Below are 144,179 nucleotides of genomic sequence, written 5' to 3'. Positions count from 1 at the left end.
TGGGGCTATGTCCCTGGGCTAAATCATCACAAGGAGTTCTGAGATACCCCTGCCATTTCCCACCCTCTCCCGTGACCCCACCCCATAGTGAGACAGAAAGGCTAGAGAGGTGGATTTCAAGATGTTCAATCTCTCTCTCCCCCTGCCAGAGCTATGAGGAGAGCTTTCATGGCTCTTTACCATTAGAACTTGATGGGGTAAAACCCATGAAGGAGCCAGGGGTATGTGCAGGGAGTTAATATTGTAGCTTTGTGGAGTTTCTCATTCTCAATTGCTCAATACTACACCTACAACAATTGGTCAAAGTTATCATTTAACTGTCCCCACCAGTTTATAGTTCTATTGGCTTCCATTCCAGGTAAGCAGATCTTGGCTGTGACTCTCTGGATTTGCCTGTTTTTCCATATTTAGAGGATGGTGGTTCGTCCTATGCCCTCAGTTCTGTGATGGGTTCAGAAAAGTCATTGACGTTCAGTTGGCTTTGCTTTTCCTTGTCATAAATATGAGAGTGATGACTTTCTTTCAAGTTTTTACATATCAAAACTCAAGTCGCTGTATTTTTTAAATTTTTTAATTTGGAAGAGTTTTATACAAATATAAATAAAATTCAAGTTATAAAGCATAAAAATAAAAGTAATGTCCTTGTCGCCACAAGGCAATTTAAGGAATGTGGTAATACCAATATCATTGAAGCTTTGGGTATGCTCCTCAAGTTCATACCCATAACTGCTCCCAGTAGAGGTAACCACTACCTGAAACTTGAATATTCTATTATTCCCTTCCTTGCAGTCGTAGTTTTACTATATATGCCTATATAGACATATATATATGTCCCTCTCTATATATATGTATAAACTTAGCAATATATTGTTGGTGTATCTTGTCAGGAGAATATATGCTTATATCTGTAGATAAACTATTTTTCTTAAGAAATTTTCGTTTTATCATTTACGACCTTGAGTGCTACTGTTAAATATTTATATATAAAATTAGTGTCACAGAACACATTGTTGTGTTCTATAGTGAATATAAAAGTTACATTTAATAAGTTTTGAAAGTGTCAAAAAATGTGTTTAACTAGTGCTATGAGAATATTAGGTTCACAGAATGGATTCAAGAAAAATTAATTACGGATTGGGGCCAGCCCTGTGGAATGGTGGTTAAGTGTACATATTCTGCTTTGGGGGCCTGGGCTTTGCCGGTTTGGATCCCGGCTGTGGATGTGGCACCAGTTGGAAAGCCATGCTGGGTAGGCATCCCACATATAAAGTAGAGGAAGATGGGCACGGATGTTAGCTCAGGGCCAGTCTTCCTCAGCAAAAAGAGGAGGATTGGCAGCAGATGTTAGCTCAGGGCTAATCTTCCTCAAAAAAAAAAAAGAATTATGGCTTGGTTTATAAGACAGTTTAACAAAATCACAAATTAATTGTCATGATTATTTCTATGTCCTCTAGGATATTGATATATTAAATTATTATCACCTTAAAAATTATTTGTTTACATCCTGATATATAAAATTAGGGGATTGTATGTTATTTTCTTTTTTACCAATGCATTTCATTTCATTATGAAATTTTTTCTTTTTACTATTTTGATGGTTTTGATTTTCAATTTTGACCAAACTCCCTCTGATGACAAACTACTGTAATTTACTCCTTGTAAACTTGAGCTTCTAATCTTTAATAGCACCATCAGTGGCTCATTTCCTTCCATTTCACCCAGTTAATTGCATCTCCTCTTTTGGATCATTACTCTTGATTCTCTGCCCCTCCCTTACTCCATTGTCCATTACCTCCATCACTGCATGCTCGATTCAAGCTCCCGACATCTCTCGCCTCATTCCTTATAAGAGCCTCCTAACTGATCTTCCTGCTTATACTCTTAGCTCCTAAAATCCACTACTTCCCCAGAGCCAAAGTGATTTTTCTTTCAAACTGAAATAAAAAAGTCTCATTCATGATTTAAACCTTCTGCAACTTTCCCAACACATTTAAAACACATAACCTTACATTACCTGGCCATTACTTACTTCTCTGACAGCATCTCTCTCCAATACTCTTTTACTGCTATAATCCAGTCCCATTAGCAATACATCGCTAGTCCTTGATGAAGCCAATGTACTTCCTACTTTAAAGCCTTTAAAGGAGCTTTTTTATTTGCCTGGAGGAGTCTTCCTTTTAAATGTCACAATGCGGAAACCCTCATGTCAGTTGATCTTAGCTTAAATGTCATCACCTCAGAGAGTTCGTCTCTTACCACCGGATCTAAAGTAGCCGCTCAACCACTATTTATTTACATTGCAATAACATTCACTTATTTTAATTCTCTGAAAAGCACGTGACACTATTTGATATTTTTCTTGATTATCTCATAAAGTTATATACCTGTTTATCGCTTATGCATCCACTGGAATATAAACTCCAAAAGTACCATAGAAACCTCTTCTATTTTGTTCTTTGTTCTACCCTCAGAAGTTTTAACAGTTCAATAAATATTTACTGACTGAATAATGAATAACTTAATTCTTTAGTGACATTTTGTTTTAGGTTAATTTCTCCCAGAGCAGATGCTGAGAACTAGAATTAAAGTGAAAAAGTTTTTTGGGGGATGATCCCAGGAAGAACCATTAAGAAAGTAGAGGATTCAGAGAGAAAAAGAAAGAAGCCAATATAGTTTGTGGTGTTGGGAAAAATAATGGTCTCTCAAAGATTTCCATGTCCTAATCCCTGAAAACTGATTATGCCAGCTCACATGGAGAAAGGGACTTTGCAGGTGTGATTAAGTTAAGGATCTTGAAATGGGAAGATTATCCTGGATCATCTGAGTGGGTCCAATGTCTCACAGGGTAGCAGGAGTATTAGAGTATTAGAATCAAACAGATATTTGAAGATGCTGCCCTGCTGGCTTTGAACATTTAAGAAGAAAACACCTGTCAAGGAATGCACATGGCCTCTAGAAGCCAGACAAGGCAAGAAAATGGATTATCTCCTAGAGACTCAAGAAGGAATGTAGCCCTGCTAATTTCAGCCCATTGAGAACTATTTTGAACTTCAGACCTCAAGATTGTAACACAATAAATCTGTGTTGTTTTAAGCCACTAAGTTTGGGGTATTTGCCAAAACATCAATAGGAAACTAAAATAGGTACATTCAAGAGCATATTACCACTGATGGCAAACCAAACTCAGTCATTCTGGGGACTGGAAATTGTGTAGAACTTGTTTCAGAATTGTCCCACTTGAAACATGAGAAAGATGGTACATTTATCTAAGAACTCTTGTTAGTCTTTGGTCGTTCTCCTGGCAGTAACTGTCTGCAGCACCATCCACCTGTCCTGCACATAGACTGAGAGTGCTCCCAAGAATAGAGAAAGGCACAATCAGAGGTATAACAGAAGCCTCACAGGCATGCCTGACAAGGGTCAGTGCAGAGGGAATATGGATGGGGAACCAAAAGCATCCATTAAAATAATCTCCACGACTTCATACTCACACTCCTCTGCCATATTTGGTGTTAATATTTATTACAATAACTTGAATTAATACTTTTTTCCAAGCATTATGCTAGTTTAACACAGCACAAAGCCTTAATCTCACACTTCAGGAAATTTCCTTTTAGTAGGAAACAGAAATAATTTCTAGAGTCTATAACAAAAATATAAATGGAAATATGTGGAATATACTTAAAATGGAAATAAACATAAGGTGATTTCATAGCACATAATAAGATTAAGGGATCCAGATAATGTTGTAAGAAAAAGGCTATGACTAGAGGTGACCAAGTTAATATGAAAGCAAAGTATATAAGGAAATAGTAGAGATTGTATTCTAAGCAGAGGCATAGTACGTGTGAATGAATGCCTGCAGAAAGAGCTTTGTAAGTTTATTATACCCATAGAAAGAAAAATCTTGGTGAGGAGTGGGCCTAGGACTTCAATAACACTGATAAGTGGATTCAGGCACCAAATGACTCTCAAAATATCCATTAGAATTTTAGTTTCAGATTTTGCTAGGTAATGCCATATATATTTGATGTGCACATCTGGCAAAGGGTTAATTGACAAAAAACAAACATATACTTCAACAGACATACACTTCAACTCCTTCACAAATACAAAACATTATCAATGGGCAGTATTGACTCAAGTGAAACAAAATTCCAGGAAAGAATGAGTTTTCTCTTGATGTTCATGTAAAATATTTGAAGGAGTAATCCTCAGGTGTTCTCATTTCTAACATGCCCACATCTAATCCATCACCAACGCCATTGGCACTAACTGCAAAATATTTAAGCATCTGAACACTTTCATCACTTCCAAAGCTACCACAGGTGTCCAGGCAGCCACGTCTCTCTCTTTTGGCTACATTCTTACTATCCTGATTATGTCTCGCTGCTTTATTCTCAACTAAGTAGCTAAGTGATCTTTTAAAACTTTAAGTTAGGTCATAGCCATCCTCTGTTCAGAACCCTTTGAGAGATTCCCATTTCATTCAGAGTAAAAGTCCAACTCTAAAATGACTTAGAAGGCCTTAGTTCATTTAGACTCCCTTTACTTCTCTGACGTTATCTTCTACAACTCTTACCCATTCATTCTACTCCAGCCACACTTTTCTCCTTTCAGAGTTTTTGTATTTTCCCTTCTCTTTACCTGGAGTGCTCTACCCCCTAACACGCATGTGGCTTCTTCATCTAAAATTGCATTTTAAGATTACCCACTTGATAAGCACTTCCCTGACCTATATACAATTGCATAACTTCTCAACACTTTTTTTCCTACTTCTCTGTTTTTTCTCCTTAGAACATATCACTGTCTAATGCATCCCAAATTTTACCTGTTAATTATGTTTATTTTTCATCTCTGCCACTCCATAAGGTCAGAGATCTTCCTATTTGATTTTTTTCTGTATTCTTGGCATCATCTGAAAAAATGCCTAGGATATAAAGTCTTAAACAAATAACTCTTTGGATTAATGAATAAAGTGTTTTTTTTAAAGGGAAGAGATATAGTAAGACTTTTTTTTTACAAAGATCAATATAGTGTAATTAAGGACAATGGAAATTTAATGATTCTGGAAGCAGGCAAAGCTGATTAGAATAGTGGTTTTTACCTTAGTCTCTGTTGGAATTCCTCATCCCCTCAGAGATACAGAAATAAATAATTGCAAGTACTATTATTAATGTTTATGTATCGCATAAATTTCCCATAACTATTCTAAACACTTTACATGTAGACTACTAATTTTAACCTCAAATCAATACAATGAGGTAACTATTCTGTTATTGCCATTTTACAAATAGGAAACTGAGGTACAGGGATGTTTAGTTATTTGCCAAAGCCAGTAAGTGACAGAGCCAAAATTCAGACGCAGGTAATCTGGCTCCAGGGTCTAAATTTAAACCACAACACTACTGTGTCTTTATATGTACATTTGGCTAAAACTCTGAGTTCATGATCTTTGAATGTTAAAGCTTTCCTCATGATTTCTTCAAACACTTAAAGGTTTATCTTATATTCTTCTTTTCCATGAATCTTAAATTAGGTTGCCTCTCCGCCTCTCTCTCTCTCTCTGTTTCTCTCTTAATCTATGCCCAAAATTGTTCTAACTGCCTTACAAGTATCTCTTACTGAATACTCTCAATAACTATATGAAGATGGTACTATTATTACCATTCTCTTTTACTTAGGAATAAAGAGGGACCTAAAGAGTTAAGTAACCTGACCAGGGTAAAATATCTAGTAAGTTAGAGCTGGGGTTCACACTCAGGCATTTTAGCTCCAGTCACTCTTAATGACTACACTGTATCGGCCAGGTAAAACTTCTTAGAAATAAAAATTTATTAAAAATAAAAAGAGAGGGCCTGGCCCAGTGGTTTAGTGGTTAAATTTGTGTGCTCCACTTTGGTGGCCCAGGTTCATGGGTTCAAATCCTGGGCAGCAAACTACACACAATTCATCAGGCCATACACTGGCAGTGTCCCATGTACAAAATAGAGGAAGATTGGCCAGATGTTAGCTCAGGGCCAATCTTTCAGGGAAACAAAAGATAACTCATTTTGATTGAACACATATATCTCAAACTTTAAGTCCTACGAAGAAAAATTTCATTTGCTCTCATTTAATTATAAATGTAGTATATATCAAGTCTTCTGGAAAGACTGAATGAACCCTAGATGTAGAAATAGTATAAGCCATGTTGTATAATACCAACGCAAAATTGTTGAAATTAATCATAAAAGAATATACCAAAATCTTTTCTAACCACTTGGAAAGGGGGAAAATAACACTTCTCTAAATGACTCTACAGTTAAAGGGAATATCAAAATTGTAGTAATCACTATTTTAAAAACAGTAATAAAGAGAATGCTACTTAGAAAATAACTGAGTTCAACCTATATACATGAGGAAACCTGTGTATGCTTACACACTTTCCACTACTAAGGGTGAAATTATGAACATTAACAAACACATCATTATACTTAGAAGCAAAAGTGGGAATAGAAAGAAGAATAGAGTAAAACTAAAAACAATTCTTAAAAGAGAACAAAACAGTAGACTTTGAAGATTTGGTTCATTTTAAAAATGCAATAAACAAATAATCACTAGCTAAAGTAGTTACTTTTATGTGTCAAATTGATTAGGCAATAGGATTTCCAGCTAATTGGTCAAACATTATTCTGGATGTGTTTGTGAGAATTTTTTTTGGATAAGATTAGCACATGAATCAGTAGCCTGAGTAAAGCAGATTGTTCTCCCTAATGTGGGTAGTCCTCATCCAATCAACTGAAGGCCTGAAGAGAGCAGAATGGCTGACCATTCCACAAATAAGAATTCTCTGCCTGATGGCCTTCCATCCTCTCCCATTCCATCTGCCTGATGGACATGGATCCTCTCCTGCATTTTGATCCAGACTAGAATTATATTATGGGCTTTCCTGGGCCTCCAACATACTGGCTGCCGATCTTGGGACTTCTCAATCTCCATAACTGCATGAGCCAATTTCTTATAATAAATCTCTTTCTCTATGTATATCCTATGGATTTTATATCTCTGGAGAACCCAGACTAATACAAATTTTATATCAAGAATGGTTCTAGAGGAGCAGAATTTTACCAATGACTTTTCTGAATTGGTTTTGGGGTTTCTGGAAGTGACTCTATAATCTGATTAGATTTAAAAACACTAACAACCCTATTTCCAGTAGCAGAGAAAGCACTGATAGTCTGTTGACCTAAATAAAAAGGTAAAACTGAAGCAAACTCAAAATTGTCAAAAGATGAGTTTATTCAGGAATAGCAGAGGAATTGCAATTTGGGACGCATCAACTGTAGCAAGCTACAGGTGAGCTTGCCTAGCGTTTGGGGTAGGCAGTATTTATGGCAGCAAATATAAAGAGGGAGAGTTCAGTTAGAGTCTGTTAAAATAAAAAAAACAAATGGAGACTAGCTTTGAAAATTCCCCAAGAAACAAAACCAGTTCACTCATCCAAACAAAGCTCAATTTAGCCTATTCTGTGAGACCAACCCAACCTGGGTCATTTCTTGTTCATGCTTCTGAAAACCATAAGCAAAACTTCCCAAGGCAACCCTTAACCAATTTCCCATCATCCAAGTCTTCCCCAGTCTTCCCCAAAGGGACCCACAGTCTTTTGCCAGGGTAACTATGTACTGGGGAAAAGGAAATAATCAGACCTTTCAGGGACTACTGGACACTGGCTCTGAACTAATTCCAGCAGACCTAAAACATCATTGTGGTCCAATAGTCAGTATGAGAGATTATGAAGGTCAGGTTATCAATGGGGTTTTAGCTCAGGCCCACCTCACAGTGGGCCCAGTGGGTCCTTGAACCCATCCTGTGGTTATTTCACCAGTTCTGGAATGCATAGTTGGAATAGATATACTTAATAGCTGGCACAATCCCCTCATTGGTTCCCTGACCTGTGGAGTGATGGCTTTTGTGGTGGGAAAGGCCAAATTGAAGCCAATAGAACTGCCTCCACCTAGGAAAATAGTAAATCAAAAGCAATAATATATATCTGGAGGGATTTCAGAGATTAGTTACACTATCAAGGACTTGAAAGATTCAGGGGTGGTGATTCCTACCACTCTTCTGCAAATAAAAAAGAATTCTTATCTGCCTGATAGTCTTCCATCCTCTCCCATTCTATCTGCTTGATGGACATCAACCCTCTCCTGCCTTCAGATCTAGATCGGATCTATACTATTGGCTCTCCTTGGTCTCCAGCGCAGGCTGAAGATATTGGGACTTCTCAGTTTCCATAACCACATGTGCCAATTCCTTATAATCTCTCTCTCTCTCCATAAATTATATATATATATATATATATATATATATGTATGTATGTGTGTGTATGTTCTGTTTCTTTGGAGAACTCAGACTAGATTAAGAAAAAAGAATAATATTGCTATTAATACAGAGAAAATTGGCAAATTCGAAAAGGAGAGTTTATTAAAATGTTTTTTCTCTCATTCTCTCTCTCTCATTTTACTTAGTTTTGTTCCAGGATGAAATTATAACAGCTTAAGTTAGATAAAAGTTTCCAATCTGGAAATGAGGGCCCAGTTTAATAGGAAACAAAAATCCAGATTTTATGTAAGCTTTCCCAATTTTTAAATGTTAGCTCAAAAAATTTAAAACACTGTAATACACACACACACACAAAATGTCTGTCGATCAAACTCAACCCACACTATAAGCTTTTGTCCTCTGGTAAAAGGCAAAGATCACCACGTACTTTTAGATAGCATTTCATAAACATTGAAGTTTATATCTGAATTTTTGTAATCAGTGGGCGTTAGTGAAATCATATTTCCTAGGAAGATGTGGCATACAAATGGTCAATGTTTATTTAAGGGAATAGAAATGTACTTTTAAAAAAAGCTGAATTAGAGGTAGGCATGATAAGAACTTTTGAAATTGGGAAGACCCAATCAGCACATATCCCTAAATGGAAGTAGATCCCTTTCACATGTAGCAGTGAGCTGAGCCAATATTGGTCAACAATTCAAAGCTTTCGCGTTTGTTTGATTGTTTTTAGAAATACTCACAGAGAAGTATGCTTTTTCATTCATTCCTTTAGCAAATATTTATTCATTGCCTACACTTTATGCTAAGAATTGAATGTATAGCGTCATGTAAAACAGACATGTTATACCTTCATGGAGCATTTGGTCATTTCTAAAGTTTAATAGTGTATGGGAGGGGATGGGGAGAAAGAGTGATGGGGGGATAAAGAGCAGGATGGGAAGAGTAAGAGCAGGAGAAAATGAATTAAAAGCGCCCATAGAGTTTAAACTATGTGACATTTGTGAAAACTCCCAAGGCAAACCAGTTATAAAATATAATTCTTGATCTATTAATTAGCAAGTTTATTATATTTTTAAATATAAATTAGTTAAATATTAGATAAAATTTACCAAAAATGATAATTTGGATTGGGGGAGACTGTTAGTGATAAGGAATTCTGTCTGACCATAGTTAGGTATCTGTGCTGGTTGTTTATCAAAGCCACTTTAGTGTGTGGAAATAAAACCAAATAAGCTGTATCACCTACATATCTGTAGTTTCTCTCTTTGTCAGTTTTCCATACAGTTTTATATACTTCATCATTCATGATAAATAAAGGACTTGAGTAGTTAAATTTTTTTCCTGCTATACTTTGTGTAGTTCAAGGTTGGACTGAATCCTCACTCCATATGTGTTCAACGCAATAAAATACCATAGAATTAAAGAATGCTAACACTAGAGAGAATTTAATTTTCATTTACCAACATTTCATACATGTAAAGATTGAGATCCACAGAAGTCAAGAGTTTACAGGAACACGTAGAGGTTACCTACATAGAAAGTGTTTGGGTACTTTAGATGAAAATACAGAAATGTCTGTTTATGAGATATGTTTAAAATTCCTCTGCATTTTTAAGATGAAGCACATGCTGTGCAATCAATCTAGTTCATAGGTAAAGAGCATTCTTTCTAATCTAGATTGCAGCAATTTCCTGTAAGTTTTGGTTGGCACTATTTTTGACTTTTGATGCTATGAGCTTTGCTATGCCTGGCTGTTTTAGTTTCCCCAGTAGTCAGTCTCACTTGTCAATAGAAATGAGTTTAAAAGCCACATGAGTTGGTAGCTCCTGAGTAAGCCATACAATTCAGCCAATAGTCACAGGAATGAGGATGTTAGGGAGGAGTAGAGATTTAAAGCCAACTTCTGGATTAGAGTTATTGCTGGTAAACATGATGATACGAGAAGAACTAAGTAGCTCAATACAAAGCAAAGACCAGCAATTAAAATCTTTCAGTAAACAGTTCGTATCATTATTCTTCTGGTCTTTGCCCAAATGGACTTTTCAACCCTTTGCTTCTAACATATTCAAGTCATGATACTGGAAAAATGTCTTCAGCCGTATCTTTGGAATTTATTCTTTGTGCATTGTATGCTTTCTATAATCTTTAAACCGGATGATTTGATCTTTAATAGGAAAGCCATTATTGACCTACATGATTTGTGTTAGAAATGTTATCTGATTACTTTATATTGAGGCAGGATTCTTATTTTAGTAGTAATGCACCATAGGTGACAGTTGATAAACAACAGTAAATAAAAATGCTATCTGGATCTCTTACTCCAGAAATTGATTTTCCATAGGATCCTACTTCAAGTCTTATTCTGGGAATAAGCCAGTAGTGTTTTAAAAAGCAAACACTGTCATACTTTAAGAAATCAATATTACAGAGAAAGAAAAAGACACAAAAGAACCATTATTTGATGCAAAGCTCAGTTTTACTATTGCGTTTCAGGTCAGTGGTTTTGTATAGTACATGAGCAAACTCATCACCCCTGTTGTCCAGATCAATCACGGAGAGGCTTTGGTATATACAAAGAAAAAAGACTTGAAAATTTTCTGTAACGCTAGTTTATTCAAAGCCTATGGGGAAATCATTCTAAAAATGTTTTATTTGTACATGAAATTTATCAATAGGATTAAATTCTCCAAAAAAGAAAATGTTTCACAAATGCTTTTGATCTCTTCCAATTGTCACTTTTAAAAGACATACAATTCTATGATCTGCTTTTTCCCCCGTCTCCGTGTAATCTCTCAATTTCTACTTACTAGAAAATCTTTTATAAGAGCACAAGCCTTTAGGAAAGCAAAGAGGAAAGAAAATAGATTTTTTTTGAGATTAAAGATGTTAAATATCATTATTCTGAAGCAAAAGATAACTGATAAACATCAGCAGGAAAAGAATATACATTACCAAAAAGAGAATGTTTATTAGGATTCAAATTGAAAGGATATTTCTCTAAGGAAACCAAAGAACCTTTCTTTAGGCAGACTTAGAAGTAAAAATCTTCAGGAAATATCTGCTTTTAAAAAATCTAATTTTCTCTGCTTATAAAGAAAGAACATTGCATTTACATTTTGAAATGTGGAGAAGTTATATGGGTAAAACTACTTAGAACTCCTCAAGCACTATGCAAGTTTTAAGATTATAATGACTATAATTATCATCATATAATAAAATATGGATTATTACCCCCATAGTTAAATAGTATTTAATAATTTCTAATTATTTTCACTTTTATTATCTCAAAATTTCATCCACAGTAATTCTACATTGTACCAAGAATACTCATTTTCATTTAACAAAAGAGGAAATTTTGAGGCCAGTTTGAGATTGTTCCTATCTCAGACTCAGGATCATTGCCACTGTGGGACATGACCAGTCATTTAGTTCTCATCACAGAGCAGCAATTCTACTTACAAAATGTACTGATGTGCATTTGTATTCTGAAAAATGTCCAGACATCTCTGCATTTCCTTTCCAAGTAGAGGGACAGATTAAAGAGAACACACTTTTTAGAGTACAATAAGATATATGCTCTGGGCATTTCCACTATTTAGCAAGTGTGGCAGTCATTAAAACCATTCTTAATAATCCAGCTGTCTCCTTCCAGTAACAAGGTTTATTAAACTTCCCAATAACTTGGAGTTAGGTATGGGCCTGTAACTTTTTCCTAAGAATGTGTAAGCATAAATGATGTGTATAACATTCAGAATGAAGCAGTAAGAAACAGCGCATGCTTCTTTTCTTTTTTTTAATCTCTTCCCCTTGGCATGGTGGCTGGCAATGTTAAAGATGGCAGCTGTTCTTTCAACATGCACTGACAGTGATATGATAAGCAGAGCACCTTGCTGCCTGACATGTATGCGGAATATATAGTAAAATTGACTTATCTTTTCTGTGCAGTTACATGAGTTTATATTGATTTGTATAAACACCAACACGGTCATCATATAGAACACTTTGATCACCTCCAAAATTTCCCTCCTGCTTTCATTTCATAGTCAAACACTCTCCCCTTTCCTAACCCTTGGCAACTATTGAAATTTTCTCTGTTCCTGTAGTTTTATCTTTTCCAGAATGTCATATAAAATGGAATCATACAGTACATAACATTTTGAAACTGGCTTCATTCCTTCAGCATAACGTCTTTCAGATTCACCCATGTGTTACATGCTATTGACAGCTCATTCCTTTCCATTGTGGAGTAAGTCTTCCATTGTTTGAACGCACTAGTTTCTTTATCCATTACTTAATGAAGAACATTATGAATAAAAATGCTATAAACCTTGTTTCTAGGCTTTTGTTGAACATAAATTTTCATTTCACTCCACTATCCAGGAGTGGGATTGCTGGATCATACGGTAAGTGCATACGTAATTTTATAAGAAATCCTCACACTTTCCTAGAGCAGTTGTATAATTTTGCATTCCCACAAGCAAAGCATGAGAGTTGCAGTTGGTCTGTATCCTCAATAGCACTTGATATTGTCAGATTTTATTATTTTAGCTATTCTAATAGATGTCCAGTAGTATCTCACTATAGTTTTAATTTGCATTTTCCTAATGAATAATGAGATTGAGCATCTTTTTGTGTACTTATTGTCCATTTGTACATCTTTATTGGTCAAGTATCTCCCCAAGCTTTTGGCTATGTTTTTTAATTGAGTTGTTTACTTTCTTATCATTGAGTTTTGAGAATTTTTTATATATTCTGGATATAAGTCCTTTATTAAATATGTGATTGTAAATATTTTCTCCATGTTTGTAACTCATCTTTTCATTTTCTTTATAGTGTCTTTCACTGAGCAAAAGTTTTAATTCTGAAGAAGTATAACTTATCCATATTTTTCTTTTAAAGATTTATCTTTTGTTAACTTATGTAAGCATTCTTTGTCTAACCAAGGTGTTAAAGATTTTCTTCTAAAATTTTATAGTTTTATGTTTTACATTTATATGACTATTATAATTAATAACACTATTAAATTATATGAATTAAAATATCATATCAGTCCAACAATTTTGCCCAGATGCCCTTCTGAGACAAGTGAGAGGCCTTGGTATTGAAATAAGATAGGGCCTGCGAGGGATATTTCTATTGAGAACACTTAACACACTGGTCTATGACACTGGTAAGAAATCTAGCAACTTGGAAAAGTCTTGGTAGAGGCCAAAGTAAGTAGTAATCTGAAAAGATAACAAAGGTTGAATACTGAAAAGTGAACCTTGGGAATACAATTGAAAAGTAAGTAAATGGAATGGGTTTGGAAGATCTGATAAACGTTTATCCTGGAGTGATACATACAGGGGAAGACAGAAGTAATGTGCCATAATATGCCATGAGTTTGGATAATTTTGGTCAACTGTAATATTATGAAACATAAAAGCAATAAGACATCAAGAAGCCCTTAAATCTTTGATGACTGGAGGTTGTGACAAAGACTCTCTCCTTGACCAAATTTTAGATAGACTCCTCTGAGCCCTTTTTTCGATGAAGCTTCATCCTTGGGCCTTGTCTTCAGACTGCCTAGCCCAGTTTTAGCAAGAATCCTGCCAAGTCAGTTTAACAAGAATCTCCATACTCTTGATGTCTCCCCTTAGTAATTTTCTGTCCATTGATCCCTTCTCATTCTGCTCATTGACTATAAATCACTTGCTGTCTTTGCTGCATTCAGAGTTGAGCCCCATCTCTCTCCTTTATTGTGATAGTCTTGATATCTATCCCAGTAGTCCTGAATAAAGTCTTCATTACGATTTTAATGTGTCAGAATATATTTTTCTTTAACAACTGTGGTTTCTGTCCTATAAAATCATAAAGTTCTATAGAAAATTTTCTGAGTGTGTGTTAACTGTACTCCAAAAGTGGTCTAATGGAAGAAAAAAAATCTTGTAACTCTTTTCATGTTCTGATCTCTAGGATTTTGCAAAAAGTTATGGTAAGACCTACATAGAAGGAAAATTAGATTTGATAGAATTATACTTTTTGTTTCTTGCTGAGGAAGATTTGCCCTGAGCTAACATCTGTGCCAATCTTCCTCTACTTTGTATGTGGATTGGTGCCACAGCATGGCTACTGACAGATGAGTGGTGTAGGTCCATGTCCCGGAACCAAACCCTGGCCGCCGAAGTGGAGTGTGCCAAACTTAACCACTAGGCCAGGGAGATAGGCCCTAGAATTATACATTTTTTGATGTGAGTTATGAAAGTGAGCAAAGTATGTATGAACTTATGGTTACTCACATAATTGTTCCAATATCCTTAATGATCATTTACAAGTATGACAGAGCCAACAGTCTACATAATGTATGTAATAGACAAGCCCTCTTTTACTGACCATAAAATCTCAAGCTTGGCTTTGATATTTTGTCATGACTCTCCTAGAGTAAGCATTTACCATTTTTTCTTTGTTTTTGGGCTCTGCATCCAGAACATTCATTACAGGCACTATGTACACAGTGTTGAACCAAATAGTCATGGTCCCTGCCATCTTGCAGCAATTTAAGAGAGGCTTTCAAATTTGACTTCTCCAACACTGGGAAAGAGCTACTAGGAAGAAAATTACGGCATTCTGGAAGCCAGAATAAGAAAGTGTATGAAAGAGAAAGGAGTGATCAACAGTTTCAAATACTGCTCATAGATTTCATAACAGGAGAACAGTTACCTTTTGGATTTTGCAATGTGAGATCATCAAAGTCATTGATAAGATCAGTTGTGGTAGCATGGCGGGTAAAAAAGCCTAATTGGAGGGGCTGGCCCTGTGGCCGAGTGGTTAAGTTCGCGCGCTCTGCTGCAAGCGGCCTAGTGTTTCGTTGGTTCGAATCCTGGGCGTGGACATGGCACTGCTCGTCAGACCACGCTGAGGCAGCGTCCCACATGCCACAACTAGAAGGACCCACAACGAAGAATATACAACTATGTACTGGGGGGCTTTGGGGAGAAAAAGGAAAAAATAAAATCTTAAAAAAAAAAAAAAAAAGCCTAATTGGAGTAGCTTTATTAGAAATGAAAGGGAAGAATTGGAAAAGTGAATGTAGACAGTTTGAGAAATTTTGCTGCAGAAGGGCCATAGCTGGTGGGCAAAAGTTGAGAATGGAGTCAGGAGAAAATTTTTTCATTTGTGGTGTGTTCATTTCAAGAGGGGAAAACCCCAAGCATGTTTATAAAATGAAAGAACTCATACATTGGAGTATGAAAGATAATCATGTAGGCTAAATTAGGGAGAATTGCTAAAGCAATGATCTTGAATAAATAAGACAACATAAGGTCTACTGCATAAATGAAGGGACTGACAACATAGAAGTGCATGCATATGACGTCTAAAATAATTGGAGAAAAAGCAGAGGAATTGAGTGAACATTTTGAGAAACAGATGGATAGGGGAGAATCTAAGGGTGTTCTCAGCCAGTGACCCAGAGATAAATTAGAGAATGCATTTAGAGATTTTGAGATTACATATAAAAGCTAGATTAGAGGACATAGGTACTCCAAGAGCTAGAATAGGCTTGCTTCCTCTCTTCCCACCACTCCTCCCAAATCCCCCATGTTAGACCATGTCTAATTGCAGCAAATAGGAAGTTTGAGTCTCTTTCTTTCCCTCTCTCTCCTTCTCTCTCTTATCTGTCCCTAGTCAGAATGAAGAGGTAATAAGAAAGAAAGAAAATTTGCCACATTTAAGACTTTTGCTAGATTAACACCATCTGAACACAGAGTAATAGATTATTCCTCCTCAGGGTTGTGAGGAAAGGAGATGTGGCAAAGAGGCCAGGGTGAGAATTTCTACTAATAGAGAAGAGAAATGTGGAGAAGAATTGTGGGCAAAGACCAAACAAACAGATCTACAGAAAACAACTAGTGAAAGCTCCTGCACACACATACACACAAAAAAATTGGTTTCAGAAGAGTTATCTAAGCCATTTATTTTTACTGTCATGTTTTAGATACCAGCCTACTTAGCTTACTGACACCACTCCTAGATTATGAAGTCCTGTTTTCAGCTAAAAAGGAGTGTTTTTTTTAAATGTAAAAGACTAGCTTCTGTGAAACTTTACTGTGTTCACCTTTTCAGTTTGTTCTGGCTCAACTTTCACTCTCCAGTGAAACACACAGGGACACTGTGTCAGAAGTGGTGTATGACTTGGTGTTAGGGGACTTGAGTCTTAGTGCTACTGTGTCACTGTGGTCTAAATAATTTCTAAATGCCCTATAGTTTCCAAATTAGTATCAATACAATGGTGATTTTTTTTCCATAATTTGAGTCTTGATACACATTTTCCACATATTTATTTATTTTTTTACTGTTAATTATTAATATGCATATTTTCATTCCCTGAAAGATTTCAAGTACCTTGATGAATAGACTATGTCTTCTTCAAAATTTTTTTAACAGTTCTCGTGCCTAGTACATTTAATAATTTCTAGTTTAACTAAAACAAAAGCATTTTAAATATAAGAATGGTAGTTTAGGACAGGAATCCCACTAGATAATACCGTGCTTTTGAGTTTAGACAAAGTCTCCCCTTTCTTCGTGAGAAAATTGTTGTAGTATAAGAATTGTCATTCCCAATATATGACAGTCATTTGCTGGAATATTGTGACAACCAAACATACAAATTTACAGAGCCAATTTAAGCGGAGTCCCCGAGGATGGGGTGGTACACAATTTGCACATCCAAACATGGCACACCAGGTTTTTGACATGTACTTCATAAGCCATAGAGAAGAGGGAATACTGGTGTACACGACATGCATACAGCACTTCCAACAGGATTTGTGGAAGGAAAGAAGGGGCAGTATCTTTTCTAATCCATATGAAATATTCAGTGCATTTTTACTTATCTTCTACTTATCTTTTTCACTATCAACTACCCTATTTTCAGTCACTTCTTCAAATTAAAAAAAATTAAATTATCCTGTACTATAATCACAGAAAGAATTTCTAATGATGGCTTAAGTATTTTTAAGAGCCTACTATTGTCATTATTTGGTCCATATCATAAACAGGTAGTCATCTCCAAGTATGATAGAAAAACAAACTTGGGATATAAATGAAGCACAAACTTTAAAAAAAACTTCTGCCCAGTAGCTGTGTAGAAACAAAGTAGTGAGTGAGCCCCAAGTGAAGCACCCAGCAATAATTACTGTGCATATTCCAGTTCCCAGTGAGCTGTATATTAATCTCTGGCTGGTAATTTAAAGGCACCTCTAGGAATCAACAAAGGTTTATTAAGATAGTAAGTAAAATATTCCTGAATACTCTATCGCTTTTTGAATTTTCTTATTCTTTTGGAAATTAAGAAAGCCTATACTTTGATTCCAAAAGACACTGATTGAATCAACACTTGGCATCATCTTACTTAGATTCTATTTAACATAACCCAAAGCAAATATCTATGTTTATTTATATTCAAAAATTTTTATTTCTAGGAAAAACATACAATGGTAATGAATAGAGTCCCTTTCTTTGATTCTTTGCTTCTATCTACCTCCTAGTTTTACCCCCACTCTCTCTCGGGACAGCTCCACACTCCCTTGACAATGGCAAAATCCCTGGATTTTTTTTTCATGAAAAACAATCAAATAATGAAAACAAATTAATTTTTAAATTAAGAAAGTTTAAAAAAATTTCTGTAATGTGATCTTCTAGTATACAGAAACACCTTCTGTTTCACCAGACTTGGAGGGAAACATTTTTTCCCCCTCAGATAGACATCAGTTTGACAGAATGCTATGTTTTATAGATAATATTGATTTACATTCATAACCACTGTCATGAGATGGCAGATCATTTTGAAAAGAAACATGTAAGAACTGATGGCTACTATACCTGAAGGCTTATGCAAAAACAGATGCTTGTTAAAATACAGTAAACTACATTATCCATTCTCAGCAGTGCAAAGGAATCTTCTGCACCTACTCTAGCTCTTTTTCTGGTAGTTGGGTACATTTTCAGATCTAGATGAACATGCCTTGTTCTTCAAGGACTGAGTCATCATTCCAATTCTTCTGTATTGTCCTCTGTGAGAAGCAGAATAGTGCCCTCCCCTCAAAGATGGCCACACCCTAATCCTGGCAACCTGCAAATATGTTACCTTTCATGGCAAAGGAGACTTCGAAGATGTGATTAAGTTTACTGACCTTGAGATGGGGAGAATACCCTGAATGATCTATATGGACCCAATTTAATCACATGAGTTGTTAAAAGTAGAGGATCTTTCCAGGCTGTGGTCAGAAGAGATGTAAAACGGAAGAAAGATGAGAGAAATACAATGCTGCTGGCTTTCAAGATGGAGGAAGGGCCCATGAGCCAAGGAATGTGGGAAGTCTCTAGAAAGTGGAAAAGGCAAGGAAATGGAGTCTCACTTAGAGTCTTCAGAAAAGAACACAGCCCTCCCACTCCTTGATTTTAGCCCGGTGAGACCCCTGTCAGACTTCTGACCCACAGAATTGCAAATAATACTCTGCGTTGTTGAAGCCACTAAGCTTACGATAATATAACCCCTCAAGTAAAGCATTCATAAGGGTAAGTGTTACTCTTTCTTCTGGCATTTTTTTACAATAAAAATGAATGTCCTGTATTAAAAACCACTGCATATGAATATTTCATGTTGATAAATTAAGCAGTTCTTATTTACATTTCAAAATATGCTTCTCCTCAGGATACCTTTAAATAAAGAATTCCCTTGAATAATTTCAAATATAATGTTATTTAGGTTACACTGTAGTTGTGTGGACTTTTTGTTGTATCTCACTGCTCATATAGAGAAATACCTACCACTAATTTTGTTTATATGAAAGTCTGCTTACACTTGGGTATAATTCTCATGCACTAGCTTTGTGTTAAATTATATTGGTTCAATGGATGAAGGGTTCAATAGTGAATGGATAAATGGATAGAGGAATGAAAGGAATGAATGAACTAATGAATGAATAAATGAATCCTTAGTATCACATTGCAATCATAAGCAAAAATTATCTCCCTACCTTGTGACTCATCTTAGAAAGAAAGACCCAATAGTTTGTGTCTCACTAATGTATCTCTTTTCCAAAATATAGTATCAAACAGAGGAATAGTCAATAAGTTTTGTTAGTCACATTTTATTTATGTTTCCTTTGATCAAATTTGTACTACATTATTACTCAAATATATTTATTTTCTAAATCTGTTTATTACATATATTAAAAAATGGGGTAGATTTGAAGTTATATAACATAAAAGTTTGTTTATAAAGGATAGATTTATTAGTCTATTAATATCTGGATTATTGTTTACTATTATTGAAATTTATGATATAAGGCATTATTCTGAGCAAAAAAGAACCACTACTTAGGAAAGACATATTTCAGAATATAAAATCCCTGATTAATTATACCTGTATATCTCTTTCCAGTGGGTCTTATCTTAGGCAATCTAGTATCCCAAAGAAATGTAAACATTTAATGAAAAGCTGATATGTCAACAACACCCTTATTATCTTCATTAAACTCCTTTTCATTCTTCTCCAGATGTCCCACAGAGAACTTTATATGGTTGCATCCATATCTGATTATTATATTTTATTATTCAATTTATACTTAATGATACTTAACAGATATTTGTCATTATCCATGTATAGAAATTACTCACAGTATTTGACAAGTATATACTAGTTTGTGTTATTGATGTCGCACAATTTATTAAGTTACCTGCTGCTGGGAGTTTAGGTTGGTTAAGTACAAAAGTCAACATAGGACTCTACTTTTTAAATTCTATAATCTAAAAAATACTGTTGATACGATCAACATTTTTGCAATTGGCACAAAAATGAAACTTGTGCTGATATTTGTGGTAAAAGGTAAGACTCTGTTTTCTGCCTTAAAAATCAACATGTACCCTAAAATAGGTACCCAGAGTACCCTAAAATATTAACAACTGGTTTCCCCCTGCTTCCCAGGAGGCTTCATGGCTGCCATTGGTGATTTATGAGTTTTCAGGAAATGTCAAACAATTTAAATGCTGCCTAAGCTAAATACAATTAAAACATTTTCAGCTAGGGCTGGAAGAAAATCATGCACACTAAAGCTAAATATAAAAAAGTTTGTATTTCTTGATTTTGCTGTATCTATGCTAATCCTCCCCTCCATTGGTCTGGATAATGAAAAATTGACTACACTTAGAAATTCAGAGTGGTAATAAAGTAATAATAAATGTACAATGATGGGACACTGCATTTACAACTAACACTGACCAAAACTAAGTTTATCACGTGTCTGCTTTTAGCCACCTCACTATCTAACTGATAAAGCACAGAATCATCATAAAACTTAAAGCAATCTTGTGTTAAAGAACCTCAATGTCCCCTCCATTCTTCCCTGGCCTCCTTCAAGAATAACAGTTCCCATTGTTCAGCATTTATTCTGCTCATGCCAGTCACCTCCTGGTCATATACTTACCTATTGACACTCCTCTGCTGTTGATCCTTTTGTTGGTTTCACTACATGCCAGAAGACTGCAGGAAGATGAAAAGCAATGCTGAAGTGTACTTTCTCTCCACATTATTGAGCTTCTGCAGAAATGCTCCAGCATAAAAGTGATATGTATAGGTTCTTTTATTTACAAAACAGGGAAGGAATGGTTTTCCTTTTTATAACTTACATACCCATGCATATATTTCAAAGTTACGTGAAAATGTATGGATTTAGCTTTACTTCGGCTCCATGAGAACAAGAATCAGATTTTAGTCATCTTGTAATTTCCATTGTTTAGAAGAAAGCTTCGCACAGTGTGAAAAGGTATAACTTTGTCAGATTAATTAGAAAATATCTGCCCACTTAGTTTACTATGTTTCAATAATTTAAATCACATTTATAGAGCAATTCTTAAGATGGAAGAGTTAAACGTTCTATGTCTCAATTTCTTTTACTTTCTAAATGAATTCAACTATATTATCTTTATGATTTTTTTTCTAGTGAAAATCTTTGAGTCTTTACATTTACTGTACTACTACTCATCAGTTTCTGGACTCTATTATGTTCCACATGAAACTTCTCACTTATGAAACCAAAAATTAATATGTATACTGACTAAATTTGTACAAATATCCCAATGAATCAAGCACAGTTTAATTTTCTACCAAAGTTGTGGTTCCTTTATTAATAAAAACTATATAGAAACTCTGATTATGCTGTAATAGTTTTCTCCATTAATTGTCCTGAAATATACTCACATAATATTTTATTTGGTAGCCCAGTCGCCTGATGAAATTCTGCTACAATGTGGCTAGAAACCTTAGGCACAAACCTTATTCTGCATCCTAAGTGATCCCAAAGTAATGATCTATAAGGAAAAGAGAACTCCAGGATGCTTTGACAATGAATCTAGTCAAGTCTATATGACTTTGCTTTTGAATCCCTCAACATCCCATATGCTGAAGAACTGCTCATGCAGATATGTGAGCAAAATTCTTTTTCCTTATTTGACTGTCTCAGCAGGTATATCATCATGTCTGAGAACATAACCACTCTTCAGAATGCTGACTCTGATTTTTACTTCTTCGAATGTTCATAAATCACCTATTTTATTGTAATGGTTCATAAAATTCTAAAGATGATTGAATATTAAACCCACAATATAAAAGGATCACTTAATATTTTTATGGCTTATCTATGTAATAGGTACTGGAAGAATATATAAATAAAATTGATCAGAATGTCCCAAAATACTAGTGGCAAAGAAATATTTTGTGCTGATCTTTTCCCTCCTGTTTTATGTTACTTCATATTTTCTCTGCCCTTCAGGAGGTCTTGCAACTAATTCTCCAGCTGATCACTCTTATTGTTTGAGTATTTATTTTATTATATAACTTGCTACTAGAAATGACACATATCTGCATTTGGGAATAGTTTTATTTGGCAGCTAATGGACCATTACAGCTGGCACATGTTACTAGCAAAGCAGAGTATTAAGTACTGGTCTTTCTTTGCTTTCACTCTATTTCTCAGCATTACGCAGCCCTTCATCCATGGAGACTGTCTCCTCCTTCCCTGTTCTCTCACGTCATCCAGCAAGAGCCAGGGAAAGGAGGGTGAGATTTGTCAGAAGATTAACAGCATCTGCTTTGACTTCTTCAAGTTTGGCAATAGAACGGACTATAGCCAGTGTTTTTCAAAAGTTGGATTCTTCATGGTACATCCATTTTAAGCATCCAACATGCAATCTTACTTATCTCCTTCCTGCCTTCTCAGATCCTTGTGACCCCTACTGATGACGAAAGTTATCAAAAACTTTGAAAGTAATCACTGGAATGATACTTCCTCTCCAATAATCAAGATTCATTTTTCATTAGAGTTAAGTGTTCAGAAAGCAATTCAATTAAGCTAGAGCCTGCACTAAAAATAGGTTTTTAGCAAGAAAATATTTTTTGTTCTCATTCCATGGTTCTTCTATTATTGTATTCTTCAGTGATTTCCTTTAAGACATTCTGAGCATTAAATTCCTTTGTAAAAATCTGAAATTCTTGCACCATGATTTATTATTTAATTTTACCTTGAATATGTCAAAGAATCAGATTCCTAGGTAAAATCTCAGTTTAGGATTTCTTTTAGTGGAACAGACATGGGAAATTACTCTGTCTCTGAATGACGTTACCCACTGACATTATTTCTCTAAGGAGGTTTTTTTTGTCTAAAATGATTTATTAATGACTTAATGTCATCTAGGCTTTGTATATAGGACAAAGAATAGGCATTTCCTACAAAAAAAGGTTAATTCTATACCATTTGGAGATAGATGTGTTAATAAGTCATTTTCAAATTATATGAGACTACACTAAAATATGTTCATGGCATCATAGGATCACAGAAGGAAGAAAGACTAAGAGTATAAGACATGAGATTTAGGGGTCATGCTTCTTAGAGAAAGAATTCTGAGCTGTGTATTGAAAACTAGTAGTTGGAAATATGTGACTCTCACTAGAAAGTCTAGAGCAAAGAAATAAATTCAGTAATTATTGGTGCAAAGGTGGTAGGAAAGCTATGGAGGTAGAACAGCTGCAAAGTTTGGGTGATTTATGTGAAAACAGGAAAGTTTACATTGAATTCTTGTAGATGTCAACTTTTAAAGTTTTGGATCCAGGACCAAAGAGATTAAGATGTGATAAAAGAGATAAGAGGGAATATTTAATAGAAAGGTGTCAACGAGCACAGGATGTCGGAAGGGTGAGAGGCACATTATGACGTAGGATGTGCTCAGCCATGTCAAGTGTTGTGGGAAATTAGTCTGAAAAAAATTCCACTAAATGTAGCAACCAGAAGTTTATTATAACCTCACTAATAAATATTTTCAGTAAAGTACAATTTAGATTTCTATGAAATATCTAGCCATTTAATTTTGAGTTTTATAGATGACTTCCTTTGATTTTCCTTCTGTTTCACCATAACAATAACTATTGTCCATGGTCACTGGTTTTTCACAGCGGATACGTAAATACACTTTTGCATGCCATCTATGGTTTCATGCCATGGAGGCCGTTCATAATACACATAACGTGGATGAAAGCAGTGGTATCTTTTCAGAATTAAAATCTCTATCCCTAGGTTAGTTTACATTATAGAGAAGATCTATTATTCATATCTGCTCCTGATACTCTCTCCCCTGTTCTCCTATACCAGCAGCCCAGCTTTCAAAAATTTCATACTATTCTTTAACATAATTATGTAATAGACTTGTCTATTGATCCTTTACATATATGTTTATACATTAATATTAAAATAAAGTTTAAACTTATTTTATTTCTATATTTCAACAATATTTCTAATAAGACACATTTCTAGAACAGTATTGATTAGAGGAAAACATATTATCAATTACAAGGCTTCCACAATTTACATTTTCACCAGTAATTAGAAGGGATTCAATTTCCCCACCTCACCAGCCTGCTTATTTTCATTCCCTCCAAATCTTAATTAATGGGATAAATGTTCTGTCGTTGTTTTTACTGTACATTTATTTGATTCATTTGTTGTTAGTGCCGACTCCTAGAGACCCTGTGGACAGCAGAGCAGAACCCTGTCTGATCTTTTTTCACCATCCTCTCACCTTCTGGCGCTATAACAGATGATGCTCCACTGCTAGTCATAGTGTTTTCATGGTCAGTTCTTTCAGAAGTGGGTAGCCAGTTCCTTCCTCCTAGTCTGTCTTAGTCTGGAGGTTCTGCTGAAACCTCTCTACCATGGGTGACACTGCTGGTATTGGAAATGCTGTGTCATAGCTTTCAGCATCACAGCAACATGCAGCTGCCACAGTATGACAGACAGATGGGTGGTGCAGTTCCCTGACTGAAAACAAACCAAGGATGTGGCAGTGAGAGCACTGAATCTTAACCACTAGACCACCAGGGCTGGCTATTTGATTCATACTGAGATTTATTCTTATTGAAGATTTTCTTTTTCTCCTTTTGTGAAGTACCTGTTTCTATTTTGTATTGATTTATAAGGGTTACTTATGTATTACGGATATTAATTCTTTGTTTAGGTCATAATTCATAAAATTTTTTTCCAAGTTATTTTTTATCACTTAAATTTTACTTATCTTGTTTAGTAATTTCAGTAGTACTTAAATTTTTCTATAGATCACATATCAGTTTATTTACGTTTTCTACTTCTTGCGTCCCTCTTTTCACTAGTATTATATATATTCCAACTACATGTTAAATCTTTTAGTATTTTTTAAACCTTATTTTTTATATTCATGTTTTAAACTCATCAAGCATTTTAGTACTCCCTCAGGCAGGGATATATTTTTAACATTATTTATGACGTAGATGTTATATATTATAAAAAGATGCCTCATTCTACTATGTTTCTATTTGCATTTGATCTTGCTTCTTGACTTTGTCAGTTTACCAATCTGATCATATATCTTGATGGTAAAATGATTGTATTTTGGTCATCATTGATATAGTACATATTTTAATGTTTGAAAAACCACTTCATAATTTTCATTAAACACAGAATTTAAGGTTTTTTCTCACTTATGTATTCCACCACATTAATTTTGGAAAAAATAAATACCTTTGCTATTGAGATTGCAGTAAATTTACAGGCTTATACTTTTAATGTACTTACTATGTCACTTCTCATGGCATTCTTCTGCCATTTTTCAATTTTTTTATGTTCCTCATAACATTTTATAGCTGTCATCAAAGGCAACTTATTATTTTCTTAATATATATTTCATATATTGTTACTGTTATACATTATATTTTATTTCTATTGTATTTTAAACCATCACTGCTGACAGATAGGAAAGTTATTTCAGCTGCACTACTATGGAATATAGAAAGGAAAGTTTTCCTGTTGTTTTCTTTCCTTGTTATGCATCTCTGCCTAATAGCGCTTATCGCTCAGCTGTGCTCAAGATTAGGACACATTCCCATTAAAGAGTCAATCTGCAACTAGAAATTCTCACTCTTCTTTGGAAATAGAACACAGAAATACTCTGCAGAGAGCAAGACCAGATTGTAAAGTCAGATGTATGACACAGTAGTTGGGATTACTATTTTTTCAATTCAAGTGATACAGAAAATACAAAGTATCAGTGTTTATGTAGGTATGTGGAGGGATGTGTCTGTGTGTGTTTCTATGTGTGTATAAGTGTGCAATAATGGATATATCAAAATTAAAAAATCCTTCTGCCATTTCACTTTTCACATATTCTCATAGATAATTTTTCAGGGTTTCTATAAATATTTCCTCATAAAGATTCAGAATAAGCACTCAATAAATATTTATTAAATAAAAATACCCATGAGAAACAAAGTTCTAAATATCTTTGCATTCCACCTCATAGATAATCAGCAAGTATTTATTGGAGGATTGAAGATGACTTTCTGTGATTTACATGAAATGGGTCTGAAGAGTTGGCTGAATATATCACCTAAAGAAAGATGATTATAAAAATTATTGAACTTTTATTTATCTTTTTTATTTTCATTTTTTTTGCTGAGGAGGATTCACCCTGAGCTAACCTCTATGCCAATTTTCCTCTATTGTGTATGTGGGTCTCCACCACAGCACGGCCAGCAATGAGTGGAGTGGGTCCATGCCTGCGAACCTAACCCGGGCTGCAGAAGCAGAGTGTTCCAGGCTTAATCACTAGGCCACAGGGTTAGCCTCTGAACTTTTATGTATTGGTATTCTCTGTCTATATATATATAGAGAGAGATAGACATAGATTTAGATAGATAGATAGATAGATAAAGATATATATAGAGATAGATTTAGTTAGATGCAGATATATAAATCTCTCTCTATATATAGATATTGTATATAGATGTATTATCACATGCTATCTAATGTGTTTTTTTTTTTCAGGCAGTGTCAAAAGGATAAAGACAGAAGACAACTGTGGAATTTGGGTCTTTATTATTGCATGGATTTGACTATTGTGACAAACTCCCAAGTTTCTGACCCTGTAATGATTGGTAGTTCTGCAGAGGGACCACTTTAACTTGCAAATGCCAAGGGCTGATGTGGCAGCAGTTGCCGTCAGTGAACATATAGTAACAAAGATTTTTGAATGCAAGACATATCTTGCGTAAAAGATTTGTTTTTGATGACTTCAGAAACTAGTATAATCAGGTGACTACTTTCATTGTTATCCTCTATGAAAACCAGGACAGGCATACACACAAATATACACACACATGCACAGCAAAATCTGTTCAGCTGTTACTGAGGTCTTCAGTGAAAACTATATTTGTCTTGAATTATGAAATAAACTTTTCACTTATTGTCAGTGCTATCTTCAATGATGCTTGTCAGTAAGAATGTAGATATATTTATTCATACTGTGATAATTAGTATATGCCTAATTTTAATTACTAATTCTACTTGTTGTGTATTTGGCATTATTTTCTCTAGCACACCATGCTGTGAAGTACATTCACACTGAGTTAATTCCTTCTATTCACATAAACATTGAAGAAAAAGCACAGGAGATGTAATTTCATATAAGAACTATAAGAGCCAGATGTTAAAGAAACTTTCTTTCACTTACATAGCTCTCTTAAGTTAAGTGATTTCCTATTATTAAGTAAAATATCCCAAATACTGCCTCAGGAAAACAGAATTCAACATAATTATTTCCCTGTCATTAACTTTTGCCTGTGGCATATTTCTTGCTATAAATGTAAAATATTCTAATAAATATATCCAAGAATTAAAAATGCTACAGATACAACAATGTTCATAGGAATTACCCAGTGAGAGCAAGCAATGTATGAAATATCAACATTAAATCACATAATATTTAGATTTATAAAATCCAACAGAGGCATTATAGTCTTTCAATAATTATTTATTTCTAACTATAAATATAAAGCTTCAAATCTAAGAGAGAAACATTTATTTACAGGAAAATGCTTTGTTTTTTTTTCCTCTCTCTCTGTGTCACTCCAGCCAAACCGACAAATCCAACACATAATTCACCATATAGTAAACTCCCTTTACCTTATTTTTATTGCCTCACTTATGGGAAGGGTGGTCAAATATTCAGCTAAATGTGGAAGTCTCCTTTTTAAAATGAGGACGAGAACACTAAAAAATATATGTTTAATGACAGTAAATCATTTTTAAAGCTGTATTTCCTCTGTAAACATCTGTGGCATAAAAACATAAAATTGACTTGATATCTAGACTTCTATTCATTTTGAAAAGCCCATCCTAGATAAAAGTAGCTCTTTTATGTAAGTAAATGGGTTTTCTCTTTAAGAAAATTTATCAGATGGAAATAATTTCTATTTTTATACTTAGAATGTTGACATTAAGACAATTTACTTCCTTATTTGCTTGCTCTGACTTCACATCTTCTTAGGAAGTCACCAAAAGAAAGCCACAATAATACGTTATTATGAACAACTTGATAGTGTTGACTATGGAATGAAAATGTTCTTTAAAAAGAACATATTTCCATGGAGCATAAATCTTTTATTTGGTATTTTTTAGCAACAAAACTTTAAATATTCTAAGTGAATAGGTCACAGCTCTCAAGGAATCTTGGTAATAAACAGGACTGCAGTCAGGGTGAGAGGAGTCAGACACTCACCTCAGGTGTAGAATGTAGAGTGTACAAATAACTCAGTATTCAAGATAAACATTTTAATGCAATAATTTAAAACTCCAACTTAATGCAAAAGAAATCAATGATGAGCAAAATATCAAACTTTTTAATAAACAAAAGATCTGACCCTATACTTGCATGATTCAACTCTATTCTCTGCTCAGCTAACAAAAATATACATTTGCTAAATATTTTTAAAAGCAAGCATTCAAATAGAATTGGAAATTTTGATTTTGGAACATTAAATAAAGTCATGCTATTAAAAATCATGATCACTTGTGGTGACTAAAAAAAGAGAGAGAGATTGATGATAATTTCATGTCTATCAATGCTGAGATTGGAGGAAATGGAGGTTCCAAAGAAAATTAATCTTATAAAGATTAAATGTAATAAAATCCATTGATTACTATCTTTTGCTTTATCTTCATTGGTCATTCAAATAAAAAATAGTTCACATGCATGATTTGTCACTTTATATTTTTAGATATATAGCTTATTTATATCTTTAAATGTTTGTATTGAACATATTTATTATTCACTAATTTTTGCATGGCTAACTCCTGTTTTGTGCTTCCCATAAAGAATCATAAATTTTCACCTTAAAAATCATCTGGAAATTTCAGCCACTAACCATTCAATAAGTAACCAACAAGTCTAGTCAGATCACTTAGAGAAGTAGCTAATGTTACTCCAAAATTGGGGTATGGTGTGGCCCAGTGGTGCAGCAGTTAAGTGCGCATGTTCTGCTTCTCAGCGGCCCGGGGTTCACCGGTTGGGATCCGGGGTGTGGACATGGCACAGCTTGGCACGCCATGCTGTGGTAGGTGTCCCACATATGAAGTAGTGAAAGATGGGCAAGGATGTTAGCTCAGGGCCAGCCTTCCTCAGCAAAAAGAGGAGGACTGGCAGTAGTTAGCTCAGGGCTAATCTTCCTCAAAAAAAAAATAAATAAATAAAAATAAAAATATAAAATAAAATAAATAAAATTGGGGTAGAAGTTGGTAGAATTGCTTAACAAAACCAAATAAAACACATTTTAAAGATCTTCATACCCAAGAAAATATTCATACTATCTTGATTTTTAAATCCAAGTGTCAGCTATTTTTGTACCATTGCACAGTGTATTTGGCCTTTTGACAAAATTTTACTGTTCATTTAAATTCTTGAATTACTTAGGTAAAATTGTATTTAGAATTGTTTAAAAGCAGAAAGTAGCAGATTAGGAAATAAGAGGACTCAGGTTGGAAATAGGTTAAATATGACAGTCTTAATTTAGTAAAGAATTACTAAAATAGAGTTTCTAACAAAAATCAGAGATAATAGAAATAACTTACTGAAAGCAGACAGTTGCCACAGTAACAAGATACATTCACTCTGGTGTTGATTGAAAGGAACATATCTCAGAATGAACATAGGCCACAGAGGATGGATATCTTTGGGAATCTTTCTGTTCTCCAACTTTTCTGTCCTAGTAAAAGATGGAGAGATTGAAGGGCAGGGCAAGCATGAAGATATTACAAGTAAGAAAATTCTTCTTAAGCCCAGCTAATATTAGTGAAGTTGACTCCAAGACTGTGAGTCTTGGAATTACAGTAGTCCAAGTGATGGGGCAAATACTTAATCAAAATTTAAAAGATGAGCTGAGATGGCAAGAGATTTCATCTTGAGCACTATCCTTAATTGATTTGCTAGTGGATGCCTAAAGTGGTAGTACACCCAGCTGCTCTAGACTCAGCACAAAGAATGAAGTATTTAACAGACAAGTCACTTGGTTCCGGGAGACAAAGTTACAAGTATTTCTGTTTGCTTTTGCTTTTGTAATGTGAGTCAGGGAGAGCACCCAAGATTCAAAAGCCTTTTCAGCAAAGAGAACCAGCAAAACTGAAAGTAATAGTGTATGCAAGATTCTAAAATCCCAACCAACTTAGTATTATTTATAACCAGTGCTTCTAGCCCAGAGGTATTCATTCGCAAAATATTGGTATACAAAACACAAACAAAAGAAATTTCTGATTTTGTAAAAAGGGAGAAAGCACAAAAAATTAGCTCACTTGGACTACCCCTTGGGTTTTAGCTATTAAGTCAATTTCTCCTATTTTGAGTGTATGCCTGTGGAAACATATTTGAAAATTTTCCCTTTGTGTTATCTATTAAGAATACATTTAGTAATTTAAATTATCTTTTACTTGTTTAATTTGATTGAGAAGTTGACTTATGTCTAGGTCTGGTAAACTTGCTATCAAAAGAGAGAAAGAACAGACCCAACATAAGTAAATGAGTAAACTACATTCTATTCAGAACAAAAATAATTTCCAGAGGAATTTGGGACTCTGGGAAGATGGGGAATGTTTTATGGATTTATTAGAATATTCTGTAGTAAGCATAGTTGTATTGAATTTGTAATAAAGAAAACTCTTTATTTGGAAAAATGACATCATAATAGTTTCCAAACATTGTCACATCTTTCCTTCAATACAAATAAGGTAGAACTATGATATACAAAGCAGATAAATGCAAAGCTATCCTGGTTGAATCAGGAATGGAAGACTAGGTACCTCAAATGCTCAGATTCTTTTGCCTCCACATCATTCCACCTTGCAATAGCCTCTGAAGAGGCTTTGTGGTATCCCTTGGGATGAGAATCATTGGAAACCAGTGTAGGCATGGGTTTCGACCAACTCTTTCTCTTAGACAGATGTCAAAGAAGTTTTTAATAACTGGAGATATAAAAATCCAATAAAGGCTTCCTTTTATCTTCAAAATAAATAAACAACAACAATTAAAAACCATAGGCTATTGTGTGGAGAATATGTGGACATGGACACAACTCAGAGCAGAGAGACTTATTAGAAGGCTAAACATTAACCCAGGGAAGAAGTGGTTGTGATTCAAATCATGATAATGGCAACGTTGGAAGAGATAGGGGAGAGACAGGAGAGTGGACAAGTTCAAAAAGACATTTGGATGGTAGGATTCAGAGGATTAGAGGGTTGGATTGCTTTACTGACTGTGGGAAAGATGAGAAAGAGGAAGAATCTCCAAGGAAGAAGATTGGATTTTGGCTGGGCAGTGGAGTGAGAATGGTACTGTTCACAATGTAATAAATTCAGGTAGAGTGATTTCAGTTTGACATATGCTGAGTTTTTGAGGTCCCTGAGGACATTTAAGCAGAGATGCTGATTTGACGGATTCATAGGTCTACAAATCAGGAAAGAGCTGGATAGATACAGATATATGGCTGACAATTGAGACCATGAAAATAGAAGAGACCAAGCTGAATGTGAATAGTGAAACTAGGAAGAAAAGAAAGGATGAGGAAAGGAGAAGAAGATAAAAGAAGGGGATCTACAGAAGAGCACTGAGCAAGGAGCATGGGAAGAGGAGCCCACCCAGAGGAATGAAATACTGGTCACATAATATTTTCCTCTAGCACTATTCTTACTCAGGTGAATATTCTTTTAAAATTTCTGTTGTGCTACTAAGCATTGAAAAGCCAGACATCATAGCAATATTATTTACCTTTATGAACATCAAGAATAAAAATGAATAATTGGATACTGAAATTTAGATTATGGAGAAGCTAGGGTTATATCTCTATTTATAGATATTCTAAATTCAGAAATGATTTATCCCTGTTTTAATTGGTGAATAGCACTGAGAATTCTGTTACATATTGGTTTTTGTTCATAAATTATAACTCAAAATCCAAAAGTTATGACTGCCATAATAGAATAGAATCACATAACTGCATTTAATTAATCTATAAAGATAATTTAAAATGAGAAAAACTAGTCTCAAAAACATCTGTCTTCTGGGGTCCGCCTGCTGACGCAGGGGTTAAGTTCGCACGTTCCACTTCAGCGGCCCGGGGTTTGCAGGTTTGGATCCCAGGTGCAGACATGGCACCGCTTGGCAAGCCATGCTGTGTTAGGTGCCCCACATATAAAGTAGAGGCAGATGGGCACAGATGTTAGCTTGGGGTCAGTCTTCCTCAGAAAAAAGAGGAGGATTGGTGGCAGATGTGAGCTCAGGGCTAATCTTCCTCAAAGGAAAACAAAAAAAAAAGAAGAAGAAGGGAAAAAGAGAAAAAAAACACCTGTTTTCCAAAAACTAATTTTTTCCTTGGAAGAAAATCTGGGAGTAAAATTTGAATTGTATATATCAAAGCAATTCCATATGGCCAAAGTTATACTTAGAAGAAAATTTATGACTGTTCACATAGTTTTAAAAGGCCATAGGAAAGCAAACAAATATCTAAGATTATAGAAACATAATTTTTGCTAAGGAAAAAATGGGAGAAAGATGAATAGAGAAATGTGAAAAACACATTAAGTAATTTTTAAAAAATTTATTTTAAGTAAAATGAGCCCTAGGGGTTTCAGGCATAGGGGCTTCCTCCTATGCACTGAACAGTGCTTCCCAACCATCCATCTTACATTCTTAAATACTATTCAAATGATCTCTTTACAGCAAGTAAGAAAATTTGGTATAATTAACCCTATCTTCCAGTTTAGAACACTGAGATTAATAGATGTGAAACTTAAACAGGAAATAAATAATGCAGCAACAATTTGCACTTTGGTGTGTTAAATCCAAAATTTGTGATCTTTCCACTCTATGATGATTATCTCCATCCAACTTTTTGCTAAAATAAAAATCAAACTATGACAATATCCTCTAATTTTTTATTTATTAATTACTTTTTCTAGTTGTGTTTCTAGGTTTACATATATTGAGCTAATCTATCATATTTGGGATAACATCAATAATTACATTAATACAAATAGTTTCTCCCATTTTTCATGTAAGTGCTCAAAATGTTGGAGCTCAACAGAAGCTGAGAGCTGAGGTCAAGTGGAGGGACCACTACCAACGTACCACATGGCAGGGAAGACCTGGTGAAATAGCATGTTCTGACCTCGCTGTCTTCCCATCCTCTGATAACCTGCCACACCCTATTGCTAAACCTTACTAAAAGTGGGGAAGGGAGCTCTAATTATCCAGTTCATGAAGTAGAGAGGAGAAAGGTAGAAAATGGATCAAGAAGGACAAATGAAAATTACTCAACACAACTGTTAATTGCAGGGATGTGATATTCTGAATATTTTATGCACTTACGATGTCATTTCACATAATCCACCAAAGACTATCTCTTACATTCTTTGAAAATATACTAGCTTTAGAAGCTTCTTTTATTCATTATGCTTTAATTTCATAATATGAGTTCACTGATCATACTTTTATTGGCACCCTGAATTGCCATAACAACCCTTCATTTTCAAACATTTCCTGCATGTTTCTTTTATATTTTGGCTACAAAATTTCCACTTAACCTCAATACCTGTGTTGCTCTTTCAATTTCCATAACCAAAAAACTTTCTGTTTTCTCTCTTCGATAATTATCTGTCTACAATCCTGACTAGCTTCATTGTCTTTTATTTATAAATTTTAATCTGTCCTGTACTTTTTCCTTTTGTCACATAAAAATTGTGAATCCAAAACAAAACAAATACTTCAAGAGATAATTTTTCCAGTCACTTTTTTTAGACAACTAGAATGACATATATTAATAGAAAATGTGCTCCAAAAGACAAGCCATTTAAATGAGATGTCTATCACCTGGTAGTTAGTTGTACTTCTTTAGTGTCTTCAGGGATATAGCAAAAGTCAGCAGATTAATATACATATTTTCTCTTCATAGAAATTTTAATATATATTACATCTTCTCAACATATGTATTATCTTATCTCAATATTCTTCAAATGAGTAAGTTGAAACTCAGAAATTCTATGCGTATGGCCCAAAATCACGAGCTAAAAATGACAAAATAACAATTCCAGATAGATTCACTGGCTCTACAGTTCACAAGCACTTCACTGTATAAATATTTCAGGTGCGTGTACGCAGAATCTTACGATCTCATTTTTAGAGGTTAACATATTAGTAAATGTTCTATTTTGGTATGATAAGAAAGTTCTGAGTTTCTAAATATTTGTAAAAAGGAGCAACAGCTTTTGGAAAGAAAAATAGCAGGTACATATTTACCTTATCAGTCCTTTACAAGAAAATAATTGGACAGTAGAGAGAGATATAATAGGTCACCTCAAAAACCGACAGCATTTACAAAAGACCATGGCATGATAAGAACAGTGATATTATGAGTTTGCAACTGTTGTCATCCATCATATTGGGAATAAAAATAAGGATTATATTTGGAAAAAGCATATGTGCCAGAAAAGCTGAGTTTAAATTTTAAGGGCTTGCTAAAGCTTTTCACTGGGCTTTTCTCAGGAAGCATTTTTTCCCCTCAAAGGCAATTAACCAAATAACCAAGCATCACGGGTAGGGCAAATGCAAATGACTCAGATCTAGCAATAGAGGTCAGATATCATTTCTGTAATCAAATGTAAGTCTCATGAGCATTATGAAAGTAACCTGAGCAGCTTCCTTTGAATTTTTCCAGAGACAGATGCTCTTGGAATAGCCCCTTCCACTGCTGGCACCTGAATCCCAGTAGGGCACTATTGCCATGCCATTCCACTTGTATTTTATTAATTTACTCATAGACACATTTTCCTCAGACTATTGAAACTTTCATGGAAATTAAATGCCATGTGTTCACATTAGACTTTCACCAGCAGCTCCATTCTATGTAATAAATTCTAGTCTAAGAAGATTCTGACCCAGGTCTCACTGAAAACATTTTCTCCTTAGCCAACTAAATGTCATTTCCTTTTAATTTAGCACTAATATTTTAAAAGACAAAGGTTGGGGCCAGCCCTGTGGTGGAGTGGTTAAGTCCGCACGCTCTGCTTCTGCAGCCCAGGGTTTTGCCAGTTCGAATCCTGGGCACGGATATTGCACGGCTTATCCGTCCATGCTGAGGTGGTGTCCCACATGCCACAACTAGAAGGACCCACAACTAAAAATACACAACTATGTACCGGGGGGCTTTGGGGAGAAAAAGGAAAAATAAAATCTTAAAAAAAAAAAGACAAAGATCTCAGTTTTACACACTTAAAAGAAAATTACTTAAACCTGTAGTCACCAGCTATATGAAATGTTTACAAGTAACATTTTGAAAACGTCATAAATACAGAGTAGGAGGTTATGTTTATCAAGGACAAATATTAAATCCTAAGATTCCCATGTGCATTCACTGCCACTGATTCAAATTAGGACTAATTGTCTCCTAATACTCAAGGTAAAACTCCCACGTTTTATTGTTTCAGTCAGGGGCTACTTCTGGGTATATATCTAAAGGAAATGAAACAGGATATCAAGAGATATATGCACTCCTATATTCATTGCAGCAATATTCACAATAACCAAGACATGGAAACAATGTAAGCGTCCATCAATGGATGAATAAAGATGGGGTATACACATACAATGGATTGTCATTTAACTACAAGAAAGAAGGACATTCTACTGTTTGAAACAGCATATATGGACCTTGAAGATTATGCTGAGTGAAATAAGTCAGACAGAAAAAAGACAAATACCATAAGTCACTTATATGTGGAATCTGAAAAATGCTGAACCTGTAGAAACAGAAAGTAAAGTGATAGTTGCCAGGTCTGGGGAATAGGGGAAACGGAGAGATGTTGGTCAAAGGGTACAAACTTCCAGTTATAAGATGAATAAGTTCTAGGGTTCTGATGTACAGCATGGTGATTATGATTAATAATATTGTAGTATATATTTGAAAGTTGCTATGAGAGTAGATCTTAAACGTTCCCACCACAAAAAAGAAATGGTAACTATGTGACATGCTGGAGGTGTTAGCTAATGCTATGGCGGTAATCATTTTGCAATATATACCTGTATCAAATCAACCTGCTGTACACTTGAAACTTAAACAATGTGATATAAATGCTATATATGTCAATTATATCTCAAAGCTGGAGAAAATATAAATGGTTGGCAAGGGTTATTTTCTCCAACACTTATATGCTTTTTACTAAATACATGATTGGATTCTCAACTATTGCGACTTACTGGGACAGATAACAAAAAGGACAATAAAAGCCATGCATAGGATACACTGAATTGAGAGTAGGTGAAAGAGATTCAATTCCTATCTCCAGCACTCATGAGCCTTTGTCCTTTAGGCTTATATTCTCATTTGTAAAACTAAAAAGGGAGATGCAAGTAAGCAGCTGATATGTCTATTATAAATCTAAAAGTATGAATTTGACTAGTGGATGAAATTCATGAGTACCTTTTCTAATATGTAAAGATATTTTTAAAAGATAATGGAGATATATACATGAAAAATCATTATCTTACATTGGTGTTCTGGTGATATTTATACAACTTACTCCTGATTTTTTCACATAATATTATGAACTGGTTCAATTAGTTATTTAACCATGCAAAAGTAGAAACAAGAAAATCATTAAAAACCTGAAAATAGATGATAGCCATTTGAATTCATTATATAAACCAAAGCTATAAGTTATGAAGATTTGTTCTGGACACACAAAGTCACAAAAGAAATTTATGGCCCATAGCACATATTTAAAACGTAAATGTGAAAACTTAAATGTAGATAAACTCACAGAGGGAAGAATTATGGGTCATGAAATATGTCTGCATTGACTGAGGGTTTAAGGCATGCCTTAAAGAAGAAGGCAGTTCCTCCAAGTAGTTTGCATATTTTATATTTAAATCTCATCACAGTCCTCATGATTAGTTGACTCTTGATAAAACAAATCACAAAGAAAAAATATGTCACTGCACACCCGGGGCAATGTTATCCTGTAATTAATTTATTTGGAAAAGCTCATCTGATGCTATGATCTCACTCGCTCTCTTTTTCTGTCTCCCTGTCTCCTCTTCGTACGTGTATAATAAATAAACTACACAATTCCAAAATGTATCAGGAAAAAAACCCAAATTCCTAATTACAAAGGTATTTATTATGTTCACCCTAAATGCAATACAATTTTTTCCTATTTTTGCTTAATAATATCACTGTTTCCTTTATACCTTGTACTAGTCTACTGTTTGTTTAATATCAGTTCTTAAACATATACTGACTTAGCCCTTTAAATTTTATACATAAACATCATATTTCAGAAGAATTGTTGCCTAATAGAAGGTAAAACTTAGTTCTTCCTCATCTCGAGTCTAAATAACATATGCCTTTTTGCTTTAGTGAGTATCAATGATATTTATTGATCATGAACTATGCCATGTAACAAATACAAGTGAATCAGCGTAAGATAACATTATCTGAAACATCACAAATTCATTTATCTTGAATTGATGGATTAAAAGCAAATATGGAAATATTACTTCTGTTGGGATTTATACTAGTTATCTACTGCTATGTAACAAATTACCCAAAACATTAGTGGCTTAAAACAACACACATTTTTTTTTTTTAAAGATTTTATTTTTTCCTTTTTCTCCCCAAAGCCCCCCAGTACATAGTTGTATATTCTTCGTTGTGGGTCCTTCTAGTGGTGGCATATGGGACGCTGCCTCAGCGTGGTTTGATGAGCAGTGCCATGTCCGCGCCCAGGATTCGAACCAACGAAACACTGGGCTGCCTGCAGCAGAGTGCGCGAACTTAACCACTCAGCCACGGGGCCAGCCCCAAAACAACACACATTTTTTATCTCACTGTTTCTAAGTCAGTAATCTGGGCACAGGTTAGCTGTGTCTCAGGGTCTCTCACCATTCTGCAATCATGGGGGCTGAGATCTTACCTGAAGTTTCACTTATAAGTAGAACTTTTGGCAGAACTTAGGTCTTCACTGGGTGCTGGCCAGCAGCATTAGTTCTTTGTTATATGTACCTCTCCATAGAGCCGCTCACCACTTGTCAATTAGCTTCCATCTGCCTGAGAAAGTGAGAGAAGGGAAAGCAAGACAGAAGTCCACAGTACTTTGTATCCTAATCTCAGACATAACTCCCCTCATTTGCTCTATTCATTAGACAAGAATAAAGTGAATCACCAGGACTAGCCCACACTCAAGGGGGGAAGGATTTACAAGGACTTGAAAACCAGGAGGCGTGAATTATTTGGGTCCATCTTAGACATTGTCTACCACAGAATTGCAGCAAAAAAGGTTGGTAGTGGATATTTAAAGTTTTGAGTTGAATTTCTTGAACATTTTAGATGAAAAGATTGTAAATTTTTGCGAAATTATTAGATAAATGTTAAAGATCTTGAAAAATTAGGATTCTAGCCAGTTTTATATTTTGCCACAATTTCAAATATGTGAAATGATGTCTTCTTAATGCTTTTCATCTCAATTAAAAATATAATCATTTGGGCTCCAGTGATTTCCTATAACTGCCTGTTTCACGTAATTGTTTTATAATTACTTAGAAATAATGAAATCTAATAAAAACAAAGCAAGAACTACAGGTTATGAATAATACAAAAGTTAATATTTTATAGCTGCTTTATAGATTCCGATCCATTTGGTCTCCTCAATATTGTTAATTTGTTGACTTTGCTTATTATTTAAATTTTATAGTAAAAATTATGCTATAATAAGTAGGTTCTACTGAATTGTCAAGTTATAGTTGTTTTCTCAAGCTCAGATAGTATAAAGTATTTTAGATAGCTTTTATGGATCTTAGGCTATCTAATATCTGTTTACACATGGAAGACAAAATTGCATTTATAGCTATGTGAAAGTAGTTCATATCTGGCTGCATTTGGGAAAAACAATTCCTATAGCATTGCCAAAGGAAAACTCCCTCATGTCATGCAGGTCCAAATTAGTACTCTTTATTTGAACCTATACTTAGTCCCAGGACTTTTCAAATATATGATATGTGAATATATCTAGTACATGATGTTCTTTTTTTTTAAGGTCAAAGGTTTTGCTTTGTTCAGTTTGTGTTATAGTAGAGAAAAGTCAGTGAATTTTTTCCCAAACTGCAAGCAATCTGCATTTTCAGGGGTTTATACCTTTATAAAGCTTTCTAAAATATAGTAGACCTAACTTGTTAAACTATCTTTTTCTATATTCAAATCTTTAGATTTGGCTAATCTGAATGAGGTTTTCAGTCCTGAGCACCTGGTTGAAGAGTGGGGAAATTTACCAAGATGACAAACCTATATATAGAACAAGGTGAGCATAAGGGTTGGAAAAGACCAGAGCTTGACTTAGGATGTGTTAAGTATGAGAAGTTTATTAGATAATCTAGTGGAGATATTGAATTGGAAATTGAATATGAGGCAGAATTTAAGGAAAAGAGACTGGCAACCAACACCACACAAATGATATGTAAAGCCATGAGACCTGATAGAATCATGTTAAGTATTACTACACATAGAGAAGACAGAGACACAAGCAAAGTAACTAAGAGAAGGCTAGTACTCTTAGAGGACTGAGCGTGGCATCTGGGAAGCCAAGTTAAAGATGTGCTTCAAGAATGAGCAATTGCATCATTTGCTACATATATGTAAATATGATGAAGTCTGAAACTTGACCTCGAATATAGTGACATATAGTAAATGTCATTGTCGACATTGACAAAGTATATTTCATTGAACTAATGAGGTCAAAACTCTTACTGGAGTGGGCTGAAGACAAAATGAGACAAGACAAAACAGTGGCAATAGTATAGATAAACGTGTTTATGAGTTTTAGTATAAAGGGATAAGAAAAAAAAGTGGTAGTTACAGTGGGATATTTGGTTAAGAGGATTTATAGAAAATGTTCCCTGTATTCAGCAAGATGAAGAACACTTGTTACTGTGACAGGATTTCTTTTTTAGTTCTGTGGCAGTGATGAATGCATAAATGTAACACATTCTCCAAAAATAATAAGAGTGGAGGAAAGATAGTAAGCCTAGAAAACTCTTGAGGCATATTTGTGTGAGCAAATCAATAAAATATAAAAGGAAAGAGAGAATAGGAAAAATATGAAAAACAAGGCTAGATCTTTAAAATGCTTAATATGATTTATAAGTCTTGAGAAACATTAATAAAGGAACAAGAAATAAAATATGGGTGAACAAAATTCAGAATAAATTATTAAAAATAGCTTGTGACATGTCAGAGATTTATAAAATGATAAAGGAATATTATAAAAAATTAAATCCTTGTAAAGGTGCAAATATATTTCAGGTGTATAAATTTATGTAAAATATAAAATGCAGACGTTTACAGGAAAATAGAAACAGTGAATAAGCTACTAACTTTTTTAGTAACTAAAAAAGTAATTAATATGTCATCCTAAAATTCCTTAGTCTTACATATTTATTTTTTTCCTGGTGAATTCCACCTAATATTCAAAGGTTATACAACTCCCCTCTAATACATATTGTCATTTTTGAAGAAGCTTGTATAGCATTCATTTCAGAAATATAAGGAAAGTACAAGAATATAAAATCAAAAACTTTTGAGCATATTTTCACTTATGAGCATATTTTCAAATATCTTAGAATCTTCAGCTAATTGAATTCATGATGTGTTAAAAATGCATTATAATTTTAAGCAGAAGACATGGAATAAAAGAAGAAGCTAGTATGTGAGGAAAGGCAGGAAGAATTCCAGGCAGCAAGAAGAACAAATAAAAATTTTGAGTTATGGAAAAACTTGAAACATTCAAGAAATTTAAAGAAGGGAAACACAACGACATCCATCTGTCAGACACTGTGTGAACTAATGAGCCAACGACAATTGGCATTTTCAAAATCAGATTGTACTACATGCCTTGGATATGTCTATATTTTTGTGAAGCTAGGTTTTGGATGATGCTGTGATGAAAAGAAAGCATTCTGCAAAAATCAGTGTGGAAGAAGAACTGAGAGTAGTGGTATCCAACTTGAATCCAAGATTTAAGAAAACGTGCAAAATCCAATGGGCACACACATCCCACTGGAGAAAATCCCACATGCCCAAAAATAGGCATGTATATGGGTGTTACAAGTATGGTGAAGACACAGGGATGCATGAAGAATGAGAAGAGTGGTAAGATTGTGCCTTCTCCTAACATCTCAGGATAAGCACTTTTAAGTCCTTGCCACGGTCTGAAAAGATAAAATTCAATAGATGCACAAAGATCCAAACATGGACAGTCAAAGCTAATGGAGTATTTGTACTCTTTCCGTGTCCTTGAGTTTCTACCAAGAAAAGCTTATGGATTGGGAGAGGGAACTATTTTGTCTAGTTTCCCAAGAAACAAAAAAAAAAATTGAAACTAACAACAGAATGTCTAATGAGTCAGATATTAATTATTGCTGACTTTAAAATAACAACACTTCATGATCATAAAAAATAATAAAACTCAATATTAAGCATTGGATGAGGAGAACACTGATCAAAAAACTTACCTCTACTGTCACTATTTTTAAAAACTTAGTAGGGTTATTTCACCCACATCTACATCTATAATAGTAAGGTTAAAGTTAAAAACAATGTTTTAGAACAAATTTAAAATAATAATCTATTATTTTTTACTTTTTGTTATATATAATTATGCATACACATAATTAATAAGAAGGAAAATATAGGTTGTATCATCTTGGAAGGTATTTCTTTTGAGAAGAAAAGAGCCAGATCTGACATCAGACTACAGAGAGTAAAAACTGAGTGCTTGACAGTCATATGTAAGGGAACTTCCAAATTTCTCAATTCTCTTTATATTCTTCCTTTCTTCTACACAAGATGCCATATATCTTCTAGCACCAGCAGAAGGAACGATATAGGACACGATACAGAACACTAAAAGAGAAAAGTTTGTAGTTCAAAAGTCCTGCTTCAAAAATTATGCCTATGCAGTCAAATACAGAACTTTAAAATATTCCTATTTCTCACTGGTATTATTCTTACAGAATTACTTTGTCGAATCTGGTGGCCACTAACACTATTGGACTTTTGGAAATTAGATTAAACTAATTAAATTTAAATGTGATTAAAAACTGAGTTTCTTAGTCACACTAAAACACATTTCAACTGCTCAATAATCACATGTGGCTAGTGGCTCCTGTGTTGAAGAGTGCAGATGTAGAATATTACACTGTTGCAGAAAGTTCTACTGGACAGGGCTGCCATAGAATTAATGGAATATGGGAGAGCATTAATTCTCATACTAAGACCATAGCAACCCTTTTTCTAGATAATTTTATTTTCTTCAGTATGTTTTGAAACATACAAATAGACAAGTAGAATATAATACAGAATTTTTAAAAATCCGTGTACATAATGGAAATTGTTATATGATAAATGAGGCTTCATAATTATAATGGTGAAATGATGGATATTTTAGTAGATGTGATCAAGAAAATGTGGACAATATATGCAGAAAAATAAAATTAAAAGTAGACCTACCATATGATTCAGCAATCCCACTTCTGGGTACATATTCAAAAGAAATGAGAATGAGATCTTGAAGAGATCTTAAAAATTGAAAAACAAAGGCCCCCAAAATTGATATTGAAATAGAAAAAAGACATGAACAGACAGTACAAAAAATATATATAAAATGTGTCTTCACATATATGAAAAAATGCTCAAGCTCACTCAAAGGTAAGTCATGCGTGTCTGGGATGATACCGCTGAACCAAATTGGGGGAAAAGCTTGTATTAAAAGCAGGATGCTCACATCTGTCAGTTTAACGCCTCCATGGCTTATAATGGAATGTGTGAAATATAAGGTCTTATAAACTGGTGGTTTGAAGTAGGAAAGGATTTTAAAATTATGCTGCAGAGAGATGCTGCTATAGATATATGTTTATATATATATTAATATATATATATGTCTCTATGTATGTTTTTTTCTTTAGGAAGACTTACTCCTGGCAGCTGGTTTGACTAATTGTCTGATTGATACCTGCTTGCACACAATAATATTCACGGTTCATTAAAAGTGAAAGCATGACAGCACATTCTGTTTGTGAGGCTGGGGGAACAGGTACTCTCACGCATCAGAAACATTAAAGTTTGTGCCTGTTGTATTAGGTTGGATTCTCCAGAACAGATGCCATGATAGACTTTGACATGCAGGGATCAAGACCTGTGAAAAGGAGGGAGAAAACAGGTTTGGATGGAGGTAGAAGTTTAACCGTGATGCAAGACCAACAAAATCTCAGCCAGCCCACAGGAAGATCTGGAGCATACACAACCCCTAAGAATGTTCTTTTAGGAGCTGAAATGAACTGGTCTTTATATCCCTGCTTTGACTGGTTATTCAATATGGGAGGCGCCTGGAAGGGTTTTCTGCAGCTGAATCAGATCCTAACAGTGTTAACAGTTGGAGTCTGACAGCTGGGGCCACAAATCTGTCTTGGATGGGGACTCTGAGATATTCTGTTTCCATCACAGTACTTATAATGGGGATAGGAATGAGAATGGGAATCAGGAACAAAGAAGGAAAATCATACAAGAAGGACCTAATGATGGTAATGTGCTGTGTCCTAAGGAGTACTCTTAAATCAACTTTACATATCTTGGGTTATTTACACGACACAGGGCTAAGTCCTCGGTCAGCCTTTTGCCCTGTGGGTATTCACATCATTTCCCTGAGTCTCCATGGTCTTAACTAATCTGTGAAACAGCAATAATACAATTTTTCTTATAAAGTGCTTCTGAGGCACATGGTACTTCTGTTCCTTTAAGGCCTGAAACTTTGTTTTAAGCATTTCTGTGCAATAAAATATTATATACTGTACAAGAACAGGCACTAGATATGCTTTTTTTTTCCGTTAAATGTAATAAACATATTAGAAGTCTGATTATCCTAGTAACAGCTGACAATACCAAAGCTCGGTCAAGAAAAAGTTTAGATACTAAAGCTCAGTCAAAAAACAATTTAAATATTGGAAGAGAAAGACTGAAAGATCGTTAAAATGTATTGTCAGGCAGATTAGATGCCAAGTGCAGAGAAGTCAAGTAAAGTAGACAAATTCACAATCTAAGAAAGGAAGGTCCAGAAAGACAAAGGATAAAAGTATCGTTTATTAAATATCTTCTATATGCCAGGCACCAAACTGGGCATTTAAAAGTATTTTTATCACTTATATGCATGTTGACTTTGTGAATTATGAATAATTACTCCAAACTTATAGAACAGGTAACTAAAGTAGAGAAGCAAATTTAGTTGTCCAAGACCAAAGAGCTAGTAAATGGTAAATGCTATGTTCAATTCTAGTCACTTTGACCCCAAAGCCTTTATTCTTTTCAGTTAACAGTTTCACTGTTGAACACTAATTTTAGGCCAAAATATGCCTGTATGTTTTGATCAGTGTAACAAACAATGGATAAATAAAATCCTTTATTCTTGGCTGTACAGCCTTATTTTCCTCACCAATGGCATGATACCTAGCTGATATTCTATTGATTGGATCATTGATGAAGTAGGCAGCGGTTATTCATTTTTCCCTCCTAGGTATATATAAATATATATATATCACTTGTGACATGAGGTAAGAGATAAGGTATAGTAAACTGACCTGGTTGTCAAAGTGGTTCAGAAATGATGTTGAAATAGCCCAGTGTGGAGTCAAGGAAAATGGGAGTGACTACACGTGAGGGCAAAACAGGAAGGGATCCAGGAGGGGAACAAAGCCAAAACACCAAACCAAATGCTCTGGATTTAAAAGCGGAAACCAGATGCTAGCTTATAGGATGGAAACCAGATACAATACGTTAAGTAAATAACAATAAGCTGCCATTGTACTCCTATTAGAATGGCCAAAATCCAGAACACTGACAACAACAAATTCTGATGAGAATGTGGAGCAGTAGGAACTCTCATTTACTGCTTATAGGAATGCAAAATGATACAGACACTTTGAAAGTTTGGTGGTTTCTTACAAAACTAAACATTCTCCTGCCATATGATCCAGCAATCATGCTCCTAATGGATAAATAAACTGTGGTACATCTAGACAATGAAATATTATTCAACACTAAAAATAAATGAGCTATCAAGCCATGAAAAAATGCGGCAGGAACTTAAATGCATATTACTAAGAGAAAGAAGATCATCTGAAAAGGTTACATACTTTATGATTCAACTCTATGCCATTCTGAAAAACACAAAACCTTGGAGTCAATAAAAAGATCAGTTGTTGCCAGGGGTTAGGGCAAGGGAGGAATAAATAGGGAGAGCACAGAAGATTTTGAAGGCAGTGAAAATACTCCTTATGATACCATAATTGTGGATACTTGTCCCATTATATATTTGTCCAAACCCACAGACTGTACAAAACCAAGAGTGAACTGTAATGTAAACTATGAACTTTGACGGTAATGATATGTCAATGTAGGTTCATCAGTTGTAACGTGTACCACTCTAGTGGGGGATGTTGATAATGGGGGAGGCTATGCATGTGTTGAGGCAGGGGGTATATGGGAAATCTCTGTACCTTCCACTTAGTTTTTCTGTGAACCTAACACTGCTTTCAAAAGGAAGTCTATCTTGAAAAAATGAAAACAACTATTAAGTAAATTTGGATAATGCATTTTCACTGGGGTCAATGTAGTTGCAGGGATACTTTCTGGGATGCTCCAGTACTTACCTTTAAGTGCAATGAGAGCTAGTAAGGGCTCCAAACCAACCTGTTCAATTCACTGCCAGAAAGTTCCTTACAAGTTGTTTAGTCTAACATTGTTCATGTGAGAGTAAGGAAACTGAGACTCCAAGAGGTTAAATGACTTATACCAAGTGAGATAGCTGTTTTATGGCAGTCTTCACCATACAGAAATGCCAATATCAGCAATGACTGCTTTATTTGACAGAAAATCAGTTGTAGATTATGAATATATGAATGAATATGAATATATGAATATATACCAAACAAGCAAATTTTACCCTTCAGAGCTTGGTGAAAGAACTTCATTTAGAAAACTAAGCAACAATCTAAAGCCACCGTAACAATGTGTTGTAAGTCCAAAATCAAGATGTAACGTCTTGAAATTTAATAGTCTTTCCATTTTTGTATATTTGATTTCCAATAATAGAAAATGATACATTTTTCAGTAAGAGAGGTCTGAGGTCATATGTATTTGTAAAATGAAATATTTTATACAGCATTCTTGGAGATTCACAATATATATCAATAAAGTAAAGTTTCTGGGAAATCTGACAGTTCAAATATTTCTTTAAATTTGCATAGCCCCGTGTTTCCCAAATTTACCTGAGCACGGAACACTTCTTTCAGATCAAATTTGTGCCATTTCATTAAATGCCTGTATGGGAAAAACCAAACAATTCCACATTTTTTTCATCAGTATGCAATTCTTTGCTACTTGTGTCAAACTTCCAGCTGAGTGACATATATCTAAAATCTGAACAACTTAATATTGCTAGTTTTTCTAAACTTTTCTTGGGGTATTGGACAACTTTAACTCTGAAGTATGATTTTCTATAAACCATGTGTGGCTATTATGCTACACATTTTTTTTTTACCAGTTTTTATTTCTCTCACATATTATATAGTTCTCTGTCAAGCATTCAGTAGTGCACAATAAATAGGTATTGAATAAATGAATTGCATATGAGTTTCTTAGCTTGGTCTATATTCCTTTCTTCCTTAAAATTCTTTAACATCCGGGGCTGGCTCTGTGGCCGAGTGGTTAAGTTCGTATGCTCCGCTGTGGCGGCCCAGGGTTCGGATCCTGGGCGCGGACATGGCACCGCTCGTCAGGCCACATTGAGGCGGCATCCCACATCCCACAACTAGAAGGACCTGCAACTAAGAATATACAACTGTGTATGGGGGGGGGGGGGGGGTTGGGGAGATAAAGCAGGAAAAAAAAAAGATTAAAAAAAAATTTTTAACATCCTTTTAATATTTTTGATACTGTAAAAATTAGTCTTTCACTACTGTTCTTTTTCCCCATAATTTTCCTCCTTCTATTCTTCCTTCCCTCCTTTCCTTTCTTTTCTTTCCTTAAGATGATAAATGCTAAAACAACAAAATGCTTAGGGGCATGGTACTTTATCATGAGAAGCATAAAAGGTTTTATTTTGGCCTTCATGTTAAACTTGTTCTTGAAGGTTCCCATCATTACTCTCTATTAGTACAGTGAAGTAGTTGTAATCTGCAGCACACATTCTAACAACTTTATGCATTAGTACACCCACAATAACAAATGTTACTGTCTGTAAATTAACCCAATTAAAAAAAAAGTGAATGTATTAAAAAGATCCTATCTGAATGGAAGGACTATTTTTCTTTTTTTTGAGGAAGATTAGCCCTGAGCTAACATCTGCTGCCAATCCTCCTCTTTTTGCTGAGGAAGACTGGCCCTGAGTTAACATCTGTGCCCATCTTCCTCTGCTTTATATGTGGGACACCTGCCACAGCACAGCTTGCGAAGTGGTGCCATGTCTGCACCTGGATCCGACCCGGCAAACCATGGGCCGCTGAAGTGGAATGTGCAAACTTAACTGCTGTACCACCGGGCCAGCCCCCGGAAAATTCTTTTTGCATGTGAGCCGCCACCACAGTATGGCCACTAACAGATGAGTGGTGTATGTCCGCACCTGGGAACTGAACCTAGGCCGCTAAAGCAGAGCACACCAAACTTAACCACTAGGCCACCGGGGCTGGCCCAAGAGAAGTACAATTCTTAACTTTAAATATAGCCATGCTGTTTTTTAAGAAAATCCCTTTTTCTCAATAACTTTGTTTTCTCCAATCTTTTTTTAAAAATAAATACTTTTGATCAAAATATATAAGAAGTTGCAATGGTGTTGAAAATGATAGAATTATGGAATCTGAAAAGTGTTTACTATTTGAGCTACTTTTTAAGGAAATAATATTTTATTGTTGCAAAATAATATTACATATCTACAGTTAGCTCTCAATCACTTAGCTAATGAAAAAACATTTAATTTTGTACAAGTTGACTGCAACTAAATAATATTTTGTTTGTTATATAAACAATTTCCCAACTCTAGAACAGTTAAGAAGCAGATCATGTTTATTTATTTTTTTATTTTTTTAAGGCTTATCATCATTTATTTGACAGTGCTTCCCATGTAAGTTAACATACCAAATAAACCTAATTAATTTAATATTTTTCTTTTTTATTATGGTAATGTTGGTTTATAATATTATATAAATTTCAGGTGTATATCATATTTTGATTTCTGTGTAGATTACATCATGTTCACCACCCAAAGACTAATCACAATCCATTAGTACACACAGTTGCCTAATCATCCCTTTCTCCCTCCTCCCTCCTCGCTTCCCCTCTGGTAACCACCAATCCAATCTCTGTTTCTATGTGTTTATTTGTTGTTGTTTTTATCTTCTACTTATGAGTGAGCTCATAAGATATTTGATTTTCTCCCTCTGACCTATTTCACTTTGAATAATTCCCTCATGGTCCATCCATGCTGTCACAAATGCCCGGATTTCATCATTTCTTATGGCTGAGTAGTATTTCATTGTGGATATATACCACATCTTCTTTATCCATTTGTCCCTTGATGGGCACCTAAATTGCTTCCAAGTCTTGGCTACTGTGAATAATGCTACGATGAACATAGGGGTGCAGATATCTTTATGCATTCGTGTTTTCATGTTCTTTGGATAAATACCCAGCAGTGGAATAGCTGGATCATACAGTAGTGCTATTCTTAATTTTTTGAGGAATCTCCATACTGTTTTACATAGTGGCTGCACCAGTTTGGATTCCTACCAGCAGTATATAAGGGTTCCCTTCTCTCCACATCCGCTCAACACTTGTTGCTTCCTGTCTTGTTAATTACAGACATTCTGACAGGAGTGAAGTGATATCTCATTGTAACTTTGATTTGCATTTCCCTGATAGTTAGTGATGCTGAACATCTTTTCATGTACCTGTTCGCCATCTGTATATCTTCTTTGGGGAAATGTCTGTTCAGATCTTTTGACAAATTTTTAATTGGGTTGTTAGTTTTTTTATTGTTGGCATGTATGAATTCTTTGTATATTTTGGATATTAACCCCTTACCAGATATATGGTTTGCAAATAATTTCTCCCAATTGTTAATCTGTCTTTTTGTTTTGTTGATGGTTTCTTTTGCTGTGCAGAAGCTTTTTAGTTTGATGTGGTCCCATTTGTTTACTTTTTCTGTTGTTTCCTTTGCCCGGTCAGACATGGTACTTGAAAATATGCTGCTAAGACCAATGTCGAAGAGTGTACTGCCTACGTTTTCTTCTAGAAGTTTAATGGATTCAGGTGTTACATACAAGTCTTTAATCCACTTTGAGTTAATTTTTGTATATGGTGTAAGATAATGATCTACTTTCATTCTTTTGCACATGGATGTCCAGTTTTCCCAATACCATTTATTGAAGAGAATTTCCTTTCTCCATTGTATGTTCTTGGCTCCCTTGTCGAAAATTAGCTGTCCATAGATGTGAGGGTTTATTTCTGGGCTCTCATTTCTGTTCCATTGAGAAAATCATGTTTATTAAGTGCTCAGTCTCTGGGACCAAACTCTGGGGCCAAATCCTGGCTCTGGCAATCACTATCCAAGTGACTCTGGAAAAATTTCTTAGTCTTTCTAGGCTTTAGTATCTATAAGATACAAGTAAGAATTTGATATACTTCATAGACTTTTGAGAATTAAATCAGTTAATAACCATAAAAGAATTTGAATAGTGCCTGGCACAGGGCTATCACACAACGCATGTTAGCTGCTGGAGCACCACCCATTAGTAAGCAGGATAAACATCCAGAAACTGGGAAGGCTTCCTTTAGAACCTAGATCTTTGTCTATCTCTCCTTTTATTCCCTCTCTTCTTTGTGCCTTTTCCCCCAATATTCTATTCTTTATCATGTTCTTTTATTTCCAATTCTCTATTTTGAGAAGCAGAGTGTGGGAGTAGATAAGTTTAGGATTTGTGACATTTGAGTCAGAGATTGAGGGAAGGAGAAAATAGACAAAGAAGGAGAAGAAAAAGTGAATAAGAAATGAATGCTCAGATGGAAAAAGAAAAACATGGAGTTGAATGAATAAATTCATGGAGTTACAGCCTTACAGGTTCAGAATTCCTACTTCTGAAATATTCAGTATTTATTGCACAAGATGGAGTACTTGCAGGATTCATAGAATGGTAATGAAATAGATTTTTTTAAATTATTGAACTGAATTTCACTTGCTTGTGAGTGACACTTGATTTTATAGTGTCAGCATCCTAAAACAGTCGGTACTAAGCAATATTACAACTTCTACCTCACTGGTTTTGTTCGTCGCTACAAAATAATTTTGATGGTTATAAAATATCATTTGCTATGAAGATGATACTAGTTTTGCATAAGTTAAACTATATTATGGGAGATATTTATGATTTATGGTTCTCTTAACTGAGTTTCTATTATTTTGCAAAATCTGCATTTCAGAATGTTCAAAGATATGATCCTTCCTTGATTATAGAAATTCAACTTTTCCTGTAGTGAAATTCAGTACCAATATGGGGATATGACAAAAATATATTCAAGCAATATTATAACATCAAACATGATTAATTGAAAGTATTGATTCATTTGAAGGAAAAAGATATTAGGAACAACTGAAAAGTGGATTTTAGAAGATAATTAACAATGAACTTCATGGAAGAATTATCACCTTTGGAAAAAGTCATTATTAGAGTAAACAGTAATACAGAAAACTTTCACATTATGTAAATTAATATGGTATACAGTCTAACAGTTAATCAGGCTGAGAAGCAATGTTAAAGAAGTCAAACAGATGGTAATGAAGACAGTATTCACAGCCCATAGTGAATAGTAACAAAGCAAATGACTCAGAAACCAGGTAATGGAAATAACAATTATGCTTAATACCAGACAGCAGCGTAGGTGTGAGCTGCTACATACTTGAACAGAAAAGAGACATGTTATTCAAAATCTGTTCTTTCTTAAATTGTAAAACATATAAGAAAAAAAGAGACAAGGAAAAAATGGAATTTATTCTAGAAACATTGCGGTGAAAAATCTAATATTCAGATCAAAGGACAATTTAAATATTGTTTATTGGTAAATCTAGAAACAACTATATATTTGAAATTTCTTCCCAAATGTCTGCATTTTAAAGACACTATTGTTGCTATGATGATGTTTACAATAAATTGCAACATACATTAGTGGGAATAATATATTAGAAAAAACCAACTTGGAAAATAGCTAAAATATAATGAGATAATTGCAAAATAATACATAGTGGATTTCAAAGACTGTGAAAAAATGTAAAGCACCTCACTTAAAGTTCTCTTTTGATTACATGTTGGATTGAAAATATCTTTGATATATTGTGTTAAATAAAATATATAACAAAGTTTAATTTTATCTTTTTTTTACTTTTAAAAAATGTAGCTAACAAAAAATTTGAAATTAAATGTGTAGCTCTAATTATATTTTATTGGGCAGAGCTGATAGAGATAGTGGTTTGAAGATCAGAATACAGTTTCTTGGGAGATGGTTTCATATACTCTAAATTAAAACTGATTTCTTCTCATGACACTGAATTCAGTCCTTGTCCATGACAATCAAGAAACTATAAAAGGCATCTGGATAATATTTTGAAGCTCAGTAAATTGATTACATTCTTACATTCTACTTAGGTATTATTTATGTATATTATGGTAACTTTGAACAGTTTAGTTGTGAATATTAGCCCTACCACTTCTGAACTCTGTGAGATCTTTAAACTCTCTAAGCCTATGTTTTTCATCACTTAGTTAAAAAAGAAAAAAAAAAAGGCTCTTGGTATTATGATTGCTGTTTGAGGATTTTAAGTATTTAAGTAACAATCAATTTGTTTTACATTCAGTTCATGCCAGGGAATTATTATTGTTATTAATTATTGTTGTTATTGACATTGGTAAAAATTTTAGATTTTTTCTGCACTTGTGAGTACCTGGAATAGCTAGCAGACTCTATTGATCCCCTTCTCTTTTTTTCTATCAATGTTATAAATAAAGGGCACAGCAGGAAAATCATGAGCTACAGGATGAAGGTAAAGCTATTTTACATTCGTCTTCCCTTCAGAAGGAAATACTGAGATGTCAGTTGCTGTGCTGCCTGATAACACTGTGAAATCCTTTACTGTCTCTCGGGATTATGAGGTGTGGTGATGCGTCGTCTTTTCTGAATATAACTTCCCTGAGAGAGTTGCTGCAACAGGGCCATCTGTTTGGGTGTCATGGCTGAGACATATTTTAGAAGTCTATCTTCCTTTCTCCTATTTCTCAACATTGGCATTTTTACATCCATAAACCAATGCTTTAAAGTGTTTTTCTCAGAGCACTCAAATCAAGAGAGCAATGGATTTAGAGTCAAGACACCTAGTTTCTATTGCAGGCTCGGCCACTAATGAGTTCTGTGACTTTGGGAGGGTCATTTAAATTTCACCTGACCTTAATTTCTTCGTTTAGACAACAAAGAGTTTGAACTGAATTTTCAAACATTCCTTCCAAATAAAATTGCCTAAACTTTTCTGTCATCTTTGAAATAAAAATATTGTGTTATTGTATGATTTTTCTGTTATTTCCCTGATGTTAATGATTTTGTGTCCCTGTCACATTGATTCATTCAACAATTATTTGAAGGCCTGCTTTTGGTAGTGTTCTAGATGTTAGGAAAACAAAAAATATATCCTTATGAATTTTGCAGTCTGATGGGAAAAATAAATATTCATCAAATATTTACACCGACATTTATACACAAACATACATGATATGATTATGACCAGTGTAATGAAGGCATAAAATGCAGTGACCTGAGAGTAAAGTAGAAGTAGGCGGCTTTTTGGGGAAAGTAAGTGAGAATATGTATGTATAACCAAACATTATTTACTTTCCTTACAGAATATTATATACTCTACTTAATGTTTTACTTATTTATTCATTCAAATTTTGAGTCTAATTCTTATTATATTCCATTCACTGTGTTACATGCATCAATTTATAGTAATGAATAAAAACTTTACAGATCCTACTGTGTAGTTAAAAAGACCATAGTAAATAAGAGAGTTCTGCTCCCACTTAAGATGTAGAAAGCCAGAAAATGTGACTCCCATCCTAATAAGTAAAAATAGACAAAAAATTTACAAAAGCATAACTTTTCTCTAAAGTATAGAAGTCTTGTTAAAAGACAACTAAGGGAACTGAATTTCAAGAGTGACAAGCCTCTCCCAAGAGAAAAGAAGCAAATGAACTGTTTCATTTTTGCCATAACACAGAAGATATAGATGGCTTCAATAGAAGCGCGGGAGAAGTCAGCTAAAATGTTGATAAATTACTAAAGATAGAGTTGGGTTGGCCTACCAGTTTAGAATAATTGGGAGCCACAGACATGCAGACAGCTCTTCCTACAGGCTTCCTCCAAATGCTCAGGAGAAGGACTGGGGAAGGTTAAAGACAAGAATGAGTGCCCTTTGTGGTACAGGCATACATGACACGATTTTTGGCCATGCTGCTTCCCTGGACCTGCCCTTCAAATGAAGCAAATCTTTAGTTGCTGTGGTAGAGATGAGGGCAGCAACCCCTCTCAACCCTAGGCCTTCACAGGAATAGTAGAAGCAAAATCTTTCTAAGGATAGGAAATTCTCTTTGGTGATGCCATAAAGCAAGAAAATACATACAGTTTATAGAGGAAGGGTAAAAGTAAAAGTCCTTTGTGTCTAGGGACCGTCACGAAAACATGTTGGACCCTGGATCCTGCGCTGATAGAAAACAGAAGTTTGCTCCTACTTAGGGAGGGGCAGGGACCCCTCTTCTTCCTAAAACCCACTGTACAAAGTTTATTGACCTCCCCACCTTCCAGGGACACTGGTATCTGGGGCCTACAAAAAAGAATGTATCTGGGCTCAGAGCTGGAGATGGCCACTTTGACCCTGACCCCAAAGCACAAGTTAATAAGAAACTGTTCTGCATCATGTTCCTTGTCTGGGCTGGCCACCCCGACGAGCACCTGACCGGACTATAGAAACATCCCATCCATGGGAACAAAGAGAAATTACTCAAAGTATCTAAATGTCTAAAAACCTGAGTCAGAACCCAGAAAACATTAGAATAAAAGGGAGTCACAAGTATAGAAAAATTGGGAGTTTCACTGAGGAGAGGATGCTTTGCCTCAGACCAGGACAATCGGTGCTCCCGCCTGCCATACAAACTATTGGGACTTCCCCAGCTGATTGTGGTGTGGATGTTGCAAGTACCCATTGGCTATTTGCTTCCCCACTCCTTGTTCTGTTCCACTTTATCCCTGCTCCTTGTTCTGTTCCCCTTTATCAAGAAACTCTGATTGCTTAAACGACCAAGTAGCCTTGGCGGTACCTGACATTCCTTGCCCTTTGTGGCTGCAGACAACATCCACCACAGATAGAAATCAATTTGCTGCCACAGAGAGGAAGGCCAGAAATACTGAGAAGGCATTATTTATCCCCATGGCCCAGGTACACAGATCCTTACTAAGACTGAGGCCACACCAGGAGAATTGCCACCATTATAATCCCAGCACAAAGTTAGTTACAAGCTAGAACAATGTACTGCTACAGAAAAAGAGCATGGAAAGAGAACCTACCTCTGTGGCAGAACTGCACAGAGGCAACTGAAAGCTGAAGGTGGAACAGGAATACAGAAAAAACCTTCCAGACCCCCCAGGCCTAATGCTAAGTACAAGGTAATAATAACCTGCTGCTGAAAGAATTTGAGGCAACAGTATGTGAACAGAAGGGATGGGGCCACTTCTAACATCGGGCCTTAAAAACTGACCATGAACAGTTCTCCGTTGTCTTTCTCCTTGTACTGTCTTGAGTCAAATGGGCACAGTGACCTTGAAAAACACATGGTAAAGAAGGAATAGCCATTTTCCATCATGACGCAGGGAGATTGGTGTCTTGTCATTTCTTGGAAGAGAAGAACCAACAGATCAGGGACACCAACTGAACTTTATATGAGCTTGAAATAAACGCCTGTTATGATTGAGTCACTACTCATTTTTGTTGGTTATGTAACAGTAGCACTTCCTTAATTAATATAGAAATGGTACTTTGAATGGAAACGGTTCCATAGTATAATCCTATACTATATGGAATTGACCTAGCAATCAGATAGCAAAGTCTCAGAAATTGATATCAGAGCTCAGAAATATGTTAACTCCTTGGGCAGTGGCAATACCTCATTTAAAGCTATTGTTCTTGATAACTTAGACTGATCATAAGCCAACCAAGCCTGTAGTTCTGGAAAATGTGAAAATTAAAGTGATAGTGTGCATTGGCTTTTATTTTATGCTTCCCGAAAGATATTTCATAGAGGTGATAGGTTCAGGAAAGAAATAGGCAGCTTGCAAAACGAAATGACAGCAGAGAGTCCTAATATTTGGAGACTCAAAAGTTTGGAAAAATCTGGCTGCTTCTGGACTCCCAACAGTTAGATTTGACCAATAGATTTGAGTGACAGATTTCTCAGGAAAACAAAATAACACAGCCTTGTGCAAAATTCAGCTCAGATTAAGGTAAGCTGATTATTGCAGATAACGTCAAGGTGTTCAAAGGCATTCAGCATTAAAGAGAGAGAGAGGCTAACCTAGGATGAAAATAAATGAATAGAATTTAGGATTAGAATCAGGAAATAATTTTGCATATGGTTAGGTGGTTCGTGGTACATAGAATAGACAGGAAGCAAATAGATCAGAAGCTTGATTAAGTCTTTGAAGAATTGTCTTGTCAACTGATCAAAACAGACTAAAACATACCGTTCCTTATTTGAAACTTAAAGTAATACTCCACCTCCAAACTTGAACCAGTAAGAAGTGCACCATAAAAACTGGGAAGCCCCCAAAGAAAGCATGCACCCCAAACAGTCACTTCAAATATGTACATAGATAATATGGGAACAGTCCCACAGGGTGGCATTTGGAGAATAGAGTACAAAGCAGAATTAGGATCCAGTCATGCTAGGGTTGAGAGATTTTTCATATTACGTCCAGCAGAAATTTATTACTACTATAGTCCAGTGATTGCTGTGTATTCCTATTTCTTTGATAGCTTTTAAGAACAGTTAAGAACATTCCTATTTCCTTCCTTCCTGTTTTTCCTTCCATCCTTTCTTTCTTTACTTTTTTCTTCCCCTCTTTCTTCTCCACCCCTCCCTCCCCTCCTTCCTGCCTTCCTTTCTTTCTTGGCAGTTTTAATTGCAATTATCTTGTATTTTGCTACACCATTGTATATTGGGTGTGTGTTGAGCAGGGTTAGGGGCACACAAGTTCTTTCTATCATACACAGATTATCAGATCATAAAGTGCAATCTTCAGATATTAAGAAAATGACTCTGAATCACCCAAAAATCCTGAACTTTGACACAAGTACAACGACTAGATGATAGAGTTAGTTCATCATAGTTGAATTACTTGAGAAGGTGGTGTAGGAAGGTAAAAACAGACATTCAGTGACCATAAAACCAAACTGTAACCAGTTGCTATGGTTGTACTGTATTTTTTAACGTGCTTTTAGAGTCTGCTTGCTTTTTTTTTCTATTAAGGATTCTTGTGTTGATATTCACAAATGTAATTGATGTATATTTTTCTGTCTTGTGCAATTTTTATCAGTTTAGGCATCAAATATACTTCTTTAAGGAATAACATCTGGATGTTTTTAGTGTTCTAGGCTGTGGAAACAAGTCATGTAAACTAAGAATTACCTAATTTTTGAGGTTTAATAGAATTCCCCTGAGAAACATCTAGCCTAATGCTTTTTAAAGTGGTTGTTTATAACAACTTTCTCTAATTTGTGGGAATTTTTTTTATCTCTATATCTCTACTAGCATCCACTTTGTTGTTGTTAGTGCCATTGAGTCGATTCCAATTCCTAGGACCCTGTGTACTGCAGAGTGGAACACTGGCTGGTCTTTTTGCACCATGCTCTCCCCTTTGGGCGCTATATCCGACAATGCTCCATTGCTATTCATAGGGTTGTCACGGCCAATTATTTTGGAAGTGGATGGCCAGGTCCTTCTTCCTAGTTTTTAGTCTGGAAGGTCCACTGAAACCTGTCCACCATGGGTAACCCTTCTGGTATTTGAAATACTGGTGGCCTAGGCTTCAGCATCACAGCAACATGTAGCTGCCACAGTATGACAACCAGTTGACAGGTGGTGTGGTTCCCTGATCAGGAAACAAACCAGGAAAGTGGTGAGAGCACCAAACCTTAACTACTAGACCACCAGTGTCCACTTAATAAAAACTAAATAAATTACTTAGATAATATTTATTCTAAATTTTCATATTTATGAAATTTTGTGCAAACTTATCTCATGACTTTTTAAAATTTTCCTATCCCTAAATATTATTTTGCCATTTATTTTGCTCTTATTTTGTATGTTTGTGTTTTCCATCTTCTTTCTTGTCAATGTTTGATTATTTTTTTATTTTGTCAAAGAATTAGCTTTTGATTTATTCTGTAGTTCGGCTACTTTTCTCTTTTACATAATTTCTACTCTCATTTGTATATCTCACACTTTTTTTTTGTTTGTTCTTTATGTTTACATTGGGGTGTGTGTATATGTGTGTGTGTGTGTGGGTTCCAACAGCTTTTGTATGGGATTCTGTTCACGTACATTTATTCATTCAATAAACAGACATAAATAATTGAGTACAAATTATAATTTTCCTCTGTACTTCTAATATTTGAATTATTAGCAAAAATTTTTACATAATTTCTTTGACTACTTACTATTAGAGAGAATATACTATTTTCCTGTATGTTTCAACTCACCCAATTTTTGCTATTGTACTTTTTATTTTGTCAAATATATAATATTTACATACCTATTCTTAAGTGTTGTCCCTACTTTTATAAGTATATAATTAATATATTCAACATTGAAACCCAGGTGTATTGCCAGAATTTAATAGGATGAATTTCGTCCTTACTAGATTCTTTAGAAAAGACTTCTAGAAATAGTATTCCATGAGTTTTGCCTATTTATTTACTTATTTATTCATTTACTCTACTATATAGCTCTACTATATATATAGATTAGAATTTTTTTCTTTTAGTAAAATATATATAACACAGAATTTTCCATTTTAACTACTTTTAAGTTTATATTTCAGTGGCCTTAAACACATTCACATTGTTTTTAAATAAAATCACTACAATCTAGCTCCAGAAATTTTTGATCTTCCCGAACTTAAACTCCATACCCATTAAACAATAACTTTCCATTACTCCCTCCCCTCAGCCCCTGGAAACCACCATTCTACTTTGTGTCTCTATGAATTTGACTTCTCTAGATACCTCATATAAGGGACATTATATAATATCTGTTCTTTTGTAATTGACTTGTTTCATGTATCACAATGTCTAAAAAGATTATCTGTGTGTAGCATACATCAGAATTTCATTCCTTTTTGAGGCTGAATAATATTCTATCATGTTTTTATTCCTCATTTTGTTTATCCATTTTTCTGTCAATTTACAATTGGGTTGCTTCCTTCTTTAGGCTCTTGTGAACAATACTGTTGTGGACGTGGGTATATGAATATCTATTACAGCCCCTGCTTGTAATTTTTCTGGGTATATACCCAGAAGTAGAATTACTGGATCACCTGGTATTTCTATGTTTAGTTTTTTAAGGAACCACCATACCAATTTCCACCGTGGTTACACTATTTTATATTCACACTAGCAATGCAAAAGTGTTCCAGTTTCTCCATATCCTTCACAACACTTGTTATTTTTCTGTTTGTTTGTTTGCATAATAGTTATTCTATTGGTTGTGAGGTGATATGTCATTATGATTTTGGTTTGCCTTTGTCTTATGATTAGTGATGTTGAGCATCTTTTCATATGCTCATTGATCACTTATATATCTTCTTTGGAAAAGTGTCTATTGAAGTTCTTTGCCAATTTTGTAAATTGATTGTTTATTCTTGTCATTGTTGTATAGTCATAGGAGCCCCTTGTATATTCTGGGTATTAATCCCTTTTCAGATATACGATTTACAGATATTTTTTCCCATTTCGTGGGTTGACTAGCCAATCTGTTAACAGCGCCCTTTGCTTTGATGCACAGAAGTTTTTAATTTTGATGAAGTCAAATTTACCTATTGTTTTGTCATCATTGCCTATGCTTTTGGTATTATACACAAGAAATCATTGCCAAATCCAATGTCATGAAGCTTTTCCCTTAAAAGTTTTACAGTTTAGCTTTTACATTTATGTCTTTGATCTATTTTGAATTATTTTTGTATATTGTTTAAGGTAAGAGCCCATCTTCATTCTTTTGCAAGTGGATATCCAGCCTCCTCAATACAATTTGCTGAAAAAAACTCTCCTTTCCCCACTGAATGGTATTGATACTCATGCCAAAAATCACTTGACCATATATGCAAGGGCTTATTTTTCTGGGTTCTCTATTTTACTCCATTGGTCTATATGTCTAAATTTATGTCATACCACACTATTTTGATTATTGTAGTTTTGTATCAAGTTTTGAAATCAAGAAGTATAAGACTTCCTAATTTGTTTTACTTTTCCAAGATTGTTTTGCTATTTGGAGTCCATTGAGATTCCATATAAATTTTAGGATGAATTTTTCTATTTCTCAAAAAAAAAATCATTGGGATTTTGATAGGGATTGCATTGAATCTGTAAATTGCTTTGGGTAGTATTGACATTTTAACAATATTAAGTCTTCCAAGCCATGAACCTGCAATATCTCTTTATTTATTTCTTCCTTTCTTTAATTTCTTTCAGCACCATTTTAGTTGTTAGATACAGTGTACAAAGCTTTCACCTCCTTGGCTAATTTTATTCCTAAATATTTTCTTCTTTTTGATCTTACTGTAAATGAAATTGCCTTCTTAATTTACTTTTGTGATTGTCCATTGACAGTGTTTAAAATTGCAACTGCATTTTGAGTGTTGATTTTATATCCTGCAATTTTGTTTAATACATTTATTAGATCTCATAGGGTTTTTTTGTGTATATGAAGTCTTTAGGGTTTTCGCATATAAAATCATATTGTCTGTAAATAGAGATAATTTTACTTCTTTTCCAATTTGGACACCATTTATTTATTTAATTTACATTTGTTTATTTCTTTATTTTTAATTTTCACTTATTTATTTTTTTACCTAGTTGCTCTGGCTAGGACTTCTAGTTATATTTAGAATAGAAAAAGTGATAGCAGACATCCTTGTCTTGTTCCTAATCTTTGAAGAAAAGCTTTCAGATTTCACCATAAAGTATGATGTCAGTTTGGGTTTTTCAGACTTTTATTGTGTTGAAGTAACTTTCTCTTTTCCTGTTTTGTTGAATGTTTTTATCCTGAAAAGATGTTGAATTTTGACAAATGTTTTTTCCACCTCAGTTGAGCAGATTGTAGGGTTTTCCCCCTCTACATTCTGTCAATGTGATCTATTTTCATGGTTGATTTTCATATGTGGAACCATTCTTGCATTCCAGGAATAAATCCTACTTGGTTATGTTGTATAATCCTTTTAATATGCTATTGAATTCTGTTGAGAATTTTTGTGTCAACACTCAGTGATACTGGCCTGTAGTTTTCCTTTCTTGTAATGTCTTTGTCTAACTTTGTTATCAGAGTAATGCTGGCCTCTTAAAATGAGTTTGAAGTCTTACCTCCTCTTCAATATTTGGGAGAGTTTGAAAAAGATTGGTGTTAATTTATTAAGTTAATTCATTAAGTGTATGGCAGAATTCACCAGTGAAGCCATCTGGTCCTGGGCTTTTCTTTGTTGGGAAATTTTTTGTGACTGATTCAATATCTTTACCAGCTGTAGGTCTATTCAGATTTTCTTTTTCATCATGATTCAGTCTTGGTAGATGTTTCTTTGGTATGAGTTTGTCTACTTCATCTAGGTTATACAATTTGTTAACATACTATTGCTCATAGTACTCTCTTATAGACTTTTTCATTTCTACAAAATTTCTGCAAAAAGTAATAGTCCCTCTTTCATTTCTAAATGTAGTTATTTGAGTCTTCTCTTTTTTTCCTAGTCAATCTAGCTTAAAGTTTGTCAATCCTTTTGTAGAATCAAATCTTGGTTGTGTTGATTTTATTGTTTTTTCTATTCTCTATTTTATTGATCTCTGTTCTATTTTTTATTTCCTTCCCTTTGCTACTTTTAGTTTAGTTTGCCCTTCTTTTTGTATTTACTTCAGATGTAAACTCATGTTGTTGATTTGAGATTCATTTTTTTAATGTAAGCATTTACAGCTATAAAGTCCCCTCCCTGTTTTGACTGCATCTCATGAGTTTTTGTATGTTTTGCTTTCATTCTCATTTATCTCAAGATATTTTCTAATTTCTCCTGTGATTTCTTCTTTGATCCATTGGTTGTGTAAGAGTATGTGTTTTAATTTCCACATATTTGTGAATTTTCCAGTTTTCTTGTCTCCTGTTTATTTCTAGTTTTGTTCCAGTGTGATCAGAAAAGATACTTTGTTTGATTTCAATCTTTCATAAATTATTAAGACTTGTTTAATGGCCTAACATATGGTCTGTTTTGAACAATGCTCCATGTGCACTTGAGAAGAATGTGCATTTTTCTAGTATTGTGTGGAGAGTTCTTCAAATGTCGGTTATGTCCAATTGGTCTATAATGTTAAGTCCTCCATTTCATTATTGATCTTTCATCTAGCTGTTCTATTTACTATTGAAAGTGGGATTTTGAAGTCTTCAACTATTACTGTAGAAGTGTATTTTCCTCCCTTCAATTCTGTCAATGTTTTCTTCATATATTTAGGAGCTCTGATATTTGTTGCATATATGTTTATAATTTTTATATCTTCTTGATGAATTGACCCTTTTATAGAATTTATGTCTTTTTCTCCTTTGAAACAGTTTTTCACTTAAAGTTTACCCTTTTCTGATAATAGTAGAGTCACTCCCAATGTCATTTGGTTACTAGTTGCATGTAATATCTTTTTCCGTCCTTTCACTTTCAACCTATGCATGTGCTTATATCTAAAGTGAGTCTATTGTAGGCATTATGTAGTTTGGGGAGCTTAATTCATTTACACTTAAAGTAATTATTAATACGGAAAGACTTACTATTGCCATTTCATAGGTTGTTTTCTCTATTTCCTATAGCGTTTTGTTGTTGTTATTGTTCCTCATTTCCTTCATGTATGCTTCCTTTGTGTTAGGTTGAATTTTTTGTGTGACATGTTTTGATTCCCTTCTTATTTCCAGTTGTGTATATTCTACAGATACTTTCTTTTGGTTACAATGGGAATTACATACAACACTAAAGTTATAACAGTGTTATTTTAAACTGATAGTATTTAACTTTAATTGCTTTTATTTAGTCACAAATTATATCTTTATATTAGATATATTTATAATTTATATTAGATTTATAATTATACAGCTATAATGTATAATTATATTAGAATAGATTTATAGTTACTTTTTTGCATTTATCTTTTAAATCCTGTAGAAAAATAAAAAGTGGAATTAAAAGTCAAAATTATAATAATACTTTTATATTTGTCCATGTAGTTACTTTTGTTAAAGAAACTTATATTTTCATGTGGTTTCAAGTTACTCTCTAGTATCCTTCTGGCCTCCAAGATTTCTGCTGGAAAATCCACTCGTAATCTTAGTGAGGATCCATTGTATATGATGGCTCACTATTCTCTTGTTCCTTTAAAGGTTCTCCGTCTTTGGCTTTTAATAGTTTGATTACATTGTGTCTTGATATGGGTCTCTTAGTGTTTACCATACTTTGAGCCCACTGAATTTCTATATTTGCTTATCCAATTCTTTCCTCAAATTTGGTAAGTTTTTGGCCATTATTTCTTTAAGTAAGTGCTATAACTTTCTCTCTCTTCCTTCTAGGACTCCCATTTGCACATATTGTCCACTTGATAGTGTCCAATAAGTACCTTAGGCTCTGTTCATTTTCTTTATTCTTTTTTCTTTTCGTTCCTCAGACTCAATAATTTCAAGTGACTTATCTTCAAGTTTATTGATTCTTCCTTCTGTCTGTTCCAGTCTGCTGCTGAATCTCTCTCATGAATTTTTCAGTTCTGTTATTGTAACTTTTGTCTCCAAATTTCTGTTTGGTTCTTTTTTTATAATTTCTATCTCTTTGGTGATATTCTCATTTTGTTCATATATCACTTTCCAGATTTATTTTAGGTTTTTCTCTGTTTTCCTTTAGCTTTTTGAGCATATTTAAGATAATTATTTTAAAGTCTTTGCCTAGTAAGTCTAATACCTGTGTTTCTACAGAAACAGTGTTTGAAGATTTATATAGTCCATTGAGTAGACCATACTTTCCTATTTCTTTGTATTCCTTGTGATATTTTGTTGAAAACTGGGCACTTGAAAAAACAGCCACCTACCCTATTCTTTTTAGACTGATGCTATGCAGTTGAGACCTTCACTAATTAGCAAGGCATATTCTAATTTTGGGAATCAGTCCAGCATGAAGACTGAAGGTCTTCTCATGGTTTTTCAGGGCTTGCTTCTTCCCTGGGTCTGTGTGTGTTTTCTCCAGTTCTTGAGTATATCTGGCTGCTTTTAATTATCTTGATTTCCCTAAGTCTCACTCCTGCTTTTTCTCAGGGGCTTAATTCTCTACCAGTAATCTCTCATTTCAGGCATCTGCAGGCTTGTAATCACTCTGTGGCTTTCAGCAGCCATGCCTGCTGCCTCTCATGGTTTTTTCTAATCTGGGCTCTAAATTAAGTGAACAGAGACCAATCCCTCCAGAAGCCCTGAGACAGATCAGAATGCCACAAGTTAGGTCTGCTCTGCTCTCTCTCTGGTCAAAAGAAGTTAACTGAGGAACAGGCCTCTGCTTTCTCTAAACCCCAATGTGTCATGAAGGAAGAAGACCAAGAGCAAATAAAAACACCACAAAATTTCCTACCATTTGAATGTGGCATTTTCACAATTGGATTTGGTTGCTGTAGATCTCTGACTGATTGACAGAGATTCTATAAAGTTATCTTAGCCAGTCTAGTTGTTTCTTAAATATTTCTGTGGGGGAATGAGGAGTTGGAGCTTCCCAGTCCACTTTTGTCGATTGAGTATCCCTATAGCTTAGATTCTTGAAATGTATTTTTACTGAATATAAAATCTTTGGATTTCCCTGTCTTCTCTAGTATTTCTTGACAATATTGCTTTACTATCACTCCACTTGGGTTGCATGTTGCTACATACATCATCCTTGTTTTCTTTCCTTTGTAAGTGGATTGGTCTTTTTATCTGGAAGATTAGCGATTTCTGTTATCTCTACTTTTAAGGCTAATAGTTACAAATGCCCATCTCAATGTTCATCATTCTGAGTCAATTTAACAAGATACAAGTAGATCTTTTCAAAATGTTGATTCAGGTCATCTTTGAATTCCAGAGACGTTTCTTTGATTATAATTCTAAACATTAGTTCAGTATTATTCTTGTGATTTCTTCTTCAGCCATTCCAACGATACTTATGATAGGTCTTTGTTCTCTATATTCTAAATCTATGGCTTTCTCTTATCTGCTTTTATCTATTATATTTTATTGCCACTTCTCCATTGTTTTTGCTCCTCTTCTCAAATTCCCTTATTATACTTCCTGTCAAATCATTCTCCTTTGAGAATTTTTAAACTCAGTTTTTGGTTTTGGATATTTTTGCCTTTTCCTTTGATTTCTTTCTTCAGTTCAGGCAATTTGATTTCAAATTTTCTTGTATGTGCATGTTACACATTTATTAAGAAATAATCCATATGCCACAAAATTCACCAATTTAAAGTGCATAATTCAATGGTTTTTAGGATATTCCTAGAAGTCTTTAACCATCAGCACAATCTAAATTCAGCACATTTTCATCCCCTTAAAAAAGAAACCCATGCCCATTAGCAGTTACTTCCCATCCATCTCCCAGCCAAAGACAATCATTAGTCCACTTTCCATCTCTAAAGATTTGCCTGTTCTGGCCACTTCATATAAATAGAAACATACAATATGTTGTCTTTTGTGACTGGCTTCTTTCACTTAGCACATTGTTTTCGAGGTTAACTCATGTTTTCTGTTTTTTAGCTTATTTGTGATCCATTTATATTCTGAGTTGCTGACCTTACGATTCGTAGTATTCTTTCATTGCTTATTTAGTGTCATTTAATTTATATTAGAGTGTTTTATTATAATCTTTCTCTGCTTCATAATTGTTGTTGGTGTGTATTTTCATCTGCTGAAAGGTTTTGGCAGTACCTTTCCGCTTTCTTCTTGTAGTAGATATGATGTAGATGTTGTATGACTTTTTCTGTGTATTTTCTAAGTACCTTTTATTTTTCTGAAATGTTAATTATACATAGATAAAGCTGAGTGGTTTGGATGGCTTACTAAGATTCTTAGTTCATGCTTACCATATTCTGATGACATAATTAAGTTTCTTTACTAATTGTTACCTTTATCCTATGTGTGTTGGGGGTAGTGGAGATGCAGAGTTTCTTCTGATACTGTAGCACTCTTTTGTTTCTGAAATTTTCATATTTTTCACTGCTTGTTTTCCCTCTCTGTACTACCAAGCTTCCAAATAATGCTTCCTCTTCATGTGTCCTCTGTTATCTCCAAAAGTGATGTTTTTCCACTTCTTTACCTCTGACGCCACACATGTTCCAGTCCTTTCTTTTTGGATTCCTAATAGCCTTGTTCTGATCCACAGGTATTTGATATGTTCCAATTTTTCTGTCACCCAAAGTTAGACTTTCTCCTTCAAGGATGATGCTATATGTGTTCTCCTACTGTAAGGATTCTGTTGGCCAATTTTTCATCAATAAACTTCCTCTTTCTCCACTTAGAAAAGGGCTACAGAGTAGGCCATACTGATTTTGGATGTTCTCCCTATTGCACATGTAAATTGGAGTTTTTGAAAAACTGTATCTCCTAATTATGCTCCAGGCATAGGTTCATTGGCTTTATTTATTTGGAGGTTGTGTCGGAAAATTTTATATTTAGGAGCCCATCATTAGCCTATCTAATATTTTCTTAAAACTTGGATATTTCCCCTCATTTGTTTTCGTTAAATTCATTGTGGCAAATAAATTAAATGATCTCACAAACAATAGTTTTATCTAATTCTTCAAGTCATTGCCCTAGCTTTGGACTGATTTTACTATCTTAAACAAGAAACACTGTAGATTTGGGCTAAGTTTTTGAAGTACAGATTATTAGTGCTCATCATTATATGTCTTTTTCATTTTCTTGTACAAAAGAAACTGTATGTTCAATATTTCTTTTAATTAAGTAGGGTCATGTGAGTATTTCTGGTCATTAAAATGTGAGTGGAAGAAATATGTCATTTCTAGGCTAAGACAGAGAATAAGTCATTAGAGAGTTCCATTCTCTCACTCTTCCCCTTCCAGAACAATAATGGAGAAGACTTTACCTTATAAGAGTAGAACCATAAGATGAGAGTGGCTTGAATCACTGAGTTTCCACATGGGAGACAGCTTTTGTTGAGAAATACCTGAAACCACATTGAACTTAGAATGAAGAAGAAACACACTTTCACTTTGCCTAGTCACTAAGATTTTGGGAGGCATTTGTTACTACAGCATAGGTGTAGCCTATCCTGACATACAGTTTAGAGGTTGAAACAACTTCTTGAGAGTTGGTATGTAGGCTTCCATTTTTGCCAGGAAAAAAATAGACTTTAACCACATAACTCAAATAATCATTAAACTGGTGAAGTTCTTTAGTGGAAAAAGTTAAAGGAAAGTTCTCATACATAATGCAATTAGGAAACTAAAAGCTTCTTATATGCTTCTGGAAGTCAAATTTTTCTATATATAAATTGTCAAATAAAATGACATACTATTTAAAGTAGAAATCTGCTACTTTATTTAGTAAGTATCTTAAAAGAATGAACAGCCAGAAATTTTTATGTATCAAGTTTGCTGAAAGGAGACATTGAAAATTGGACATGTATGAGCAATACTTTACAAGACCTTTGCAGATCTCCAAATTTGTGAAAATCTCTAAAATATATAAAGCCTCTCATAAAATATATTATTTTAATGAACATTTATATTACATTTCAAAATGGGAAGGTACAAGATATTGGCATTAATTTAATTTTAATTGATTTAATTTGATATTGAATTTTTTTTCTAATAAATAGACTATATTACATAATATAATGTTATCATTATTGTAGTAATATTATTTGTGAACTTCAGCTGAATTAGCAAAGCTAAAACAGCAATGGGAAATAACTGTGATTGCTGCTGTTTCTTTTGTGAGTGTGTTCACTACAAACAGCATGAATGTATATTTAGAAACAGATTTTCTTCCATTATCGAATGGTTTAATTCTAACTGAAATTTATTCTGCCTATGGCTCATCTCTTTCTGTTTTCTACCTTGGTAGGCAATACTTTCTCAGTTATGTATTCAACTGATGCCTCCTTTCCTATTAACTTCACATTACGCAAATTAAGATGCTTCTTAAAATTCTTGAACCAATCTTTGCTCATAAAATTGGTTGCTTCAACTGCTGTGCTGGTACCTTCAGCACCTGTGGTTACATGGAAACTCTTTTTTTTTACAGGCTACTGGCTTCTTCCTATACTATATTTGCATGCAGAATTACATGTCTTCTGTGCACATGTTCATACCAAACATTAACTATGTTTTTAACTTTCATAAATTATTCTCTTTTAAGCTATGAACAACTCTGTACAGGCTGGAACATTTTATGAAAGAATTTTTATGTATTTCTAAATAGAGTATGTAGAGTTCTCTGAGTCACAACCATATTTATCAAAACATTCTACATTTTAGTTAAGAAGGTTTCCTCTCATATTTTCATTTTCATATCTTACAAAAAGCGCTATCTGGCCTTTCTAGGTGATTCTCAAAAATACATATTATTAATTATTTTTTACCTTAACCCAGGGTACTAGATATAGAATGAATAGTTGAAATGAGCAAAGCTGTACTGAAACACAGAAATGAGCAAAGATGTGCTGAAACAGATTTACTCGTTAGTTAAGTGAAACAATCCTATAATAGATCCTCAGGGGTTCCACAAAAAACTACAAATATATAGCTATCAAATTATAAAGAGGCATAAGCACATAAACACACACATATCATAGAATTCCTTAGTCTCTGCTCAATACTAAAACAGTTGTTTTTAATTTCCCTAAATACCAAGAATGTAGTCTATTTGTATTTAACATATTCTTTTACTACAAGTTGGGTAGATTTCAAACTATTCTCATTCCTCTAGCAGGGAGGGGTAAGCAGGTAGGCAACTGTTTCTGTTCCCTAACTCCAAGTCACACCAAAAAATCCTGATCTATTTTAATATATATGTCTCTTTTACCTATTTTATATATTTGTTGTTTTACATAAAAAGCAAGATACACAATAATTGCTTAAAAATGGAATCCGTTTTACTGAAACGGCAAAGGTACTACAAGCTTTTAGCTCATTTGTGTTTTACAGTATTACAACATTGATATAAAAAGTAGACTATCCTACCCCAAAATTCGATCACAAATGCAATAGTCATGGAACTCACAATTTATCGAAGAATAACTTTTTCCAATATTTTTCAACATTGTTTTATGCTCCAAGCCAAGACGAGCAATATCATCAAGTTTCTTAAAATGGAAATTAAATCTGTCAAAGTTTTTAATCATAAATTTTATTCTAGGCTCTCTTTTTATGATAATAAAGTAATATAGAATACATTTGAAACTGCTCTTTTGCAGGCAGATGTTTTCAAACACATTTAGTTAGGCTATTTTTTTCAGTCTGGTATCAGCAAGTATGCTCCCAGGAATCAAATCAAATCCTCCTGATGAGGCCTCTAAATTTTTTCCTCTTGTGCATGGTAGTCTGTGAGCTGAGCACCCTATAATCTGCAATTCGTCTTCAGAATTTAATATGCTAACAATCTAATTCAGCATGTACTGTAATGAGAACTTTTGTAAAAGTGCATGAGTATATAAATTAATGAATTTCTGAGTATTTTTGTCATTCACATGAAGACTTGTCCCTGAAATTTGAGTGTCAACTTTTTGGTACTGTATTATTCAGTCCGATATAGGTTACAAATTTATTTCTTGGCAAAGTCACTCTCTAGACTAGACCAGTGGTCCTCAAATACAAACTTGTATCAGAATTATTTTAGACCCTTTATAAATATTTAGATGTTTGCCTGATTTCTTGTGGCTTTTATTCAGCAGTTTGGAAGTTGTTTCACAATATTTTATAACCTCCCTCAAATAATTAGCTTGAATGCCAACATTTGAGAATCTTTGCTCCAAATAAAATTCTAACCATTTGAATACCATACCAGGAGTCAGAAGAAACACAGCCAGCATAACTAGGCACTTCAAGTTTTGTTTTCATGCCTATATCACAGATCCTCTTTTTCCTTTTTTACCATAGACCATCTGCTTTAGCATTTGAGAGTTTGGCAGTTTGACCAATAAGCAATTTCTGGCCATTTGCTCCTCCCACACTCAGTGAAGAGGCTTTGGTAGGGCCCGGAATCTTCCTGTATAACAAGTTCCCCAAGTGAATCCTTAGGACTCAAGTCTTCCACTGATGGGTAGGGGGTAATTTTCATTTGTTCATTAAGTGAATATTCTGACTTCTTGTTATTCCTAGTATTTCCCTTGATTTCTCAAGGCAGATTATTTTCCTTATCCTATATCACACCTCAGGCTTGACTATATTTCCCCACCCAATAACAAGATGGAAGACATGCCACAAATATAATTCTAAAGACTGTGTTAAGGGCCACATTAATTAAAAGTGTACATCCGTTCTCAGATTTACAAGAGCTTTTTCTCCTAGTGAAGAAAGGAAAAGAGAAGAGAAATAAACACACACTTCACATACCATCTCCCTCTTTACATATTTAATCCTCTACATAACACCATCTGTATTAACCATGATTTGCATTTAAGGAGACAGATTTCCCAAGATTATAGGTAATTTGACCAAGTTCGTGGAGTCAATAAATGGCAGAAGTGGGATACTAATTGAGGTCTTCCTGACGCCAAGTCCCGTGAACTATTTATTATATTATGCTACCAAAAAATGTAGTGATAATAGTGGAAGAATGGAAATTTCTTATGTAATGCTCGACTTGATTCATTATTTGACAATTCTTTTGGTAAGATTCATGCTGTAAATATCTGAAATTTTGTTTAATACCAATTTTAAAATTTGCAGCTATTTAAACTCTGTCCCCCTTTTTAGGCTTATGTCCTAAAAATTGTTTTATTATTGTAGTATGTTTCCAATTTCCTAGACTACTGAAGCAAGAATTTTAATATTTTAAGAAAATACAGGGTTAGTGGTATTTCAGGAAATTTTCAGGAGATGAATTTGAAGCAAAAGCATGAAACAGAATCTCTAAAGTATTTTCCCAGAACATTTGTGAAATAAGAAGAAAGCCTACTAACTTTTATCATAATTATATAAGATCCCTCTCATGCTCATCCTCCCTCAATCAGATAGGCATATTAAATGAAACCCAATACAAGCTTATCAGATTATAAACTGTTTATGATACAAAGACTGATATAAAACTTGGGTTGCCTTGAGAAAGCGTCTCTTGATATTGTGTTTAGTACTCAAGTTCATCCAGACCCCAGTATTGAGAGCTATGCTTGAGTGCATCATTTAAGCCATCTTTAAAAAGCATACTTTAGAGGGTTTAAATTTCTTTTTTATTTTTGTATTCTTCTCTAATGTAATGTTTCTATATCAGAATCTTAACATTGTGTAACTCTGCTTAAACCAATACCTTCCATTTATTTGTAACGCACGTTAGACTAATGTAACCAACGTTGTCTTATGGCAGCAGTCAGAGTTTGAAGCCCATAAATCATTTGCTTTCTTCTTCCTGTTCTGAATAATCTGAAGATTTCTTATACTCATTTATTTTCCTTTTTCATCCTCTATTCTAGTCTCCTTATCTCATTTTGCTTTTCCTATTTCTGTCCATTTTCCCAAAGAATTATGCTTACGCAGAAGGTTAAGCTACATTGGCAACATGTAGGCATTTCTATCAGCAGACACAAAATGTACACTAGCCCGTGTCAGCTGTAATCACACTGACACTGTCAAGTGCAGTGCATTTACAATAGTTTAGTTTAGAGCACTTCAATTATAAATCCTGACAGTGGTATGAATATTGGTTTACAGAAGAAGTCTCTAAGTAAATACCTCTGGCATATGAAGGGGATAACTTTAATGAAAGAAACTTCCTGTGTACACTTTTTAACCATATAAATTCACTTTCGATTACATGTGAAGGCTTAAAATAATTTCCCTTTAGATTAAATTATAGACTCTTTGTTATTATTGTTGTATCTATGTCTGATTTCCAAACCAGTACATTATGCCTAATTATTCTAATTCTCTTTATAAGGCATTCTATCACTATACCCAAATACTATGCTCAACAGGCAAAAGAATCATATAGGATGTTAAAAAATTGATGGCTATTATTTTGAAGTAACAGATTGTTTTAAAAAGATTATTTTGTATTAAGATTTAGCTTTTTATACACAAGTTAAAGTAACATATTCTTTTAGATTAACCATTGAATGTAAACACAATTTAACAGAAGATAATGTCTGGAAATATAATTTATATTTTTGTTAAAATGGGAGACATTTACTTTTAGAGAAATAAAGGGTCCTAGGTTCTATTACGGATTACATTACTCTCTAGTTGATTCTGGTAAGCCACTACATCTTATTTTCCTATAAATTCTACAACAATAAAATGAGGCCTATAAAATCTTTTTTAGAAAGGCCTATGATTTAGATTATAAGCAATTTGAAAAGAAAAAAAACAACACTTGTACGATGTGAATAAATCATCCTGGATCGCTAATTTTGTTCACCTATCTTTTCTTTTGCTATTTCATTTTAACCTAATGTTCACAGTCAAGTTTCTCCTTCTTTTTCATCTAAAGCATGTCCATTATTGGCATATATTTGGAATAAATGGATTCTGTGAGAAAACGTGGAACAGAAGAAAATGCACTTAAGAGCAAAAGTCTACTATGCCTATTTTTTCCCTCTAGCAACTAGAATACGGGCATTGGCTTTTCTATGGAATAAAAGTTGGCCAAATATTTCAGATCATAGTAAATATACTGTGTAACTTCTGATTATTATCTCATATTACAGATGTCTAATATACCATGTTCTTTCTGCTCTTGACGATAATACCCAGTAGTAGGGCTGTGCTCCTTTCTGGAGGCTCTAGGGATGAATCGAATCCCAAGCTCATTCAGTTGGCAGGATTAATTTTCTTTCACTTATGGGACTGAGGAACCAATATCCTTGTTGGCTGTCAGTGAAAGGCTGGTCTTTGCTCCTACAGGCCCCCCACCTTCCTTCTCACATTTTCCATGTCTCCTCCTTTCCTCCAACAATGGCTGTCTCTCTCATGCTTCAAATAGCTCCCCTTCAGTGGCATCTTTCTGATGGATTCTCAAAATAAAAGGGAAACAGTTGCCTTATTATATTTTTCTGACCAGTATTTAGTAATTTCAGTGTGCACCACTTGCACCTATTTTGTTATTTATTATTTTGTATTTCTTAACACAACCATTTGCTGAAAACAAGTCTATACATTCAATACACCATTGTTTTAAGTCTCCGAGTTAGTGGTGATTGTTTACAGATGCCTCAGGAAATTAATACATCATGCATATGAAATTCTGAAGGAGGCAAAATTAATCTATGGTCACCAATAGCAGATATTGTCTGAATCATGGATTAGGGAGAGGTTGCCCACAAAGTGACATACAGGGACTTTTTGAGGAGATGGAAAATGTTATATATCTTGACTGTGGTTATGGTAACATGAGTATACATATTTGTCATAACTCATGGAAATACACAACTAAAATAATGTTGATTATACTTCAATAAGTTGGGAATATGCTTCATGAGTTCACTGCTCATTTAATCTTACAGGTAAATCATCACATTGCCTGTAGGCAATCTGGGTAGGACAAAATGGACAGCGATGAAAGTAAGGTTTATCCTTTCTTTATGGTCAAGTCCTAGAAAGATACTATGGTCTCACTCTATATGTTTGGATTTATTTTATATCTCAAAGAGGTGCGTAATCCAGGAACCAGTGAGAAGGCAACCCTTGGTCTCGGAGGTGTTCTTGGTTGGCTCCCTAGCATATCGCTACCTTTATTTTGCCTTACCATTGTTGAAATTTGATTATAAATCAACCCAGCTTCTGTTCATATGAAAAGTCACAAACAATAATGAAACAATATTCTTTGAGTAACAGAAGATGGTCAGTCAGAGCAAGACAGTGGAGTAAGAACCATGACCAGCCTGTGTTGTTTTTTTAATAATGACTCTGAGCATAGCTGAGGAATCGACTTAGTACTCTAATAATTTTGCAAGGGAGACTGAACAATTGATTCTACTAGTAATTTGAGGAATGTTTATTACCTCCTGAGTGGCTGAAAGGTCAGGACATTTGCTTATCTCTAAATCAGGAAGACACTGAGTTACCGTCATTGACTTTGACATGAGGAAAAGAACTCTTACACTGGATTGTGGAGGATATAAAAATAGCACAAAGACATAGACAAAAATTGTTTGTGAAATGCTGTCAGCATGAAGAGGAGATTAGAGCAGACAAAAAGGAAATAATAATTAGCAAAAAGGCCTTTTGCTTTCTTTCCACACTACCTCTCCCTTCAGCTACCTTGATTTTATTACTTTTGTGTAACTCTAAACATTATACTTTGGCATGACTAGACAAATTTCCACTCATTTACATAATTTTATAAGTTAAAGCAATCATGTCACATACCAGAACTATGAGAGAGAGGGAAGCTCCACAGTTTACCTTATAGAATTTTAAAACTAGCTTCATGGTATAACTTTTGAAAATGATAACACGAGGACCTTTGTCCTAAACCTTAATATCTAGAGCTTAGACTTGGGCTTGTGGTCATTCTCACAGGCCTTTTAACTTGTTGGCCCTAATATGTGCCTTCTTTTTATTTTACAATGTACATATATAATGTTGGGGGAAAAAAGGCACAGGATCAGATTTAGAGTGCAAACAGGAGAAGCTGATCAATTATTTTAGGGGAATAAATTTCCCAAAGTAAATTATATAAGATAAAAGAATACAAGCGACTATATGCTAGCTTAGTGAAGAGGCTGAGGCAAGTGGATTCCAACAGAGAAAACAGCATATACAGATGTCAAGTAAAATAATATAGTAAAAGAGTCTAGGACCTTTAAAGGACAAAAAAAATTCAATATTACTGAAGAATAGAGCTTAGGATGAAGAGTTCTGGGAAGACGTAGCTGGAGAGATATAAGAAGAGCAAACAAAGAAACCAAAAGAAAGGATTACGATTTGACTTACACTAAGAGCAATGAAAGGTTCATGGGTTTTCACCAAGGGAGTGAAATGTTCAGAAGGTCCTTCTGTGCTAGAGAAATTGAGGGACTTTCCAAACTTAAGATCGAGGGTAGCGTCTTCTTCACATCTACCATTATTGAGTACAGGAAGTAGCAGAAGGAGACTGAAAGAGATCAAAGTTCCCATGACTGTCAGAGGTTATTTGTGCAGTTTGCGGCCAAATCCCTGAAGGGGTAGGCAGAAGTCTGGAAGGCTAGAGAGTCAGGCTGTAGAAACTCTGAATATTATGAACACCGAATATTCATTACTCTTTATTCTTATAATAGAAACCTTTTTTTTTTTTTTCCTTTCAGAAAGAGTCACTCGCTCACTTGATATGGGACTTACCTCTCATGCCTAAACCTGAAACCCAGACTGGCCAGAGTATCCATAACAACTAGCTCAGAGGCAGACATATGAATTAGGCAGAAGCAGATTTATTTGGGGCAATTAAGATGGATACTGAGGGAAGAGGTTAGTTTTTATTATTCTTTAATTGTCAGCTAAAAGAGCACTGTAAGTCTAAAAGTTTTGGTGGCAATTTCTGTCATGATATAGAGAGAAATTAACTGATTTTGTTTACACTAGTTTGAGATTTAGTGCTGTCTTCCAACTGCAAATATCCTAACTGCTATGTGTATTAACGGAAAAACAAATTTGCTTGGTAACAGAATGTAATAATATTTAAATGGATTATAAATATGTCATATATATACGTATATGTCATATAAATATATGTATATATGGTATAACTCAACATAACATAATTTACAATAGAAAAATAATGATTAGAGCATATTAATTAGAGGCAAAGTAATTAAAATCACATATATGTGATTATGTGTAACATATATTGTGTATCACGTGCTGAAATGCAGAAATGAAATGGACTGACACATTTTAACAATTTAAGGTCATGTCCTAATGGTATATACAGATATTTAAAGCACATGCAAACTCCGTGAAATTTATTGTTGTGTGTTTATTTAAGAACCTTCACTCTAGCCTTTCTGTTGAAGTCCTGTTTCAACATTAGATAAAAAATATTTTGTCCTGAAGCAACACAACATTTCAAATGGGATATTTGCATTCCATATAAGATTAGTGCAGGAGCCTTAGGATTTTCTGAGTCTTTTGTGAAGACTGCTTTGAAAGCCAAAGTGCATATCATTGTATTCTAGGTAATAAATCTTGCTCTCACTCATGAATTAAGTATCATATGCCAACTTTGTAATGATGCATGCAGTGAATAAACCTCAACAGTTCATTAATTGTTTGGTCAGAAAAAACACATTGGGAAATATACGTTATGGTATCAACATTATCTATTTTTTCTATTTCCCAAGAAAGTAAAATAAGAAATATCATCCTTAACACTCTGAATAACACCTAACATGAAATTCTATCAGCATAATTCATTAAAAGTAACAAATACTATATGAATGTTAATGGATATATTAAATCAATGACAATGGGAGCCTATAAAAATATTTACTACTTTTACTCAAGTCTGTATGGACCAATGAGGTTATCCAGATAGGAAACACAAAAGCAATATTAAATAAACTTTTTGATTGTAGATAATCTAATTATATTTATAGGTAATTACTAATAGTACTATTGCACAGAAAAATAGCATTATTTGAACTTCAATTTTTTTTTTTTTTTAAAGCTCCATGAAAGATCAGTTTCAATGGTTATGAGTGTATTATACACCTATGATTCAGATAAATAGAACTCAATCAATGACAAATCAAATAGGGAAATTTAGAACTTCACTGTCATAGGGACCCAGAGGACATCGACTATCATAAATTGCTGACCACCCGTGCTTCAAGTAATAGGCATACTGACCTTGGTCCCGGCTGTCGACCCTGCAGTGACCCATGAACTGGTTTCAGGCCCTGTCAACGTGGTCTGGGAGTCCCTGGAGAACGTGAAATTTGACAATAACCAACAGCCGAGAGAGCCTTTGTGAAAGTCCAGGACTCCAGTAGAGTAGTTCCAACACACTGCTGGAGGGAAAAAAAAATACAAGTTTGGACAGACTGGACAGGGTAAGAGGAAGAGTTTGACTTTACTCTTGTAACCCTTCCCCTATGGCAGCACGGATTAGCTCCAAAAGAGACCATCCTGGCCCATGATTCCTCACACTGGGGAAAGGGAGAGCATGTGAGTTGTGCACCCAGACTCCCCAGCCCTGCAGGATACTGCCAAAGACGCCCATGTTTTTGTTTTTTTTTTAATTTTTATTGTGGTGTAAAAGTTTATAACATTGTGAAATTTCAGTTGTACACTAACATTTGTCAAACACCATATAAATGTGCCCCTGCACCCTTGTGCCCACCTCTCCCCATTTCCCTCAATAACCACTAAATTGCTCTCTTTGTCCGTAAGTTCGTTTATATCCCACATAGGAGTGAAATCATAAGGTATTTGTCTTTCTCTGTCTGGCTTATTTCACTTAACATGTTGACCTCAAGGTCCATCCATGTGGCTGTGAATGGGACGATTATGTCTTTTTTGTGGCTGAGTAGTATTCCATTGTATATATATACCACATCTTTATCCAATCATCAGTCTCTGGGCTGTTGGGTTGCTTCCAGTCTTGGCTATTGGAAATCATGCTGCATTGAACACAGGGGTGCATAAGTTTCTTTGTGTTATTGATTTCAAGTTCTTCAGATAAACACCCAGCAATGGGACAACTGGATCTTATGGTAATTCTATTTTTAATTTTTTGAGAAATCTCTATACTGTTTTCCAAAGCAGCTGCACCAGTTTGCATTCCCACCAGCAGTGGATGAGGGCTCCCTTTTCTCCACAGCCTCTCCAAGATTTGTTATTTTTTGTCTTGATGGTTTTAGCCATTCTAACGGGTGTAAGGTGATATCTTAGCGTAGTTCTGATTTGCATCTCCCTCATGATTACTGACGTTGAGCATTGTTTCATGTGCCTATTGACCATCTCTATATCTTTGGAAAAACGTCTGTTCATATCCTCTGCCCATTTTTTTATTAGGTCGTTTATTTTTTTCTAGTTCAGTCGGGTTAGGTCTTTATATATCACGGAGATTAACCCCTTATAAGATACATGATTTGCAAATATTTTCTCCCAGATGGTGGGTTGTTTGTTCGTTTTGATCTGGGTTTTGTTTGCCGCGATGGCAAGGGCAGGGCCTCCCTTTTCTTGATGGCAGGGACCCTAACAGACCTCAACAAGCAAGGCCCTGCACCTGTCCAGGCTGAGCACAGCAGAGCTCCCCGGCTTGCCGCCACCCCGCAGCCCAGAGCCTGCCTCCCCAGGTGACGAAGGCGCGAAGGCACAGAGCAAGGCGGAGCAGGAGCTGCCTCAGACAAAGAGACCCGCGAGCCGACGTCGCGCCGACCGTGAGTTTCTGCGGAGAAAACACAAGTGCCACTAGCTGCCCGGGAGGAAGTTGACAGGAAATCCTCGCCCCTCAGGGCGTGCCTGGGACTCACACAAGCGACAGGCCCTCCGCGGCAGCAGGCGGGCCTGGGACACGGCGTTTCCACGCTCCGAGAGCCGGCGCGGCACTGCCACACGCGTACGTGTTGTCCGGGAGCGGCCGCCAGGCGGCTTCCTGCGCAGCGCGCGTTGGAGGCAGCTCGCGCCGCCGAGCCAGTGTCCCCGCTCCACGCTGCAGTGGGGGAGCCGGAGCCCGCGAAGACGCCCGCAGCCCGGCCCTCATTCCGATCCGCTCCCTGCGAGCGCTCCCTCCGCGGGGCCGCCTGGTCGCTGGTGCGGGTTTCCGCAGGAGCCCAGCCTCCAGAAGTCTCTCCCGTGAGCTCAGTGGCCTCCGCCATCTGTCCTCCTGGCCCCCAGCCTGAGGACCCTCCTCTCTTCCGAAGTCCTTGAGCGGATGCTCTCGCCTCTTCTCGTGATTCCGTGTCTTTTCCATCTGCAATAAGAAAGAAGAGAAAATTTTATGACGTCAAGAACAACAAAAGAAACATTTTTTTCACCTCAGATGTCAAAGTAAATTTGCAAAAAAAATTTTCAAAAAACACCATACTCGAATTGCGCAATAGACGTGTCCGCGATGTAAACGAGGATACTCCCTCCCTGTCGAGTTCCTCTGTACCTTGATTTGCACTCTGGAGTTGTCTCTTAGGTTCGGAAACACACTCGGGACAAAGCAGGCCATCCATGAAGGCGAAGCTCAGTCTCCCGCCTGCCAGTCGGTTGATCCGTCAGTTTGCAGCAGACGTGGTCCCTGACATTGGTGCTTCCAGAGCAGGTTCCTAAGCAGGGGGCCCTGCGTCTCCCTCTTGCCGCCCACCCGCCTATCCTCCAGCCTCCAGCCTTTGCACCCGTGGGGGTTCAGAAGGCAGAGGAAGCTGAAAGACAGGCCACCTCAGAGGAATGCCTTAAGCCATGACCCGCAAAAGGAGTGTTCCACTGGGGAGACCGCAGAGGCGCCCCTCTCCGTGGCGCCCTGCCTTGTTTCCCTCTCCCTGCCTCCAGGAGCCTCTCTCTGGGCCTCTCGGAGCACTGGAAGCAAAGAGGTCAGCTCGGGTTGGGCTGACCATTGCACCATCTGCCTTCAGACGTGACAAGCCCAGGCCACACCCTCCCAACCCTTGACCTGTTCGAGGTAAGTGCCCCACACAGAGACACCCGCTACTCTGTGTCCCTGCAGAAGGCACACCGGAACCTCTCGCTAGTATATTATACGGTATAATACCACGTGGATGTTGCCTTCACAGTCACCACCCACTCCCATATCAGCATCAAGTGGGAAACTGTGTCCTCAAGCCGGGGAGTGCAGCCTTTGGACGCCCCCTCTAGTTCTGTTCCTGTCTACCCGCCCTTTTTGGGGAGGGGGTAGAAACGTAGTTATCAAGTGAGATACCTGGACATGTCATGGGGTATCACATAGGAAGTTGCAGAGTACTTCCCTAGGGACCAGTTTTCACAATGATGAAGAAAGGGTCAGTTTTCAACAAAACAGTCCCCAACAAATGTGATTCAGAAACAGGGGTAATAGGCAAAGTCGGCACATTCTGTCTGGGTCTCCATCTCCTGTGCTAAATGAGGTGGAAAAGCAACAGACAGGATACCTATGTTTACCCATGGAGTAGAATGACATAGATTCCTCACATTATGAACTGGGATCCAGGCAGCTGCAGGGAAAATAATCAAAGCAGGAAGGAGAGGCATCTCAAAAATGGAGACTTGGTTTGATCGCTTGTTGACTGAATTTACTTCTCAGATAGGATAGAAACAAAGCAACCAGGAGAAAGGACTTCCCTTGATGACTGTCCATGTCATCTCCATTACTGTTCCATTTCCTGCAGGTCCCAAGGAGGCAGGATTGGTTGGTCGAAACTTCCATCCAAGGGTTGGGAAGGTGGGCAGGAAGCAGAGTTTGGGAAGCCATGAGTTATTTCCAAAGCTGAAGAGCATGGACTGTGAGGATGAGATCATTTAAGTCCTTGAAAAGGAGCCCAAGAAGCCGAAAGAGATTGTCTAAGGCCCAGAAAGTGGAAAGTGGGGCTCTCTCTGCTGGGAGCACAGGCCCAACACTGTCAGGATACCTTTCATCCTCAGTGGACATCTAGCATTTTTCTGGTCCCCGAAAGTGCTTAGGAAATGTTCATCATCAGCATAGAAGATGGAGCTTATGGAGTGAGCCAGGTAGGAAAAGTACTCTTTCACGGGCATTGGCCCTTTCCCCTTCTGGGAGCATTGACAGGGGAGGAGCTTGACATCTGACTGGGGGTGATCTAAAGTCAGAAGAAAAGGAGGCTATGCAGAGACCGTGGCAGTCCCAGACAACTCAGGCAAGGGCGTCTCTCCACACTCACTGAGCTCCATGAATAAATAACAATTAAGTAAAGAAGGCTAAGAAGAGCAGGAATAGGTGTGGTCTGCCAGATTCTCACCCCCTCACACATATGCACACACACATGCAGACACTGAGCAGATGATGAGATGTTCCAGGGTTGGCTGTCCCATCCCAGGAGTATACTCATAGTATAGCCCTCTGGAGGCCAGTGAGGCATGTGTGGTGGAGGATGGAGGCCACTGAGGATTCTGGCACCAGGATCTGGACTTGCAGTCTTTAGACATGGAAGGTTATTCCAGAAAGATGTCCAGCCGCATGAGCCTCTCCATGTATAATGCATGGGGGTCTTGTTCTTGGTCATGAGAGAATGCCATCTCAAACACAGCTGGAGGGGACACATTCAACTCCAAAAAACATTATATTTTCAGCACTGTGCTGGGGGTGGGACTCCATTTCCATGGCAACATGGCAACCCAAGCTTACTGTCTGATAGGCCTGATAGGTAGCCCATTGTAGGCGTGGGCTGCGTCTTCATTTGCCTGTTATTGACTCCAGCTGGCAAAAGTGGCTAGAACTTCCACTTCTCTTCCTTATAGTCTTGGAAATCCAGTTCATGATCTTGTTCTTCTCACGAGGGATGAAGTTCTTGATACTTGAGCTTGAATTCCCAGGTCTGCTCATTCTGTGCCTTCTCCAAGTCATGCCGCATGTGGATGTACTCATCATGCTGGTTCTGGATCTCCACCTTCACCTTCTGCAGCTTGGTGTAGAACTTCTCGAGTTTCTTGGTTTTGACTTCCACCTCTGCTGCCTGGATGCATTGGTGGCCCAGAGCTACATGGTCTCCTCATCTCAGAGCATCATCTCCTGCTGCATTTCCTGCTCACAGCATTTCTGCTTGGCAGTCTCCTGACTTTTCAATTCATACATCTTCTGTCACTTGTTGGTGTGATCCATGATGTTCCTGGCCCTGATGAGTAGCTTGCTCTCTGTGGCCTTGTACTTGGCTGCAAGCAGCTCTGTGGCCTGCTGCTCCTGCTGCAGGTCTTCTAGCATCTTCTCCTCCTCCAGCAACTTCTCCCTCTCACTCACCAGGCTGTAGTCATCCTGGATGCTAGCCATCTCCTCCTCCAGTCAGTCCTTCTACTCCTGAAGGTAATTCTCCATGTTCTTATCCAAAGCTGTCTTAGGATAGGCTGGGGCAGGCAGTGGCTCTTGTTGTCATCCTTCTCTTTGGCCACTCAGGCCTTAATCACTGGCCCCTCATGGTACCCCACTGGGGCTGACATGGTCTTCTTTCTGCTGCTGCTCTTCCTCTGGAGCTGCTTCCCCAGCATCCCCTTTTACTCCAGCTGGACCTTCAGGTGGATGATCTCTTGGTCCATAGACCTATGAACTAAAAAACACATTATCTGTACTACACATACCCTATATAAAATGGTTGTATCGGGAAAGGATACACACACAATACACACTCTCATTTTAAAAAAGAACAGTCAGAGACTTATAGCAGTCACTAATCTATATCAATTTTGGAACTCTAGGCAAATGTTACCAGGTACCCAAACTCTTGGGTAGTGCATATTACTTGCTTAGGCATTCAATTCTAATTCCTGGGATTGTTTCCTAGATCCATTGTTTTCCAAGGCTCTTGGCTTGACGTCATAGAGAAATATTCCTTTTCTATTATCTTACTTGGCCACTTCTAAAGAATGTGTTGGAACCTATATCCTTTTTGGTGGCTGCCAACGTCTCCAGCCTCCTTCCCCCTAGTTGATTTTTGGGGCCCAAGACCAGCTTTGTTTTGGTCTATATTAACAGTGCTTTGCTCATACAGTCCTCTCTGAAACTTTGTAGGTCTTTATGTGTCTGAGGACATCCAGTTTGGTGCCAAAAGACACATTCACAATTTTTTTTGAAACATGGCTTTCTTGTTGGACTTAATTATTAGTAATCTGATAATATTATGCTCCTCTGGGACTCAGTCTTTTTCAGGAGGGCTGTTGCTCTGTAAAAAAAGAAAAAGCTCATTCTCCTTGAGCTGATATCTAGCCAGAGTATGTTCTTATCATAGTGTTGGTAAGAAGGGTAGGGAGATAGATGGTCAAAGTAAATCACTAGGCCAATCACAATATCAAAGGAGTAGAGAAGAGCCTTACCCTTGTGATGAGACCATGACATGGATAGGGATGCAATGAAAGCTAAAGAATTGGTGCCAATAATTGCATAAATGATAACATCCAAAAAAATGCAGTAACTTTCCAATTTGTTCAATTATTGTGAGTCCTTTATGAGTGCTTTAAAGTTTTACTTTTAAAAACATTGCACATTTCTTTTTGGGTTTATCCATAGATATTTTAATTTCTTGTTGCTGGATTAATTTGAGTTTTCTTTTGCTGTCTTCTACCCATTGTTTGTATAAATGAAAGTTGTTGATTTCTAATATTAATATACTTTATACTACCTTTTATACTACCTTAAAGAGTCTCCTCTTTTTGAAGTAATTTTCAGTTTGTTGTCTTGGATTGCCCCATCATATCTTTTCTGTAGAGAATGTTCTCTGGTGGACATTAATATGTGAGATGAAGATCCTCACACTTTATACCAACTCTTATTGGTTCAGTTACATGCTTCTTCCCCAGATCTCCTTGAATTCAATATTCTAATTTTGCTCCTTCCATGCTCCTGGCCACATAGTCAAATCATTTTTCAATATTCACGAATCCAAGTGTGGTGGTTAATTTTGTGTGCCAGTTTCACTGGGCCACTGGGTGCCCAGATATTTGGTTAAACATTATTTTTGGTGTATCTGGATGAGTTTAACATTTGAATCATTAGACTGAGTAAAATGGATTGCCCTCCTTAATGTAGGTGGGCCTCATCCAATCCATTGAAGGCCTAAATAGAACCAAAAGGTGGCACAAAGAATAATTTGCCTGTCTTTGAGCTGGGACATTGATCTTTTCCTCCCTTTGATTTCAGACTAGGAGGTACAGCTTCTGCTCTCCTGGCTCTCCAGCTTGCGACTGCAGATTTTGAGATTTCTCAGTCTCTATAGCTATGTGAGTTAAATCCTTATAAAGACTACCTTTTTATATATATAGATATGTATATATCACCAATATGTGTGTATATTGTAACCTGAAATTGTGTAGCCTGAAAAAGATAGGGAAACAAAATTATGAGTTATGCACTAAGCTTAAAATAAGATATTCTCTAATATTAATGCAGATACAATTTTTTAAATGTCCAGCAGTGGAAAGATATATACCAAGGTTATAGATGTTTAAAATTAGAAAATTATATGAAACACTTCAAATTATATAAATATTTAGAAAAAGGATTCATAGAATAACACCCATAAATACTTTGGACATAACTTTTAAGGTAATAAAAATTATAGGAAAGATAATATCGTCCATTACACATCCTAAGATAATGTGCAAAGATAGGGATCATACATGTAGAAAGAATAGTATTAAGGATTACCATTCTGATGGGTCCTGTATTTTTCTGGTCAATGGTGGTTCTGAAGCAACAGTTCCAGGCACTCTGTCCTGGATAAGGATGTATTGAAATCTTTCACAGATGCCAAATATTAATAAGTATTCAAAATGTATTTCTGTCTCAACTAACTATATGTGATGTTATGGAAATGTCTGCCAACAATTTGTCTAGATTGGATGTATCTTTCTAATAGTAAGAGGCAAGAGTTTAAAATGAATTTGAAAACTTCCTCCCTGGGATCTAATAAAAGGGGATCAGAGTTAAAACCTAAAACCTTAGTGACAGCACTGAAGAATGGCCAAGTGAACAGCGAAAAGTATTGTCACTGTTTATAGAAACCATGAAACATTCCGGAAAATAAGGTATTCAATTCAATTATTACTGACTTGTTTAGTGTTTTTGATATTGAAGCCTTTTTATTGTGTTCAAAAAATTCTATTCTGTTGTCCCAAAACAAAATCCATTGAGAACATCTATTCTAGAAGTGTGGATCAATTAAATTTTAAATGATGACTACCCTATTAATAAAAGTAATAGCGTTTGATTTTCCATTAGGATGTTACCTTTTAGATGGAGTTATAGGGAACCCATTCACTGTCACTCAGACATCTTAAATAACCTTCAAATTATGCTTCCAAGAATACTAGCTATAAAAATTCTCATTGACTACTTTGGAGAGATCTTCTCTGACTACTTTGGAGAGATTTTCTCCAGATTATTCAAGAGATATGAAAGTAAAAATTGTACGTCAGAGAAGATGCTTAATTAATAAATATGTAACATTGTTTTGCTGGGATTATTCATAAAATTGCTTTTTGTTTTGTTCCAGCTTCAAATTAAATTGAACAAAAATAAGAATTGAGTTAAAAATTTTTTTAAAAATCTTCTTGCGTATCGTAGAATATACTAGATTATTTATAGAAATTTTATCCTTTTACAATTGATTGTATAAGATAAGACTGCTCTAGTTTGTTTTTTTAACTTAAGAAGAGAGAAGAAAGAGCTTAGATAAAACATTACATTTTTGTGTTTCATTAATTTTCTGGGTAAACATTTACATCAGCCATGAAAATAAGCCTGTAAGTGCAGGAACTAAAAGTAATAAGGTGATTTTTAAAAGAGTATTGCCTAAGTCAAATGAAAAAAGGAAATAATTTGCCTAGATTTCCTTTTAACATTTACCTGTTTGACAAGTTCCATTCATTTAATGACATATATTTATTACAAATCTTAATTAATGTAAGATTTCCCTCCTAATATGAGATCCTTAAGTAGGAAATGAGGATGGCTAATCTTAGCCAGAAATGTTATTTGCATATATTGGTGGGATTCATAGATACTTTTTAAGTTATATGGAAATTTCCTGTGTATTTGAATATAATTTTCAAGGTTGATGCAAGAAAATTTATTTCTCACATATCTAACTTAAGTCATTTACTCTTTCTTTGACTATAAATCATAAAATAGTATGTGAGATTTACAGATGAGTTTGTTATAAATTATTTTTATTTAGAATTATCTTCCAGATAAAATATATTTAATTTAATACTGATTTTATTTTATTTTATTATATAGCTTAATTCAAAAAATGTTAATTTTAAGTATTAAGAATGATGTTGGGCATAATGCATCTTTTGCTGCAAAAGATAGATGTTTTTCCTTAAATCTGTAACAGTAATCAGCTGAATTATGAAAAAGATTTTGCCAATCTGTAAACGTCAATGAGTTAGAGCCAGCATTGATTTATAAGTGGAGTTGGCATCATATTTGCTTGTTGTTAGATTTTTATTTGTGTTCCAAGCCACAAGCTGCTTGTCAACCCATCATGTATGATATGTAATCAACAGAGCAAATGAACAAGCCCATCTGGCATAATGTCACATCGTAAAATATATGGGCAAGTTTAGTATATAGACCATAAATGTTTTCATAGGAATGGGCAAGCTATGCTTTGATTTTTGACACTGTCTTTTTTTAAAGAAGATGTAATGTCTCATACTTGGAGATTTTCCACTTAACTTGAGCTATCTACCTAATATAATTATGCAGACTGGGAGTTTACATATTTTTAGCTATAAAGTGATACTTTGGACATCTTCTGACATGGCACACATGCAGGGCATCATTACTCCCTTTATTGTAGGGTAATCTGAGAAGGTAAAAATTCTGGATAAGTATTTTAGAGTAACAATATGGGCTTCCAGATGGGTTTAAAAATACCCAGTGACATGATTAGAACCAGAAAAAACTGTATTGCAAAACCTATTCTTAAAGGAAGATTCAAGTGCGCTTTCTCTAAATGGCTAGAGTTCAGGGCTATTTGGATTAATATGCATTATACATACTCTGCAGATTAAGCTAAACCACCTGGGAAATGGATGGCCAATGAACCACTTTATCTGTACTCTGCAGGTACCTTGAGTAGTTTGCCACCTGCAACGTAATTATAATTCTATTTTGATGTAGGCAGTAGCTAAAATCATTTTCATTTCTTCCCAGAATTTCCCACAGAGAAATGCAAGGTAATGCAACCTATTTTAAAACAATGTTGTTTCCCTGGATTTAAACACTAAAATGTAATCATAATTCAGAAACAGCTAATGTACCCTTCAACAGAAAATGGAGCAATTATTGTCTATGTCGAGGAACAGGAACAACATTAAATGTAGACATCATGAGAGTTCCTTGCCATTTTGTTAATGAGATAGCTTAGGTGACTTTTTAAATCAAAATCTCTCATTCAAAGGTGTTTGAATTCTTAAAATATGTTTTGAATCGTTTTTCTACATGTTTAAATGAAATGTAGGGTTGGAGCAATTAGGAAGTAGATGGAAAAATGTATCTTGGCATCAATGATTTAGACATTTGGGGGAAATGCATGGACACGTGAATTTTTATATGTATGTATACATATGCAAGTATTTTACATGTACTCAAATTTGATTTGAGTAATTTGGATAATTTGATTTTGTTTTTAAAAGTATACTTAGGAACTTTGCTGTATGTCTTCAGAATGGACCCACAAAGATGTCCACACCAAAACCCCTAGAATTTATTGCTATGTTACATTATAAGGTAAAAGGGATTTTACAGTTGTCATTAAGGTTATGAACCTTAAAATAGGGAGATTATCTAGGATTGTCTCACTAGGTCCAGTCTAATCATATGTCTCTAAAGACAGAGAATTTTCCAAAATGGAGTCAAGGAGGTAAGGTAGCAGGAGAAGTCAGAGATATTCTAAACATAAGAGAGGCCTGATTCATTGTTGCTAGAGGGGGCCAAATGAAAAGCATGAGAAAGAATACAGACAGCATCCAGGAGCAAAGATAGACCTCTGACAGATAGCCAGTGAGGAAACAGGGACCTCAGTCCTACAATTGCAAGGAAATGGAATCAGCCAACAACTTGAATGACTTTGGAAGCAGATTATTCTCCAGGGCCTTCAGTAAAGAAGGCAGCCGTGCCAACATCTTGATTTCAGCTTTATGAAACCCTAGCCCACCCTAACTTCTGATCTACAAAATCTGTGAGATAAATTTGTGTTGTGTTAGGCTACTAAATTTGTGGTAATTTGTTACTTCAGCAATAGAAAGCTAATACACTATGTTTTAACCTGACAATTAGACAGAGCTATAATTTAGTCTGCTTTTTTTGACCTGTTTTCCTGTTAGTTACTCGTAGTATAGTTCATGTGATAATACTTCCCTGTGGGAACATGGCCCAAATGGAAGATCATCCATAGTCACTATGGTTTCTACCTCTCTGTTAGTTGTCCCATCATAACTTCTATACTGGTCTATTATAGGTGCTGCTTTTCCATGCCCCCTTGCCTAACCATCTTGATCACATTCTAGAAAAAAATCTATATATGGTTTTCAGGATAAGTTAAAGATTAACCTTTCTTCCCTCTTCCCTCCCCAACAGCAACAACAACAAAGAAATAAACAGAAGCAAAAATAAAGAAATGCGTGCAATATTAGGGACAATTTTTTTAAAAATTTTCCCCAAGTACGGTCCAATTACAGATTTGATGATCTTGTTAATAGAATTTCCAGGCTAAGTTCTTTTAATCTTTTTTTATTATTATAGAATAGTTGACATACAATATTCCGTTAGTTTCAGGTGCACAACATAGTGATTCAAAATTTACATACAGTGTGAAATGATCACCATGATAAGTGTAATAAACATCTTTCATTGTACAAAGTTGTTAGGATATTATTGACTGCATTCTCTAGGCTGTATATTAATCTTTTTAACTTTTAGAATGCTTTGTGTTAGATAAAGCTCAAGCTTGGTTTGGGACATGTGATTTCCACATATGATATGAGATATCTAGACCTCAGAATTTGTTTCTCATTACTCTCTTCAGATATGGTCATTTGATATACATCTATTGGGATGGTACTATGGCCATGCAAGGCTTATTATGTTACCTTGCCCTAGAAGAGGAAAATTATTCCCCATCATCCATCCAAAGATGGAGCCTCTTAAGTTCATTATGTAGCCGCCATTGAAGTGTTGCTTTCAGATAATTGGTAAAGAGAGCCCTGACTGAGGGATATGAAACTGGCTCGCAGTCTCCAGCTGTGGTTGCCTTTAGGATCTACATCAGCTTGCCAGCCTAGGCCTTGTGCATCCTGGAAAGTTCTCATCAATGACTGAGCACCACTGTGGTACAAGGACTCACCATTTCTGGTCAGTTCAGGACTCCACTGTTTTGAGGCTCTTCCTACCCAATCCTCCTTTCTTCTCTGTCTCCTTTCAAAGATACCGGACTTACATTACAGTCTGAAGTCTTTTCCTGCCCGTTCTTTCTCCCTCTTCCTTTTAACTTTCACAGGTATTAACCCCCCAATAAATCTTTTGCATTTCTAGTTTTACCTTAGTATCTGCTGCCTGAAGGATCTATCTGACACATACTACATTAATTTATTAATTTTCCTTCTAAAAAATTTTTCCTCTGGGTGGCTTTCTGTGACCTTGAAGTTATTTGCTTTACTTGGACTCGTTTTTCTCTTTTATTTGGCTTAATCGGTGTGATATTCATTCATCATTTGTAAGATACTGCTATGGTCTGAATGTTTTGTCCTCCCAAAATTCATATACTGAAATCTAATCCCCAAGATGATGGTATTACAAGGTGAGAGATGATTAGGTTATGAGGGCAGACCCCTCAGGAGTGTGATTAATGCCCTTATAAAGGAGGCCCAGAGAGCTCCCTTTCCCCTTCTACCACATGAAGACACAGTGAGAAGGTCTGTCTATGAACTAGGAAGTCAGCTCTCACCATACACAGAATGTGTTGAAGCCTTGATCTTAGACTTCTCAGCCTCCAGAATTGTGAGAAATTTCTGTTGTTTATAAGCCACCCTATGGTATTTTGCCAAAGCATCCTGCACTGACTAAGACAGAGGCATATTTCAGGTTATTATTTTTTTAAGAAAAAACACTATTAAAAGTTTATGTTTAATGATTAGCATTAATCTTTGCAGATAGAATTTTTTCTTCAGGATTCATATATTCATTTAACTCATATTTATTGAGCATCTGTTATAGATTCTATACTGTTCTAGGTGCTGAGATATAACAATGGACAAAACAGAAACTTTCCTTCAGTGGGTCTATATTCTACTGAGTGGAAGCAAAAAATAAATTTTAAAAATAAATATATTCTATTTTAGATGCTTCTATGTAATATGGAGAAAATTAAAGCTAGAGATGTGGATGGATCAGTGAGTTTCCTTATTCTCCATAGAATCATAGGGAGTTAGAATTCAGAGGCCAAGGAATGACTTGGGAATCATGCAGTTGTGTTTTGGAATTTATATAAACAGAGATAAAAGGCATCATAAGATTAGCAATGATGATCACAAATTAAATGGTGGCCATGATGTTGCTAATGTTGTAAGGGAGAAAGGAGTAAGAGTCAGTAATCCAGTATGAGTCTAAGCTTTTCATATATGCAAACCCTAAAGACTCTTAAAATCATTTTTGTTTGGTATGACATTACAATGATGCAGATCTTTTTAAAACCAATGGTTAAATTTGCTGTATAATGAAGATCACAGGTTTTCTGCATTTCTTGTTTAGCTATTATCCCTAGGTCTCTTCAATTGAATTAACTTTTTGCAAACTTCCATATTTAGAAAGCTCTAGATGTTTGCAATTTTTGCTGTTTTTGACTGTATTTTAATGTGTTCAAACGGTAATATCTAAATGCTTGGCAATTTTATGTCAATGATGCTTCAGAGTTTAAAATTTTTGAAGACATTAAGCCTCATTAAAAATTCATATTTAATTAAGCAAATATCATGTGATACTATCAGCACAAATAAATGAATTCAGATGACAGATGGATTAGCATGTAAGTTATATGAATTAATAATTTATCAAATATAAAAGTTCACATCTTACTCCTCTGCCTGGAATATTTCTTTTGGCACCAAATATAAGGTATATTTGGATTTTAGTAATATTAAAATATGAAAAAATGCATCTTTATATTGCCACTATGTATAGATGTGTTTATTAATTCAAAGTAAAATTAGTTTACATTTTACTAATTTTGAACTACTTAGTAAAATTAGTTCAAAGTAAAACCATTGCTTCAGTTCACATTTGGGCCTAGTCATGCTAGTGGCACATGTGTTCTAAAAAAACAGATGTCATTTTCCTTTTAAGACATGACTTTATCAGCTGCTTTCCAGTGATTAATTACAGAGTCCATGTGTGTGCATGTATTTGAAATTGATGCATCTTAGACTACTCATTTCATTCCTCTTTGTGTCTGAGAAATCCTCCAATTCTCATTTCATTTCTAAAGAAATAGACTAAGTCCTAGTCAAATTAATAGTCAAGATAATCATTCATCATCACCTGTTCAGATAGCCTGGTTCTCTGTTTTATAATTCATCTGTTGGATGGAACTCTTCCCTAAAGGAAGTAAACTTCAGACATTAACTTTTTATTTGTTTTAAGTGTCAATATTGTTATATAGTCAATATAAACAACAGACAATTTCCAATAAAAGTAATAAGGGTAATTTACTCCTAGCACCAAATATAATGTATAGATTGTTCATAAATATTCTATTAGTTTTATAGAAAAGTATACAGCTTGTGTCAGCATGAGTAATATACATTAAAATCTGAATGAATGTTTGAAAAATGTGGCTTAATGGATATCTAAACAGTATAATTCTTGCATCCAAAAAGACTGTGAACATATAGTTGTGATGTCCCCAAGACATCTTAGTTTTATTTCACCTGTAACCAAATCTAATTTTTAGAATTTCAAATAATTAAATCATACAAGTAAAAACTAATGGGGAATTTCATGTTGAGAACATATTATAGATGCTTAAATTATGAGATGCCATTTGAGTATCACAAGTATTCCTACCTATTTTTGATGAGGATATCCAGGTACCTTGAAGAAAATCATAAGTATGTAAAAGGAAATCTCTCAAGCTAGCATATTAAAAATTACATTGGAAATATTATAATTAATAAAATTAGTAATGAAAATTAGTTATTATTTAAATGCCACTTAAAATAGAAATTCAATAGAAAAATTAGGACCATAAAAAGGAACTATGTGCAAATTATTTTTTATTATCAAAATACATTTGATATAACATTGTGTAAGTTTAAGCATACAATATGTTGATTTGTTCCATTTGCATATTGCAATATGATTGCCATTGTAGGGGTAGGTAGCACCTCTATCAGCATCACGTAATTATCATGTGTTTTTTGTGGTGGGAATAATTAAGGTCTAGTTTCTTAGTAAATTTGATGTTTATAATACAATATTGTTTTCTATAATCACCATTCTGTGCATTTGATCTCCAGGACTTGTTCATCTACTACTTGCAAGTTTGTACCCTTAAACAACATCTCTCCTGTTCTTCCCACCCATAGTCCTTGGTTACTACCATTTCACTCTCTGTTTTTAGGAGTTTGGCTTTTTTTAGATTCCATATGTAACTGATATCATACATTATTTGTCTTTCTCTGTCTGACTTATCTCAGTTAGCATAGTGTTCCCAAGGTCCATCACTATTGTTGCAAATGGCAGGATTTCCTTCTTCCCATGGCTGAATAATATTCCATTGCATATATATATACACACACATGTATATATATATATATATATATATATATATATATACACACACACACACATATATACAGTGCATTGTGTATATATATCTGTGTGTGTATATATATACCATAACTTCTTTATCCACTCATCCATTGATGGACACTTAGGTTGTTTCCATATGTTGGTTTTTGTGAATAATGCCTCAATAAACATGGGAGTGCTTGTATCTCTTCAATAACCTGTTTTCATTTCCTTTAGATATATATCCAGAAGTGGGATTGCTGGATTGCATGGTAGTTCCATTTTTAGTTTTTTGAGGGACATCCATACTGTTTTCCATAGTGTCTGAATCAATTTACATTTCCACCAGCACTGTACAAAGATTCTCTTTTCTCCATATCCTCAACAACACTGTTATTTCTTGTCTTCTTTATAATACCCATTCTAACATTCCTTTTGCTTTTCTTTTTTAAAAAAGTCTCGGGTCATGGTAAGTTTCATGTTATTGCAATGGACACATAAAATGTCCTTTATTTCTTATAAAAGCACTCAACATTGATTAAGAAAAAAATGGTAGTGGTTCATTCCTTCAAATGTTGATAATTAGTAAAAAATGTTTTAGAGGCAAAATAACCCTTTATATCTAGCAATGAGGCAAAGAATATTATAACAATTATTACAAGAAACTTGAAAACTTTATTAGGTAGGAATTTAAGACACATCACGTTTTTGAAACGGAAAGCATCTTTTTTATATCTCCAAATCACCATCTATGATTACCAAATCTCTTGAAATTTTTCTTTTATTTAATGTCAGCAGATCACTAAGGAAGTTTATGTTTATATCTTTTGATTTAAGGACATCTAATTTTGCTATTTTCTTCCTAGATTAAAATGAACCATATGATCAATTTATACTGCAATGCCAGTTAGTATTAAATAGTCTGTAACATCGTGCTTGCACATATCAGGCAAATTTGCCACAGTTTGTGTCTTTTGTGATTATGCTTCTATCCATTTATTAGCATAATGAATGTGTAGCCTGCTAGAGAATGTCTTAATTTATTGGACCATGTTACCATTACAAGAAAGTGTCAGGATAATGAAGTATCTGATTCCCCATTTTTGTGGGAACCTTGAAAACAAGGCCCTTCATCTCATAGTATAATTCATCTTATTCATCTTTTTGACAACATATACCTTACCAGTAAATTTTATTTCTCTGCATATAGCATTGAGATATCAGTGATCTTGCTTGGTATGCTCAAAACACATATTAGTAGTTGGAATAGAGACACAGGGCACAAGTAACTCAGAAACTGCACTGCTACACATTACTGTCTATGAATTTGATTTGTTGGCCTACAGAAGTATTGATAATGAAAAATAAGATAATGTTTTTTTTTTTTAAAGATTTTATTTTTTCCTTTTTCTCCCCAAAGCCCCCCGGTACATAGTTGTGTATTCTTCGTTGTGGGTTCCTCTAGTTGTGGCATGTGGGACGCTGCCTCAGCGTGGTCTGACGAGCAGTGCCATGTCCGCGCCCAGGATTCGAACCGAGGAAACACTGGGCCGCCTGCAGCGGAGCGCGCGAACTTAACCACTCGGCCACGGGGCCAGCCCCAAGATAATGTTTTTAAAGTCCCAACTATTGTGGTATCTATACAATACCAAAAATTCAATTTAAAATTCTCTTCATTTCATAGGGACAAAAATTGTTTTTGTTTTCTTCTTCTGTACTTATAAATCAGGTAACATAGATTTCAGAAAACTTGCAATAAAAATAGAAATAGCTGTAAAAAAATAATGAGGGGGTTATAATGTTGACTGTTTATTAAGTGCATACTTTATCTCTTTTAATCCCATCATATGAGGGATTAGTACTTCCATTTTAGAGACGAGAACATTGTGGTTCATGAAAGATTACAACTTGCTAATGGACAAAAGCTAATAATAACAACTAGGATTCAAGCCTTGGTTTGTCTGCATTAACTTATGCCAAGCTACTTTGAAAATATTATTTACATTGTCTACAAGTAAAATTGATATAAATTATTATTATATTATTTATAAATTTTATACATAGGACAGTTTTAAATATTTAACAAATTGAATTTGCACTCCATCATTCCTCCATGAAGAATATATAAGAGGATAAATAAATGAAGAGCCTAGTGGCCTTATAAGAAATGATAGGTAGCAAAAGACAAATAGTCACAAAATTTGAGTATCTTATTATCTTATCAGCACTTCAAAACCAGTTATTTGAGATATACCAAATAGTAAACTATATATCTGATTTGTAAAAATAAAATATATCAAAAAACAAAAAACTACTTAGTATATAAAAACAATTTTAGGGGCTGGCTCCGTGGCCGAGTGGTTAAGTTCGCTCACTCCGCTGCGGTGGCCCAGGGTTCGGATCCTGGGTGCGGACATGGCACCGTTCGTCAGGCCACGTTGAGGCGGTGTCCCACATCCCACAACTAGAAGGACATGCAACTAAGGTATACAACTGTATACGGGGAGGTTTGGGGAGATAAAGTAGGAAAAAAAAAAAAAGAAAAGATTGGCAACAGTTGTTAGCCCAGGTGCCAATCTTTGGGAAAAAAAAAAACATTTTAAACAATTTAAAATTTCTATTTATAAGAATGAGGCCATAATGGTTTAACTAGGACCATATTTAACCTCCTGCAATAAAACTAGCAAACAAAACAAAATGTATGAAACAACTCTCTTCAGACATTGGACCACAGGCAATGCAGGCTTTGATCCCTGAGAGAAAGGAGAAAAATGGGGTAAGACCTGTAATCATCCTGGCTTTCTTCTTTAAGGCATTTTCCAGGACACAGTGCAAAGAGGGGGCTCAGACTGAGTAAGGGAGCCTCACTGAGTTGAGGAATTAGAAATAAGAGTTAGGGGAGCTGAGGTGGTTGGAAATGTCAGTGTAGTGTTTGGGTCATGGAAGATCTATGTAAAAAAAAGAACTCTAGAAATTTGCAGTGGTGTCCTCTTGAGTGTTGACTACTAGACGGCAGATAATAAGTGTGAAACTCTCAAGGATAGGCAAAGAACAACCACAGCATTATAAACTGAAAAGTTTCCAGAGCTCAATGCAAAGTGAGGAGATGTTCCATCCCTGACCAGACAGATTGGAGATCCTCAGAGATCACTCACAACATTCTTAGAGAGCCCAGATGAATTGTGACTTAATAGTGAGAGTGAACTATGTCTGAATTGAAAGGTTTTCTAGACACTACATAGCAAATTTTGAAAACAGAGCTCAAAATGATCAAACTACTCAGAAAGTAACTCAATTCTCTGGCAAAACAAAGCATTATATTCTTTGAAGGAAGACATAAATCCACATATTCAAAATACCGCATTTGCAATGTTAACATCCAATCAAAAATTCTCATGCAGGCCAAAAGCACGAGAATGCGACATAAAACCATGAAAAAAAATCAATAGAGAAATAGATCCATAAATGACAGAGATGGTAGAACTAACAGAAAAATATGATTAAAAAAACTAAACTGAGTTAGCCGCGATGGCCTAGTGGTTAAAGTCCAACACACTCTGTTTCACCAGCCCAGAGTCAACTCTTGGGTGCAGATCCACACCACTCATCTGTCAGTAGCCATGTTGTAGTGGCAGCTCACATAGAAGAATTAGAAGGACTTACAACTAAAATATACAACTATGTACTGGGGCTTTGGGGAGGGAAAAAAAAGAGGAAGATTGGCAATAGATGTTAGCTCAGAGCAAATCTTTCCCAGCAAAAAAAAAAAAAAAAACCCAAAACCAAAATCAAAAACACAAACTCCACCCCATTATAACTATGTAAAGTATTTAAGAAATTCCAGACTTCTTCACCTTGTTCCCTCAAAGAAACTGTCTTTCTGACTTTTCCTACGTTAGTTTACTTAAGCCAATTTTTGAAGCTTATATAAATGCAATAAAATTGTATGTACTTTCTTGTAAGTGATTATTTCACCTGTTACCTCAAAGTGATTCATTATTTTTATTGCGTGTAGCAATCAGTTGTTTTTCACCCATTGATGCATGTATTATTGTATGAATATTCCACAATATATTTATTAATCTATTGCTAATAGCCAAGTGAAATGATTTCAGTTTGGGGCTGCTGTAATAATCTTGATATAACAATTCGTGTGCGAATCTTTTGGTACACAATTTGCAACATTACTTTTGGGTAGTAGTAGAATGACTAGCGGTGGAATGGACTGGATATTAGGTATGCATGTATTTACATTTGGTAAAAACTACCAAGTAGTATTCTAAAAGGATTTTAACAATTAAAAATCATTGCTACAATACTTGGGAGTTGAAGTTGTACGCATCCCAATGTCACTTGGCATTACTAATATTTTTCCCTTTTGTAGGTATTCTTGTAGTTGTAGGACTATCTCATTATCCTTTTAATTTTTATCTCCCTTTTGACCAAAGAGATTGAACATCTTTTGATATTCTTATGGGACATTTGGCTATCCTGTTTTGTAAAGTGTCTGTTCAAATATTTTGCTCATTTTTTCTTGGGGGAAGGGAAGTGTTTCTCTCTTTTAAATTGACTTATTGGAAAACTCTATATATTCTAACTTTGAGTTCTTTCAGATATGTAGATATATTTCAATATCTTCTCACATTCTGTGCATATTTTCATTATTTAAAGAGGTCTTTTAATGCACAATTTAAAAGAACTTTAATGATGACCAATTTATCAGTTTTTCCATTATATGGTTATTGCTTTTTCTAGCTGGTTTAAGAAATCTTTGCCTACCTCAAGTTCCTGAAGACATTCTCCTTTTGTTATCTTTAAGAGCTTAATAATTTTACTCTCGTATTTGGATCTATGATGTATCTGGGATTCATATTTGTGTATGACATGAGATAAAACAGTTTACCTTTAACAGTTTACCTTTTTTCCCAATTTTAAACTCCACTAAATCCAGAACTTTTTGTTGAAAAGAACATTGTTGCCTCATTGCAACAGTGGCACCTTTGTTATAAATCTATTGCATGAAGATGCATAGGTCGCTTTCTGGACTTTACAGTCCATTCCATTTCTTTATGCGTCTCTTGTACTCTACTTGTCCCTACTCTGTTTGTTCCCCCTTAATTATTGATGCTTTGTAGTAAGTTCTCCAGCTTTCCTCTCCAAACTAGTCTCTCTTCTTGGCCTTTTGCATTTCCATATGAACTTTATAATCAGTTTCCTTATTGACTTTATAGCCAATTTCAATAACAAAACCTACTGAGATTTTATTTGGAATTGTACTGAATCTAAAAAGTAGGTTAGAGAGAATTATCTATTCAACCTTCGTAGGTATGGTATATGTCTGATTTAAATAGGTTGTTTAAATTTCTCTCATTAATGTTAAATAGTTTAGAATATATGTCATTCACAATATTTGATAAATTTAGTGGTTTCTTGATGCTATTGGTCCTATTACAATGATATTATAAATTGAGTTTTCTAATTTCTTGTTTCTATTGTATGGAAATAAAACTGAGACTTGAGAGTTTTATTTCTGAAAATAAACTGTGATTTGAGATTTAAAGTCTAATTAGATTATTATAAGAATGACCAATAAACACATGGATTCTGCCACAGTTTCATTTCAAATCAAGAGAAAAACTAGCATCATTAAATGCATTTAATGGGAGAGTAATAGACAACATTGTGTGATTATGTGATTCCATGAGTTGTACTTGTTCACCTTACAACTTCTGGATGCATGATAAATCATCCCTCACAAATTAGAGCACTTGTCAAATGCTCACTCTGGTAAAGATGTGTACTGGAGACTGTTCTTATTACTATCATGTTAGTTAGGTACATGTCTCAATGAGGTTATATGAGATAAATAGTTCAATTTTTAAAATTGCTGTTTGAAAAACAAATTCTCACTAGATATACACATTTCAATGATAGATTAGTCATAAAATTACTCATTTTTGTATTATGTTCATTATTATATTTTTTAACTTTGAGTCGCTTTCTATTGTTAATGTCTTAATAGTATGCATATGTGTGAATACTACTTTCATGACTTTTGTGATTCCTAATAATAAAATATTAAAATAGAGCTGAATCATTGCCAACTGCTGAGGTAGACAATGTAAGCTTTCATTTCACTGGAGTGTTAAATAAAAGGAAAGATCCTAAACCTAATCATACTACTTAGCAATAGGCACTTGTAACTATTTAGCACTATTATTTGAGTTTGTTCTTCAACTTCTGATTTGATTTTAAGAGAAACATATTTTCCCCTAACACAAGAAGTTCTATCAGCCTAATTTTTCCCTTTTTGTTCTATAGAGAAAAATAATATGCCCTCTAAAATCACAGAGAGAGATTATACTTTTTATGCATCATTTTTCTCCCTCTTTTCTTGTTTGCTTATTTTTCTATAGCTTTATTAGCTGTGATATTTCAGAGTTGAGGGAGAAGTATTTTCAACCCAGGGCAAAAACCCCAATTCTACCATCAAGTCCTGCCCTTATTGAAACAGTTACAGAAAATTGATAAACACAGGAGTGAGAGTCAGGAAGAATTTATACATGAATCTGTTTTCCTTCACTGCACTACATACCATTACATAGAATCATTCTCTCTATTGTGCACTATATCTCTTCCAGCCTAGAAGCATTAGTAGAAAAATAATGTTTTCTGAATCCATGGCTATTTGCCTTCAAGAATACCATGTCAGAAGAGACAATAGATTTTTAAACATTTTTTCTAATTGCAGTTATTTTTGGTAAAAGCACCAGGTTCACTTCCAAAGAGTTTACTAAAACTTAGCTGGTCTCCATTTAGCAAGCCTAATATAGCAAATAAACTCTGAAGGTCTAAAATTTTTCTCAAGCTTGAAGCTAAAATTCACTATATGTGAACAACTGTTTCCTTGGCTTTTGCAGCATTGTTCACCTATTGAATAGTTTATCAAAACATCTTTTTAACTGAATAGAAACTTCCATTGAAGATCTGTGGCTGTACAGGTAAAGTGTTACATCTTGGAAGTTATTGTAATTGACGAATTGGATGGCTAGCTTGAAGGTTACTTTAAAGACAGGCATTGAAGAAATATGATTTACGTATCCATTTCTACTTTTTAGTTGATCTTCTTTGAATATTTGCGAATTTGATTGGCAAGGACACCTTCTTCCCCTCTGGCTTGGATCTAAGAGCCAGCTGATTGGAACGGCTTGTCAAAGAATTTGGTTTTCTGTATGAGTTCTTCATATAATGAAATTAAATTAATTATTTTAAAATTTTCTATTCTTCTACATGATATAATGTCTTAGAGAAAATAGTGTGTGTTCCATATTGTTGCTAGTAGCAACAGACATTTAAGTCAATAAGCATATTAGACTGTGGAAAAGAATCAGCTCTCATTGGAAAAATAAACCAAGGGGAGTTGTTTGATATTTCTATCAAAATGGGAGGTTTTGTGTTTGTACATCTTAGTAAGCTACAAGTGGCCTTGAGTAAATTATTTAATGTATTTGAATTTCAGTTTCTGCATTTATAAAAGGAAATTAATATTAGTACTAATCCCATAAGCTTATTTGAAGAATAAATTATGAAATATTTCTAAAGTGCTTACCACTCTGCCTCGCATCTATTATATGCTATATAAGTTCTAGCTATTATTACTATTAACAGAGAATTCTACTCATCTTAAGTATTCAAAAATTTAAATTGCTATTTTCTAAAGATCCTGCATTATTTAAATTTTTGTTACTTGAATTTTAAGATAAGAACAATTATGTTAAACTGATAATTAAATTAATACCTTTTAGTAATTAAAGCACTAAATTTTAAGATAGAGATTAATAAAAACATATTTTTCTATACAAACTTGGTATGTGCATTATGATCAATAAATATGTGTTGAATTATTAAACTGGCAAGTAAATTATGAGACATAAAAATGAAAATAACTATTACATGTATTCAAAATTGAATGTTCTGAAAATAAACTTAGATGAAAATAAATTACTAAAAACCCAGGCTTATACCTATAATCTATCAACATTTATTTTAGAAAATAGTGGAAAAGTTCATCTCAAGGTCTTCTAAGAAGAAATAAAATATAGAAATAAAGCACCAAATTAGAGTCAGGAACTCAGATTTTAGTCTTCATCCTTCCCCTCACCCCAAACTTTTCTGTTAACTATTCAGCTCTGTCATCTTCTGAAAGTGCTTTATATTTCTAGGCCTAGTATCCTCACCTGAGGAAAAAAAAAGAAAATATTTGTTCTAAAGGCTTCTAAGGTAACTTTCAGTCTAAAATATCTATTATCAACATTCTGATGAGTGGTACTCGGGTCTAACTAAGCATATGGCATAGATACCAGGAATCTGGGACAAGGTGGAGAGAGATACAAGACCCAGAGAGAGACTTGCAGGAGACTACATGTGTAATTCGGTGAGAGTTTGGGATGGGTACCTTAATTGACAGTTTTTATGTAAACGATTGAGAAAAAGAAATAATTCTCATGATTTCCAAAATATCAAGTTACAGAAATTAACATCTCTAAAGCTGATTACAATTTTATAACTGTCTTTGGCATATGGGAAATATATAAGCTAAAAAAAATTGAAATGTCTAATTGACTTGGAAAATTCAATTAACTTATCTGTACCTCAAATTCCTCATCAATAAACTGGGAATAAAAATATATATCATTGAGTGAGCATGAAGTAGGGTGAAAGAGATGATGCCAATTGGTAACTTATAAGAACTCAACTGCTGCTAGTTATTATTATACCTCTCTAGACTGTGAACTTTCTTCAGAGAGGGAAGATAGGATAGTTGGTTTCATTCACCACTGTCATGGTGTTTCAACACTTGTCTCATAGTAGACACTCAATAAATGTTGTAAACTCACAGACCTGGCTGTCTGCATTGGTAGATTTTATCTCTGGTCATGCAGCCTTTGAAATTTCCATGGTTCTGTTTTAATCTGTATGGAACTGTGATTGAGACTGTCAGCCAAGACTAATGAAAATAAAGTGAATAAATTTTATTAACTTTTAAATAGGCTCCCATTCTGGAGAGCCACTGGGGGTGAGTCATCATGCTATTTCTGTATGGCTATCAAGTCTGAGTTCAGAATAGAATCTTTGGTTGTGACAGGACTCATTTACATAACATTTTATATAATACTAAAATGATATTTCTATTCATATTGTATCCCAGAAAAAAATCTTCTGAAGAAAAGAGCAACAGAAGCTTAGGAAAATGTTAATCCTTGAAAATAACTATGTTTCTTCATAAAATAAATGTAATCTTCAACAATATGTTGTCAAAGAAAGCTATAAGTTAGGAGTTAGCAGATTCATTCTGTTTCTTATTAATTTAGTAACGATTTATATTAGACAATTTTTTTACTGTTAGAAGCCCCGTTTCCTTAAGAGGAAGATTTTTGAATCAGACAATCTTGAATATCCCTTACAACACTGTGAGCGTGTGAGCTGAAAGGAATTTTCCTTGCATTCTGTTCCTCTCCTTAATATTCATGACAACCTGTTTGGTTCAGAGAAATTGTCATGCTTATAGCACAAACTTACATTCTGAGGTTATACCTTCTAATTTTTTTATTTTTATTTATCACCAGTGAAAAAATTTCAATCTGTACATGGAGAGACGGTTTTAGGACTTTTCAAACTTTCAACCATCACAATAAATTGACTCTTTTAAGAATACATTAGGTAAAAATAATTCATTCATTTGTTTTGTGGTTTGTGTTGGTGGTATCACATAACAGTCATATAAACATAGGCTGAATTTAAACTTGTGGATCTACTGACATTAAAACAATATGAATGTTCTTTCCCTTTTTGTAGGAACCCAAAGGCTATTCCTTTATCTTTTTGTGTAACACACTGAACTCTGGAGTAACGGCCTCTGAAAATATGTGACTTTTACTTCAGGATTTAAGCCAAAATCAGCATTTAAAAAAAAATCATCAAGACATAGGTATACATAATGTAAAATTACTAAGAAGCCGGATTTAAAGTGTCTGGTACCATCTAGATGTGCACAATGATGGTAAGAAAATCATAATTAGAATGATTTGAGAATAGTGGTGGATGAAGCATCTCCAAAGGCTAGCCAATTCACCTGACTCATGACCAAACTATAGGCTCAAAATAATTTCTGTTCCCAACTCCGCTGGGGTACTGTGTTTTACTGTAAGACATTTGTAAGACATTATGTTTATAAATTGGACTTAAGATAGTAACATTTAGATAATTAGTACACGTGTAAACTTCCCATTGTAGCAAGTTTTCTTCTCTTTAACAATGACTTCTTCAAACAATGAATGGTTTTATAATGAGCATAGCACATACTTTCTGTTCCTGTACTTTAAAAGCAAATTTTCCAGGCTGAGTGGAATGAAGGCTCCGTGGAAAGACCATTATTGTCAAGGGAAAACAAACTGTTAACTTGAAGCATCTCACTACAGGCAACCATAACTATATTCACTAGGACTACAAAACAAGAAAATAATTAAATCAGAAATGCTATCCCCTCTCATCCTTGTCTGAACCCAGCTGCTTGTATGTCAAATATACTTATTTACATATTCCTGATTCCTGGCTGACCATTCTTTCCTCTGCCATTCAAGAAAGCATGTTCGATGTAAGTTTCTATGTTGTTATTGTGGAGAAAATCTTGCATTTGCTTCAATTAATTTTAGTTATGTATTTATTTTTGTTAGTGTATTTTTAGTTGTGAGATGTGTAATATGCATAGAATTATGAATAAAATCTAAATGAACAGATTAAAGCATAGTATAAGAACACAATCATGTACCAGTTTGCAAATTAGAAACTTTCCAATAACCCTGATGCCATTTTTTTTATGATCACATCTGCCTGCTGCTTCTAAAAGATATTGCTATCTTGACACTTGTATTACATTTTTTTTTACTTCTGGATTTGTTGTCTGTATATATATCCCCTAACAGTATCTAGTTTTCCTGTCCCTGAAGTTTATACAAATGGAATTACACTGTATACATTAATGCTTGTCTTTTTCTTTGCTCTATGTTATATTTATTGTTCCCGTTTGATGTGTGTGTAATAGACATACATGGTGATTTTTATTTAAATTTTTACTAACCGATTGACATCTTTTCATCTGTTAATTGTTGCCTAGTCAGGTTTCCTCTTTTCTGAAGTGGCCATTTAAGGATTCTGCCTGTTTTTTAAGTGGGTTCTATCTTCTTTTTCAAATTGAATGTAGGAGTTTTCAATATATTTTAACTATCAGTTATTTTCTTGGTTAAATGTGTTGCAAACATTTGTTCACGCTCAGTGTTTTTTACACTGTATTTATAGAAGAATGACTTGTAATGCTATGAATTCAATGATCCTTTCCTTTATAATTAGTAACCAATTGTGTTTAATTTTAAGAAATTATTTCTTACCCTGAAGTTATGAAAATATTCATCTTGTAAAATAGTCATAATTTCACTCTTCACATTGTCGATGAAAATAATCCATAACCACTCGATAAATGAAAATTTGGGTGAGTTTATTCTGAGCTGAAATCTGAGGACCATGGCCCGGGACCTTTCTTCCCAGAGGAAGAAAGGGCACCAAAGAAGTGAGGTATACAGAGTGGTTATATACCCCCATACAGGACGTTTCACATGTGATTGAAATTTCCCTCCCACAATAGTCACAAGAGTGCCCTGTCAGCACAGCGCTTGATGGACACAGCAGGTAGTGGGTCTGCTCTCTCAGAGGGCATAGGAGGAGGCAAGTCTATTGTCTTGAGCTGGGTGGTTAGAGGTGATCGCAGCAATCAGTTTCTAGCCTAAGGAAAGATGCTTAATCCTTAAGGAAATGCCAACGTTGGGAGTGGGAGGGAAGTTGCTCTTGCCATAGGGAATCTCTAAAGCAGATATACAATGCATGCTCAGTGGCCTGGGTCAGGCCCTTTTGGAAAGACAAGGTCAGGCCGAATTAGGTTTACACAAAATGGCTTCCTCATATACTCCAATATATCCTATTACTTCCCATTTTTATTTGTCAACATGTACAACTCTGATGCTCAAGGAATTGATTTTTATGTATGGTGTAAGGAAGGGGCACAATTTAATTCTTTTCATATATAGTTCTCTGATATTCTAAGGAGCTTTTTATTTAAAGTAACTTTAGTAAAAACAAGTGCATAATACTGAAATTAAATCCATTTGCATTGCTAAATTATATGTTTATGACTTTAGCTACCCGTTCTACAACTCCTCTCTCTGCAACATGCACAAATTATTTGAGTCTACTGAACTCAAAATTTTTTTGGTGAATGAGTTTTTGTGTGGAAAGGCCTGACTTTCAAATATATGTTGATAGATTGCAGAAGAGAAATTAAATTTCAGAACAAAAATCCTATGTGGTATAGGGAAGCAGAACCCACGGGCAAAGGTGACCATGGGAATTATAACAGGATTTCAGAGAAATTCACAGATATCAACAGGTCAAAGTTCGATTTACCTAGATCTCAAGGCTCTTAAAAAAAAGTTCATCTCAACTTTGTATAAAATGTTAACCATATAAGTAGGAGTTCTAGGTGGTGAAATTGAGAATGATTTGTATTTATTTTTTAATGTTTAGATAATAAACATAGATAATGTAGTTTTTTTATTTACAAAACTTTAAAAATTAATGCAAATGAGTATAGAATCGCAGTAGCAATAGCAATTAGGAAATAAACCATGGCTTTATGCTACTAAAATTTTTACATAAATCTGTGGTTAGCTTGGATATATATTTCCCCTTGTAGTTTAAAATGACACACATACCAGTAGAGTCCTTGATTATAAGAAGTATATTCTAAGATAGGTTTTGCCTTATTTTGACAAGCAGTTTTTAAAGTTGTTCAAGTTTAGGGGAGGTATTTGTGTACTAAAATTACATGTCATTGGAAACCAGTAGGTAATAATCATGCATTAATGGAGAAGCAAGATAAATGTATGCAGAATGTATTTAGAAAAAATTTTTGTTTTATGGCAAAATGTGGTAAAGTAGAGTCAATGGATTTGTGTGGGGTTTCTGACTGTCACTGTTAAAAGGTTTGATGCATGTTATACATCCTTATTATAGGAATATTATTACATACATTTCCTTGCAAAATATGTTATTCTTTGAGAATTTATTAAAAAGTGAGCTTTCAATTCTCTGGAGAAAACATCAGTGGCAAAAATAATTATTATTCCTTGAATAATTTCATTTTTATTTTAATAATTTCACATGGACTGTATTAGATGTAGTAGAGTACCTTTTAATACATTTTTGAAAAATGTACCCAACTCCTGATGGTTTGATGATGCCATAAATTCACTATTTCTACCACCTAGTGAGAATTGACTAATGGACTCAGATAAAAGGTGTGTGTGTATGCATGCGCATGTGCATTTTATTGGTAATTTTAGCTTAGAAAATGCATGTAAGTCTCCTAACTCTTGTTCTTGATTTTAACTTACCTAGTTGTAGCCAAAACATTCTGAGAATGGTTATCCTTCTTCACGGTGGGAGGAGGCGTCTTTCCTGGATCTTACCACAAAAAGAAACAAAATTGGAGGGAATAAACACTCTGCTTTGGCAGTAAGTGCCTAAGAGGGGAAAAATATCAGAGTTAGACCACCATTGCCCAGTGGATTCAATCTCTCACTGATATCACCATTTATATGTGTGATGCCTCACTTTATGGTTTTTACACAAATTGAGACGACTCAGTTGTCTCCAGAAAGGAGAGTGCATCATACTCCCTAATTTTACCCTGCATTCTGTTTCTCATCTTGCAAAAAAAGCAGCCATATTATTCAATAAACTCACCAGGAGTGATTATACAACTCATGTAGCAGCATAATAATATCCAAAATAATATGATATAAATAATAAAATAATTCTAAAACTTGAGGAATATAAATTCCCCCATTGTTAGAGCTATAGAAATAATTGAAGTATAAAATATTCTCTCTCCTCTGTGAAAATTGAATTTCAAAAAAATTAATGTTTACAATTTTTCTTTAATTTTTTAATCTGCTCAGGTTCAATAATATTATCTTATTCAAAAGACATTTATTTGCTTATTTATTTATAGAAGTAGTTGTACATTCACCTTATTCCAGTGAATCACTGTCAACATAAAATTGATCTCTCACCCTAGGCCTCTTTTGTTCCTTACTTTCCTAGAAAATCAAATGGCTATAGCTTCAGAAACAAAAGATGATATCCTGAAAAGATGAGCTAATAGCCTGAAGAAGTTTTCATAACTAAATTATGTTTCTAGAAACTAGTCATGTTATGATGCAAACAAATTCCATAGTCTGACTTGTTTCAAGAAGAATGTCAGAAGGCTGACAAGGTCAGTTTATGTCAGGTGTTTTGAACATTTTGAACTTAATATAAGGAACTTCCCTATGAAGTGGTGAAAACACCGTTGCCTGATGCTGAGGAACAGTATCCTCTGGGCATAGATGTTCTGAGAGGATAGCATTTGAAATACATTTTTAAATTTCCTCGGCAGACAGATTCTTGTGTGAGTTGTTAGTATCTGAGACAACTTTTAAAAAGAGCAATTATGTCACCTTGTTAAAAGGCATTACCTAAATTCCGTTCCTTCCTCAATTAATATACTCTGAAGATTTAAGTATATTTGATACCAGTATTCCTTTTTAACACTGTTTTCCTAGCATCCTAATCTTAAATTGAGTGTGAGCTCTGTCAACTAACACAGCTTTCATCCTTTTATTTGAACAGGATAAACTACATCTATAGAGATAATTGCCCAAGTGTAATAAATTTCCTTAATCTTTCTCCTTAACAGTCTCATTGTATTGTTATTCTATCTATAATTTTCTACACCCAGAAATATCCTAAAGCATTTAATCCCGTATCACAGCGGCTGCTGCTGCCTTTGCCTGTAGAATTGCTTATATATCTGAATCCCAGCCCTGTGATGGTTTTGCTCTTGCCTCTACATCTAACTCTGGTGTGTAAGGACATTCCAAAGATTCCTGAATGGAAGCAACTATTGATGGTTTCACGTGATATTCAGGAACCCAATGAAGATCAATCTGTCCTCTTTTAATTGCCAAACTTCAAAATCTGGTTTTTCTCTAAATTTTGAATCTTGTAACACTTGGACATGTGGCAGCAGAAATGTTCAGTCCCTTCCTTCTTTCCTTCCTTCCTTCCTTCCTTCTTTTTTTAAAGATTGGCCCTGAGCTAACATCTGTTGCCAATCTTTTTTTCTTCTTCTCCCCAAAGCCCCCCAGTACATAGTTGTATATTGTAATTGTAGGTCCTTCTAGTTCTGCTATGTGGGATGCTGCCTCAGCATGGCTTAATGAGTAGTGCTAGATCTGAACTGGTGAAACCCTGGGCCGCCGAAGTGGAGGGCACGAACTTAACCACTTGGCCACAGGGCCAGCCCTGAAATGTTCATTTCTTAAAACTTTTTTTTCCTGATCTATGGAGTGTATTCACGGTATTCCTCTTCCCTATGTGATCTGGTCCAATTCTTTTTCTTCTCTTGAGAATACATAGTTGCATAGGTAGTAGGTAGGTGGGTAGATAGGTAGGTAGGTAGGTAGGTAGATAGGTAGATAGATAGATAGATAATATTTACTTCTTAACGTAGTCTTTTTCACCTTTCTACCATATCACGTTTGCAAGTATAAAGTGCATTGATCTCTTTTCTTTCCTAAAATAATTTTCCAAACATGGTCTTGTTCAGTCCTCAATGATAAATATTTATGAATATAATAATTTCTTCAGCTGTTCAAATCATCCACTAAGACAAATTCTGTCAATCTTCGCTTCTCTGAGTAGAGCAATTCCACTCTCTCATCATTCCAAGATGTACTTTCAAATTTTTTATTTCGGTTCCTTTTTGTGTGTATCATCCTTATGCTTTCCTTTAGAAACCTAACTACACAAATTTATGGTTATGATTTCATAGCCTATTTTTTTATTGAGGTTATGAAAGTTAACATCCTTGTGAAATTACAGTTGTACATCATTATTAGTCATGTTGTAGGTACACCACTTCACCCCAGTGCCCTCCCCCCACCCCCCTTTCCCCTGGCAACCACCAATCAGTTCTCTTTGTCCATATGTTAACTACCACCTATGAGCGGAGTCATACAGAGTTCGTCTTTCTCTGTCTGGCTTATTTCACTCAACATAATACCCTCAAGGTCTATCCATGTTGTTGTGAATGGGACAACTTTGTCCTTTTTTATGGCTGAGTAGTATTCCATTGTATATATATACCACATCTTCTTTATCCAATCATCAGTTGCTGGGCAATTAGGTTGGTTCCATGACTTGGCTATTGTGAATAATGCTGCGATGAACATAGGGGTGCATGGAACTTTTGGAATTGCTGATTTCAGGTTCTTAGGATAGATACCCAGTAGTGGGATGGCTGGGTCATAAGGTATTTCTATTCTTAACTTTTTGAGGAATCTCCAAACTGTTTTCCATAGTGGCTGCACCAGTTTGCATTCCCACCAACAATGTATGAGGGTTCCCTTTTCTCCACAGCCTCTCCAAACTTTTTCACTCTTGCTTTTGGATATTTTTGCCATTCTAACAGGTGTAAGGGGATATCTTAGTGTAGTTTTGATTTGCATTTCCCTGATGATTAGTGATGATGAGCATCTTTTCATGTGTCTATTGGCCATCCGTATATCTTCTTTGGAGAAATGTCTGTTCATGTCCCCTGCCCATTTTGTAATTGGGTTGTTTGATTTTTTATTGTTGAGTTGTGTGAGTTCTTTGTATATTATGGAGATTAACCCTTTGTCGGATAAATAACTTGTGAATATTTTTTCCCACTTAGTAGGCCGTTTTTTTGTTTAAATCCTGTTTTCCCTTGCCTTGAAGGAGCTCTTTAGTCTGATGAAGTCCCATTTGTTTATTCTTTCTATTGTTTCCCTCATGTGAGGGGTTATGGTGTCCGAAAAGATTCTTTTGAAGCTGATGTCAAAGAGTGTACTGCCGATATTCTCTTCTAGAAGACTTATTGTTTCAGGCCTAATCTTTAGGTCTTTGATCCATTTTGAGTTTATTTTAGTAAATGGTGAAAAACAATGGTTGATTTTCATTCTTTTACATGTGGCTGTCCAGTATTCCGAGCACCGTTTGTTGAAGAGACTTTCTTTCCTCTGTTGTAGGCCCTCAGCTCCTTTGTCAAAGATTAGCTGTCCATAGATGTGTGGTTTTATTTCTGGGCTTTCAATTCTGTTCCATTGATCTGTGCATCTGTTTTTATACCTGTACCATGCTGTTTTGATTACTGTAGCTTTGTAGTATGTTTTGAAGTCAGGGATTGTGATGCCCCCAGCTTTGTTCTTCTTTCTCAGGATTGCTTTAGCACTTTGGGATCTTTTGTTGCCCCATATGAATTTTAGGATTCTTTGTTCCATTTCTGTAAAGAATGACATTGGAATTCTGATTGGGATAGCGTTGAATCTGTAGATTGCTTTAGGTAGTATGGACATTTTAACTATGTTTATTCTTCCAATCGACGTGCATGGAATGTCTTTCCATCTCTTTATGTTTTCATCGATTTCTTTCAAGAAGGTATTGTAGTTTTTGTTGTATAGATCTTTCACTTCCTTGGTTAAATTTATCCCAAGGTATTTTATTCTTTTTGTTGTGATAGTGAATGCGATTGAGTTCTTGAGATCTTTTTCTGTTAGTTCATTGTTAGCATATAGAAATGCTACTGTTTATGTATGTTGATTTTATACCCTGCAACTTTGCTGTAGTTGTTGATTGTTTCTAATAGTTTTTCTGTGGATTCTTTGGGGTTTTCTATATATAAGATCATGTCGTCTGCAAACAGCAAGAGTTGTACTTCTTCATTGCCTATTTGGATTCCTTTTATTTCTTTTTCCTGCCGAATTGCTCTGGCCAAAACCTCCAGTACTATGTTGAATAAGAGTGGTGAAAGTGAGCACCCTTGTCTTGTTCCTGTTCTGAGAGGGATGGGTTTCAGTTTTTGCCTGTTGAGTATGATGTTGGCTGTGGGTTTGTCATATATGGCCTTTATTATGTTGAGGTACTTTCCTTCTATACCTATTTTATTGAGGGTTTTTATCATAAATGGATGTTGGATCTTGTCAAATGCTTTCTCTGCATCTATTGAGATGATCATGTGATTTTTGTTTCTTGTTTTGTTAATGTAGTGAATCACGTTGATTGAATTGTGGATGTTGAACCATCCCTGTGTCCCTGATATAAATCCCATTTGATCATGGTGTTTAATCTTTTTGATGTATTGCTGTATTCGCTTTGCCAAAATTTTGTTGAGGATTTTTACATCTATGTTCATCAGTGATATCGGCCTGTAGTTTTCCTTCTTTGTGTTGTCCTTGTCAGGTTTGGGGATCAGGGTGATGTTGGCTTCATAGAATGTATTAGGGAGTGCCCCATCTTCCTCTATTTTCTGGAATAGTTTGAGAAGGATAGGTATTAAATCTTCTTTGAATGTTTGGTAGCATTCTCCAGAAAAGCCGTCTGGCCCTGAACTCTTATTTTTGGGGAGGTTTTTGATTACTATTTCTATTTCTTTACTTGTGATTGGTGTATTCAGATTCTCTATTTCTTCCTGATTCAGTTTGGGTAGGTTGTATGAGTCTAGGAATTTATCCATTTCTTCTAGGTTGCTCAATTTGTTGGCATATAGTTTTTCATAGAATTCTCTTATGATCCTTTGTATTTCTTCGATATCTGTTGTGATTTCTCCTCTCTCGTTTCTAATTTTATTTATTTGAGACTTCTCTCTTTTTTTTCTGGTGAGTCTGGCTAGGGGTTTGTCGATTTTGTTAATTTTTTCGAAGAACCAACTCTTTGTTTCATTGATACTTTCTACTGTCTTTTTTGTTTCAATATCATTTATTTCTGCTCTAATTTTTATTATTTCCCTCCTTCTACTGACTTTGGGCTTTCTCTGTTCTTCTTTTTCTAATTCCATTAGGTGTTGTTTGAGGTTGTGTATGTACGATTTTTCTTGCTTATTGAGGTGAGCCTGTATTGCAATGAATTTCCCTGTTAGGACTGCCTTTGCTGCGTCCCAAATCATTTGGTACAGTGTGTTTTCATTTTCATTTGTCTCCAGATAATATTTGATTTCTTCTTTAATTTCTTCAATAATCCATTGTTTGTTCAGTAGCATGTTGTTTAGTCTCCACATTTTTGGCCCTTTCCCAGCTTTATTCTTGTAGTTGATTTCTAGTTTCATAGCATTATGATCAGAAAAGATGCTTGATATTATTTCAACCCTCTTGAACTTATTGATGCTTGCTTTGTTTCCCAAGATATTGCCTATCCTTGAGATTGTTCCATGCACGCTTGAGAAGAATCTGTAACCTGCTGTTTTTGGATGAAGTGTCCTATATATATATATATCTATTAGGTCCATCTGATTTAATTTTTCATTTAATTCTATAATTTACTTGTTGACTTTCTGTCTGGATGATCTGTCCATTGGTGTTAATGGGGTGTTGAGGTCCCCTACTATTATTGTATTGCTGTTGATGTCTCCTTTTAGTTTTGTTAATAGTCTCTTTATGAATTTTGGTGCTCCTGTGTTAGGTGCGTATACATTTATAAGTGTTATGTCATCTTGGTGGAGCGTCCCTTTTATCATTATATACTGCCCCTCTTTGTCTTTCTTTATCTGCTTTGCTTTGAAGTCTACTTTGTCTGATATAAGTGTGGCAACACCTGCTTTCTTTTGTTCATTATTGGCTTGGAGTATTGTCTTCCATCCCTTCACTTTGAGTCTGTGTTTGTCTTTGGGGCCGAGGTGTGTTTCCTGGAGGCAGCATATTGTTGGACCCTGTTCTTTGATCCATCCTGCCACTCTGTGCCTTTTGATTGGAGAGTTTAATCCATTCACGTTTAGAGTGATTATTGAAACGTGGGGGCCTACTGTTGCCATTTTATCACTTGGTTTTCTGGTTCTTTTGCATTTTGTCCTGATGGAGAGCTGTTACTTTGTGTTATTGTCCTTCTGCTTATCTCCTTTGTTCTGGGTTTTGTAGCCCCTTTCCTTTCTTTGATTTTTCAGGAATGAGGTTCTTCCTGAGCATTTCTTGAAGAGGAGCTTTTGTGGCAATGAACTCCCTTAACTTTTGTTTATCTGGGAAAGTTTTTATTTCTCCATCGTATTTGAAGGATATTTTTGCTGGGTAGAGTATTCTTGGCTGCAGGTTTTTGTCCTTCAGAGTTTTGAATATTTCATTCCCATCTCTTTTAGCCTGTAAGGTCTCTCCTGAGAAATCTGCTGATAGCCTTATGGGGTTTCCTTTGTAAGTTATTTTCTTCTGCCTGGCTGCCCTTAGCATTTTCTCTTTGTCGTTGACTTTTGCTAGTTTCACTACTATATGCCTTGGGGTTGGTCTTCTTGCATTAATAAAGTTTGGAGATCTATTGGCTTCTGTCACATGAAGTCCCATCTCTCTTCTCAAGTTTGGAAAGTTTTCAGCTATTATTTCTTTGAACAGGCCTTCTGCCCCCTTCTACTTCTCTTCTTCCTCTGGTATACCTATAATCCTTATGTTGCATCTCCTAATTGAGTCGGATAATTCTCGGAGAGTTTCTTCATTTCTTTTTAGTCTTAGTTCTCTCTCCTCCTCTGTCTGCAGCATTTCTATATTCCTATCCTCCAAATTGCTAATTCTGTCCTCCATATTATCAACCCTACTGTTCAGAGAGTCCGGATTTTTCTTAATCTCCGCCATTGTGTTCTTTATCTCCAGTATTTCTAATTGGTTCTTCTTTATAGTGTCAAGCTCTTTTGTGACATAGCTCCTGAACTCGTTGAATTGTCTATCTGAATTCTCTTTTAACTCATTGAGTTTTTTAATAATGGCAGTTTTGAAATCATCGTCATTTAGGTTATAGAGTTCATCGTCTTTGGGATTGTTTTCTGGCTGCTTATCACTTTCCTTCTGTTCTCGAGATTTAATATATTTTTTCATACTGCTTCATGGCATGAATTTGTGCCTCCACATAGAGATAGAGTGTAGTGGCTGCTTCCACTTGTTGCGACTGGTGTTGGGGGTGGGGGGGCAGCTGTTTAGACTGCACCAACCAGGAATCCTGTCAGCTGTTACTGACTGGACCTGGACCCCTCCTCATAGTCACAGTGGTACTGTGGGGTCCCTCGTTGGTTGTGCGGACAATTGCAAGGGGACTTCATGCTGCTGATGCCTACTGTTGCAGCCCACTAAGACGCTCTCCCTCCTTGTGGTCTGCAGTGGTGTTGTGGGCTTTACCAGCAGCCAGGAGCAGGATCACCTATAATCGCCACTTTGTCCCTAACAGAGTCCACAAGATCACACTTGTCCACTATAGGTCCCAGCAGAGCTGTGGGTATCTTCTGCAGTCTGTTGTTAGCTCACCTGTGCTGCTTTTGCCCCAGGGCCTTCCTGCCTTGCGATTGCCAGTCAGGACCTCTCCACTAGTGCTGTGCAGAGGCTTTCGCTGAGGCTGCTGTAGGAACCTGGAGTTCCCCCCGGGCTATGTAGCCATTTCACTGGAGCTCCACTCTGCCCCAGTCCACTCTCACGGGATCTCTGCAAGCCCCTTGCCTCGTCTGGGACACGGCCAGAATCCGTGGGCCTGGCGGTGGCATATAGGCTGCTGCCTTGTGGGGAATTCTGCTCTAGGCAGCTTCCTGGTGTTCCAAATGCTGGGCAGGGCCTCCCTGCCAATGGCGAGTAGAGGCCCTCCCTGCTGGGGGTTGCAGGAATGTGGAGCGTCCCCTGGGGCCACAGAGCCATGTCTTGGAGCTCCACCCAGTCCCCAAGCACGTCCATGGGAAGTCCAGGCATCCCCTGCACTGACCCATGCGCCAGAGACTGTGGGCCCAGCAGCAGCTGGTGGTCTGGTGTAGTGCCAGGGAATCTGCCCTCTGGGAGCTTCCCTTTGTTCTGGATTCTGGGTGGGGCCTCCCAGCTAATGGCGAGCAGAGGCTTTCCCTGCCGGGGGGGTGCAGGACCCCAGAGCCTCCCCCGAGCCACAGAGCTGGGCGCTGGAGCTCCAACCCTGTCCCCAAGCATGTCCATGTGAAGTCCAGGCACCCCCTGCACCTACCCGTGCACCAGAGACCATGGGCCCAGCAGCAGCTTGCAGTCTGGTGCCGTGCTGGGGAATCTGCCCACTGGGAGCTTCCCTTTGTCCTGGATTCTGGGCATGGCCTCCCTGCTACTGGCGAGCAGAGGCTTTCCCTGCCTGGGAGGTGCGGGACCCCGGAGCCTCCCCCTGGGCCACAGAGCCGGGCACTGGAGCTCCAACCGTATCCCCAAGCACATCCACGGGAAGTCTGGGCGCCCCCTGCACCGACCCATGAGCCGGAGACCATGGGCCCAGCAGCAGCTTGTGGTCTGGTGCTGTGACAGGGAATCCGCCCAGCGGGAGGTTCCCTTTGTTCTGGATTCTGGGAAGGGCCTCCCTGCTAATGGCCAGCGGAGGCCTTCTCTGCCGGTGGGTGCGGGACCCTGGGGATTCCCCCTGGGCTTAGGTGTAATCTCGGGGGGCTTGAGTAGGGCTGTTGTCACCTATTTCCACCGTCGCTCTGCTGGTGAGTGTACACTCCCGCACTTGGTGTGTGGCGATGCTATGGGGGAGTCCGCTGGAAGAGAGCCTCCTGCAGGAACTAGGCTGTCTGGGGGTCAGGGGTCAGGGGTTGGAGAGTTTTCACCTATTTCCACCTCCTCCCGGGGGGAAGTCCGTCTGCCTTCTGATGTATAGTAGTATGAGACTTTTAGGTGTCTTGAGATGCTATCTGGATATCCTTTGTTAATTGGTGAATGTCCAATTAGTTGTAGATTGGACAGGGGAGAGACAAAGAAAACCACTCACTCTGCCATCTTGGTCCCGCCTATTAGCACACTCTTATTGCAATTGTCCTCTTAATTGGGTTGGTACCCAGTGTAGCTGGTTGCTAGTCTCAGGGGCGTACAGTTGTGATAGGCCTGAGGCCAACAAGGTTGATGTCAGTTCTCTTAGGAGTGTAGCTGAGCAGGGCTAGCCCTTGGCATGGAGGCACTCAGTTGTTTCAGGCTTTGGAAGGTGGGGCTGATCCTTTTTATGGCTATTTGTGAAACACAAGTCTTCTGCCGCTGATAAGCCTCACCCCCCTCTGGACCACATACACTGTCAGCACAGTCCTGGTCCATGCACACTTCTCATCCCCCTGGAGCATACCCCACTGCCACACTGCAGAGGCTCCCACCTCTTCCCCAATGCCCCCCACAGTTCACCAGGTCCTCACACAAGCCCTGCCCCACAGAGGCAGACACCTTTACCTGCCTGTAGAGGATCAAGGCATTCAGTCAATGCAGGCTGAAAAGTAGCCTGAGGGCTTGCTGTTAGGTGGGGCCAATCCCTAGGGCAGGTTGCCTGCCCTGGCTGAACTGGATTAAATCTGTGCTGTAGTGGGTGTGGCAGACCCCTGGGCTAACAGCCCAAGGGATGCACCTCAATGGCCCCCACCTGTGTCCGTATTAGCATGCCTGGACCAGCTCAGAACAACAGCCCCCACCAATGTCTCAGTCTCTGGAGAGGATCCTCCTCTCACCAAGATGCCCCCAGAGCCCACCAGGTGAGTCTCGTTTCACCAAAGGACAGTCAGCCTTCTCTCTGGTGATTTTAGGTTGCTGCAATGAGTGAGTTTGTGCGTGGGCCCTTTAAGACCCGGATCTTTTCAGCTTTCGGCAGATAGCTTTTCTGGGGTGTCCTCGCTGCAGTTAATAGCCAGCAAAGCCAGACAGTAAGACCTCCCTCTCAGTTGGGCTGAGTCCAAAGGATGGTTATAGCAGTATTGCCCCAGCTCCGGGCCTCACTCCTCCAGGGAGGGCTGCGTACCTTAGGTTGGCTCCCGCCTGGCCAGCTGAGAAGCTCCGCTGCTCCCAAAGGTGGCTTTTTTCCTCTCTGGCTGGAGTTACTGCCTCTTCTGCTTTCGTCAGGACTGTCCCTTGTTGTGGGGGTTCTTTTTATCCAGTTTTCAGTTTTCAATCCAGCGTGATTCTTCCTAAAATTGTTGTAACCTGGTTGTGTTTGTGGGAGGAGGCGAGTTCAACGTCTGCTCACCCTGCCATCTTGACGAGAACTCGGCATAGCCTATTTTTAAAATAATGCTTGTACCCACATCATCCTAGATTTCCATTTTCATTTATGTCTACATAATATGATTTTCCAACTGCCTAAAGATTATTTCCCAAAATTTTTTATTGACTTTCCCTCTTAATATGTTAAGAGGATACCTCTAAATAATTTTGAGGAGATATATTCTCACTACCTCTTTGAGATTTGTCTGTTCTTCTTTTTGTTAATGTCTTTTAGGCTCCAGTTATCTTCAATTATGAATTTAAAAAATGTTATTTCTGTCTTCACTAGACCCATCAACAAGAGCGGTAAGGAATATTTCCTGTTCTCTTTTACACTTGTCTGAGCTGGTCTTTGAGACTTTTTTACCTTTCCCCTAAGGAAATTTTTTCCTCCCAACATAATTAGCTTGTTTGCTTAATTTCCATTTCCCCTTTACGTTATCATTTCCATTTTGAATTCAGTAGAAAAGTTTTCTTAAACAAACATTCATCTTTGAATCTTAGAATAAACCCGATTCTTAGAAACAGTCATTCAGACTCATATCTTTTCAGTAACCTCCTTTGCCTTTCTGTTGCTAATAAAACCCTAGAGATTTACTTCTTAAACTCATGAAATGGTATGTATATCCTTTAAAAGTGGTCTCTTGTCCCATTATCTTTATGTGTTCATTGATAAAATTTACCACACTCTGTGACTGACACCCCAGAGGCATTGGGAAGTAGGTCTTATAAATCTGTGAACTCAAGGCAAGTTTTGCTACCGCTGTTCCATCCTTAGTCTTAGATGCAATTGCTGACAAGGAAAAGAAACACAATTTGGAACAGATGTTCTGGCATTGCCTGTCAATGACTAATACAATCATTAGGCTTAATTTTCATTTCCCCCTTTCACTGTTGTTCTCATTTTGAATTCAAGAAAAAAATCTTAAAAAAGATTTCCACTGGGGAGCATCTTTCTTATCAAATACAAATCATGGGAAAGTACTTATTCTTCAAGATACTTTATAGCTATCTGACAAAAAAATTATGTAATAAATATCCAAGATTGCCACATTGACTATGACGTGAAGGGCACCTTCTAGAATTGTATTGTGCACATCCAACCCTGAGGTCTTTAACCTCACTGACTTAATCTGATTTCATGGCTAAATGCCAGGCTGCAGTTATGAATGAGATTAATTTTAAGGAGAAAAAAAACCAAAATTATTATATTTCTAAGAAATATGCCCAATAATCCCTAAATCACTCATTCTAAACATCCCCTAGTACTTGCCAGAGTCACGGTGACTGTCCACATGGGATTTGCAAATCCCTAGAGAAAGTAAATTGCTTACCTGCTAAAGGATCATGAAGGAATGTTTCCTGTCCTTCTTCATATTCTTACTCATTCATTTGAAGTACTGTATTAGCTTATCTTGACACTCAAGATACATCCCTCTTCTTACCAAGCAAACTCTGCAGCCATATTCCTGGGGACACCAGCCAATGTTACTCTTATTTCTACTGCCAATATGGGGCAAAAAGCCACATAGTTGGCACATCATAAATCTATCATCATTGCCTTATTCAATGTCTTTGGCTTCCCGATTGGTATTTTGTCTCTCAAATGCTAGTTTATGTTTAAACATGAAAATACGCTGGGTAATGGTCCATGTTTTGGAAGTGAAGGACTGCACCTGCTCAAAAGCCCTTCTGAGTTCTAGTCAATTGAGAGCATTAAAAAAAAATGATGCCAACTGATAGCACAAAAAATGACAGAGTAGGAAGCTCTAAAGTTTGGTCCTCTTACTGAAGCAACCATTTAGCTGGAAAGAGCGATTGAAATCAACTACTTTGGAACCATGGAACCTGATGGGACACATATAAGGATCAGGGAACTGCGTGATGAAGGGAGAGACTGCTGTTCTTTGGTAAGAGAGTGGTGTTCATGAACCAGCTCCCATAACGCATACCTCAGCCTGCTGTGAGGACAGGAGCCCACATTCCTGGAGCAAATGGCTGATGCCGGGGTGGGCAGTAAGGGCTTTGTCCTCCAAGAATTTGGAGTTGTGCATTTTGGTTGGTCTGGAAAATAACAAGTTGAGGATGTGGAGAAAAAGAACCCTCATGCATTGCTGGTGGAAATGTGGAATGGTACAGCCACTGTGGAACACATTTTGGCCCTTTCTCAAAAGCTTAAACATAGAATTACAATATTATACAACAAATCCCCTTCTAGTTAGTTATATACCCCAAAAACTTAAAAACAGAGACTCAAAAAGATACTAGTAAACCAATTATTATGGCAGCATTTTTCAAAATAGCTGGAGGGTGGAAACAACCCAAATGCCCATCAATACATGAAAAGATTAAAAATGATGTCATATATACATACAGTGGGATATTATTCAGCCATAAAAAGGAATGAAGTTATGATACATGTTGCAACATGGATGAACTCTGAAAACATGCTAAGTGAAATAAGCCAGACACAAAAAGACAAATATTGGATGATTGTACTTATATTGGGTATCTAGAATAGGCAAATTCATAGCCACAGAAAGTAGAATAGTGGTTACAGAGGCAAAGGGTGGGGTGAAATGTGACATTACTGCTTAATAAATATAGAATTTCTGGAAATATGTAGTAGTGATGGTTACAGAACGTTGTAAATGTACTTAATGCTGTAGAATTGTATACCTAAAAGTTGTGAATATGGAAAATTTTATGTTATGTGTATTTCACTGCAAAAAAAAAAAAAAGTATACAGTGAAAATTGTCTCTCAAACCCTGAACACTCCATACCACAATCCAGTAACCACTCTTCATTTTCCTCAACATCCTTCTAGAGTTTCTTCCTACTTTTATTTAAGCAATCATTTAAATATTTGCATATTTTAACATTAGAAAAGTAATAAATGGTGCCTATTTCCATATCAAAAAAAGAAAAAAGTTCCCAAACTAGGCTAATTAAGCTGTGTTAGATAATGTATCTGTCTAGGACAAATCAAGACATAGAACAATGACCTAAACAGGGGACATTTATTATGAGAAAACTCTATTTGGTACCTTAGAGCTGAGAGAGAACACCCATGGAAGGACAAATTTGAAATGGGATCCACCTACTCCCGAGGGCTTGGATCTACATTTTATTGGAGAAAATGTAGTTCCACTCACTGGATATCAGAAATATTCACTGATTTGCCTGGGACAGAGCTGATCTGATCTCACTAGGCAAGCAGCAAACAACCCTCCAGAGAGCAGGAGGTGTGCAGTTCATTAGCAACTGGAAGGTAGCAAGGAGGGGTGGTGGTTTGAAGGGAACCCTCTGGGCTGCAGACAAACAGTTCAGGGACAAACAGAAGGAACTGAGTGCTAGTGTGGGTAGGAGGCATTTGGAGCACTAGGTTCTGTGTCAAGAGGACAACATGAAGGTGATCAGTAAGCCACATTGAACTGCAGTGTCACCAAGAGACCATGCTGTCTGGCCAGAAGGCTGGGGCAGAGCTCCAATTGATGTCTTTACCCTCAAACCACTGACTCACCAAGAAACCTAAGGAGAGCCCTTTCCTTTGCAATGTGCCCCTAGTGCTCTCTGCTGAGAAAGCTTAATATTGTGCTCACTGTAAAGGAGAAATGCTCAAAGTAATTCTGCACATTATGGGAACCATATATGTATATGTAAGTTAGGAATGAAGAGGCAATAAATTGATAATTGTTGCAGATAATATGACAAAGCCTCCTACACTCACCCAAATTCAACTTAAACACTGAGATTGGGTAGTGTGTTTTCACAAATAGGAAAATAGGTGATTTCTTTTTGGCAGCAGATTTAAATGAATGATGAGTGTTGGGACTGGGTTAAATGTGTAGATACAGTGATTCCAAGCAAGGAAAACAAGTCTCAATAAATGTTAGGCTCTGAGCAAAGTTCTGTTTAATTAGTCTCTCCTCCTTTCAAGGAAAAGAATGGGGAACAAACTTGAAAAATAGACCAGGATTGATCTCTCTGATTCATTTCCTTGTGGTCTGTGGAAATGTTGAAACAGAGGGATGTTTTTCTCCCACTGATTTCAATCATACTTTGAAGTTTACACGAGTAATGAAATTCATGTGACAAATTTTCTTCATTTGCAACTTTAATTTTGCAAACTCAGAGCTGTTTCATAAAGATTAGAATAATTCAAATTATAAGAAATAGCATTTATTCATATGAATTATAATTTTGAGTAGTATATCATACAAAAGCACCGGTTATCTTTTTTGGTGCTAATGTAGGTGGTCAGATTCTTAATTATGATTCTATGAGAAATAGAGGGTACTCTTTGTGATTTTCAGTTGTTCCATATATTATAATGAGAATATCATATGTCAGTAGGCTTCTCTGTGAAACTGACATGGAGCTAAAGGCAGCAACTTATGAAGTAGGCAAAGAAATTATGAGAGATTGGAAGATAACGTGCACTAGTTGCCCAAATTTTAAAGAGATGAAAATGGTATGAGCAATTTGCTCTTAATAGAGCATTATTGAACAATAATTTACATACCATAAACATATAATTCAGTCTTTAGTAAATTTATAAAACTATGTAACCAAAACTTTCATCTAGTTTTAGGATATTTCTATCACTTCAAAATATTCCACCCAATCAGAACAATAAAAAGAAAAAAGAATTTTAAAAAAATGAAGATAATTTAAGAGGCCTCTGGGACAACATCAAGCATACTAACATCTGCATTATAAGGATCCCAGAAGGAGAAGAGAGAGAAGGAAACAGAAAATCTATTTGAAGGACTAATGGCTGAAAACTTTCCTAACCTGTCAAAAGAAAACAGACATCCAAGTTCTGGAAGCACACAGAGTCCCAAACAAGATGAGCCCAGAGAGACCTATACCAAAGCACATTATAATTAAAATGTCAAAAAGTTAAAGAAAGAATCTTAAAAGCAACAAGAGAAAAGAAACTACTTACATACAAGGGAGGCCCCATAACACTAACAGCTGACTTCTCAGCAGAAACTTTACAAACCAGAAGGGAGTGGCATGACATATTTAAAGTGCTGAAAGGAAAAAACCTATGGTTATTACTCTATTCAGCAAGGTTATTACCTAGAATGGAAGGAGAGATAAAGAGTTTCCCAGATAAGTAAAAGCTGAAGGAGTTCATCACCACTAAACTGACCTTACAAGAAATATTAAAGGTACCTCTTTAAGTGGAAAAAAAGTCATAACTAGAAATATGAAAATTATAAAAGAGAAAGATCTAGTAAAGTCAAACATATAATAAGGTTAGTGGATCAACCACCTATATAGCTAGTATGAAAGTCAAAAGACAAAAGTAATAAAATCATCTATTATCTACAATAAGTAGTTAAGGGATACACAAAATAAAATGATGTAAAAATGGATGGACATAGAGGGTGTAATATTAAGTGAAATGTCAGACAGAGAAAAACAAATACCATATGATTTCACTTATAAATGAAATCTAAAAAACAAAACAAATGAACCAACAAAACAAAACAGAAACAGACTCATAGAAACAGAGAACAAACTGCTGGTTGCCAGAGGGGAGGAGCAAGGAGTTGGGCAAAATAAGTGAAGGGGATTGAGAGGTACAAATTTCTAATCATAAAATAAATAAGCCACAGGGATGTAATATATACCATAGGGAAAATAGTCAATAATATTGTCATAGCTTTATATGGTGACAGAGGTTACTAGACTTATCGTGGTGATCTTTTTGTAATGTATATAAATCTTGAATCACTATGTTGTACACCTAAAACTAACATAACATTATATGTCAACTATACTTCAATAAAATAAAAAAATAAATACAAGTTTAAATTGGAACACTTCTCATGTCTAATATTCATTGTTAGTGAGAGGCAATTCCATGTAATAATATTCATAAATTAGTTATGCTAATTATGCAGTATATAAAGATGTTTCATTTTGATCATTCTTGAAGGTTATCTCAAGCATCACCTTCTGCATAAATTCCTTCCTGAACCTAGGTCTGTGTTAGGTGCCACTCTTCTGTGGCACCATAATTCGTTGAATCTATTTCTACCTTTATTACAGTGCAGAGTTTATACCGTTCAATTCTAGGCTATGAGTTCTTTGAAATGCAGGACTATGCCTTATGAAACCGATTTCCCACTGCCTGGCAAAGTACTTGGTACGTATTAAGCGCTCAAAATTTAGGTGTATCAATGTAATGCCTAGAGTCAGCTTTGCCTAGATTGTGTTTTACTGAATGTGGGAGTGACAAAATGCTCCAAAGAGAAAAAGAAAAGGGCTACATGGTATTATATGTTTGTGATAGTCATAATACACATGAATATATAGGAAGTGGTTAGAAAACTTAAAGTAACAAAACTTTATTTAAATCTTGACACAATGTTTCACAAAGATTCTAGAGTTCATTTTATTCTTAAACATCCAGTAAATTTGGGGTAACTATAGTTTGATAGGAAATGCTAAGCTAGAAAATTGTTGGGATCAGCCTCTGTGGGTATTTGCTAAGGTTCTATTTATTTGTTCTCTAAATTTGAACAAGTCTGTAGACTTTCTGATCCTCTGTGTTCTCATCTGTAAAACAAAGTTGCTAATAACTCATTAGGTTCTTGTATTAATTAAATGAAGCAATGCTAAAAATATGTTGAACAAATTCTTTCAAAAACATCCATTTCCAATAATGCAGAGATGATTTTGCACCCTTTCTCTATTAATACAATAAAAGAAATATTTGGAGACATTGCTACATTCTAAAAAATATAAACTCCTTCAAAGCTAAATGATTCTTTAAGTAATATTTTGAGTGAGAGGCTGTGGAAAGCAGGAAATTTAAATTATTAAAATAATTTGTCTATAATCTCATATAAGAAGCATGCCACTCAGTGTTGTCTGAAGAAATTCACAATTAGACACAGCTACTCCTTATTCTTATATTTAAAATAGATTTTTAAGGACTGTCTTCCAATAGGTAACTTAGCTAATTGATAGACTACTGATTTTTAGTGTTGACAACCAAAGGCATTCCATTTTCATACATCCTGAATCTAATTAACTTTTCCTTCTGCTGTTAAATTTGAAATAATCAAACAATATGTAAGTTTATCGTCAATATGTGGACAGCTATTTAAAACTATTTAGCAGTTAATTTTATTAAGTTTGACGACTTTTCCAACACTTTTCCTAATCCATCCCTTTTCCTGCATAGTCTATTAAGCATGGTAGACATGACATAACAAAATGATTTGAAGTTAAGTTTCAATCAGCATCTGGCAATGTTTTATAAGATAAGATTTTGTATTATCTTTCTTTGAGAAGAGCACACCTTATAACATCACCCCATGACAGAGGTGAAATTGCCTTCCATTCATATGTGAGATCTTCCAGCTTACTGGAGGGGCAGCCTGCCAACCTCATATCACAAGATTTGAAATTGCCCTGGAAATCACAATGTCTCTTCTCTTGAAGGAAACAGCAGGGAGCAATGGTTGGTTCAGACAGAGATAGAGACCCCCTACTGTTAATGCCTTAGATTGATTTTCAGAAAAAAATTCTTCCTTTTTTGAAAAATAATAATCATCTGCTGCCCTCTCTGTCCAGTATCTTTGCTCTCTACTTCTGCCTTATTTTTTCTACTTTATATCTATCTCCTTTTCTATTTAACTGGAAATTCATTTATTTCCGTTACATTGGGATATTAATTATGAAAGCACTGTTAAAGTGCAGGCCCCACGAAAACATCACGGTGGCTGCCCACTATTAGCATTAACACAGAATGCTACTAACAGCTCTGCGTTCTCCCAGAATATGGCCCAAACTGACAGCCCTTTTATTGTCCTCTAAAGGAAAACACATTGTATTCTGTGCTGTCTAAAAGTCAAAATTATCCTGTTTCCAGAAAGAGCTATATCAAGTTCAACTAATTACATCTCTTCTTTAAGAAGAAATATATGAGAGCCTGAATGGATTTTAAATTAATTAACAACTGGCTAAAGGAATGAAAAGAATTAGTAAAGTACTTATGAAAAAATAAAACAGGCTTTATCTACTATATGTATCACACATAAGTGAGTAACATTCTAATACGGATTGAAATGAAGAATATTAATACTGAATTACTCTTAAAAAAATGGAAAGTTATACAATGGTAGAGAAGAGTGGATGGCATCTTTAAAAGCCTTGTTCTCAAATGGTTTGTGAGTGCAATGCCATAATTTCTGCCTCTTAAACACACATAGAACTTCTGAGAAGTTTTGGCTACAGCACTCAGAATGGGTTATTTTAAAGTACTCTTCAGTTTTCTTGCATCCTATGCCATGTTGACCCAGAATGGAAAAATTAGGAAAAGATATGGCCATTCAAAACAGACAAGATACAAACCAAATCATGGGAAGTTTAAATGTTTTGTACCCATCCTTTCCAGAGTTGGACACAAAGACAAATAAATGTACATCATGCTGTGACATGATTTTTCTTTTAGTTAGCATGTTGATACTTCTGAGAATTGCCCTTCAAAAACAATGCAGCCATGGGGCTGGCCCGGTGGTGTTGCAGTTAAGCTCGCAAGTTCTACTTCGGTGGCCTGGGGTCCACCGGTTCAGATCCCAGGCTCGGATCTAGCACTGCTTATCAAGCCATGCTGTGGCAGGAATCCCACACATAAAATAGAGGAAGATGGGCATGGATGTTAGCTCAGGGCCAATCTTCCTCAAAACAAACAAACAAAAAATACACAAAGTGCAGACATTTTCTTCCTGTTCTGCATCAATGTTTTGTATCAATTTTTTAGAAAAGAACAAATATCACATTTTTCGATTACTCTGATAATGTTGAAATTAGAAAAATTGAATTTTGGGGAAGAATACACTAAAATAATGTCAGAACAAAAGCCCATATCTGATTTCTATTTCTAATATTAATTTATTAGGAGGGCAGAGCAACCTGTACCATCTCTCTCTTCAATGCCAGATGCCTGTGTGATATTCCACTAAGAATTCTAGTGTAAATATAGTTAAAATGACTTAATTCTACTATGAATAGATGTGGGTCATAACATCTGATTGAATGCCCTATGTTATTTTTTAAATAAAAGAAATGAATTCTGTAAACTAGTGCTTGACTTTATAAAAATGTAATTTTTTCCCTCTTGAGGAACTTTGAAATTAATGACTACAACTCCTACACATGAAGGTTAAATGCTTATTAAAGGATTTGTTGGGCATCTCCTGATGCCATTTATGATATTTGAAATCTATTCCAATAAATTCTAATTCCAATTGGTGAAATTTTATTTAATTTGTTAGTCTGTTCTTCTTTTAAATAGTATGGATTCTATGTTGATTGATTTCTGTTGTCCGTTATTTTAAGTTCTGTCATTGAATGTTATTTTCACTTATGGATAGAGAATTAGGGGAAAAAAGCTAACCATAAAAGAAAATAAGGGATTATTTCCTCATGTGTTTTAGCTGAGATTAAAGCTAAATTATGTGGCAAAAAAGTTTTAGACAAGGTATCTTTGGGTACTTTGTCTATATACCCAAATATTTGGGTACATTAACTCCTGATATGAGTTAATTTTTATAGGTATCAATAACAGTCACAAATATGAATGGCAAAGAGATCAGGAAGAGGAAAATTTAAAGTTCAAACTATTTTTTAGAAATATTGAGAATTAATAATATTTTTAAAACAAGCATTTTAATCAGAGATTGGATTTTTTTTATAATTACCGTAATATAAAGACATATAAAAGCATGGTGGCAGGTAAAAGAAATATTCTTTACTAAATATAATTTAAAGGATATAACAATTTACTGCAGGCTAGAAAGATTCTAAAATTAAGGGATATATTTAAAAGCAATTAGGAAACAACTATAATAAGAATGAAAAAAACCCAGATATTTCATAAGGAAAAAAGTGACTGAGTTGGAAACTGGCAACGTTTGTAGTGATAAAGAATAATAAATTTACCAAATTTATAAAAGAAACATATCTTCAGCTGGCAGAGGTTTATGAATCTTGGACACTATTAAGTGTATTAAACTTTCTTCAGTAAGAGACAAACACCATCTGGATACAGTATTCGCAGCATCTGTAATGAAGGAAGTGAGGAAAAGTTATTTGCTTTCTGAATATAATAGCCCTTTCTCTATTTAACAACTTACTGCATTTCTACTTAGGGCTTGATTCCTTTCTTGGAGGTGATGCATGACTCTTTGGACATTTATTTCTCTCAACAATCACGACTGATTCTCTTCTTTTTGCTCTCTGGCTATCTTGGGGGTGGGGGGCGGAATGACTCAATCCAGCATATCCTCATCTATTTGTAAGGACTCACTGCTGTAGAAAATAGGTTTTTACTAGACCTTTGAAAGAGATGGGAATATAGATGGGCGTATCAGGTCATATGTGATGGCCTGATCACAATAGGTTGAAGATGATGATATTGAACTCTTTACAAGTGATGGGATTCCGTTTGTAGTTTGGTGCCAGTTGTTTAATACTTTGTGAGGCCTGGTAGGTTAATGATGTTGAGCAGAAGTAGTCAACCAGCTCATAGATCCTTCTCTTCCCTCAAAAGATGATATAAACATTCCTTCCATTTTCTTACACAGTTTGTACTCTATTTGCTTACTCTTTAATCCCACACAATTGATTTTGGTTAGAAATAAGATATCTGGTGATTTTGCTGTTTAAAACACTTTCCCCAAGGTGCAGCAGTTAAGTCGCATACTCCGCTTTGCTTTGGCAGCCTGGGGTTCACTGGTTCAGATCCCGGGTGCAGACCCGTGCACCGCTTATCAAACCATGCTGTGGCAGACGTCCCACATATAAAGCAGAGGAAGATGGGCACAGATATTAGCTCAGGGCCAATCATCTTCAGCAAAAAATGAGGAGGATTGGCAGAAGATGTTAGCTCAGAGTTAATCTTCCTCAAAAAAAAAAAAAGAAATTAAAACTCTTTCCCCAATATTACACAGAGTAAATAACACAGTTTAATGAATTATTCTGTCTTTCCACTAATTTTGTAAATTCCTGATAAACATAAATGCAAGGTTCACATGTAGTAGATTCTACTGATAAGTATTTAAATATGTCAGATTTATGTAACTATTGTTGCTCCAATAATAAGAAATATTATTTATTGTAACCTTCAATTGTGTATTTAAATATATTATTTCAACAGAAAGCTAGAAGCAAATCTCATTCAGAACATAGCAGCCAATATCCTAAACAAAACGGTAGTGAAAATATTCCAACTTAGCATAAAATAATATAGCTTCAATATGTCATAACTGAGTTGTGTTTGTATTAGCAAAGTAAGTGTTGTTAATTTGTGAAATAAAAAAAGATAAATGTTTATCAGCATGTTAACAGAAGAACACATGGAAGCTGTATCTTAATAAATGTGAAAAAGTGTTCAAGTGATTCAATATCCAATTCACTGGGGAAAAATATAAAATGATAATTATATGCAGGTAATAAGTTTATGGACTTAAAGACACTCAATCTGAAATAAATTTTAGAATTAATAAATAGCTTGTGCACTTTGATGAATATAAAGTAAAGATTCAAAATTAATTTAATTTTTACTCATGTGAAACTAAGGGCCACAAAATAACATTTTATAAGAAAGTTACTATGCTTAGTAGGATAAAGGCACCCAGAATAAATCTGACATAAGTGTGCAATACATACATGAAGAAAATTTTTAAACTTTATTGAAAAACTTTTTTAAAGCTGTAAGTGAAGAGATTAAAAATGTCACATTGATAGCTAGTCAATTTAATAAAGGCATCAATTCTCTCTTAATAGTCTTAAATAATCAATACAGTTCCCAATAAAGAATTAATTATATACACAGTCTTAATGTTTAGAAATATGGTGAACATTCCTATTTACTTACATTTTTGTGTCATTCAGTAATGATTTGAAATGTTTCTTATAATAGCTTATACATATATGAGGATAAGCATTTTATAATTGTTTTTCTATCATCAAACACAAGTTTGTATTATCAAATTAAATTATATTCTAATATATTTGCTAATTTGAAATTAGCATATATAAAATCTATTGAAAATGTGATACCCAGCCAAAATTGTGAACTTTCTTATTATCTATATATCAGTTTGTTTTCTTAGTTAAAAATAGCAAAAATTATAATAACATTTTAAATCACATTTAAAACTTTAGTCAATGTCACTTTCTCTATTAAAATATATGGGTTCCTCAGTTCATTATTAGAACAATTTTATGCTGCAGGTGTGATTAGTATTTAATTTTCAGATGAGGAACTTGAGGCTTAAAAATCAGAATAGAAATACACAAAGAGTAAGTTGCAACTAGAATTTAAACACAGGTGGACTCATTTAAAAACTCAACTGTAAATCAAAACTTATCTTTTGTATGATAAGTGATAGTATTGCATCCTTTTCAGTGTTTTAACTCATTCTTCTATTCTTATTTAGAACCTCCTGAAGGAAATATTATATAATAGAGATATGCCTTTATATGTCCAGTTTTCGTTAGATAACTACCATTAAATTTGATGTTTATTAAACTCAATGTTCTCTTAATCATGTATAAAAATCCTTTCATTTCTATTTATTAAATTACTTTCTAAGGAATGAATTGTGTCATATATATTTGAATTTTTTTATTTGATGTATTTGAATTTTTTTATTTGATGTAATAATGTTATACAGTCTACTAATAAAATTTCTATGAAAACCTTTCCATTATGATGAGTTTAATCTTTAATATATTTCTGAGTATTATTTCATATTATATAATATAGCTTTCCACTTGTAATCATAAGTGAGATTTATCTATATATTTACTTCATACAATTTGTTTTTGCTGTATGTCATGATTACATTGGCTATTTCATTTAAGTGAACTGGATTCCATTACATTTTTTTTATATATTCCAAATAATAGTCTGTACAACTTGTGACTGATTATTTGGTAATGTTTGAAATAATTCAAATCCACAATATTTTTACCCTGGAGTCTTAACAAAAATGTAGAATTTTAACTAAAAATGATTTTTTCAACATTTTATGTCTATTAATACTGAGGAAAAGTAAGGAGGAAAACCTGGTGTACTTCCTTTGCAATATTCCATTGATATTCCAGAATTCTTTTTTTATTAAAGTAACTATTTGTGTGTGTATATATCTTTTCATGAAATTTATTTGAATAGGATAATCATCTTTCTGAATTTACAACTCTTTCCCCCAGATGTGTACTCTTGATTATTGCCTCATTCATTTAGGATATTTTCTGCTTTGTGAACATCTATTTAAGTTGTGCCTCCAAGATCTGGCTATCATATAATTTTTATTTTTGTTTCTTAATTGCATTTCTCCACTTTACTCTTTTGTGTTTTGAGGATGTCTCAAGTGTATCTGTGAATTTCTAATTGGAATTTGTACAGTGTGAGTCCATGCTTATTACTCCCAATGTGGTTTTAACTTTGGCAATCATGGTTTTCATTTTAATGCAGTCTTCCCTACAACCTATTGACTCCACTGAACAATCAGTTCGTAATTAATGGAAAGAATAAATGTGTTCTTATATTACATTGAAATAATTATATAGGTATTTCTAATATATTCTTTTGTTTCTGCACCACACACATTTTAGATAAAAGTGAGATTTCAAAGTGTTTCCTCTTAAACTCTCATTTTATTCCCCATAAACTTGAAGCTGAGGTTGTTTTCTTTTCTTTATTGTTGTTTGGTAGTGGTAGTTTATTATTGGTTTTTTGTTCCTTAAAAGTTAGCTTTGGAGGCTGGCCCAGTGGTGTAGTGGTTAAGTTTGCATGCTCTGCTTCAGTCCTGAGGCTCGTGGGTTTGGATCCCAGCCACAGACCTATACACTGCTCATCAAGCCATGCTGTGGCAGTGTCCCACATACAAAATAGAGGAAGACTGACATGGATGTTATAACAGGGACAATCTTCCTCAAGCAAAACGAGGAAGATTGGCAACAGATGTTAGCTCAGGGCCAATCTTCCTCTCCAAGAAAGAAGAAAAGTTGATTATGACAATATAGAAAGATTCATTTTGATAACAGAAAAAGCTTTTGGCTCCATGAGAGGCCACAACTTTGATACATATATAAAGTTAAAATCAAAACAAGAAAAAGTGCACAGAAGGACGTGAATTCAAAGATGAAATGCTGGTGGTTGTGGATAAAGGGTCTTTTTCTGCTACCTTTGAAATACAAAGAGTCATTAAAAGAATGTAGGAAGTAGCAGACTACTATATTATTTTCATGATCTTGAGAGTCTTTGTTGGTTGTGGGTGAAGGGTCTTGAAAATATTAACTTCACAGTGGAGAAAGCTATTAACTTAAATATTAACTTTACTAAAGTAAAGAAACCCGGCAAAATGACCTTATCCAGGTAATGAAGGTTAACATCGCAGGTGATGTCATGTGGATCTCAAGTACCTGATTAAGATATGATTAGAAGGGCACTTCATCTCTGTTTTATTCTTTCCAAAAATCCATAACCCTTATTTAGTGATGTAGAAAACAACAAAAAAATCCCAGATTAGTGCCATTCTACAGAATACTTCACTAGTATTTCTTCAGACTCTCAAGTTCATGAAAAGCAAGCAAACACTGAAACTCAGTGGAGACAGGAGACATGATGACAAATTACAATGTAATGCCCTGATTGAATCTTCGAACAGAAATAAGATATTAAAGGAAAAGCTAGTAAAATCAAAATAAAATTTAGAATGTAGTTAAAAGTAATATGCTAATGTCAATTCCTTAATTTTAACCGTGGTAATGTAAGATGTTAACAATGTGGGAAACTAGTGAGGAATATGTGAAAATTCTCTGTACTATCGGTAGAAGTTTTCTGTAAATCTAAATTTATTCTAAAACAAAATGTTTATTAACATTTTTGAATAATAATACATCCTAAACTGTTAATGGCAATGCTAGACATAGAGATTCCATAGACATTTTCTTCTTGATTGAAGTAGTATATCATATAGCAATTCAGGACAGTTGTTTGAGGTGAAAATAAAAGTCTGAAAATCTCAGAAATGGGTCAATTTTATCTTCACTATGGAAGGATAGTTCAGCTTGATATAGAATGCTAGTTGGTAGTTATTTATTTTCAGCACTGTGCCTGATCATTTTCAAAACTGAAATTCCTTTTCTAAACCTGCTGTTTATTTTCATTCCTTTTACTTTTTAATTTTTTTTCTCTACATATGCCTCATTCTTGTTCTGGACATTATATTTCATGGTGAGCATTTTATCTTAGAAATTATTACTAATATAACTTGAGGCCTAGCTTAATGTTATCTTTCTTCAAAGAGGATCTCACTTGCTGCTATCAGGGTAGTAGGGGCACAAGAAGTCAGAACCGTGACTGAGATATTTTCAGGCCAACCCCAAAGATTCAAAGCCAGGAATGTTTTCTTCTTGTTCATGATGATTTTAGAGTGTAGCATTTTGGGATTTTGGCCAAAATGGAGAGAGATTTTTTTGGTTACTATTGTTTAGCCCCCAAATCTGTTTTTTTATCTTTAAGGCCCAGCTTTTATTTTTAGACTCAGTAGTCCTCTCAAAATCACAGCTGCATCTCTCATACTTTGAGGTACCACTTCCAGACTGGCAACCAAGAGCGAAGACAGTCCTGAATGCTTTCCTCTGGCTTTGTGGGCCCCAACTGAATCCAGGCTCATTTTTTTTCTTACCGTCTGTATAGGTCTTTTATTCTTTGATTTGTTTGATGTTTTTTTATCCTGTTTCATTGTCTTCAGTCAGCTGTTAATTCTATATTTTCCAGACTGTCAGCAACTCCTAGTTTTGTATGCATAAAATATTTCAGTATTAAAACTGTGGAAAGAAAAGAGAGGAAAATGTGTTCAAGCCATTAGGAAGCCAGTAGGCCCCTGACACCCCAAATGGATAAAGCCTGGGCACAATAAAAAAGATGAGACAAATTTTACATATGAACATTTAAAAAATTTCCAGTTAAAGCACTAGCTAATTTAGTCTACATTATTTTAAAAATATTTCATTATAAATAAATGCAGAGCATTTCAACATCACAAAATGAAATAATGCAATTTTCTACATAAATAAAACTATTGAGAATAATCATTCAATAAATTAATTAAAATTCCCAGAAAAAACATGACAAGAAATTTCTTTGACTTGATAAAAAATACCTTCTAAAAACTTCTAGCAAATGTTCTTAAAAGACCGCTTTCAGGCATAGTTCTTTAATTTTTGAAATCAGGCACACCTTTCTTCTTTCATCTTGAGAGGATCTGGCCAACTACGTTACAAAAATAGGTATAAATGCTTTAACAATTGCAAAGAAAACAACAAATTTCACACACAAACTACTAATAGGATTTATTTTTTACATTATTGAATCTCCCTTCAAACAAATTTCATCCTAGACTCCAGTAAGTCCAAATAGAAAATGTAATAGGAAACAAGGTTTCTTTCCCAGAAGCAATAAATTAAATATTGTGCCTAATTTTATTCTGAGTAATTTTTGAGTCCTTGGTTAACAAAATTTGTAAAACTGCTTAAGGACATAAAATACCTAAATACATGAAGAAATATACTCTTTTCAAGTCTAAGGTGGCTTAAAGATATTAATTGTAAATATCTTAAATCTCTCTAAATCAATCCGTGCATTCAATGCCATTCTAATTAAAATTGCAGTTGGAAAAATAAATGTCTATTTATAGCTAAAGGAATTTCGAGAGAGAACAAGAAGAGACAAACTCACCCTACTACTACAAATATGTAATAACAGGAAGAATAATTTAAGAACTATGTTAGTAGCACATTACAACAAATTTTCCAACGATCTATTTCTGGTAATAGATCCATGAACATAGTGGAAATTCGTATATGGTAGAGATGGCATTATATAATAGTTGATAAAAGCCAGAATATTTAACAGATATGGTTGAGACAAGGTTCTGTCTTTGTAGGAAAAAAATTTAGTCAAAATGCTATCTCATACCATTTACTAAAGACAAAATAACCCCTAAATGTGAAGACTAAAACTGTAAAATTGTAAAGTCAATGGAAGAAACTATATTTACATCATTTTGTGGCCTTAGAGTGGGAAAGGGCTTCTTAAAACTGAGCCCAAATTTACAACACATGATACGAAGATATATTTTCTTCTACGTTAAAATATATGACCTACAAAGGATACCCCAGGCAACAGGAATAGAAAAGACTGACAAAATGGCAATATCAAAACTCTAAAGCTACTAGTAAGTAAAATATATAAAGAACTGCTAACAATCAACATAAAAAAGACACACAAAAGAAAAATAAAGAGCAATCAAATCTCAAAAATAAACACTTCAATTGCTAACTAAATTCTTAAATTGCTTAAGAATAAATAAAGTGTATATTTAAAATAATGTATGACACTAGTTTACACCCATCACTTTGGCACAGGCTAAAATTTTCATACAATCAAGAGTTGATTAGGACATAGACAGACATCAAATTCCTGTGTATCTATGACAACATTACAATGATAAACTGGCATTAGTTATTGAAATTAAGTATATGCATAAGTTAAGGGCCATGATGTTCTACTCTTTTTGTATGTATCTCATAATATTTCAAGCACAGGTCCATAATGAAACATTCATTATAATATTGTTTATGGCAAAAGGAAATTAGAAGATCTTTAGGTGTCCATCACTGGGAGAAAAAACAAGTTAAATAATGAGAATGTAGTCAGATTTTGTAACCTAGAAATACCAGACAACAGAGAGGTTATGCCATTTTCCCAGCACGTGTGATTATTAAGCAGTAGAGCCATTACAAACTATTGTAGTATATTTCAGAGATTGTACTTTTAATCAGAGCTCTTGAAGAAAATAGCATGTGAAAAATGTAAGCAAGATAATGAATACTACAGAGATATACCATTTATACAAATTAAAAACAAATATGCATATAACCCAGTGCTATGTATTTCTCAAGCATACATAAAAATGTAAGAATATTAAATTCTTAAGGAGTGGTGGAGATGGATGAGAGACAAAGAGAAGAAGTATTCAAATAAAATAATATAAGCAGAAGTGCTCAAGATGCTAGCCATTATTATTATTAATAGAAATGAATATAATTTATTTTTTTAGCATCTGAAATATTTATCAATAATCTAAGATAATTTTTTTCTGATTTTGAGAAATCTTTAATTATTTAAAAGTAAAATTCAGGGGCCTGCTCCTTGGCCGAGTGGTTAAGTTCGCGCCCTCTGCTAGGTGGCCCAGGGTTCAGATCCTGGGCGCGGACATGGCACCGCTCGTCAGGCCACGTTGAGGCGGCGTCCCACATGCCACAACTAGAAGGACGTGCAACTAAGATATACAACTGTGTACAGGGGGGTTTGGGGAGATAAAGCAGGGGAAAAAAAAAAAAAGATTGGCAACAGCTGTTAACCCAGGTGCCAATCTTTGAAAAAGAAAAAAGGAAAATTCAGCATGTACTCAAACTTATAATAAAAATAGTTAACAATGACATAGGCCAATGTGAGTCAGTCACAGTTTTATGATAGATTGATAGATATCTAGATACATAGATAGAACGCAGTGATATACATAGATAGATAAATAGATCTATATATACCAGTGATATACATACTGTGATGTGTATGTATATGTACACACACATACACACATGCTCATTTTTCACTCAGAACATCAGTGCTATTAATACTTTCATTTTTGTGATAATGAAGTTAGGACTACAAAAACTTAAATTATTTGTCCAACTACACATCGTGTGCTAGACTAAATAATACCCCTAAAGATGTCCACCTTCTCATCTCTGGAATCTGTGAATATTACCTGATAGGGCAAAGAGGTGACTATTTTATGGCAAAAGATGTGATTAAGTTAAGGATCTTGAGATGGGCTGATTATCCTCGATTATCTGAGTGGACCCAATGTAATCACAAGGATCCTCATAAGAGAAAGGCAGAAGAGTCAGAGTCAGTGAAGGAGGTTCTACAAAGGAGGAAAATGTGATAGCAGAAGAAGTTAGAGGAAGAGACAGAGATTTGGTGTTGTTATACTACTTGCTTTAAAGATGAAGGAAGGGGCCACAAGCCTGAGAAGGCAGGCATCCTCTACAAGCCAGAAAAGGCAAAGAAACAGATTCTCCCCTAGAGCCTCCAAAAAGAGAGCAGCTCTGCCATCACCTTGGTTGTAGACCTATAAAACCCATTTTTGACTTCGGATTTCCAGATATTTAAGAAAGGAAATTTGTGTTATTTTAAACCACTAATTTTGTAGTAGTTTGTTGCAGCAACGGGAAATTAATAGAACCAGCTGATGTCAGTGTCACGTTTCATCTTATCTAATATTTTCCAACTGTGCTTTCTATCTCAGATTGATAATTTGGAATATTCTTAGGTGACATGTTATAGAATTATTATAAATATGTTTTTCAAATTAAGTCCTTCAAAATCTCCTCATTTCTCATTTAAATTTGACTTTCGTAACAGCCAGTGAAATTTCCTAACTTATGAAACTGCATCACACTATGGCACAGAAATTAAAATATTGTTCTTCAGTGTGTGCCCAGGCGGCATGCCCTTGCTTTCCAGATCGCAACTTTTCTACTAATGTTTGAATATGTGTTAAGACGTGATAATGAACCCATAATCACCACTCCCCGGCTTTAAAAGCTCTGAGAAGATATCTAAAATTACCTCAGTGACATTTCAGAATGATATACTTATCGAAAGATATGCCAAGAAACAAGTAAAGGCTTACTTAAAGAAAAATGTCTCTGGCTTATTAGCACAATGTCTGGCACATATTAGAGATTAAAACATTACATGTTGAATGAAAAATATATGACTTTTCAAATTCTTACAGCAAAATTGATTTAGAAAAACTCTTCATAAATCTGCTTCATTTATATTGTCATGTAAATCTTTTAGTTTAGTTTACATATAAGAGAAGAACATACTGTTATAATTACAGCTATTATGAATTTGAATGATGTTATTTTTCTTATCTATTATTTGGAGCTAAAAAAGAACAATATAGTTTCACCTGAATTAGTGCTAAGGCTTTACATTAGATTGATATTAAATTAGATGTTATAATATTCCAATGTTCATTAAATAACTCTAGATCTTCGTTTAAAAAAATTATTGTCATTTGAGGAGTTGTAACTTTCTCTATTATATTTTGTATTCATCATAAAGACTAAATTTAGTTACAAGAAATGCAACGTACTGCTTTAAACCATTTTTGAGTATAAAAATTGACAGAACTTTTCTTTAAAAACAGTTAGTTTATAAGAGGAAATTTGAACAGAAAGGAAATGGGACAGCCACGGCTCTCTGTTTGAGTATCATGAATTCCTTGGTTGTAAGGGACTATCTAGAGAATGCTTCTTTCCTATAGTCCATTCAATTGTCCTATCTCATGGATAAAATCTAGCTTTGTCTGATGGCACATGAATCACCAAGGTCACACACAAACATATAAATGGGTGGAGAGATTTAGTGAGAGGACAATTACAGGTCTGAAATAGCTGGGGAGGCTGCAAAGCATTTCCTTCGGTAAATACAGTCTTAAGAAGTCCATAGGGCCTGAACTGCAAATGAATTCCTCTATTCTTTTCCTCTAGTCCTGTTAGGAGTCCTGGGGGCAATACAGCCTTTTTAAAATTTAATTTTTTAGATCAAGATTTCCTAGAGGTTACTGGTAGGGTAAATACATACCTCAAATCTCCATGAAGACAAGACTGGTTTTAAATGCTCACGAGATAATCTTTTTGTTTGATTGTCAACACAAGTGTGTTTCACTGCCTGGAATTTAGTAAAAAATATAGTTTGTCATCTCTCTTGGCCTGTGAGCTGACTAAATGTATGACACTTTAAGGGTTCTCTGCATTAAGTAGGGGATCCTTTACCACATCTTAGCATGGGCTAAATGACTTGTCTGTCCTGGGCAACCTCGGAATCTTTTTAACTTAGTATATTCAACCAGCAGCAGGACCACTCAAATTTAAGTTCACCATTCTGATTTTAAATTACATATAATTTTTGGCATTTGCAGATTTTCTTTCTTTTTAGTTCAACAACAGATGGAAGAGGCAGTTATTGTATTTATCCAGTATTTTTCTTCTTTTTTAATTATCTGGTCCACAATCGTGCTAGTATTAAAAATTTGGTCTAACCTCATTTTTAGACAGAATTTGTGATTAATCATTTTGGTATAGTGCTGCCATAATTGAGTTTGAGAAGCAGCAGTGTCTGATTTTTGTTAAAAACATTGAAAATATTTATTCATTAGATGGTCTTTTGAATAACCCACCTAGGACATATTAGGTTAGTTTTCTTTTTGTTCAGTAAAATTATTGATTCAGAGGGCTTTAGAAAAATTTATATCAATTTGTTGTAAATAATTGTTTTTACTGTTTGCAAGTGTTCAGGGTTTTTTGTTTTTTGTTTTCAGCCCTATTTATCTAATTTCTTCTAGTTTGTTCCCCTAAAAACATAATCTCATGGAATCCCAACATTCTGAATTAATCTGTGGTAGATATCTGCTTTTTCCTGCCCAGCGTATCTTCTGTCATCTTCTGGAAAGACAAACCAATTATTCTCTGAGGAACTTCTCATCTTTTATCTGGTAGAGATTTCAGTCAACAGGGCGTGATTGCCCCCGCCTACTAGGGTGGTTAAGTGAGCAAGGCTGATTACCCTATACCTTCTGCCACAGTTACTTTTCTAATACAAAGTTTTGATTGAAGAGGAAGCTCTTTTTTTCTTCTTTTCCCATGTAATCCTGGAGCTATTGAGGACATCTTCATCACACATGCATTATGTCTGCCTGAAATTAAAACTAGCAAAGTTTAAGTCAGAGCTGAAAATATAGATTTGTGATATTATATGACCATGTGCATTAACCCAGGACAAAAAAGGAGATCTTTCACTGAGTGTTTAACTTACATGAGCCAAAAAATTTCATTTTATAGGTTAAGTTAGTTGAATGCATTTTTTCACTTTTCACCAGAATGTCTTCATTGACAAAGGTCATGCCTGAAATATTTTAGATTCATCCTTCTTCAATGGATGAATTGAATACGAATCCTTCTTCCACAATTTCAATTAAGATCCAGATATTTATGACCACTAAATTTATATCTGCATCCAAAATTTCTACTCTGAGCTTCAACCATGAATAGCCAATGGCAAATTTATAATCTTTACTTGAATATTTTAATGTACCTCAAATCCAAACATTTCTATGACAAGAATAATCATTACTTTTCATCTTTGCACTTTCCTACCCCACTGCAAATAACCTTATTCCTATTTTTCAATACTCCCTAGCAGATTGAATGATATTCATATCTATGTATGTCTGCAAACCTAGGAATCATACTTGGCATGTCCTTCACCTTGAAATCCTATATCAAATAGAACACCAATTTTTCTTAATTTCACCTTCTTAATAGTTCTTGTTTGCTTTTCTCGATCTTCAGGACGCCACACCAGTTTATCATAATATAATTTTCCAAAAAGTTAAAAACATAACTCTATGTAAATATAAACTGAACACGTATCAGATATTTTATTCAATTCATTACTTATTGAGGGAAGTAATAAGAGGGTAAATTTGATTCAAAGAATATTTTGTGGAATAAGGTATTTAGAATCCACCAGAAAAGATGTTTTGAAGCTGACTTGCTGAGTTAGAAATAAAACTGATTTATATTCTATAAGGCTATAAAACTGTAAGCTTTGGACTTATGTTCTCTACCAAACAGAAATTTATAAGTTAGCATGTAATTCTATTGACTCTAAGCTCTTAATACTAAATGTAAAGTCAACCTAAGTATATTCCCTTAATAGTTAAATAATCCTTGTGTGAGTCTATCATTTTGCTTAATTATCAATTTTTAATTTTTTCTAAGTATTCTTTCCATTTTGGTTATAAATAATTGCCAAGGATTATTCTGCAGCACAAAAAGCTATTCCCATAGTGTTTTGAACCATTTGTTTTCCACAGTGCAGACAGAGTAAGTTTTAAAATTATGTACAAAAATTGTCATTTTACTCTGTTCAACTCTCACTGCCTGAGTTTAAAACCATTCACTGCTTCCCTGAATGTGGCCTACAGACAGCTGCAATTTGGGAGACTTGTCTGCCTTTCTTTTTTTAACTTAAAACACTCTCGCCTTCTCCCTGGTCATGCACTTCAACCTCTTCGACCTTGGACCTTCCATTTAATCTTTTACTGTGCCATATTCCTCACAAGAGTGTAGGGCTTTTCCTGTTAAGGGGCAACACTTCCACCCTCCTTTTCCTTCACCCTCCTAAATTTCTATTTAGTCTTTGTAATGCAGCTCAGCAGTAGCTCCCTCAGTGTGGTCTTCCTGATACCCCAGTTCAAATCAGGTTTTTACTGTGTGTTCTCACTGTTTTCTTTCCTTTCCTTCAGAATTACCATCTCAATTCTTAACCATGCATTCATTAGCAGGCATATTTGATCAATGTGAATAGAATCAGGGACCCTACGTAGTTAAAATCTCACATTTAACATCATGCCTGGCACATAGTACAGACTCAGTATATATTTTGATTAATAGTTAAATGAATTCAATATAGCTCTGTATTTCCACAGTGAATAAAAGAATGAAAAACCAAAATCTTGTGTGCCAGTATTTTCTGCTTATGTTAAATGACACAAGATTATATCGGAGGCAGTATAAATTATGTCAGATGCTTAGTATTTCAGACAATTTATAATTTAAATGTCAAGTTAATAAATGTGTAATTATTTTACTTTAATATATAACAACTCAGTTTTTCTTAGATTTCCCTTTTAAAAATTTTTGATTCTCCTACATATTCTCTTAGGATAAACACAGTACATATCTTATTTTCAGTAAACTATATAGATTAATTTGTAACATTGCCTTAGGCTGATGATAAGCATATTTGAATGCCATCTTCTCAGTGTCTTTTTCCCATTGAATCTCATGTAGGTGATGTTGCACACACCCATCTCGTATGTTCTGAAACAACGGTTAAATGCTCTATGTTTTAAATGAAAATGCATACATATTTATCAATATTCATAGGAGCCAGTTAAAAGCAATTCAAATAATATGAAAAACATAAACAAAAACCATCTGAAATTAGGTTAATCATTGTTAATTTCTTTATCATTTTCCTTCTAAACATCTTTCTACACATGCATATAATTTACACAAATGGCGTAAGATTACTCATGCAATTCAATGACTTTTAACAAAATATTTTTTATTTATTATAAGGTAAAATGTATAATACTAAAAAATTAAGGATAATACATAGCCTTTAGAAAATAATGAAAAACAAAACAAATTTCTTGCCTCATTTCTTCCCATTTCTCGATTATTGTTCCCAGAGGTATCTTCATTCAACTATTTTAGTGGTATTCTATTCTCTCATTTTTCCCACTGTAGATATATCACATTTTTATTTAAATTATAGTTTATTTACATTAGTAGTAAATGTTTCATTATTCTTAACTTGGTATCCAAAGATGCCCATGAATTGAATTCAGTAAATCTGTGAACTTGGATGAGGAAAATACTTGTATCATCATTTCTATTTGCAATTCAACATTTTCTTAAAATGTGAATGTAGACAAAGAACCCAAATAGTCCTAGCAGTATTTATAATTTTGTCACCAATAGAAATATGAATACTTAAATCACATTCCAGTTATAGAGATTTCAAAATATTACCTATATTCTTCACTAGTTATTAGGTCTGCTCTGTCTTATTTGTTGAGTGAATAAAGAAGCAAGTATATAAATATCATCTTTTTAATAATTCATGAACTGTATTTAAATGTAACTGGTTTCCTTTGCAACCTTATCTACTTTATTTTTTGCATTTGGAAACATTAGTCAGAGAAAGTGTTCGTAGACTCTACTAGACTGCCAAAAACATCCATGGCACGTAAATATTAAAAACACCTGGCTACATTATTACTATATAAAAATCTTCACAGCTGAATCAATTAACAGAACATATTTATACTTATTTCTCTTCCTACTTTTTCCAAAGTTAATAATTTCCTTAAAATGCCAAGCTTCAAACCTTCCCAGGTATTGGAGTCTGTCAAATTGCTTCCTTCTCCAAGATATCTGCTCTCACCGAACAGGAAACTCCACTGTCCTTTTAAATACAAGAGTATAATGAAAAATGTGTTGTCATCACTCATCCAGTCTGTTGTGTCTTTCTACTCTTGTTTTTTGTTTTGTTTTTTCCTTTAAGGATACACTCACACAGAGGGACACATGGTCACACATGATTCAAATTACTTTTATTTGTAATTGTATTTTGGGAAGAAGAGATTCATGCTTTCTGTCAGTCTTCTCTGTTTAATTGTAATTTATTAGTACGCAACTGTGTGCTGTAGGTATTTTTCCATATAAATGAATGAGATACATTATCATTTTAATGGCTACTTAAAATTTCATAATGCATGTACCAGCATTAACTTAACTAATCTCTACGATGCACATTTATGTGGCTTCTAAATAACACCATTGTAAAAATGGTGTCATGGATAAATATTCTTGTGCATCTATCTTTTAGAGCCTGAGTACCTCATTAGATAAACTCCTAAAAAATGAATTTCTAACCGGAAAGTGTATGCATTTCCAATCTGGACTCGTATTAACTCTTCCACTTATTTGTTCCAGTTCTTGAGCAAATTTCGTAGCTCCTCTGAGTATGTTTTCTCACGTGCATAAAGGAATTACTACAATAGAATTATCTTATTGGGTTGTTGATGTTGATTGAGATAATATGCATTTATTTTTTCCACACAGAGTAAGCCTTTATTAAATCTGATTATTATATTGATATAATAATTCATTATTTAATAATAATAATAATAGTTTTGTCAAGTGGTGTTCCAGAAAGGTGGTACACTCATATAATTTGATAGTGAAAGTCGTTTCTTTCCTATATCCATTCTGGCAATGAGATTTACACAATGCTTCTTCACGTTTGCTTTATTATAATTCTTCTTTAGTAAGTTGCTTCTTTATCTGCTTTGTATTTTTTCTATTTTTAATATTCTGTTGCTTATTAATATTTGAATGTTTTAATATTTTTCCATTTTAACTGAGGTAAATATTTTTGATCTTTCAAAAGTTTAAATTACTTTTTTCTCTTGCTTTATGATTTTAAGTTGTTAAATATTTACAGATATTTTTATTTTCCTTTAAGTTTTAAGGTCAATTTATAATAGCCTTCCCCAGTTCAAGGTTAAAAATATGTTCACTACTATTTTGTTTCACTAATTTTATGGTTTTAAATTCTATTTTGGATTGGTTATTCAAATTGGCATTTCTTTTATTATAAAGCATAATGAATGACAACGTTTTATTTTACTTCTTATTACACATGACATAAGAAGTTATCCAAATATTAATTGTTGAATAATTCATCCTTTATCCACTGAATAGCAATTATATTTTAATTATATATTATAGTCAATCTCTCTATGCTCTGTTATATGTGTGCTTTGTGTTCTGTTGCAGTGATTGAAATGTGAGGCAGAGAACATGACTTGCCTATTCAACATTCATCACTGTCTTTTAACATTGTTAACATTATCCCAGTTATGCCCACAAGGAAAGATCATTATGAGGAAAGCTCAGGAGATAAGTCATAATGTCCCTATATTAGTAACTATAATCCAGTTGTTTTCCTAGTGTTTAGACAACAAGTAAGCATGTAACTCACTTCTGGTAACTATGTTGAAAGAAGAATTGTCTTTTCTGATATAAGAAACCATTACAGGAAGAAAGTTTTCTTTCCACCCACACCTTCCTTTCTTCATGACTGGCTGTTGTGTAAGGACTTGATATTTGGAGCCATGGTAGGCACATATAATAATGAGGAACAGATCAGAATAACTGAGACACAGATCCAGGGCTGCTGGGAAAAATAAATCTAAAACTGTTCACTTCTGGGCATCTTAAGTAAATAATAAAGATCATTATCATTTAAACTGCTGTCTATCAAACATTCTGTGACCTGCTGCCAAACTAATACAGTTGTTTTATTCCTGTGCTGATATCACACTGTTTTAATTATTAAGAGCTCAATATGATTCCATATCAGATGTGAATAATTTTCCACATTTCTTCTTTTTTTCTTGAAATCATAATAGTTTACAACATTATGAAATTTCAGTTGTACATTATTATTTGTCCACCACCATATACATGGACCCCTTTACGCCTTATGCCCGCACCCCAACCCCCTTCTCCTCTGGTAACCACTAATCAGTTCTCTTTGTCCATGTGTTTCTTTATCTTCCACATATGAGTGAAATCATACAGTGTTTGTCTTTCTCTGTCTGGCTTATTTCACATCACATAACACCCTCACAGCCCATCCATGTTGTTGCAAATGTGACGATTTTGTCTTTTTTATGGCTGAATGATATTCCATTGTATATACATCTATATTACCACATCTTGTTTATCCATTCATCAGTCGATGGGCACTTGGGTTGGTTCCACATCCTGGGTATTGTGAATAATGCTGCAAGGAACATAGTGGTGCATAAGTATCTTTGAATTGTTCATTTCAAGTTATTTGAGTAAATACCCAGTAGTGGGATAACTGGGTTGTATGGCATTTCTATTTTTAGTTTTTTGAGAAAAGTCCATATTGTTTT

At 35.1% G+C, this 144,179-nt stretch overlaps 1 pseudogene; it reads right to left on the bottom strand.

Annotated features, from left to right (window-relative positions):
- Positions 1-80,744: 80,744 nt before the first annotated feature.
- Positions 80,745-82,028, bottom strand: LOC106841228 (kinesin-like protein KIF3C; annotated as a pseudogene).
- Between the last annotated feature and the right edge of the window lie 62,151 nt (positions 82,029-144,179).

The sequence above is a fragment of the Equus asinus genome, chromosome 3, assembly GCF_041296235.1.
Source record: "Equus asinus isolate D_3611 breed Donkey chromosome 3, EquAss-T2T_v2, whole genome shotgun sequence".
NCBI classification, from domain to species: domain Eukaryota; kingdom Metazoa; phylum Chordata; class Mammalia; order Perissodactyla; family Equidae; genus Equus; species Equus asinus.
Note: the sequence above shows the minus strand (reverse complement) of the source record. Positions and strands in the feature narration are given on the sequence as shown.